The sequence below is a fragment of the Medicago sativa genome, chromosome 3 (assembly GCF_051527215.1).
Source record: "Medicago sativa cultivar Bolivia chromosome 3, Bolivia_mono, whole genome shotgun sequence".
Lineage (NCBI taxonomy): Eukaryota > Viridiplantae > Streptophyta > Magnoliopsida > Fabales > Fabaceae > Medicago > Medicago sativa.
This window is the reverse complement of record NC_140751.1, coordinates 101,446,489-101,577,927: the sequence shown is the minus strand read 5'-3', so window position 1 is coordinate 101,577,927 and position 131,439 is coordinate 101,446,489. Positions and strand designations below refer to the sequence as shown.

Below are 131,439 nucleotides of genomic sequence, written 5' to 3'. Positions count from 1 at the left end.
TGGTAGGGCCCACCTGTTTTTATTCTCTCTTCACAATTTCTTTGCTATCCAAACAAGAGAAATGTGACACTTCTCTTCTATTTCTCTCTTCACTAACTCTCTCTTCTCTAATTCTCTTCTACCAAACAAAGTGTAAGCGATTATTCCACCTTTCCTTACTAGTATGTGACACACACACATGTTCATGTTTGAACAACCTAAGGTTGCTTCATGAGAGTAAGTGTTTTCTTCACGTCGGTACCATGATCATATCATATGCCATTGGTCGTGTATGCCCTTTCTCTCATTTCTCTAAATAGAGATGGAGTGCATGTGAAAGACACTTTGATGCTTAAGACACTCGGTGTTCGGTGAATTTTTCTAGATGAAAACAATGTGCTATTTTGAAAGAGAAATGATATTTGTACAACCAATTTCTGACAATTTTTTGACAATTTTATCTCTCATACTCAAATTATGTTTTTATTCCCTCTCTTCCTTTTTTTTCTCTCCATTGTTTTTGACCAATGAAAAGAGAGAGAAAAGAAGTTGTCATAAAAGTTGTTGGAAATGGTTGTTCAAATATCACTACTCATTTTGAAATGATACAGCAGGTGTATAATTGTGATGTACAATATGTTATAAGTCGAGGTGCGCACCTCAAAACGACTTAATGTTTCGTTATGGGGCATATTTGCTCCTTTCTAAATGAGCTTTCTGGTTGGATGACTCGTGGAATAATTAGGTTGATCATTCTTTTAGGCTCATACCATTACATAAGTCACCTAGACTTTTAGTCATTTTAATGCGTCGATCTAAGAGTATTGAAATGGAACATTTTTGAAATTTTCTAATGTGAAAAATTGCTACATTTTTGTTGGTTGTGACTAAAGATGACGTGTTAAGTGAGAAACCATGGAAGAATTTCTCCATTTAATTGATTTTGTTTCCTACGTTTAGCATTTGATGTGCAGTCCTTCCGCATATCAAATCCATTTGTCTTGATCGTTTGTAAAACCTCTTTTAAAATCATATTTATGTTCTAAATTTTTTAAAAGGAAAATATTTATCACTAATACATAAAATGAACATGTGATGCATATTTATCATTTATATAAATTGAAAATCCTAGCATGTATTTTTAGGATACATGTTAAGGATTTCAACAAGAAATTATATATTAGAAATTATGTCAATTTATTTCTCAAAAAGTTAAAAAATTATATTTTTTTCTCAATAAATACTTGTTATTCATGTATCCTTAACATGTGTCATATGACAACTTTTTTTGTTGACGAAGTCATATGACACTTTATAAACTTATAAAAAAAATATGGGGCGCATCAGTGCTATCTTTATTATTAGGCAAATTCTATGGTACACCCAAAGATTTGAGTGGTACACCAAATCATTGAATTAATAGTTAAATGTGTTATTTTTTAAGAGAAAAATTAATTCCTATCACCTATAATTATAATAATTAAATCTTATTTATCAAAAACGTCAACGAAATAAAATTTAATTCTTCTGAATTTTTATTACTAATAATAGAGAATTTTGATTATTTTTTACAATAAAATGTAAAAACAATTAGTATGATTTTTATAAACAATGAAATGATATTTTCTAAAATACAAATATCAACAAATAGTTCTTTATTTCATAAAAATGATAATTAATTTATAGATTTTTGAAGTAAGAGTACCGGTACACCTTAATTTTGCAGGTGTACCGTAGAAGTTCGCTTATTATTAATGTCCTTTTTATTATTTTGTAATATTTTGACAAATATTTTTAGTCTATCATTTTACAATATATATTTTTTGAAATAAACACTTTATAATATTTAATACCAATTATTTCAATATTTTTATCGTTAACATCGCTTTTTTAGGGGTCATTAACATCATTTTTATCATTCTTTTATTTATTTCTCAAATCAATTAACATTGCATCACAAACCGTGGTTCCATGTCTGGCCTGTTGCTAGTTGCATTTAAACTTAAAGCTTTTTTTTAAGGAATTATTGCAATTAAACTTGAAGTTTTTTTTTTAAGGAATTAAACCTAAAGCTTAAATTGTACGGGAAAACTTTTTGTCGAGTGGTCTATTAGTTAGAAATTTACTTTTTTTTAAATGAATAAGTAGGGTATCCACCAAATCATATATATATATATATATATATATATATATATATATATATATATATATATATATATATATATATATAGGGTTATGATAGAAGACACTTTTTATGAAGGTGTCTTTTATCAAGTTACTCTATGAGCTTTTGCGAAAAGACACCAACTTACTTTTAGGAAGGTGTCTTTTATCAAAGTTATAACTAAAAAGTGAAAATCACACCTTAAGGTGTGACTTGATAAAAGACACCACCAAAAGGTGGCTTGTAACATAACCTCATATATATATATATATATATATATATATAGATATATAGGACATATCATATGAGAATGTTATTTTTATGTGAGAATGTGAGAATGAATTTTCAGCCTATAGATTAAGATTTAACGGTTGTGATTAAAATGTTCAATCAAACAAAGAAAGTATGCTCCTCTCTTTTTCTAATAACACGCGCATCTCTTCTTCTTCTTCCACGCAACATCCTCATATAAACTATCAACCTTCTTCTTCCATGAGACCATAACCAACAAATCGCTTCTCTCATTTATCTGATGAATAGATTTTTTTCCCTATTCCTTTTTCTTTCGTTAACGATTCTTTTTTGACAACTCGATGGTTTCGTTAATGGTCGCAACTCCATCCAATAGATCTGACTCTGCTTGCCTTTCGAATTTCATCCATGGCATCTTTAGAATCTAAAATAGGCTGCTTGCAAAGCACTTTCTAACTATACCTACACATGTAATTAGTGAATCAAAATTAGGTCTTTGATTCAATTACAAGTTTAAATAATTGATAATTACAAATAATAATGGCTCGTATCCATTCTTTACATTTTTCCATAATTTTTTTGGGTACAAGAACATGGTTTTACTTCCATGGATGGATCTAGACAGGAAGCAATAGAAGAAAGAGAGAGAAAGTTAATATTGTGTGTGTGGTTCTGTACAGAGAGGCACTTCCTATTTTTAATTGACCATTCTAATCTCAGCCATTAAATCTTAATCAAAAGGCTGAAAATTCATTCTCACATTCTCACATAAAAATATCATTCTCATATGATATGTCCTCTATATATATATATATATATATATATATATATTGTAACTTTTGATATACTGTAACTGAGACGAGGACAAAAACTTTTGATATACTGTAGCTTTTTTTTGTCAAATTGTTTAGTAGTTAGATGAACACATAGCCCAAAATTGTGGCTCATGATGACGCACATTGTTGTTGGCACTTTACATCCCTTCTTCTATTATAAGTTCTAGGCAAAGTTTTAGAGGTGAAAACAAGAAGGTGAAGGAAGAGACTTGTTTAAATCTCATCAATCCGAATCCGAGAAGGCTGTAAACTTTGGAGAGTGTTATTCTGAGGTACACTACCAATTTCCCCTCCGTTATTAATTAACATGTGGTTGGTTAATGGAAAATTGATAGAGTATTATGATCTTTCTATGTGCTATATATTCTGATGCTTTTTTTGACAATATATTCTGGTCTTTGACAATATGGGAGATTTTACAAGTAGTTTCTTAATAATTTTTCCTGTTTTAGAATCAGTTGGTGAAATCGATTATGTATTGTGTAGTGTGATGTTTTATACTCTCTTACATAATACATCATAAAAAAAAGGCTAAAATATGGTTTTAGTTCCTGTAAATATTCCTCATTTTGGTTTTAGTCCCTGTAATTTTTTTTTTTTGTTGTTTTTTGTCCCTGCAAAATATTTTGTTTTTGAAAATAGTCCCTCCATGGACTATTTTCAAAACTAAAATATTTTGCAGGGATCTTTTTAAAAATCAAAATATTTTACAGGGACTATTTTTCTACAAAATGGGTTCAGTCATCACGTGCCAAGTGTGCAAATTATCATAAAAGTGGGGTCAGGGACCAAAACCAAAACGAGACATATTTGCAGGGACCAAAAACAACAAAAAAAATCTACAGGGACTAAAACCAAAACGAGACATATTTGCAGGGACCAAAACCGTATTTTAGCCTAAAAAAAACTATTCATTTCATTTTTTTTTTCCATTTTTCACTACCAAATAAATGTCTTATAAGGCAACATCTGAAAATAAATCAAATACTCCGTAGACACCAAAACAAAAAGTCTCCAATGTTAAACTCATAACAACAATAATACTGGATACAAAATTAGTGTTAGACTTTTTAGAGGAATCATAAAGAACTATTTTTTATGCTAGAAGTAGATCATTCCTCTTTTTATATGCTATAAGTATCTCTAACAAATTTAATATTACGATGATACAAAATCAATGTTAGACTGTTGTTAAAAGTGTGTCTTCAATGGTGAATTTTAGCACGCTTACTAACTTATATCAATAATTTTATCACATTTACGATAAGAAATTAGTTCATTAAAAATGATGATACACACATTAATTTTGACGATTGATATCTCAGTTATGCTGACACCCCAAAACATCGTATGTCAAATGAAGTTATTGATAAAAAAAGAACGACAAAACAAAACAAACAAAAAATGAGTGGGCCACATGATCTTAAATACGTCTCACATTGGTTTAATGATCATTAATGCGCGTCGCATGATCTTGCATTATTTAGTTCATTTCTGCAATTTTTTCAATCAATTCAAGAAATTTACATTACTATATTGATATAATTTATTTATTTTTGGAACCTTTGAAATACAAGATTAAAATTAATTTCTCTAGTAGACTCATTTTCAACTAAAATATATTTTGTTTTGTTATGAAAATTATCTTAATTTCTTGAATGATAAATATCATCAATTTTTTAATATTAGTGAGGCACATTATTTGGAACAAATGGCTCAAAAAAATATCACTAATTTCTTCGATAATAACTTTTTTTCCACATTATTAACAACCAAAACTTTTTATATGGAGGGTTTATATGGAAATATTGTTCTATATGTGGGTATATATAGCAAATTGTGCCAAAAGGGCGAAAAATATTAACAGATGTCAGCACGGTCCTTCGTTATGTCAGTGTTTAGGGCCTTTCGGCAAAATTTGCTATATATACCCAAAGAAATCAAATATTTTTAAATACACCCCCCCCCCATAAAAAAATTGGGCCCCCGATTAGCATGAACCCTAGGCCGTCACACTCCCCGCTTAGAAAATTGCTTTTCTGACATTCAGAACTTCACAATGGCACAAGAAAATTACCCAAAAGCCCTCGGAAGTAGTTAACTACCATTGAGAAAGCCGGCAACAGTTAACTGGCGCTGGTGCCAGCGGTAGTTAACTGTCGTTGTGTTTGTAACATATTCAAGACAGAACCCAGCTTCCAGCCACTCTATCATCACCGTCTCTCTCTAAAAAAAACTCTACCAAATCATCCAAAAATAAAATTCACTAAATCACAAGTAAGTTATCACTTATGCTATTGTGATAAATTTTAGTTAGTAAATTTTTAAATTTTGAATTTTTATTTTTAATATAGTTATGTTGTAGATCTGAAATGCTATTAACACATATTATGAATATTTGTTATAATGGAGTTATATTGCTTAAATTTATATTTTTTTGAATTTTATAAATTTGGGTTAATGTGTCTTTACCCCCTGTAATTTGGGCGAGTTCCGGTTTACCCCCTGTAAAAAAAACGTTAAGATTTCAACCCTGTAAAATAAGATTCTTTGATTTTAGCCCCTGATCCATGTGACTGTGCAGAATTGCTGATGTGGTGAGCTGAGTGGCATGCTGATTGTGCATATCTGATTATGTGGCGTGTTGACTGTATAATTAATTTGTTTTTCATTTTTTTAAAGGTACGAAAGGCATTTGTACCTATTTTTTAAAAAAAAATTAAAAATTTGTAAAAAAAAATCAGGATTTTTTTTATCACGAAAAATATTTTCCAAAATTTTTTAATTTTCTATAATGTTTTAAAATTATTTTTGAAAATTTGGAAATATATATTTTTTGAAATTTAAAATAAATTTTTTTTCGAAAAAGAAGTTTTTAAAATTTTCTCAACAAAAACAAATCTGGAAAATATTTTTATTTTTAAAAAACTGGATACGAATTTATTTAAAAATTTAGGAAAATTCAGATTTTTTTCGATAATTTTGTTTACGATGTGTTACAAATTTGAGAATATTTTTTAATATTTAAAAATTGAGGATAAAAAAATCTGGGAATTTTTTTAATATTTAAATTTATTCTTATCTATTTGTTACATGTGATATTTGTGTTGAAAATTGAGGGCATTTTTGAAAAGAAACAGTCAGTCGAAAAGAACTGAAAGGGGTTGTTTTCTTTATATATATATATATATATATATATATATATATCCCAAAAAATTATATAAAAAATATAAAAATTCCTAAACTTACTATATTTTGAAACTTTTGAAATTTTTTTAAAAAAATCAAAATTAAATTAAAATTTTAAAAATATCCGAAAAAATAACATAAGCTAATTTTTGAATGTTTTGGTAAAAAAATATTATTTTTTTCTGATTTTTTTTTTGAAAAAATCCAATTTTTTAAAAAAATTGATTTTTTTTCTTATTTTTAAATTTTTGAAAATTAATTTTCAGTTTTTTTTATTTTTTATCTTTTTTAAAAATAATTTTTTAAACCATTACACACATGTCAGGTTTTAAAAAAATAAAAATTAAAATAATTACACAGTGGCGTGCCACGTCAGTGTCCATTACACACGTGTCAGGTTATAAAAAAAATAATTACACGGTGGCGTGCCACGTCAGCGTCTGGATGGGGTCATGGGTGTTTTGTGGAGAATCTTCATATTAGAGGGGTGTTTTGTGGAGAATCTTTATATTATAGTGTTGGAATCTATACTTTTTTTATTACAGGGGGTAAACCGGAACACGCCCAAATTACAAGGGGGTAAAGACATATTAACCCTATAAATTTTTTAGGGTTTATTTAGGATTTTTAGGGTTTATGTAAAATTTTCGCTACAAGTGTTTGAATGAGTTTTTCATTGATTATTTTTAATTTCTAATTGTGTAGATTTGAAACAATGGCCTGGTGGATCGACGTTCATGCACAATTCAACGGCGTAGAACCTCAGAGGTTGAAGGTTCGGTGTCTTGGTGTAACGTTAAGAGGTCTCAAGGATGAACTGAATGAATTCAACCAAGGAGTCAACCCCGGAGACACAAGGAGGGTGGAATACGTTCGATATAAACGTCCAAAGCTCGACGAGGGGAGAGTATCATTTAGTTGGGTGGAATTAAAGAGCGACAAAAACGTGACGATCATGTTTTGGGAGCACAGCTTGTTCTAGTGGATCGATATGCGGGTAACGTTGCTGAGATCAACTGAAGATATCATCAAGAGTCTGATTCCACCAGAAGATCGTGATTAGGTAGGGAAATGCACCTTCCAACTACAACAATTATCTTCCTTTGAATGGGGTAATTCAAACTTGTTAAACGGCAGGACTCCAACATTCGACCGGCATTTCCATTGTTCATTTCAAAAGATTAAATTCTTGTTAGACTGGTTTAAATGAAGGTATTGAAGTGTCAAGGAATGAACCTCATTCTTTTGACACTTGAATACCATCATTTAAACCAAACCTAACAAGAATTTAATCTTTTGAATGGAACAATGAGAATGACGGTAAAATGTTGGAGTCCTGCTGTTTAGCAAGTTTGAATTTACCCCATTCAAAGGTAAGATAATTGTTGTAGTTGGAAGGTGCATTCCCGAACGTAATGTAATGAATTTACCACTTTTCGAATTTATTTATTCATTACGCAATTTTTATTCGAATTCACGTTACACTTAATTAGTCTTTATTCGAATACGCAATCGAGTTTAATCGAAATTATTCAATACGTGAGTTTAATCGAAATTATTCAATACGCGATCGAGTTTAATCGAAATTATTCAATACGCAATTTTATTCAAAGTACCACAATGTCAAGCAAAATGCGCACGGCATATATAAAAAACATAAAAAAAAATATCCAAAACAATTAAGCAAAATAAGATCCAAAACATAAAAAATAACATTCGATCGTCACACAAGTCAATCGGGTTGTCCTCGACGGTCTCTGGGGCACCTGCTTTTGGTTGAGGACCAAAATAGCATGTCCTCCCGCTCCTCCTCAACCTCGAGTCATTGTACATCAAGACCTTCGAATCCTTCTTTTTTCACGGAACCATCACATGTGATTCCGTGCCATGTCATAGGCGATTTTTCTTTCTTCTTGTCATCACCCTCCTTTTTGTTCAACTCAACGGTTCCCTGATTCTGAGACATATCTACATAAACAAATTGAGGATCAAAACATGTCGTAACAAACCTAAACTAATCGTAACGATTCTACAAAAATTCATTAAAACCTAAACTACAACAATATGTCAATCTTATTTGAAATATCCATTAAACCTAAACCTAAACCTAAACAATTCTAACAATTCTAACCAAAACCTAAATTATCATAAAATCAAAACAAAATCATAGTATTTCTAACAATTTCTAATACCTAACAATTTCGAACAATTCTTAACATTTTCTAAAACAATTCTATTCTAAACAACATATAACAAATCAATACAAAATCATCATCAAATCAAAACAATTTATAAAACCTAAATATGTCAAAAAAAAGCCCAAAAAATCTAACAATTCAATAACAGAAAACCAATGCAAAATTGTTCAAAACACTTGCTTGATTTTGTGATTTAAATTGGCTTGGAATGACTGAAATTCGCACCTATGGAAGCAAAAAACGCAACAATGGAGTTTTGGAAACTCCTATGTCTGTTCTGTTCATATAACAGAACGCAACGGCAGTTAACTACCGTTGACACCAGCGGCAGTTAACTGCTGCCGGCTTTCTCAGCGGTAGTTAACTTCTGCTGGGGACTTTTGGGTAATTTTCTTGTGTCATTGTGAAGATATGCATTTCAAAAAAGCAATTTTCCCCCGCTTATGCCAAAGGTTGGCCTTGCTATAGAATTGATGCATTAACTTATATAATTGGTGGTGTTATTGGATAAACTAATCCAGAGTACACCTTGACCTCAATTTATAAGTCACCTCGACAATTCGACAGAAACTAAAAAATATTGTTAATTTTGTACATAAAAAAGATAAATTACGAGTTAATTTCAAAAATTATCATTATTAATAGTATGAGAGACAAAAATTAATAAAATTGGACAAGCATACTCAAAATGATTTTATTGAAAACTTACTTAAAAATAGTATAAGTTATTTTAAACTCGTTTATTATAAATTAAAAGAGTAATTTTGACATTAATTTAGAATCACACAGTTCTTTTCTTTTGATCCAGTTACTTTCCTATGTTTGTGATGTCCCGTCATTTGCAAAGGGAGAAGGACCATGTTCAGGGTTTCACTCCAAACATGAAAGTTTTTAAGTTTGTTGGTTTGGGTGGGCATTTGACATTTTTTTCTTTGATATGATGTGGATTGGTTTGATCCTAAAGGTTTGAAGATCTTTGCATGCTTAGATCATTTGTTTGTTCCTTGGACTGAGTTTTCTTTATCACAGACATGTTATGCTGAATGATATTTAATCAAAGTAGTTCATGCAGATCGTGATGAATGAGCATTATTAACGATTTTGAATTCTGCCTCTACATTAGATTTACTTGTGATATGGCATTTTGTTGTTTACCTCCTCTAAGTCACAAGATTTGCAAAAGAAAAGTGCAATACCCAGTGTTTGATTTCCTATCAGTTTGCGACATTGACACGTCATAATCAAAATGGTGTAGATATGTCTCTCTCAAGTACCTCAACTCCATTTGTCTTAAATGAAATGCTTTTTCCTGATATTGAGGTATTGTAATACTGGGTGTGCTAATTGCTAAGTAAACTTCTCTCAGATTTTGTATGAATTGGAAAGTCGTACTTACGGAATGTTAAGTCCAACTGATAGTTGCACTGTCTCCTGTTCTACCGTGATTAGAGGTTATTAAAAAAAAAATGTCTCTCCAATGGTTTGTGTTTGTGGAAGCCTAACTGCTCTGGACATAATAGGGTCACAAGATGAGAAATAATGTCTACTCTTCATATTGTCATCGACACGCGGCACATGCACTTTTAGATATATGTAAGTCGTGGGTCACTGTGTCACTAGATCGTGCACAATTCACTTGAGTTTGGAATTGAAGCAACTTTCACTTTTAAGAAGATGAACATTTCAAGAATAATGTCAGATGTGAAAAATCATTCTGGATTACTAAACCAAGGGTGAAAAATCTTTAATTCCATATATAACAGGTGAATGAAACATATTCATGTCGAGACAATGCCGATTAAACCAGATGCTACAGTTTGGGGTTCCTTGCTATGTTGATGCAGCATCCACAATGATGCTCAGCTAGAAAAAGTATTGAGTTTAAGCCAGAGAACACATGATATTGTCTCATTATGTTAATCATTTAAATAGAGGCAGAAAAATGGGAAGAAGATGCAGGGTAGGATTGATAAGCAAGGGCTCACAAAAACTCAAAGTTTGAGGCCTCAATAATTTAAAGGTCCGGCCGTGTAGAGCTGTTTGCACCCACTTATAGACGGACGCCCCTATACAACACATACAACTTGTGGTATTTGACTAGTCATGCATCTTATATATGAACTTTGTACTTTGTTGATAGACTTTCATGCCACTCGTTTACCCATTTTCGTAGATTACTTGAATATATGACTTGCAGTGTTGTGATGGTAAATACTATGCGTGCAAATGCATAAACAATATATATTGCAAAGTCTACTCCTGTTTATTTTGTGTCTCAACTAAAATGTGTAGTATAATGTACAAATACACATAAGTTTTTGTAACTGACTTATTTGGTATTTGTTTGTTTTTGAAGGATTCTTTGGTATTTGTTGTTAACAGACAGTCAAATTGTTGCATTACTAGTAAACCGTTTAATCAAACTTAACATCAAATGTTTTAGCAGTTGCAAATTAAAGTTTGATGAAATGTTCTTAAAGGGAAGTCCTCGTAATATAATGGTTGTCCTATTTGTTCTTCTTCTGAGTTAGCTACATCTATTATTTTTCTATTCATTTCTCTACTTTTTGAATGTTGTCAACATTATTTTTAGAGGTAACACCGTGAACTTGTGTCTTATATTTAAAAATTCCTAAATTTTATATATTCATCTAACGTCTTATTTTTTCTATTTTTTTCTTTTTATCACTTCTATGACATCATTTTCTCCACCTCTTGAGTGTTGTTAAAATTTTTCCTTTTCCGATAGATGTTGTAAGTACTATTTTAATTAAGAAAATGTTAGCACCTTTGTTAAAGAAGTAAACATAGTACTAATATCTTGTAAACTTGCTTAATCAACACTTGAAAAGTTTAAAAAATGAACTTCTCAATATTTTTTTTTCTAACTTAACGATTGTAAAAAAACCATGAAATGAATTTTTACGTTGTGAATACAAGTCAAATATTTGATAAAGTAATAAATAGACAATTTTTTATGTAAAAATTACTTTTTTTTTTTATTCCTATAGCATTTATAATTATTTTCTCCTAAATATTCATCTTTTTCTCATTTTGTTTTCTCTCAGTTGGGTTGAACCGTACTTCTCAAACTTATTCATTGATGTTCTTATATGTCACCATTTCAACCCAATAATCAACCAAACATCCACTCCACGTTGACGGGATTCCTAAAGATATGCATAAATAATGCAAAGCTCGTGATATGAAAATTGATAGGTATGGCTTTGCCACTCTAAGTCAAAAGGTTAATTAACACCCAGTTGCCACCGATGCTACTTAGGGACCCATTTGGTCTATGCACAAGTCAGTAAATCATGAACTATTATACCACTCTCGATAATTAAGTATACGTATATATCGAAAGAGATTTTTTTTAAGGAACATATATACTAAAGGAGTTAGCATGTGTTTGATTCAGCGGCAGAGAAAATTGATTTAGCGGCAGAGAAAATTGATTTTTGCAGAATTGATTTTGACTGAATTGATTTTGGTAAAAGTGAGTTGAACCTAAATTGATTTATGTTTGGATATATTAAAATAAAAATGATTTTTACCAATTCATTATGTTTTGATAGTTTGAGTCAAAATTGATTTTGAATGTATAATTACTAAAAAGTGTTTCAATACATATATTTAAAATTAGATTTCATTTGTATTTTATAATTATTTAAATTTATTTGTATTATTAATTTAATTATTTATACCTCTACTTTTTTTTAATTACTTACATAATTATTTTAACAATTTTATAGATATTAAGTTGTATAACTTTTTTTTGTTCAAATTAAATAGCTTAATATAATGGTAAATATAGTAAAAAGAAGTCCATGAAAACGGGTGGAAATCCATAATGAAAATAAATATGGGTTTTGAAACTCACCGTAAAATAAAATGGGCGTAGAAACTCACTAAAAAAATTGAAGCCACACCGCCAAAAATTAATTTGCAAACCAACTATCAGAAAAAGAGAAGGAAGTAAGGATAGACATGGAAAACTAACAGCAACTTTTATTAAAATAACAAACCAAATTGAATCAATTCTGAACGCAAAAGCTACAAATATGAGCTTCGGCATAAATCGATTTTGAGGCCTGAATCAATTTGAAAAATTGTTACCCAAACATATGTCTTTTTTAGTAGACTTATGTTTGCCTATCCAAACTCACGTTTGAGGCTCTGAAACGCACAACCAAACAGTTGCTTAAAAGATTGATTCAGGCGGTATAAGATTTGAGCACTTTAAACGTGATCGGAGTGTTCGATTTTTAACTCATGCGTCTGAAAAAATTTGATTGGAATGGAGGACCTCATTTCTCGATAGAGAGTGGTCATATACATCAACAAAGAAAATTTTATGGCAATATAAAATTATCAAATTTCATTTTTTTACAGAATAAATTTCGCTTCTTGTCATTATAAAAATATATATGCAACCTTATGATTTTTTTTTTTTTTAAGAATTATGAACTTTTTTGGCACTCAACTTTAATTATTATTATTATTCCCTCAAAAAAAACTTTAATTATTATTAAAAAAAGTAATAACCATTTAAACTTTGAATGATTTATAAACATATTAAAAACATTCCTTCAAAAAAAACATATTAAAAACATATTATAATTGTTTTAAATGGAATGAATTAAATCCGGAACTCCAAATCAAAATGTTAATTTAGTTTTTATAGATGAAATTTTCATAATGTTTAAAACATGTCTAAAAAAATATTCAGAAGTTAAATTCGACATTACTTAACTAAACCTATTTAAAACATGTTGTAACAAAAAAAACTATTTAAAATATGTTTCCAGATTAATTTGACGGCAATTAACCAAATTGAGTTAAAATCAATCCCACAAGCCAAGCTGGCAATTGTCATCTAGCTAGCTGTTGTCGTTTGTTTTTACTATTAGTAAGATCAAAATCAAAAAAATCCCACTGCGTTACTTGTGACTCTTTGTTAGAAAGTACATGAAACCGTTCACAGTACATTTGGCCCCATTCATCCCACTTTCTTCAACGACCTTAAACATACGTGTCTTCTATTTTATGCGTTAGCGTAAATTGGCCCCTTTTATGTTACGTGCAATTCATTTCACAACAACACAAACAAACAAAAACTTAATTCTAAAAACGTAATCATAAATACTCCTTCAAAAGTTCCAAACGCAGCAACATTATTGGATCACTACTACATTAGTGACTACTAATAATTCACAATAAAACAAAATAAACCTAAAATTAGAAAATACTCCTTCCATCCTTCTGCCGCACGCCGCTTCACTTTCCCTTCATTGCTTTTGCACAATTATACAAAACTTTATATTCATATAATTGTACATAATTCCAACAATTTGAGAAAGTTACCGCAGTAACTACAGTAATTTCTTATAATTTTATCACAATTTTTGTGAACTTTGCCACACAGCTGTTTGTAATAATGTCAAATTGAGTGAGTGCATGTTTAATACCACCGAATTTTGATCGTTCAGCAGGGACTCTCAGAATTGAGATTCTGGGGGTCAAGTTTTGCTCTACATAGAGGACACATAGGGTGTTTGGAGAGCCACGTGTCAGCACATTGGAGATGAAAAGCGTGGTTACAACCGGGTAAGAGACGAGCCGGTTGTTCATCAACAATATCGTCAAGGCAAACCGCGCATTCGGTAGACGTGAGCAATTCTTTACCGGTGATTTTTGGAAGGTTTTCAAGATCTAACGGGGAGAGACCCTTTTCGGTGACCGGCTTCAACGGTGGATTTGAATCTGAACGGTGACGAGTGGTGGCGTAGAGAAGGCACATGTAGACGACGAAGATGGCACTCATTCCTAGACAAGGAAGAAAAAGTGCCAAAAGAACTGTATCAAGCATTGTAGCGATGTATGTTGATGCACCTTCTTGGAAAATTGATTGGGAATTTGGGAGAGAGATGGGATTAATGTGGTGCGGGTGGTTGGAGAAGGAGCGCCATAAGGAGTGCGTGAAGAAAGAGGCAGCAACGGGTCATGATATTTGGTTTGTGTGGGTTGATGTGGGGCAGAAGGTGGGTATTTATATATGAGAGGGTTTGGAAGAGTTATATGGGTTCTCTTTGTGGCGTTGCGTGCGTTTGGTTATATGGGAAAATATCTGGGGTATTGAAAATTGATAATTTTGAAATAATCAACTTTGATTTTCAGCTGAGTTGGACTCATTTATTTCTCAACGACCACTATGAACTAATTATTTCACTTTCACAGCTGTGTTTCAACTAAATTGAAACTATTCACAGCTGTATTTCAGTAGTAAATATTAGAGTGTCATACACTTTTTTGTTAACTAAACTATATTTTCTCCTCTAAAGTAGTACTACGAGTACTGTTAATTCAATTTTTCTTTTTTGAGGAATTTTACTACTCCCTCCGTTTCAAAATGAGTGTCGTTTTAGCCAAAAAAAATTGTTTCAAAATGAATGTCGCTTTCAGTTTCCAATGCAATAATAACTTTTTCTTTTCAATTGTACCCTTCAATTAATACTATGTTACACTACTTTCAAAGGATTATTTTTTCTTTAATGAAAAACAAACCAATAGTTGATTAGGATAATTTGGTAAAATTGCTATGACATTTGACTACTTTATTCCATTCCTTAATTTGTGTGCAATTGGCTAAAGCGACACTCATTTTGAAACGGAGGGAGTATTAATTTTAGAACCTACTACCAGTATTTTGTTAAATAAGGGTGTGTTTGTTGAATCCAATTTTGTGATATTGTGGCGGAAAGTCACTGTCCAACCACATTACACAAGTGACTTTCTCATTTTAAAATAAACTAGTATTTAGACCCGTGCGATGCACGGGAAGTAAATTATGGCACTGATTAATAAATAAGATATTGTAAATGAAATATTAGTTGTTAATAAGCATGAAATAATGCTTCCAAAACAAAAACAATAAAAACCTAAAGTAATTTAGAATTCTTGATATCACAACAAATAGATAACTAAAAATAACCAAATGCAACTACTAATATAATTTTGCCTTAGGAAATAATATGCACATTTATAGATAATAAAGCTGTATCAACTCTCAACACTTGAATCGGTAAAATTCAGTTTAGTGTCCATGACTTTTGCTAGTTCCAATGAAAAAATTCATCATAAAGATGATGATCAACCTGCCATGAAATAGAATAAATTTGTATGATTAGATATGAATTTTTCTTTTAAATGACAAAAGTTATAAAGAGAAATACAAATTACATCTTCATATAATTTTCATAAAAAAGTATAAGGAAAATGCATAACATGTTGTTAATTTGTAAATCAAATTTAGTTGATAAGTTTTAATTTTTATGGCAACAACCAATTTTAAATAATTATATATATATATATATATATATATATATATATATATATATATATATATATATATATATATAGTACCAAAGAAATACATTGTTTTAATTAAAAAAAAACCTTTAAAAACAGCTAGATGCACACAACAAAAATGAAATAGAAAATATATACAAATATTGATGTGTAAATTACCTATCTTAAATTCTGAAAGACTTCTTTGTAGACAACATTATAAGTTTGTTGGAGACATGTCCTTCGTCTTTGCAAATCAGCATCTTCATCCCAACACGTGAAGTAACGCGTGAAGGAGCGACATTTAACTATCCATGTGAAAATATGGGTTTTGAAAGATATATTCCAACATTTTTAACAAATTGTCCTTGACTCTTATTGATAGTCATTGTAAATGAGACTACAATAGGAAACTGTTTAAGTTGAAAAGTGAAAGTAAGTTTTGAATTATATGGAGATGGAGTCAATGTCAATCTTTGGAAATAAACATTTTGTCCAATATTGTGTCTTGATTTATCTTTGCCTAAAGTACGAAATTCCCCATTTGGGTAATTATAAGGCGTGTGCCATTGCATATAATCCTAATGGTTGATCAATATTTCTCAACAACATTATTGGAACTCCAACCTTGAGATTTAACTCATGGTTCGGCGACCCTGAAGATTTGACGGTGTTCATAAATTATGGAGTGAGAATCTCATCAGGACTATTAATATTTTCATCATGTGTAGACGGACTATCAGTACATAAGTATATTTTTTTCTCACCAGGAATCATTGATAAAATGTAATTGTTTAATGAATCAACAATATCATTGGTAGGTGCTAAAATTGCCCTATTTTGAAAAAAAAAAGAATGAAAGATCACCAATTAAAGCAACATGGTCACCTAAATTCTCGATCAACATACCATCTATTTCCATTTCAACTTCCTCATAATTGTTTTCTCCGATGTTTCCATCTCCAACATTTAAAATTCAATCTAAGAACTCTTTGACTTCATTGACATCAGAACAGGAAGATCCAGTTTGAAGCCTCATTTTTTCCGTCAATTTTAAGACTCGTCAATATTTCCAAAGGTATGATGAATTAATGCTAGCATGTACAACATCATATCTTGTTCCCTTTGGAATGACCGGAAGAATTTGCCTCAAATCACTTTTTTTTTTAAAAAAAAAGTGATTTTTGTTGGGGTAAAGAAACGAAAATTTAGATAGTATAAATTTTAAGTTAAAAAAAGAAGAACTCTTACCACTTGTGTGCTTATTCAAATGCCTACTCCGTAGAATTAACATCTTCGTAATTGTGTGCATCTCGGTAAGGTTTTTTGTGTGGCTTTTCGCATAAAATTTACTTTGTGCTTATAACAAACTATGAGTAATATGTGGATTTGAGAAAGTAAAATGTCTAAATGCAGATAATTTCAACTTTGTTGCCAAAGAGACACATTATCACCATGAACTCATAAATCATCATAAATATAAGAAATGGAAAATAAAATGGAAATCAAAAAGAGAAGAGAAGAAATGATAAAAGCCAAAAATTTTAAAGAAGGATAAAAGCTAAGATTATTCATTCAATTTCATTCTGTCTCGTCCACTCCTACAAATTAAAAAAACTTAAAAACTCTATTTTCTCTATTATGAGTATTTTAGATGACATATTATTAGTTTCTACAAAACGTTTACAGCGACGGAAGTCATGAGGATGATGTGTTTCTCTTATTTATTAATACATGAACATGAATTAAAACGTTGATCAAGCTGATACCTATCACATTCTGTAAAAAAAAAAAAAGATACCAATCACACAAAAATGCAATAATTACTAAAAATCAATATGTGAAAAAATATTAGAGACCATCGAATAATCAAGATGTGATATAGTAGTGTGTCCTACCTGTAGTAGGACATTGTTAAATTTTAAGGCCAAGATCAAAATATTAATTGAGATTACACATGCAGATGGGTTTTTGCCACTTTATATGAAAGGGAATACTGATCATGTTATGAAAGACAATAAATAAAATAAGGTGATTTATTTTGGTCACCAACGCAAGTGATTTTGGTCATCGTCGCATCTCCCAATATATTGATGTAGACAAAAAACGTAAACATGTTATTTTTCGATATATGACACACATCACCAAAGTATCAAATGTCATAAGAACCAAATTAGCAAATGTCAAAGGAATAAATTTCCAAAACAATTAAGAAAGTACTTATTGAGTAAAAAAAATCGAAACAAAATAAATCTAAGTAGTCTAGACTAAGAAGTGCTAAAATATCAATCTTCGAGTTCTTGATTAATTTTGACAACTTTTTGCAACTTAGTGGTTGACGTCTGAGTTCTGTAATCAATGTCAATATGTGCTGCATCTCAGTCGCCATTTCTCTTTATCAAAGACTTGGATGGATAAGTATGTTTATGAATAGAATTAGCTTCATCATCAAGAAGCTACACGAATAAAAATTCATAGCAATAGCAATAGTTAATTAAATAAATTTTATGAGTACTATTAAAGTAGATATTAAGTGTATTTAACTACCTTCATGTTATCAACAGTTTAGGGAGTATTAGGACCATTGAAATCAACATCATCTTCCTCACCAGTTTGAGGAGTAACATGACACTTCATGTGATACTTTTTCTTAAACTCATTAATGATTTCACTGTCATCGGACAACTTTTTTGACGGCATATGTATAAAACTTCTGGTCAACATTTTTTATTGATTTTAAGTTTGAAAAGCATATCCTTGTCACGTAAGGTGTCAAGCTCAGTTGGATAATCATATGTGGTCTTTCCTTGTTTGTGATTTGTATTAGTAAACAATTAAGATCAAAGTTTATTGTTTTTATCTTACATAAAAAACGAAAACAAAAAATAATATATTTACGTTCATTACCAATTCCATTAGTTCTTTTGCAGTCTTTCCAAAGTATTGTGAAATAACTATATCAAACAACACAAAGGTAGTTGACCCACTATCATCCATAACATGAATGTGCACCATAAACTTGAAAAGAAAAGTGAATATACATGATAGATCCAATAACATTATTCAACCTACATAGAATTGAGAAAAAATAAATCATATAAAGTTAAACAAAGTTAGAAATATTAATAGAGATATACTTTAATCGTTGATATAAAAGCGAAGTTAGAAATAAAAATAAAAGAGATTCAAAGCAAAAAAAAGAATATGACGTAATTTAATTTGAAGCAAGATGATTTAATCGAAGGATGAAGGGGGTGAAATATGACTTATAAATGTTATTTGATGTTACTTATATAGAGAGAGTTGAGAGAGGATTAGTTTGGCATAAAGTGGCACACAGATGTAGACAGAGTTAGTTACAAAAAACAAACATTAGATGAGGGGTTTTTTTTCTTTTTATTTTTCTTTTTTTTTGGTGGCACAAATTTAATGAGAATTTTTTTTAGCAAAAGTTTGTTCAGGAAAAGTTAGTTAACAAAAAAAATTATGGGGATCGTTGTTTATATTTCCAAATAAATAGAGAAAATAGTAGACAAACTATGATGTCCATCAAAAAAATAAAAGATAAGATTATGAAAGAAAAAAGCGAAAAAAACAAACTAAGATTATGGAAGAAAAAAAAATGTATTTAGTAGTTTATGGCACAACAAACTTAGCAAAAGTTTGTTCAATTGCTTAATATATATTAAATACTAATATGAAAGAAAAACAAAATAAGATTATGAAATTAAAAAAAACGGAAAAAAAAACAAACTAAGATTATGAAAGAAAAAAAAACATATTTAGTAGTTTATGACACAAATTTAGCAAAAGTTTGTTCAATTGCTTAAATATATACTCCTATTAACTAATAATAATCATTAGATGTCAATATTACAATGACAAAATTAACCTCAAATTTTGGCTCCAAAAAGTAGTTTAAGACAACTTAAGAACTTTTATTAATAAGATAAGATACACGATCATTTTCTAAAAATATAAATAAACAGCAAAAAATTAGGAAGGAAAAGTGCAACAACATTTTTGGCTCCAAAAAATTGTCTAAGTGACTTAAGACCTTTTATAAATAAGATAAATAATTAAATTAAAAAAGTTATGTGTCATGTTATGGTTGGACAATAGCATCTGACATTTTCACCACATTATCACGCAAATGAGATTCCTAATATGGTTTGATTGAGAAAATGTAAACACGTTAAACATGATATTTTGTGGAATATGCATCCGTTATTCAGTTACTTAAGGTTAAGGGTGATTAAACTTGAATTAACATAATAGAAAATTGTGAACCGATCGAACTTAAGTTTTTATTTTTTTAGTTCCAGTGTATAATGAATTCTTTTATACTTTTTTTTGAAAGGAATTCTTTTATACTTAACAGTATGGTTTGATTTGTGGTTTTTATTATAACATACTAGCGGAAAGACGGGCACTATCGTGCCCGTCTGTCCGCTCTTTCTACTGTGCTAACGTATGTGATTATTTTATTATGTTTGTTTGTATAATTTTGATTAAATTTTCTAAACTTTTAAATATTAATGGAAATTATTGATATATTGATTTATAAACAAAATATTGTCAAGTTATATAACAATTATTTATGAACTCAACATATTTTAGTTTGTCTGCATATAAAATAAAGAAAAAATAATGATCTTTTATTGTTTATTCTAATAGTAATTAGTAACATCATAACATAAATGTATAAATGACATTTTATGTAAAAGAAACATTGTTATGATTGCGATAAAAGAATATCTTTAAAAACTACATTTTTCGTAAAGTCTTCATCTTATCCTTCTATTTTCCCTTCATTAATGAGAACTTTTGTTGAATTTTGAGAAACTCCTCTCGATAAAGCTACATATAATTGACCATGACTGAAAACATGTCCTGGAAGATAGATTCCGACATTGGGAATGGTTTGCCCTTTAACATTGATTTTTGCTCACATTTGTTACTAATATTTTTTTAGAGGATTTAAAGTCCAATCTTTAACATAATATTTTGCTCATGTTACTAATAGTTTTTTCCAGAGGATTTAAAGTTCAATCTTTAACATTGTTTTTTTGCTCATGTTTGTTACTAATATTTTTTTTAGAGTATTTAAAGTTCAATCTTTAACATTATTTTTTTCTCACGTTTGTTACTAATCTTTTTTTAGAGGATTTAAAGTCCAATCTTTAACATTATTTTTTGCTCACGTTTGTTACTAATCTTTTTTTTTGTAGAGAATTTATAGTCCAATCTTCAATAATATTTTTTGCTCACGTTTATTACTAATCTTTTATTAGAGGATTTAAAGTGCAATCTTTAACAATATTTTTTGCTCACGTTTGTTACTAATTTTTTTTAGAGGATTTAAATTCCAATATTTAACATTATTTTTTGCTCACGTTTGTTACTAATTTTTTTTAGAGGATTTAAAGTCCAATCTTTTCCATTATTTTTTACTCACGTTTGTTACAATTGATCAAAGACTAAGGATGAGTAATTTATATCAATAAAATAATATGGAATACTGTTTTTTGTGGAAGATATATGAAAATACTTGACAATCTTTGTCGGTTTTATTGAGGGGAACAACACAGATGTACAACATAAAAGCGATTGATAAAAAAGTAACATGAGTTGTTGTTTTGTGCTAGTTTTTTTGTGAGTTTGATCTTTGGTTAACAGAGGTAAAAGAGGGTTAACGGTGACGATTAGTGACATGAATTACTAATCCACGTATTATTTTATAATTGGCTATTGATATTTAAAATTAAGGGTATTTTTTGAAAGAAAAGTCCAACCCAAAGGCGTGCTTATGGATACAAAAAAAGCACACTATCATAGTTTGTATAAGCAATTATAAACCAGCAAAGTCAAATAATTCTTAAAATTAATCATAAATAATTTGAATCATAATCACTTATAAACCAACAAAGTCAAATAATCCATAAAATTAATCAACTTTGATTATTTGTAACATGAAAAAAAAAAACTTACAGGTTAATTCTGAATTCTGATGCAGATAGAGGTTAAGAAAAACTAAACAATGCGGGAACGAACTATGAACTGTGAGAACCCTACTTATTAATAATTTTAATATAGTGCTAACAAATCTACTAATCATTTTTTTTTGCTCACGTTTGTTACTAATCTTTTATTAGAGGATTTAAAGTCTAATATTTAACATTATTTTTTGCTCATGTTTGTTATTAATATTTTTTTAGAGGATTTAAAATCCAATCATTAACAATATTTTTTGTTTGTTACTAATCTTTTTTTAGAGGATTTATAGCCCATTTAATATAGTGCTAACAAATCTTTTTCTAAAAGATTTTGAATCATAATATTTTGCTCACGTTTGTTACTAATATTTTTATTGGAGGATTTAAAGTTTAATTTTTAACATTATTTTTTGCTTAATTTGTTACTAATCTTTTTTTTTTCTTACGTTTGTTACTAATCTTTTATTAGAGGATTTAAAGTCTAATCTTTAACATTATTTTTTGCTCACGTTTGTTACTAATATTTTTTTTTAGAGGATCTAAATTCCAATCTTTAACAATATTTTTTGCTCACGTTTGTTACTAATTTTTTTTTAGAGGATTTATAGTTCAATCCTCATCGGCTATTATTTTTGTTTAAAAAAATGAAAAAAAACTCATAGACTCGTGAGAAATAAAGCTGGAAAAAACATAAACTTTGGATTATTTTTTTTCATAAGTGATTATTGTTCAACTTTGATTTTCTCAAATTCTGATTCATTCATTCTTCTAACAAAAAAAAGTAAAAACAAAGTTTGAATTGTAATGTTGGCGGAAAGTAAATTGTTCGAAGGATAAAACAGAAAGGTATTCAATTCATGAAGTGGACCTTAAAGATATTCCATTCAATGGTGCTTCAGACGTATTGATCAAGTTTGTGAGCCTTGGAACTTTCTAATTTTTTAGAGGTGATGAGATGTGATCAGAGGGTACTACGATGAATTCTGGATCGATTTGAATTCATGAGAAGAGACATAAAGAATGCAAATATAATTTTTAAACTTTTTGTGAGTTTGATCTGTTGTTAACGGTGGTAAAAGAAAGTTAACGGTGACAATTAGTGACATTGATTATTAATCCACGTGCTATTTTATAATTGGCTATTTGTATTTAAAATTAAAGGTATTTTTGGAAAGAAAATTCCAACCCAAAAGTGTGCTGAAAGGGGTAGTTTTCTTTATATATAGTATAGATGAACCAAATCAAACCGATTACTTAGGAAAACATTTACCACTCAATTTAAAGATGCATTCGGGTTCAGTGAGTTTAAGGGGGATGTATTGGATTAAGATTTTAAAAGACTATTTTGGTAAAAGAAGTCTTTGAGATTTTAAAAGACTTTGTAAGATTGTATTGATTCTGTGAGATTTTAAAAGACTTTTTTTAAAAGACTTTTTACACTCAAGATTTATAACACAGATTTTAATGGATTTATAATAAAGATTTCAATGGATTTATAACACTACTTTTAAGATTTTTTTTAATTTGAATAAAGAAAAACCAGTGTTTTTCCGTAATAAAAAAAGTGATTATTGCGTAAAAATTCGCTCTACATTTTGTTTGCTAACGACTTATTGGCATCACACAATCCCGTATTTGGAGGTGCAACAACCTAATAGTTTCATCCATGGTCCAAGCTACATAACTATCTTTGTCTTTACCTTTCTCTCGATTGTTTTCTTGTTCATTTGATCACTAATATGTATAAAGAACGAACTAGTTATTTTACTAAAACAATTGTTGTTTCCTAATTGTCAAAAGTATGATGACTATGCACCAAATAATATATATTCAATAAAAATAAAGAGAACAACTACATAATAGTAAAAATAACACTCACTTATTATTTTATTTTTTTGGTCAGATAGCCTAGTGGCTAGAATTTACCTTATATAATAATGCATTGTCCTACCAACTGAGCTATGCTCACGGGACAACACTCACTTATTATTTAATAATAATAATAATAATAATAATAATAACAACAACAACAACAACAACCAGAACAACAACACAATATCAATAAAAAGAAAATGATTAATCAATATAACCAAATAATATCAGTGAAACAATTGTGGAAAGAAAAAGTAACAACAAATCATAAAATAAAATAAAATAATAACAATGAATTGTTTTAAAAATAAAACAAATTGGACGAAAGAAAAAAAAAACGAGAAATTGGAATGTAAAAAACATGGTATAGTAAGAATCGGACTACAAAATAACAACAAATCAGACCAAAAAAAAGTGTGTATGTTATCTTCTAAAAAAAAATCTCAAGGGGGAGACAGAAAAGTCTTGAGGCTAGGTGTGAGATTGTTAGGAGGTACATTTTACACTAAAAAGTCTCACAAAATCCATTACTCACAACAATCCATTAAAATCCGTAGAATTTTGAATACCAATAGACAATTTTTAAGTTGTGCAAAATCTCAATTGAATACCATTGGATTTTATTGGACTCATTAAAAAATCTTGAAAATCCTAATTGAATACCACAAGAATGTTTTGCATTCCTTAAAAATCTTGATTGAATACCACAAGACTTTTTTAAAACGAAAAAGTCTTTTAAAATCCATTGAAATCTCAATCCAATACACCCCCCTAACTCAGTTGGTAGTCATACTGCATAATTTATGCAAGGACCGGAGTTCGAACCCCGGACATATCCCACTTCTTCACATTTAATCGTGTGAGCTCTAGTCACTAAACTACTAGGAAAAAAATGCACTCGATCCTTTTTTCTTTTTTTTTTTTCCCTTCTTTTTCCGGCTTATGTTTGCTTTACGGCTTTTGTATCGGCGATAAGTATATCTTCTTTTGTAGTTCGGCTGGTTTAAGCAAGTCATCTTTTTTTATGTCATCTTTGCATGAATATCCCTGGAAGAAAACTCTACTAGACTTTTCACCCGTGCTGCCGCACGGGTCATATATAGTTCAAAACATTACCTGCACTTTTTATTAAAAAATGTAGGTGCGATATATTATAAGGTCTGTTAAAATAACTCATGTTATACGTATGTATGTTAATTTGTTTGGTAGAAATAAGCTTTTCACTGTCAGTATGTTTTGTTTGAAATAAGCATATATGAGTCGGAAAGTTAATGAGTCCGAAAGTTAGATTGCAATTGAGATATAATACATACTTGGAATATAAATGATTACATCAGTGTAGGTCTCAACATGCTTTAGATTAGAAAGCTGCCAATTAGTACATACTTGGAATATAAAGGATAACACCAGCATATCTGTCAAATTGTTATATTATAAAGCTGCCAATTAATTGTCCAAATACTAATATACATATAAATTGGTCTAAGGTGTATGCGTTTTCAGCAGATAAAAAAATCTGTCACGGAATGGCAGAACTAATTTAGAGTAGATATGAGAGAAGCAAGGTGATACTAAATGTATTTCAAATCACCTGCTTGTCTAAGTGGGCAAATAATTCAAAATAAAGTTTATTTGCACCAAAGTTTGGTTGCACACTCGCAATTTCATGGACAACACCGATTATATCTACAATATAATGACACATAGATGAATACCTAACAATTAATGAAATAAAAAATATGGTCAATAAGAAATAGAAAACAAATATTAATGATTGAGTTATGACCTTCAAGCCTTTCTAATTTGCAGTTCCCTTTAAGGATCTCAGCAAAATGCTTAAAAAAGTATCGCTTTGGTGGTATGTCTTTCATCTCTTGGACTTTGACAGTTGTGCCACCAAGAAACACAATTTTTTTTGAGTGATCACAAAGTTTTCATTAAAAATCATTGTCATACACAGCACCATTGTTGATGATACACGTCATATCTCCTTTGATCTTTCCCTTCCATTCAGGTGTGTGATCACCACGGATCAAAGCCAGAATCATATCACCCTAAATTGAAAAAAAGAGTTGAGAAAATTTCAGTTTTGTTGAAAAAAATAATAACATTGAATATAAAAATAAGCAAAGAAATTGTTACCTTCGAATCCATCATAACCATTTCAAGATGCTCATTGCCCCGACACTATATCAAGAATACGAACAGCAAGTTTCCATGTTTCCTTAAGAGTCATTGACATTTTTGATAGCATCAACTGACCGTGACATCTTTCTGTGTGATAATAGGAAATATGCCAAGTCAGAGTTCAAAAAATGTTGAACCATAAATAAGTTTGCTGCACAAATTGAAGCTCAAAATCGATAAACAGTAGTCCTTGTTCACGCATGTACAGATTCAAACTAAAAAAATGGAAAAAAAAAAAATCGCAAGATTACATTGTAGATTTAAGTTTTTATGCAACTAAGAAAGAACAAAAATGCAGAACCATAAGAATGTTAAATCTTCTTACATGCATGTACATATTCAAACTGGAAAAATGGACAGACCCGCAAGAAAACGTTGGATTTCAAAGAATACGCCTTTTGGCTACAGCCAAGCCCATTATGTCGGGGATCAGTCCCGGTTCTGCTACCATCGGAACATCCATGAATCATATCCTTACATATGCCGGAGCATACTTATACAACTTGGACTGAATCACCTATTTTAATTCAAAAGTAAAATAATATAATAAAAAATCTCATAGTGAAATATAATAAAACTTAATAGAATAGTACACAGAGATATCTTACTTACAAATTACAGTTGATTCTAAAACTCATGCTTCATCCTATGGTAGATGTTTTAAAGTTTTTTAACATAAAACATGAATCTTCAAAGAAAAAAATCAAAAAGCAAGTGAATTCAATGTTCCTTTATCATCTTTCAATAGATTTTTAAGCTCACTTTGTTACAAAAAAACTGACAGAAGCAGTCACATGAATAAGTGCAATGTAGCTTCTTCAACACTTGGTTTTGAATATATCAAAAAACTATATTACCTATCTAAGAGTCAAGAGATATATTGAATAAAAAGTTCAAATACTTGCAAGCTTGAGGGACCAATTTTTACTAACAGGATAGTATACAACTCACATTCAAACCATTTCAAAGATTGAAAAAATATGAAAGATAAAAGTTACCTGGTCCATAATTTTATAATTACCACACCTATCATTGGATACTTCAAGTCTAACCTCTTTCTATGTTTTAGACCAAGACATCTTCCAACTACTAATTAACAAAAAAAATGAGAAATATTTATGAACCTATAGAAACAAATGACTAATTCAAAAATGATCAAAGATATGGCATTTGGATGAATGGACAGAAATCCAAAAAGCTCCTATTGTTCACCAAATTAAGCTTACCAAAATCTGCATTCTTTTTGGATTTTAATAGTCAATAGTCATCAATCATTAACGGTACTTCAAAAAAAATCAATCATAAATAGTATTATTAAAACTAAAAACAGTATCAAAACCATGAGAAAACATAGCACAGTTGGTAGACCAACTAAACTAACTAAAACAAAACACAATCAGAATAATATTATGTCTCTAGTATTTCAAAAAAGATGTGCATTTAATAAAGAGATGCAGTAACAGACTATTCTTTTAAGGTTCTTATGTCATTAAAAGACTTTCCTGGTAAACACAACTTATCTTCAAACATAATTAAAGAGGAAAAGTATATTAAGACATAAAGACGATAATATAAGTGAATAACTTCTTGTTTGATCTTCATACAGAATACTTAAAGCAATAAATGCAAATTAAACAACAAATACACATCTCAATATATAGTCATAGCTTCAATAATGTAAAAGATTAATCAGTAAATTAATATCATAAAATGAAATATTGAAGCATTTCATGAATCACATTTATTGAAGCAACCTGTAATGTAGTCATGTCTTGGACTCAATCAACACAAAGGAAACAAAACATTATTTAGTTTGTGGCTCAAAGTGATAATGTTTTAAAACATAAACATACACCAGAAAAGTTTTTTGGCACAACTAACAATGAGTAGGGAGAGTATGACCGCAAGAAAATGTCAGTTGGCTTACAATATCAGGTAGCATTATGTGTGCATTCCAAACAATTAGGCTTGAACCGAAGTCTAGTATCTATTTTCCGATAGAAACTTCAAAGATACCAACTCAAAGAAATCATTGTTTTCCTGTATAAGATGCAACAAAAGCCAAATTACTACCTTAATAATAATAATTTAAGCCAAATGATTCAGTTACTCACAATTTTACAACAAATCATCTAATACCATAAGAGAAGCATATATAAGCATTACCTTAGTAGTCGAAATCAAATCGTCACCGAAATGGGTCGCCACTGCAACTTTGAGTTATAGATCAGCCACCGAGATCAAAAGCCAGCGGAGTTGAAAATGATGACGTAGAAACAAATATTAGAATTTGTTTGCTCTTTGCTGTCAAAACAAATGAACCATACAATCTACATTAAATTCAAGAAACAAATAAACAAAACAAAATGAAAATTCTGAATGTGTAAGCATCAGCTACAAATATTAGTCTAGTGGATTTTAAAAAGTAAGACTGCCAGAACTAAGAATCCCACAAGTTCTCGTTGTTATTGAGAGAATATATAATATGTTAGTACAAAAATTTTAAAAAATTTAATATATAGTTATTTTAAAACCCACAATCAGATAATAGAGAGTTTAAAACCCAACACCAACATTCAAAAATTTTCTAATTTTTTTAAACAATCTGGACTATCACATAATGCCAATACATTTTTGTTTGGTCTATAAATTCAACAAAATCAGATCAGATAAAAACTAAAACTGATAAGGGGTGTTGGTTTCTGATATACTGCTAAGGTTATAACCCTTTTTTCTCTGATTCTCCCAACACATGCAAAATTAAAATTTAATGGCGAAACACAACACAACAACCGGGAAGAACAAAACGAAAAACCCTGAAAATTAGAAATTAAGGAAGAACAAAACCAACCTATCATAATCAGTGTTGAATACAGAGAAAGAGAGATGAACTAAAGAAGGTATGAAGAGGAGTGAGAAAACCCTTTGTGCAGCGATTCTGATTTGATCGGAATCAAAGATGACTGCGGCGGAGTTGAAACGCTTGAGGGTGAGAGGAAATGATTAGAGATGGTGCTGCAACGGCTGGCGGTGGTGATACTGCAGAGCTCCGCTAGGGTTATGGCGGCGGGAATCGATGGTGGTGGCGGATAGGTGTGAGAGAAAAAAGGAAAGGAAATGGGAATGGAGATGGATGTGAATATGTGTGTATTGGAAAAATGCAATGTTTTGTGTCATTGGTAAGGGGATAGATATTTTAGGCGGTGGTGGAGCTTCAGGAAGAGAGAAAGTGGTGCTGAATACAGAGGGGGAGAGGGAGAGAGAAAGCCTTGGAAAAAACACGTTAGAAGGGAAAAGAAAGAGGCACACATTTTTTAAGTATTGAGCAGTGTGCTAAGTAATTGTCATGATTTATCTCATAATGAAAATGTGGAATCCAAATTTCAAATTTAGGAGCCAATTTAATTAAGCAACAGAGATTAATCTAACGGTTGGAATGATTTGGAGCCAAAAAATTAGGTTAAGTAAGTGGGATTAGGGTTAGGATGACTGCTAGGATTAGATATAAAAGATAGGAGTATCGGGTGTGGTCAATTTCTTTGTAATATTTTTTTTGGTACTTCTAGTGTCCATCATGTTTAATGAACCCTTTTGCCTTTTTTAAAAAAAAAATATTGTTAATCGTGACAAAATAGTTACACCCTCCGGTCACTATTATAAGTAAAAAATTACATTTTAGATTCATTCATTAAATGATGTATGTGGACTAAAATAAATACCATATACATCATTTAATGAATGAATCTAAAATGTAAACTTTTACTTATATTAGTGACGAGATGGTGTAATTGTTAAGGCTAGTACAATCAAAATTAAGCGTTGTCTAAAAAAACAATTAAAACAGCATTTTTTTAAGCGGTGTGAATCAAATCAAAGCGCGTATTTTTTTTTTTTTTTGCAATTTCAATGATTGTTAGCTTCAATATCGAACCAAATTGCTTCATAAATAATCCTACTCAATGATACATCATATTTTTATATTAATTTATATTAAAATAAATTTAAATTTTGATTAAATTTTCTTAGAGAATATTGATATATCCAATCAAACTCCAATGCAACTAAAAATTAAATTGCTCCTTTAAATACTCTTCGTGAAATGATTTATAAGTAGTTCATATATATATTAGAATGAAATGTAGGTGTAATTGTACTTCTAGTCGCGAGGGGAGCGTGAGGGCCACGGAGAAACAATGGATAAAATTTGTGTGTGAGGGAGGGGGAGAGAGAGCGCGAGTCGCCTTTATTATAAATCCAACTTTTTATTGATTCATGAGTGACATAAGACTTAATCACTCGCACTTAAAATCGGACAATCTTCACCACACACGTGAATTCTCACTTCTCACCTTCTAAGACAAGATCCAAAACATAGTGTGAATTCCCACTTCCTATCTTCTAAAACAAGATCCAACACATAATCCGTGTTGGTTTACCCGTATTTTTGCGAAATTTGTTTGTCAATTAAACATTTCTGACTACATAGGGAAACTGTTGCTGGATTTAGAAGTTAAAATGCACAACTAGAAAATTTTTAAATACACCTATTTTCTCGCAAGTTTCTTTCTAATAGGTTGGTATGGCAAGGCGAGAAAAACGGTAGATATTTTGTCCGTAGTGCTTGTAGAATTGTTCAAAAGTTATTAGAAACACATCTCACCTGAAAAACCCCATACAATGGAATTCTATATGGAAACTCAAGGTGCTGCCAAAGGTGAAAAATCCTTGTGCGGAAGTATGTCGCAATTGCTTTCCTACTCGTGTACGCCTCAACAATAGACATGTTGCATGTTCTTCTGAATGTGTTACATGCAGTACGATTCTCTACATGCTCTTTTTACATGTCCTCAAGCGTCGCAAGTTCGGCAAGATGCGAACCCAAGGAATGTTATAGATAATGCCATGTGTGAGTTTGATTATACGACATCAGTTGTATTATGATTACTAGACCGACTTGAACCGTCATAATGTTCTTAATTTGCATCAGTCGCGACAACAAGTGAATGAAACGACAACACAAGTTTTTGAACGAGTTGTCCATATGTTAGAAGATTAGAAAGTTGCCTAAGAATTGAGAAGACCCGCAGGTACCCAAGCACCAGAAATGCCACCAGGGCCGAGTATTGTTAATGGGGTTCGATGTCAAAGACATGCACTAGATAGACAAAAATGTAATGTAGATGCTTCCTTCTCGATGTTCCATAATAAGGTTGGTATCAGTACGTGTGTTCGAGATGCTAACGGGGTTATGTGCTTGCTAAAACTGCATGGTTTGCACGTTGTGGTCGGTTGAGGTTGGTGAAGCCTTAAGACTTTGCAAAGCACTGCAATGGGTAACTGACTTAGGACTGAATGGCATGGATTATTTATTGGATTTGAAACACGTCATTGATGTCGTGAATCTATACTATATATAAAGAAAACTACCCCTTTCAGCTCACTTTTAGGTTGGAATTTTCTTTCCAAAAATACCCTTAATTTTAAATACAAATAGCCAATTATAAAATAACACGTGGATTAATAGTCAATGTCACTAATCGTCATCATTAACCTTCTTTTACCACCGTTAACCACAAATCAAACTCACAAAAAGTTTAAAAATTATATTTGCATTCTTTATGTATGTTCTCATGAATTCAAATCGATCCAGAATTCATCATAGTACATCTCATCACCACTAAAAAATTAGAAAGTTCCAAGGCTCAAGAGCTTGATTAATACTTCTGAAGCACCAATGAATGGAATATCTTTAAGGTCCACTTCATGAATTGAATATCTTTTTGTTATATCCTTCGAACAATTTACTTTCCGCCAACATTAAAATTCAAGCTTTGTTTTTACTTTTTTTTTTTTAGAAGAATGAATGAATCAGAATTTGAGAAAATCAAAGGTGAACAATAATCACTTATGCAAAAAAAACAATCCAAAGTTTATGTTTTTTCCTGCTTTTATTTCTCACAACTCTATGAGTTTTTTTAATTATTTTTTAAATAAAAATAATAGCCGATGAGGATTGGACTATAAATCTTCTAAAAAAAGATTAGTAACAAATGTGAGCAAAAAACATTGTTAAAGATTGGACTTTAAATCCTCTAAAAAAAGATTAGTAACAAACGTGAACAAAATATTAGGATTCAAAATCTTTTAGAAAAAGATTTGTTAGCACTATATTAAATGGACTATAAATCCTCTAAAAAAAGATTAGTAACAAACGTGAGCAAAAAATATTGTTTAAGATTGGACTTTAAATCCTCTAAAAAAAAGATTAGTAACAAACATGAGCAAAAAATAATGTTAAAGATTAAACTTTAAATCCTCTAATAAAAGATTAGTAACAAACGTGAGCAAAAAAAAATATTAGTAACTAACATGAGCAAAAAATAATGTTAAAAATTGGACTTTAAATCCTTGATAAAAATATTAGTAACAAATAAAAATATTAGTAACAAACGTAAGCAAAATATGTTGAGTTCATAAATAATTGGTATATGCCTTGACAATATTTTGTTTATAAATCAAATATCAATAATTTTCATTAACATTTTAAAATTTAAATCAAAATGATACAAATAAACATAATAAAATAATCACATGCGTTAGCGCAGTAGAAAGAGCGGACAGACGGGCACGATAGTGCCCGTCTTTCCGCTAGTAACAATAATAGTAGCAGCACTAATTTTGTAAGTATTACTTAGTAGTCATCATCGACAACTACCTAGTGCTCGATTTACTAACTCTAAGGTAGAGTTTAGCCAGATATAAGCAAATGCGGTGACTCGTAAATCAACACGGACAACTCCATTAGAAGACAACTCCTAATTGTTTATTGGTGTCCTACCTTATATTCATGACTTATTATTTAATGATATGAAATGATTTTTTTCACTAAAAAAAATAACAAGTTTTTTTGTTAAAAAAAGAGAAGAAAATAGTAAGCTTAAAAAAATCATCAGTCAAAGAAAACTGAAAATAATATACATTACCCGGTCATTAATATAAGCAAAAATTGACATTTTAAATTCATTCATATGTGGTACATAATAAAGATCATATACATCATTTATTAATTAATTGAATGAATATAAAATGTAAATTTTTGCTTATAATACAATTTCAAATAACTAACCGGATATCTAAATTCCTAAAAAAAATCTGGATATCTAAAAAAAACAACTATTTGGATAATTTTGTTGACAATTGAATTAATCGAATGAATTACTCAAACAAGAATGTATAATTAACATCCAAAAATCAAAAGTAAAACTTGTCAAAAAAGAAAAAAATCAAAAGTAAAAATAGTCCAACAAAAATATAAAGAAAAGAAATTAAAAAGCGTGCAACGATGCGTTTAAGCTTGAGAAAAAGCTCTCAGTGAGTTTGTGACCACGTTGCTTCTTGTTTGGTCTTCTTCACTTGTTAGGGTTTTTTTTAATCAAAATCTCTCAATTTTCGCCCAATTTCGCTCAATTTCGTTCACAATGACTCAAGATCTCGAGATGAAAGATCGTTCAACTCCTTCGAATTCCGTTTCTCCACAAGTTCCATCTACTTTGCAGCGTAAGAATCTCCGTCTATCGATTTCACATCTCAATTTTCTTTGTTCCGTTTTCAATTTGTGAATTTTGGAATTGTGATTCATAGATTTGAAGGAGATAGCGTCCGTTATTGAGACCGGTTCTTACTCGAAGGAAGTTCGTAGAATTGCTCGTGCTGTTCGTCTTACAATTGCATTGAGGAAGAAATTAACAGCTTCTGTTATATCTTCTTTTCTCGATCATGTTCTCACTCCTGGTTCTGAACCTCATGCTAAATTGTCTGCGTATCTTCCCAAGGTACAAACTTGTGTTAATTTTAACTTAGATTTAGCATTTAGGGAATGTTCCTATTTATAAATCTTATATATTTTAATTTTTCATGTGTTTATCTTGATTTAAATCTACCATTGCATTTAGGGATGAATTAGTTTTTTTTGTTGGTTATTTAGGGATGTTTGGATGGACTTATTTGAGCTTGCCTACTGGCATAAACACTTGTGGAAACAACTTAAGGCTTGTCCATAAACTGTATGAAAATAGTCTGACTTTATTTTACTTATAAGCACACACATGATAACTGCTTAAATTTTTTATACAAATTAGGCCCTAATTCTTAATTGAAACTACGAGGGGATGAATAATTCTTTTAAGAAGTATCAGTTGACTACTTGCAACTTTTGCAACATGGATGTAAATGTGACAAACTTGTTTTCTATGATTGCATTTAGGGATGAAGCCGTTAGCTTTTTTTCTTTCTTGTTCTGCTGTTTTGGGTCGACTTATTTGAGCCTATCTCCTGACATAAACACTTGCGAGACTTTTTGACAGATCTTTTAGGTTGTTTTTCGCATATTCCATAAGTCCTCTATGATAGGTTATGAAAATAGTTTGACTTTATTTTATCTTTCGTTATCGAAGTAGCTTATACGTAAACACTTAAATGATAATCAGGTATGCTATAAGTGCTTAATTAAACTGTTTATCCAAACATCCTTAATTCTTAATCTAAATTACTAGGTGATGAATAATTCTGTTAGAAACGCATCCCCATTTACTGCTTGTGACTTTGTAACTTAGTAAGCTATCTCATAAGATAGATGTTTCTGACTCTAATTAATCCCTCTTTCCCTTTCTATCTTCATCAGAAAATATTAGGCTGTTCTCTTCCTTTGTTTTTGACGGGAAATAGCAATGGTCGAGTAATAATTTTGTCACTGATTGTATAGGAGGATGATCATGAGATGGAGGTGGACGCCACAACATCTTCCATTCAAACCCCTACCCCTACAGCTAAACACTTGTTGCCTGAGTTAGAAATTTACTGTTACCTGCTTGTACTACTTTTTCTGATTGATCAGAAAAAATACAACGAGGTCAGTTCCTGTATTGCTTTTATGTTTTCAACTATGCAAACTGGCAAATAATTGAATGCTCATGGTTGTCTGATTTTTTATATTTTAGGCCAAAGCTTGTTCTTCAGCTAGTGTTGCTTGGCTGAAGAATGTGAACAGAAGAACTGTCGATGTTATTGCATCTAGGCTATTTTTTTACTATTCATATAGCCATGAACTTACTGGAGATCTGGCCGAAATTCGGGGGTGAGTTGCGTGCTTATGTATCTATATAATCAATAAATCAAGGAGGTACAAATCTAACTGATTTATTATCAAGTAACTTGTTTAAATCTTTTTGTGGTATTTTTCTTTTCAGAAACCTACTTGCATTGCATCGGATTGCCACTCTTCGCCATGATGAGTTGGGTCAGGTTTGTGTTCTACTTATGGAGAAGATTTTTTTATGTTAGGGATTATGATCTTGTACTTACCTGTTGATGTATTTCAGGAAACCCTTCTTAATTTGCTGCTTCGCAACTATCTTCACTACAACCTATATGACCAGGCAGAGAAGTTGAGGTCAAAGGCACCACGATTTGAAGCACATTCAAACCAGCAGGTATGTTAGTTCTATCACCATGAGCACAAAAGAAATTCGTTTAAAATCCATACTTTTTATTCCAGTGCTCACAGCTGTGGTGATAAAACCCTTGTGATGAAGCTTATTGATTTTTTTTTTTTGTACTTTTTGGCATCTATTCTGATTTATTATTAAACTTCCTTTTGTTAATTCTTACTCCTTTCATGTGCACACTTGTTCTGTTGTATATTCCTTTCAGTTCTGCCGTTATCTCTTCTACCTCGGGAAAATTCGGACTATTCAATTGGAGTATACAGATGCAAAAGAGTCTCTCCTGCAAGCTGCTCGTAAAGCTCCAGTTGCAGCTCGGGGTTTTCGAATTCAATGTAACAAGTGGGCTATCATAGTGCGTTTACTGTTGGGAGAAATACCTGAGCGAACTGTCTTTATGCAGAAAGGAATGGAGAAAGCGCTAAGACCTTACTTTGAGCTTACAAATGTAAGTCCACATTATGGTTCAACCTTGTTTGTCATAATAATATATCTCGAATATAGTTCTATTATCATTATGATTAATTCTGTCTCCTATCTCCCTTAACCACTACACCGACTAGTTTTTATGGAGTATTTTAACAACATGCACCTTAGGGTGCATTTAACCACTTTTTAGTTATAACTTATCAGTTGCTAAACTACTACTAAAAAAAGAAGTGGGTGTATTCTAGCAAATGCCTATGGGAGCTACTAATTTACACCCGCTTATTTTTTAGGAGTGTTTTAGAAACTGTTAACTGAAGTGGTTAAATGCACCTCAAGGCGTATGCAACCACTTTTTAGTTTTAACTTGCTCCAATAGTCCTAAACAATAAGTGGGTGTACGTTAGCAAATCCGGGTAATGCTATTGCACACCCACCTATAAATTAGATGTTTGTTAGCACCCAACACGTTAGTTGGACAAGATACCCAATTTTTCTTTATTAAAAAAGTCAAAACAAAGGGGTATGATTGTAATTTTAAATTTATTATTAAAAAAGAAAAAATTTCACTCTCTTTCCCATTGTTTCATCTTCCTCCAACCATCCTCCTTCACATTGTCATCTTTCTTTGACCTTCCTAGCTCAATTGTTGAAGAAAAATAGTATCCAAATGCTCAGAAAATAGTGAACCAAATGATGAGTACTTTTTGCATATAAATGGCACACCACAACACATGGATGAAGAAAAAAGACTATTGCACCAGTCTGTAGATAGACCGAGATGTAATGAAATGCTTATTTAAAGTTGCAAATTATATGTTTGAAGATACTTGAATAATGATTAAATCTTTGCAATGTCATAACTTTCTTATTTTTGAATGTTCTAAATACAGGTGTGGATAATAATTAAAGCCATTAAAGAGATTAAGAGTTTATAAATAACTAAAAAACATTTTTGCTAATCCCAGAAAAAAGCACCTTTTTCCCTTCCGTTTTTTCCACTGGGAAATCGTTAAACTAGACAATGAGAGATAGAAAATAAATAAGGCTTAGAATAATTACATTAATAGCCCTAAATATAGTTAATTGTTGCGAAGAAAGAAAATGGTTTATTGGTCCATGTAAAAGGTGTTGGGTACTAGCACACACCTTTTAATGTTATCTCAAGGCCATAGTTTATCTGAGAAGGAATTAAGAGCGATAGTCTGCTGTTTGCTCTCTTAATGCCAATTGAATCTATAATTATTAATGTTATCTCAAGGCCATAGCCTAGTGGTCAACCTTTCTTGCACAATTTAGGCCCTGAGTTAGTTACCACCTGTGCCAAAAGAATATTTTATGCATTTGTTGGTTCTATTTTTTCAGTCTTTGGTGCTTTCTTCGAAGTTATTCACTTTCTTTATGCTTTGTTATTCATTTGTTAATTCTCCATTTGGATATCCATACTTGTGTTATTTGCTATAAGACTGCGTGTTAGTTTAGCTTATGTTGTGGAATTCCAGGCTGTCCGCATTGGAGATTTGGAGCTGTTTAGGAACATTGCAGATAAGTTTGCAACCACCTTCAGTGCAGACGGAACTCATAATTTGATTGTTCGTCTCCGACATAATGTCATCAGGACTGGTTTACGTAACATCAGCATCTCCTATTCTCGCATCTCACTAGCTGATGTTGCTAAAAAGTTGAGGTTGGACTCGCCAAATCCTGTTGCTGATGCTGAGAGCATTGTGTCGAAGGCTATTCGTGATGGGGCAATTGATGCTACATTGGATCATGCAAATGGGTGGATGGTGTCTAAGGAAACAGGAGATATTTACTCCACGCATGAGCCTCAGCTGGCTTTCAATTCTCGAATTGCCTTCTGTCTTAACATGCACAATGAAGCTGTTAGAGCACTTCGTTTTCCACCAAACACACACAAAGAAAAAGAAAGTGCTGAAAAGAGAAGAGAGAGACAACAGCAAGAGCAGGAACTGGCCAAACATATTGCAGAGGAGGATGATGATGATTTCTGATAAGATTGTCTTTTTTCACCCTACTAGTTGCAATCGGGATCTGTTTATTTCCGACATTTGCTTATATTTCCATTATGAAGAACTTCCATTAGCATTTCCCTTTCAAAAGTTGAAAATTTCATTTTCTACATGGAAGACCTCTTATAGTCCTTCACCATATGGAAATCTCACAGTCTGTTTTTATTCATGATGATGACTTTTATGGTTTGTTTCTTTCGGGATAATTGTGTTTTTGGATCTTGAAAAAAAGTCAATTAATTAGGACCTTGCTAGTAATTATGTTCGAAGTTTTTATTATTCCAAGGTGTTACTCTGAATGACCTGTTGAATCAGCATTGCTTGGAATGTTGTAAACTCTTTTTAGGCAATCATATGCTTCGACAGAATGTGTTGCCCAGATGGATAAAATTACACCATAATATTCAATAACAAGTCATAATAATCTAGATCTTTATGTTACCGCGTGATATTTCTATCATGACATCCATTTCCCCAGTGCCCTTGGATGAATTTCCTCTTCCCTTTTTTATTGTAGGCTTGCTTTACGTGACAATCCCTCCCTTGCCATGTTTAAGTTCGATTACCACATGGATTTTCCAGATTGGAGGGCTTTTGTTGAGACACGAAGAGAATGAAAAAGGAAGAGAGTTAGACATGTATAGTTTTTGAAAACTGATTGTAAATTGAAATAACTATGAAAACTGATTGTAAATTGAAATAGAAGATGATAGTCTAATTCTAACGCTAATTCAATTTTATTTTTTTTTGGTAGTGGCCGGGGTTTGAACCCCGGACCTTGCATATTTTATGCATTGTCCCAACCAACTGAGCTAAGCTCACGAGGACATCAGTTTTAACAATTAGGCTAACATATAAAATCAAGTGTTTTAAGCGACTTATTAATATAAAATCAAGTTTTTTAAGTGATTGATTATTGAAATTTCAATCTTAACTATAACACTTTCTTGGTAAAAAAATTGGGTCATGATCTAAATTTTACATGCAATAGTATTTGATGCTCAAGAGTGGAGGGAAGTTTTAAAAAAAAACATTTGATCAAAAAGCCTAAAACGAGTCACTGAATCCCCAACTGCCATTAGTGAAAGGTTTGGACACTTAACTGTTGAAGATTTTATGCTGTCAAGCATGAAATATTGAAATTTGGTGAAATGTATTGACAGATTTGAGCAATATAGAGCGTGATTGAGAAGCAATCCAAAGACTCGTCCTTTCTGCACCCCACTAAATTGATTTTGCAACCACGTGTACTTTAAATTGCTAGCTAAGCCTAACACAACTCAAGTTTGAACAAAAACACACAGAAAACAAGCAAGTACAACGTTGTTTGTAACCTGTACTTGAAAGAGGCGAACTTTGCAGTTGGTTTCTCATTTAAAATCAAACAAATAATACGATGTCAAACGTAGAAAATGACAAGATGATAGACGAATCGAACCGTTCAGAAACAGAACAACAAGAAAAGAAAAACAATGAAGAAGAAGAAGAAGAAGAAGAAGACGATTTAGAGAAGCTTCTACTCCCTGATGTTGAGAATCTTCCCCTCATTCCTCCTTCTGCCGTTGAAACCAATTTCGTCACTTATTTCGCTCTAGGTAACTCAATTCACTCATTTTTCATTCATTTTTTTTCCACATAATAAACCCTAAACCTCTATTTTCATCCTCTTTTTATTTTTATATATTTCCAGATTTTACTAAACCTGCTCACGATCAATACATTTACCGCCACGCTAATGGGTATAGTTTCATATTCTTAAATTGCATGATTTTAACTTTAAATTGAAATGCTTTTTTTATTTTGTGACTGTTTTATGTGATCTTGAAGGTTGTGTGTTATTGGCTTGGCTCCTTCACACATTGCTTTTAAGGATGAAGGTGGAATCACATCTGTAGATTTCAATGTTGGAAAGTCTGATCGAACCGCTGTCAAGGTCTCTGGAAAGCGGAAGAAGGTACACTACAGCTTGTCCTTATTTATGAGTTTATGACTCACAGCAATATCTCTTTCTTTACAATCACCTGATTAACATTTGTGTGCTTTGTTGTTTTTGAATTGTTGTGTGTTTCAAAAATTTGTGTTCTAAAATGGCTTTTTCCGTCTTTCTTCTCCTATGTATTTTTATGCAGAATGCACAACACTTTGAGTCCAATACAGCATTATGTAAAGTTTCTACCAAAAATGATTCTTATATTGTGAGGTACGTGCTTTGTTATACATAAATGTAAGCTAAGATTTATTTGTATATGTTTGTGTATTTGTTTGCTTCGCCCACTTCTCTTCTTTATTGGTGACCTCTGAACTCTTTGATCACTTAACTTGTGATGACTACTTATAGGTGTTGTGTCAAAGGTTCCCTTTTGGAAGTGAATCAACAATTAATCAAGCACCCAGAACTGCTTAAAGTTTCGGTAAGAATGATTTTATTATCAAATCTGATTTTTTTTAGCAAAGATAGCTCCCTCTTACAGGAGTGATATAGTTTTGCATATTCCATATGAAGAATCATAAACTTCTCTGCCCTTTCCTTTCTATTTTAAATTTTGGAATGACACAAGTGTTTTTGAGATGCTAAGCTGCTTAATAATAAAATCTGTCTCAGTATTTTCATTACCTTTTCTAAAATGACTGTCCAATGGACGTGTATCAATCACCTAAACAGAATTTTTTTAATTTTGTTTATAATTAAGTTTCTGCATAACCTATATGTGGCACTGTTTAGTGTTTATCAATAAACAGGATTTTCATTACCTTTTTATCTTGCTCTGCTTAGAAATTCTTTTGACCTGCTATTGATGGGACCACTGTTAAATGTTTGGCATTGCTTATGCTTCAAGACTCAAGATGATGTTGCCTAATGTAACCTATGTTGTCAACCGTGCCGCTTTAGTGCGGGATCGAAGAATCGTAAATTAGTGTCTGCTTCCACTGCGGCGCCTTTGGCCGGCGAGCTGCGCTCAGCTGGTGGCTGTAGAGGCCGTGAATTGCGTCCAAATCGTCTGTTCGCGCTCGCTTTTAGGATTGGTGTGCAAAATCCCGTAATTACACGTCTTTTTAAAACCATGATTTTTCTTTTTTAAGGTTGTATTTGTTATTTCGAGTTCTTATAACTGACTGATTTTCTTCTCCTCGAGCGAACACCTTCTCATATTTGATTCAGCTTCTTCTGTGCTATCCCTCTGTTTCTCCTTCCGCATGCGCCCTCTGTTTTTCTTCTTCTCCTTCTTCTGTGTGCATCCCCTGTTTCTCTTGCTTCTCCTTCGTCTGTGTGCGAATCCCTTTGATTTTCCGCTTCTGCGAAGTCCTCTGTTCTTTTGTTTTTTTGGTTTTATGATCACCTCTTTAATTTTGTGTATTTTGCTATTTTTGAGTACTTAATTTTTATGCATCCTGGTTGGGTTTATGTTGAGTTTGTTTACTGTTTTTAAGTCTTTGCACCGCTTTAGAAGTTTTAGGGTGGTGCTTCATGCCGGTGGTATCAAACATGGTAAAAGGGAAGATTAATGTATGAATCAAAGAGTAATGAGATATTTTTGGCATTAGAAATATTTTGATTACCGCAAACCACAAGACATAAACTTAACAGCTTAAGTGGTGTTCATGACTTGTGCGATGATTCCCATGGTATATGGTCTGTTTAGAAGTAAATTTACCTGTAAAAGTTTTGTAACTTGTGTTCATCCTAATACCATGTTTATTTATCCTATGAATTATTCTCTTGAAATTTATTCTATTTGTTTTTCCTTACAATTTTATTTTATTGACATCCAGGCCGACAGAGAAGGATACATTGCTATTATGATGCCAAAACCAACTGATTGGCTTAAGGTCAAAGCTTCTTTTGTCAGCCTTCAGGAGTACAAGAAAGTGAGGGAAGTCAGTTGTGATATAAAGCATGAGGTGCCTTGTGATGACACTTTAAAAGAGCCACTGTAAGAAGCACGATGCTACATTGAAGTGATTGCATGATTTCCCCGTAGGACGCTTCGTTGACTAGTGCCTAGTGAGATCCCAAATGCTACAAACTGCATGAATTTGAGAATTTTTTGGTGCAGCTGTGAGCCCCGTGGAATCGGTGCATGTCAAGTAGCCATGTCATATTAAATTAATGAAATTCTCAAACTCAGGAGCAACTAAGAATCTGGTGACATTGGAGTTTCTGGGAAACCATTCTTTAGGATTTTATTTTTTTATTTGTTTGTTGTATTTCATTATTCATACTTGAATCTTTTGAACAATTCAAGTAATAGATGATGAACTTCTGGTTATTTTCTCAGCCTTTCTAACTAATCAAAGCTAAACATATTTTTGTCCTGCTATTCCTTACTAATCTCTTTAGTAGATTCTTCGTTGTTTGTAGCATCAAATTCTAATAAAAAAGAGTATTAACAACAGTTAAAATTTATCACTGCATTTTGATACAATGGAGTATGTATATCATGTAAATTAATTTTTTTTTTAATTTCCAATATTGTAAATAAAATAATACAACAGTTAACTCACAGAATTACAGAGACTATAAGAAAATGGAAAGAATGAGCTAACACTTATCAAAGTCAACTAACTAGACAACAGCTCCAAAGGATCCAAATCTGTTTCTTACTGAACTGGACTCGTCCGCCTTTAAAACTAAAGAGTAGCTTCACCAATCTTTTTAACATTTCTTGTCAGTAATCTTTTGCATAAGCTGTCTTCTTGATCTGTTAATAGTGAGAAAGCACAAATAGATATGCTCCTCAAGCTCTTCCAACTGATCCATAAAGTTAGTTTGGCAATCACGAAATTCCCTCAGAACCATCTTCAATATTACACACCTTCCATTACCATGACCATAATTCTTCACACAAATATCAGCAACCTCTCTCCAATGTTCAACCTCATCCTCTAACCTCTTAACCATACGGCTCATAGTATCCAAATCATTTATCACTATATAAACCCCTTTTGCAGCAACATCAATTTGTTCATATAGTTTTTCACAAGAATTATACTTTCCATTTTCCCACTTTGATCTCTTCTTCTTCATCAAACCAAAGGATCCACCAACTAAATAAGGGGCAGCAGCTAACCCAATTATGCTATGGAAAGCAAAGACTAACAAAGCCACCAAAAAAGCGGTTTCTGAAACGACTAAGCCGATTCCTCCAACTTTCTTGCATAACCTCTTTATTGTTATTTTTCTTCTAAGTTTCAATCTCTTTGAGTTAAGTCTGTTAAGAAGCGTTATGTGTTTTTCTTGAATATCGCGGAAGTTAATAACATTATTGGACAAACACAAAGAGTTGTTAATAACAGATGAAACAAGCTCTTCATACATAATATTGACATCAGTGTTTGTGTCTACATCTGTGTCAGTGTCATATTCAACAACTTTTTGGCTTAACTTATTAACTACGTTTGTGACTTTTCCATAATCAAATCTAGTTTGACGAACACCTTGAAGGATTTTGTCGCAACAAAGACATGCTTCTAAGCTGGCTTCAAAGTAGTCCACTAGAAGATGATGCACCTTAAAGCTCTTGATCATTTTTGTAACAATTTCTTGTCTAGGTTCTAGCAATGAAGAAGAAGAAGTCGAACAGGAACTAGAGTGTGTTGATCTCATGCTTGTGTTTTCAATTCCATATCCTTGAGCTTTGTTACATATGTCTACATAAGAATTTGTTCTGAATGCATTAAGGTATTCACTATTCACGTTTGACTTGCTGCTCAAGCTATCTTCCACATCACGTTCTTTCGATGATCCACCACCTGCAGGTTTTTTTATTAATAATTTCAGTAAAATGAATAAATTTCATTATCAAGCTAATTAATATTAACTAATTAATTAATTACTTGGCTCCAAGCACACCACCTCTGATATTGGAGTTCAATTCAAACATAAAAAAAAAAAAAAACAGAACAAAGAAGAAACAATTTTTTAAAAATAAACAGATCAAAAGAAAAAGAGTGTTGCAGAAATTCAAATTAACTCACCCGATCTTCTTCGGAAGAAAGAAAAACACTTTGTCATTCCTTAGATATTATATAAAATAAAATAAATGTTGAGATTTTTTTTTGTTTTTGTTTTTGTTTTTGAGATGAAATGTTTTGAAATCTTGTGTGTGTAGTATTGGTTGAGGAGAGAAATATAAGAGCTGAAGATGATGGAAGAAGAGAAGAAATTGTTTGCACCACACATATAATATAAGTTTATAAGCATTGTTCTGTTTTGGTTTCTGGCTTTGAAAACAAGTTAACTTACCTCACACGGTGTCTTCTCTTACGTGGAAACTGGGAATTAAATTATTTCCCTCCGCAACCTCAATCCTATCTTATTTCCATTCACGGAAACTAACTAATACCATTTTATTTAAATTTTAAATTAAATGACCAAAAACAGAGAAAAACTTAATGCGTTCTCATAAAGTAGTAACAAAGCTAGCTGTTTGTGGTGGAACTCAAATCATTGATATCATATTCATCATCATTCAACTTCAATTTTAGTCCACCTAGTTTTATGGTGCATGGGAGTGGGACATGAGTTTTCATCAGACAAAAAAAACGTTTTGTGCATGAGTGTTTCTTTTTTTACGTAAATAAACATTATATTCCTCGAAATTAAAAAAATGGTCAATTTAGAGTTTGTTTGGATAGACGGACACTCGTCACACTCTTTGAGAGCATTTATGACGCCGTGTTTATAAAGTTGTTTTCAACTTATTTCTTTTTTTGAGCAAATGAAAATGAAAATAAAATAAATTTTCAACTTATTTCTATAAACTATCAAATAAAAATAATTTATAAATTATAAAAAAACCGCTTGACTTTAATTTATCTTGTGGTATATAAACAATTTTTTTTATTAGCATGTTAATATGTTTATGCGTGTGGGTAATGCGCACCTTACAAATGAATTTTTTTTTTTGTCTGCCCTGAATTGAAAAAAAAAATCCAAATCTACCCCACATGAAAAAGAAAGTCCAAAAATGCCCTATTTTTTGTCTTTATCCTTATTCCCCGCAAAACCAATTTGGGGGGTGTCATTCCCAGCAGTTTTATTTTGCGGGGAAGGGCCTATTTTGTCCTATTATGTTTCTGGGCCCCCGCGAAACTGACTTGCGGGGTGCCCTTTTCAGGTTTTTCTTTTGCTTTTTACACCCCAATTTCGGGGTACACCCCCCCTTTTTTCTGGTTTTTTAATTATTTTTTTGTTAGGATCATAATAAAAAAAATATTATTTCTATCAAAAAAAATTAAAAAAAATAATTGAAACAACAATTTATTTAATAAAACATGTGAATTACATAAAATAGAAATACATCTCTAATAATATAAAATACACTAAGATTACTATTGATGATCGGTATTAATACAATTTTTACGGGAATGACCGGTCATCCTGCATATACCGCATTTTCTAGCAGTCCTTTCCTCAACATCCATCTCGGTCCTAATGCGAGTAATTGCTGGACGACCTTTCTTTGCTCTTCGCATGACTGGATTGTGAACGAGCTTTACGCCTTGATAAATGGGCCAATACTGTTGGTGGTGAACCACGTCGAAATGGATGTTGTATGCAGAGTATACACTTTCATTTCGAAACTTTTCATGTACAAGGCTTTTATAGTCATGGCTAAAGCTAGAACAAGCGGCAATGACATGCGAACAAGGGAGATGTAATGCCTGAAATTTTCCACAGTCACGCCATTTATTTTGCAGGTCGACCTTGTATTCTCCCTTTGGCAATCCTTCTTTATGGTCGATAGTTTCACGAACGGAGAAGGTATACCTATTTCGGTCGAACTGAGTGACAAGGTGAGTGTTGGATTTAATGACCTCACCCTTAAGAAAGTTCATGATATTCTCTGAGAATGGCTCGCCAGAATTTACCCTTGTTGCCGCCTCATGGCCTCTTTTAGCAAATAATGTCGCCAACCTGTAGTATGTAGCTTTAACAATAGCTGTGATCGGGAGGCCGCGCATACCCTTAAACACATTGTTTTGTGACTCTACCAAGTTGCTTGTCATGTGGCCCCATCTTCGACCATCATCATGCGATTGAGTCCACTTTTCTTTGGGAATGTCGTTAATCCAAGCTAAAGCTTGTCGGTCTGCAACTGCGATTTCATTACGGTAGTACTCGAAAGAGGGTATGTTCATCGCATATCCTGCATTGTTTGAAAAAAAAATTAATTATTTATGTATACGTTAGAGAAATAATATGTGGAGTTTATAGAGAAATTAATAAGATTTTTAACCATGCACGTTACTTTTTTCCTAAGCTCTCCATCCTTCATTGCTCGCATAAAGTTTTGTGCAATGTGCCGGACACAATACACATGGGATGTTGGAGCATTGTGCCATCCATTTCTTGGATCATCATATGCGCTTTTTATTGATGCATGTCTATCAGAAATGAGGCATAAGTTATCCTGTGGTGTGACGTGTTGCCTCAGATTTTTGAGAAAGAAACTTCATGCCTCCTTGGTCTCACCTTTCACAATTGCAAAAGCAATGGGAAATATTTTGTTATTCCCATCTTGCGCAACAGCCAACAACAATGTTCCTCTGTACTTACCGTACAACCACGTTCCGTCAATTTGGACTATTGGTTTGCAGAATGGAAAGCCCAAGATACATGGACGGAAAGCCCAAAATAGACGATTGAAGATTGTGTCACTACTCCCGTCTGTTGATGGCAGTGTTCTCACAGGTGTAAAATCAATCGAGAGGTCATTGTGTGGTGAATTGTTGGGTTTAGAAATTCCACCCCCAAATAAAAAAGAGGGTAAAAATGTTATACCAATGGGATGGTTAGCAAAAAATCTCAATAAAGACCTCACTGCCGATGCTCCGGATGAAATAAAAATACAAGCAACTAGGCGGTATATTCTATGGCTAATCGGTGGTTTTTTATTTCCAAATTTATCTGGAGGTAGTGTACATAATTGTTGGTTGGCACTGCTAGTTGATTTTAATGAAACTAAACAATATAGTTGGGGATCAGCAGTTTTGGCCTATCTTTATCGGGGAATGTGCGAAGCAACAAATCCTAAGTTTGTAGGAATAGCCGGCTGTAATTTTCTCCTCCAAGTTTGGGGATATTCAAGGTTGGATTATTTGGCTCCCCAGAACAGAAAAGAACTCAGTTTTCCATTTGGAACAAAGTGAGTATATTGTTTTTTATTTTTAGTAGTATTTGTTCACATTATTCCCATGAATATTCTTTTTTAATAATAACTATTTCATTTATATGTTTTGTTAGATGGACAGGAGCGGGTTCTAATTACTATAAAACTCCATCGCATAACCTTATATCATACAGATGGATGATTGACCACATAAAACGTGATCAAGTAATATATCCTCGCTTTATAACACTTTTTTAAAATAAAAAAATCAAATGAAAATAATTTGGTTCTAATTAATTACATCTTTCTTTTTCAGTTTTTATGGAGGCCCTACAAAGACCTTGAGCATGAACTCCCACAGGACTTTTGGGATTGGACTGCAACCACCTACCTTATATGTTTTGACAAGGTGGAATGGCATGCCACTGATAGGGTCAAGACACAATTTGGTTTGCCACAGGATCTACCACAACCCCCAAAGGACATGCGAAACTACCACAAATTGGACAAGAGGTTCAAGTTTTGGTCCGATCCACACCTATCAAACTATCAAACTGAGTGTGAGCATTGGTATAATCGACGACTATATACTTTAGTAGGCCATCCCTCCACCAGAAAGCTTCGACCAAATCAAGAATATATGGAATGGTTTGTAACAACATGCAATCCGCATTTGTTTATTTCTGATTATGATTGTCGTCAACAAACACAAAATGAAACATGTGAAGAATCAGACCAACAACCAGATCCCGAACAAGAACCACAACACTAAGAGCCTGAAACAAATCAATCATCACACTTGACATGTGACTTATCTTCCTATGACCACACAACCCAATACACACATTATCCCACCACATATGAATTCCTTACAACCCCCCAACAAAATACAATCCCACCACCACCACATACTACACCGCAATATGGTTATCAACCTAATGATGGAACTTCTTACATGAACACTTCAATGCAAAACTATGGATATCAAGATCAAAACCAAGTTGGGCCATCATATACCAACTACCCACCACACAACAACCCACACTACAACAACCCACCACAACCAACAAACCTTGAACCCATGTTCATGTCGGCAACTGAGTACGATTTTGCACTTTCACCAAACCTAGACGCAGAGTTCGGTCATCGATCATTGAGTCGTCTGTCATTGAACTCAAATGAAAATAATGACAATTCATTTTTAGAAGAAATGTGGCTTAGGAGAGAAGAAGACATGCCATCCCTTCAGATGACTTTAGGTCAAAGTAATCAATTGCCGCAAGAACCAAATGAAAACGACGAAGACCAAAATCAACCACAAATCAATCGTCAAAGAGCTCGCCGTCAACTAACGCCTCGGCCGACACGAAGAAATCCAAAAAGAAATGCCGGTGTACTAGGGTGTGGAACATGAAAAACACAAATAATCATTTTATTCTAGTGTATTTTATTTTATGTTGCTTATATTTTATTAATGAAATTATTATTATTAATAGAGATGTATTTCTATTTTATGTAATTCACATGTTTTATTAAATAAATTGTTGTTTCAATTATTTTTTTTTAATTTTTTTTGATAGAAATAATATTTTTTTTATTATGATCCTAACAAAAAAATAATTAAAAAACCAGAAAAAGGGGGGGGGGGGGGGGGTGTACCCCGAAATTGGGGTATAAAAAGCAAAAAAAACCTGAAAAGGGCACCCCGCAAGTCAGTTTCGCGGGGGCCCAGAAACATAATAGGACAAAATAGGCCCTTCCCCGCAAAATAAAACTGCTGGGAATGACACCCCCCAAATTGGTTTTGCGGGGAATAAGGATAAAGACAAAAAATAGGGCATTTTTGGACTTTCTTTTTCATGTGGGGTAGATTTGGATTTTTTTTTTCAATTCAGGGCAGACAAAAAAAAAATTCCCTTACAAATTGGTTTTATGTTTTGATTGACCAAACCACTATTTTTAAAATGTTATCATAACCTCTCTAAAATTCGTTAAACCACTTGTTATCTGACTTTCACTATCGATCAACCAACCATTTATCTATGACAACTATGTCAATTAATTTAGTCACAATTTTTGTTTTAATAAATTTAGGACCATAATTTTAAAGCAGTTAGATTTATTTCGATGCAACAATATAGAGAAATGTTAACTTGTGCCCTTAAGACACAAGTTTAGAAGACAAATGTAGAAACTTATTTTTGAAAATTGTACATTCAATGTCTTGGAAAATTAAAAACTTATTTTTTCAATACAACACACATATTTTAATTCTTTTTTTAGATCCTTAACTTGTGCCCTAAGGGCACAAGTTAACACGACCCAACAATATATATATCTGTTGAATTAGTAACCTCTTATTGTATCAAGTCAAACCTAAAACCTTTTATACTGTAATGATTGCTAAAAAAAAGTCATAAACCGCTACCCAACCATATTCATTTTCAACCTTCAACACATTTCCCTCATAACGCAGCATAACATAAGCAAATTATGCACAATTTTAAGAATTAAGGTATTATAATTTTTTTTAGAAGAAGGCATTATATTTTATTAAATAAATTAGAATAAAATTGTAAAAAAAGATAAACAAAAATTTTTTTTGAGCAAAAAGATAAACAAAAATTGAATACAAAAGTTTAAGTAGATAGGAGTACTACATAAATATAAAAGAAAAACGTGTTTAGAATTTATGATTAATTAATGTAACAAGAAAAAAGAGTTTAATTAGGTTTGTAATGACAATTATATGGTCATTTCCCTGATTTTGAGGGCCGGCCGTAAATCAGGAGGAGGAAGAGGAAGAGGAAGAAACCATGGCTCTGTGTTGTGTTGTTGAGGAGAGTGACAACAAGATGGTCTCACCTCTGCAACCAAGATCCTAACCTAATCCATTTCATTCCCCTCCAATTTGATATGGCTATTTGTTTTTTCATTCATTTCGCCATACACTGATCGATCGATTCGATCAATCCTCAATCCTTTCTGTATCTGTTTTCATTTTCACAGAATCAGAAAACCCTAATTGGCAATGGTTACTACCACCGCATCTGATTCTTCCTCTAACCCTGCCGCCACCACTAATTTCCCGCGAAAAAACCTTGCTTCTCCGTGGGCCCTGGTTGTTCGCGGTGCTGACTCCTCCTCCTCCTCCGAACCACTCAACAATCATTTGCCACCACCTCCTCCGCCGCAGTCTGTTTCTTCATCATCGTCTCTAGATTCAGCCAATCTAGTTGCTGCTGTTGTCGTAGATAACAACAACTCCAATGCTAATCATAAGATTAACAATGTGGTTAACGCTAACCCTAAAAAACCCGCTTGGAAGAACACATCCAATGGCCTCGTTGTTGCTGAGGTCAGTCATGTAATGGGTGCTGTCTCTTGGCCTGCTTTGTCTGCTAAGCCTTCTGCTAAATTCACATCTGCCGCCGATGGTGCCGGATCAATCTCCATTTCTCAGGTTAGGTTCTCATAACGGTCCTCCTAATTATGTTTTTGTTCATTTAGTTTTTAGAGAAAAAAAAATGTATTAATTTATTTTCATTTTTAGTGAAAGAATAATAATTGATTTGTTTTTTGGATGGAATATAATTGATTTGTGATTATCTTGAAAAAATGGTGGTAAATATGACATTAGAACTAATCTATGGAATAATAATGAGAGGTGTTTATAGGTTCATCAGTTACATTATAATCTCTTTATTTTTGAATTATATGTTTTCGCTGTTATTTTTGTAGGGGCCTGTTACATCAAACTCACCTCAGAAACAAGCCACTGCCACTGCCACTACTGCTAATGCAAGACATACTCCTCCAATGAATCACAGTCATAGTGTGGCTAACAGACAAAAACCGATGAAGCGCGGAGGAGGCAACAACAATAACAATAAGCCTGGTCCTTTGTCAAACAGTTTATCTAACCCTCCTCAAGCTAATCATCAACCATCGGTTGTTGCTCCACCATTACCATCAGTTGCCCCACCATTTCCGGTGGTTCAGATCCCTCCTAATACTTTCTTGGTTGACGGGGTTCAGTCTTACAAGAACAATAATAGCTGGGGTCCAAGATCACCAGTTGGGGGTTATGGGCTGCCTGTAGATGAGCACAGTCACAGGGGTAATTTTGGGCACCGACCACGTAACAATTATGGCACTAGGCGCAATCAAGATCCAGGAAATACAATGAACACTAGAGATGCTCATGCACCCCAACATAGGATGCACTCAGAGGGATTTCTGAGGCCTACACTACCCAATTCTGCTTATTTAGGGTCTCAGCCTATGAGACCGTTTCTAAATCATGCAGGGTTTCATGGTCAGTTTATCAATTTGTTTTTTCAATTGTATTTCCACCACAAGACACAACTAATGCTTTGTCCTTTTCTTTTTAGAATTCTATTATTATCCAACACTACAGTTTGAACCCTTTGGAGGTATGCCATTCTTGACCCATGCACCTCCTCCGGCGATGTTCTTTCCAGTTGCGGAAGAAACTCCCCCAACCACTCCCCCACCCAGTATAATACTCAAACAAATTGATTATTATTTTAGGTGATTTCTTACCTCACTTAGCCTGTCTTGAAATAGTAATGTGTGGGTTGAATTTCTATTCATTACTGATTTCTTTTTTGATAGTGATGTTAATTTGGCGAATGATGAATTTCTGAAGTCGAACATGGACGTACATGGTTGGGTTCCAATTTCTTTGATTGCAAATTTCCCGCGAGTAAGTTAATTGTAGTTCTTTGGTGAGCTTTGGATATATCATACATGTATACTATGTCGGAATTGATATTTTATAGCTACAATTTATTTATATTGTTGTTATCTGATATACCTTTTGATTTCATGATTGCGTAATTTTAGGTCTTCACTAGCCATTTGCTTTTGGTAGATTTTTTTTTTTTAATATTTTTTTTTTAAATATGAGTTGTTATTTATGAAGAATTTCATTTAGTTAACCATAAAGCAACTTACTTGAGAATTGAGATGTAGTTATGTTGAAATACTATCACCTAACAAAGGAGTTGAAGAAAAAAACAAAAATAAAAACTAGATTTTGTTAAAAAAATATGAATAATCTACACAAACTAATTGAGCTTTTAACTGTTTAATCTATAGTATATGTCGTGAATTGATCATTGTACTACCAAGTGCAAATAGGTTTTCAAGCACTATCGAGTTGTTTTTTCTCTAATATATATATATATATATATTTTTTTTTTTTCAGGTTATAAATTTGACAAACAATACCGAATTGATACTAGATTCATTGAGAAATTCGTCGGTTGTGGAAGTAAATGTAAGTTTTTATTGTTCTATTGTATTTTCTAGGCTTAAATAAGTAAAAGGTCCCTGTAAGTTCGCGCTTTTTTGTTTTAGTCCCTGTATCTTTTTTTGTTGCGAAACAACCCTTGTATTTACATAACATTTTGAAATTGGTCTCTGCTTTCCGCCACTGGCTAACGGACGCATACATGTCACTTGATGAGTTGGCAACTGGTTAGTAGAGGGACTAAAACCAAAAACGCATATTTACATAGGGACGAAATTAAAAAACATAATCATCAAAATTTGAAATTTAAAACACATTCATTCCACCTTCTTCCTCACTCTGATCTTTCTCTCTTATTCATTCCTTCCATACCCACCCTCTCATAACTTATTTTACGAATATTTAGTTAAGCACTAACTAAAACAGAGAAACCAACAGAACTTATCAAATATTTCTATTTGAAGGGTCTTCAAAGGTTAAAGAGTGAAAGCTATATCAATGCGCGTGCAAATTTCTAACTGCAGTTCTTGTATGGTTAAATGAACAACTCACTTTTAATTTTTAAGGAAACTAGCATTTATATTATACATCATGATGCTGATGTTTGTGCAAATACATCATGATGCTGTCATTTTGCACGAAAACCAACTAACAGGGCTCTGACAAATCATACCCAATGGCAATGGCCAAGGAAATGGTCTGGACTTCTGGTTTGATTAACTAAAAAAGAGTATATAGAACTACTCCCTTTGATTTGCTGTTGCAATTTGAGAGATGATTAGCAGCTGTGAAATCTATCATGACATTAATACTTATCTACTTCCCTCAATAATTAAAACAAGCCACCCAAACATGAACAATTATAGGGAACATGTAGCATTCATAATATATAATGAACCATCCACTTACCGAATTTACCCTACATTCTACTAAGTATAATCTTCAATGGATCATTAATGGCTAAAGATGGATAATTTTAAATTTCATTTGAAAAAGGTCAATCAAGAATTTCATTTGAAATGGCATCCTCAACTTTTGTAAGTGATTATTGTGTTGGATTAGTTTAGAGAGAAAAGGTTTGCACAACAGCTAGAGGTTGGAAGAGAAAAATAGGTTGTTTTTGTGTGAAACATAACCAGCAGCTATTGCAAGCTGCTTTGTGACTATTTGAGGAGTGTTTAAGAGAAAAGAGTGTATATATATACGTTTTTAGGTCTAGAGCAGCATCATTCTAAATGAAGTATAAAACTTCAACAAAGATTGCATTTAAGTCTCCATACATTCCAAACAAATATTTGCTAGATTTAATAGTGAAGAACAGGCGGGGACATCAAACATATGCAGCTATAACATGTGCGGAATGTGCGAAAACCAAAAGAAAATCAAACATATGCAGCTATTAATTACATTAAAATGTGCGAAAATAAACAGAAAACAAACTATTATAACAACACACTCATCATAAAGGTTGGACATTTCCAATATCTTCTTTTAGGGTTGTCATGTGAATTGGAGATGAACAACCTCATAATTTTTTTGCAACCACATATTGGCAACTCAATTGATGATGATTGACAAATGGAATGGGAAGACATTGTTTAAGGAAATGGGTTTTTGGTGTTAGGGCGCAAGCTATGAGAGGGTGAGTATGAAAGGAATGAAGAAGAGAGAAAGAACAGAGTGAGGAAGAAGGTGGAAAGAATGTGTTTTAAATTTCAAATTTTGATGATTATGTTTTTGATTTTGTCTCTATGTAAATATGCGTTTTTGGTTTTAGTCCCTCTACTAACCAATTGCCAACTCATCAAGTGCCACATATGCGTCCGTTAGCCAGCAGTGCGTTTTTTTGACGGAAACGGACGGTAGGGACCAATTTCAAAAGGTTAAGTAAATACAAGGGTTGTTTCGCAACAAAAAAAGATACAGGGATTCAGACCAAAAACGCGCGAACTTACAGGGACCTTTTACTTATTTAAGCCTATTTTCTATTTGTGGTGGAAGTATAGGTTTGAAGTACATTTTAATAGCATATTTTCAAATGTTTACAATTTTTATTATAAGTTTTTTATTGGTTTTCTAATATTCTGAACTTTGCTACAGGGTGACAAACTGAGGAAGCGTAATGAGTGGGAGAGGTTTTTGCCCCCTGTTTACCAACAAGTTGGTTCTAGTTCAATATCCTCGGTTGGTTCAACTTGCAGTACCATAGCTGCTGATTTTGATAAGATCACACTAGATGAAGCAACTGTGCTTAAACATTCCGATGCTACCACAAATGGGGACTCTGCATGAGCGTCGTCGCCCTATTAGTCTCGGCTCTCTATACAGTTAGGGAGCGGCAATTAAAACATTTACCTCAACCAACGATACCTAACCCATTACAGTATTTAACTGTGTTAGTCTTAATTTTAAAAGGAAGTTTGAACGTTCAATTCTTTCATGACCACCCGGATCAATTTTGGTAGTAGTCGAGTCAAGTCAAGTAGTTTAACAAATAAGAATTTCAAGGAATTATGCTGGTCTTAGACAAAAAGAAGCTGATTAGAAATAGAAAGGAAAAATTTAGAATTTTGACGGATGCAGATCTTTTTGGTTTTGTATAGCTTGTAAGTAAAATATTTTACCAATTGAAATAACTTGATGAATTGAGGTTGAGTTTATTTATTGAGTTATTTGTCGAATTTCATTTGCATTGGTTGATCTGTTGACCTTACCTTTCATTTCTATACTACACTGTTATCAAAGTTGTTCTTGATAGGAGACTTATTCCACAAGACACCAATGTTGTCTATAAACATGTTTGGCAGTGTTCTTTAGACACTTTTTTGGCCAGTTTTATTATAGTACTTGTTAGAGGGAGAATGCATGTTACAAGGAAGTTCATTTTGTTTACGGTGTGTAGTCAAGTTACTCAAGGATCACAACAACATTTGGATCTAAGGCATGGAGTTGTGATGATATGGTTAAGATCGAAATGAAATGGATGTGGTAAGTTCAGACCATTTAGCTGAATTAACCACTAATAAGAACATGCTATGTTTTTTATTTTGTACTCGTAGGTGCTATGTCTGTCTTAGGCAATGAAAGTTCCTGGTTCAAACTTCAAAGCACACGTCACAAGTTTCTTTGTCATATGAGATTGCCCTGATTAATGTTGTGGCGTAATGCTCTTAGTAATGCATATGATTAGTCCTTTTTGTCAACTAATCAAATATTTTCAGGTATATTGATTACCCACTTGGCCACTTTCTCGCATGCTATTTAGTGTTTTTACCGTGTCTGCTTGTGTATCCATCCTATAATCACTTGTGGAAGAAAATTGCTGTTGACACATTAAAAAAGGCTGGGACACACATGTAAAATACGTTTTTGCCCTCTCGGCAGTTAACTGCCGATGATTTCCTCGGTAGTTAACTGCCGAGGTTTTCTGCTGCAAGTCTGACAGAAGCTCTCTCATCTCCATTATTCATCACATCTTCAAATTTTTTTTCTCAAATCTCTCTCACAAATCTCTCTAAAAAACCCAACCAAATCCAACCAAATTTATTCAACAAAATCACAAGTAAGTAATTATAATGCTATTAACTTAAATTTTAGTTGTTATAAATGTTTTTATTTTTTAGTTTTTGAGTATATTTATTTTATTTTAGTTTTTGATTAGATTTACATAGTATAATTCATTTTTAGAGTAAAATGTTTGTATGATGTTTGTATGATGTTTATGTTATAGTTTAAAGTTTATTGGTTATATTTTAATTTGGTGTTTTAAATTAATTTTTTATTTTAGTTTTTAATTAGATTTACATGTTATAAATCATTTTTAGATTAGATGTTAGTTGATTAATTTTGTTAAAATGTTTGCATGATGATTATGTTATAATTTAAAAAATTTAGGGTTATTTTTTAATTTGGTGTTTTATAATTTTTATTTTATTTTAGTAAGACTATATGATTTATTTTAAGAGTAAATATAATTTGAATAATTTTGCTATATTTTACGTTAATTTTTTTTTTTAGACAATTACATTTTAGGGTTATTTTTATGATTTTTATAGTCTATGTATAATTTGCACATTAAGTGTTTGATGAAATGTTTGAATGAGTTTTTCATTGATTATTTTAAATTTCTATGTGTGTAGATTTGAAACAATGGCCGGATGGATCGACGTTCATGCAACATTCAACGGCGGAGAACCTCAGAGGTTGAAGGTTCGGTGCCTTGATGTAACGTTAAGAGATCTCAAGGATCAACTGAATGAATTCAACCAAGGAGTCAACCCAAGAGACACAAGGAGGGTGCAAAATGTTAGGTATAAACGTCCAAAGCTCGACGAGGGGAGCGTATCATTCACTTGGGTGGAGTTAAAGAACGACGAAAACGCGACGAGTATGTTTTGGGAGCACACCAAGTTCCAGTGGATCGATATGCGGGTGACGTTGCTGAGATCAACTGAAGATATCATCAACAACTTGATTCCGCCAGAAGATCGTCTTTAGTTAGGGTAAGGTGCATTCCAACTACAACAATTGTCTTACCTTTGAAATGGGGTAATTCAAACTTGCCAAACGGGGAGGACTCAAGCATTTCGCTCCGCATTTATGTTTTTCCTTTGAAAAGATTAAATTTTTGTTAGGCTTGCTTAGATGATGGTATTAAGTGTCAAGGAATGGACCTCATTTCGTTGGCACTTGAATACCATCATCTAAATCAAGCCTGACAAAAATTTATTCTTTTCAAAGGAAAGCATGAATGCGGAGCGAAATGATTGAGTCTTGTTGTTTGGCAAGTTTGAATTTACCCCATTTCAGAGGTAAGACAATTGTTGTAGTTGGAATGCACATTCCAACTATTGTATCACAATATTTATTCGAACGAATTCATGCTATTGTAATATTTATTCGAATTCACGCTATCGCAATATTTATTCGAATTCACTCTATCGCAATATTTTAAATAACATAAAATAATTTTTAAAGAATTTTCCTTCTAACACAATTCTATTCTAAACAAAATAAAACAAAAAAAAATTAAAAAAAAACAAACTCGGCAGTTAAGTACCGAGGAAAACCTCGGCAGTTTAGTACCGAGGAAAACCTCGGCAGTTTACTACCGCCGGTTTCATCATTTCCTCGGCAGTTAACTGCCGAGTCGTCCTGAACCCAGAATTTGCAGAACCTGTTGCAGGCAGAACCTGTTACATGTGTTTTTACACATTGTAAACACATTGTTTCGATGCCAAACCATAAAGCTAGTCAAATAAAATTACAAACATAATTGAAATTGAAAATATAATACGGAAACGAGAAATTGTCATAAAAAAATGTCATCCAAACAAAGTAACAACAAATGTACTGGAAGTACTAACAAAACGGCCAAATGTCATGAAAATACACCAAGTCCTAAAAATAGATCCTAAAAATACTAGTAGTCCTAATCCTACTGCTGATCCTGGTCATGCTGGTGCCTCCTCCTCGGTCTCTGGGCTCTCCTCCAGGTAATGATCGGCGCGATCTGCTGCCTAACATCCTGCAAGGCCGCATACAACTGCTGAGGGGTCATGCTCATCACCTCCTGACCCAAAAACTCATCAGCATGGGCAACAACGCCGCTAACCATGTCATAGGTGTCAGGGGAGCTTCTCGCCTAGTACCGCTCCCACTGCTCTGCAACGATCTGCTCCTCGTTTGGAGGCCTCGGAACATCTCCCGGGAGAAGTGGCAAAATCTGAGGGTGAGACACAACCGTGTACCATCGTACATAGCCCTCTGCCATACGCCATGGTTGCTCTCCTACCTCCTCACCCCAATCAGCCGCCTTAAGCGTGCGAGGGCGGAAGTCGACGAAGGCCTGCACAATCTCAGCCGGTGTCAGCTCTGCAACATCCGTCGGAGGTCTAGGGACCGACTGGACGTATCCGTATTGCCTCAATACCCTCTCCGGGCGGTGACGGTACACCCTACGATCGCCGCACATGATCCAGCCAGAATACCAGAAGACCTCCTCGAAAGGCTGGAACTCCCTGTGCCCTTCGTACGGCCTCCAACATACGTCATCAAACGTAATCCGATCAAGTGCCATCCGATACGTGGCCCCCTCTCCATGACCCTTCTGAAGAGTCCACCTCGCCGCAACCGGTAAATTTTCAATGTAGTCCGGGTTTGGATCAACAGTGTAAAACTTAGGGAAATGCGACAAAAACCATGCCTGCACAAACCATACAAATCAAATTTATAAATAAATTAAAGTTAACTAGAAAAATAAAATTTAAAGTTAACAAAAAAATATAACAAAATATAACAAAGTAATAATAGTGAACAACAAAAATTAAAGTTAACAAAAAAATATAACAAAAAGATATAACAAAAATTTAAATTTAATTTTTACTTACAGTGAGCAGTGTCACGCTTCCCCCAAGCTGCCTGTCTCCGGGCAAACAGGCATTAGCTAACTCATCGTACAGGTATGCAAGTGCCATCCCTCCCCACGAATAAGCACGCATCCCCGCGTAGCCGTCTGCCATAGCCGTCAAATAGATCAACTGGATGCGTTTGTTGCTTCTATCCCCAAACAACAAGCATCCAACCAAGTATAGAAGGTAGGACTTCACACAATAAGTCCTAACCCTCTCCAACTCCTCCAGCTCCTCTGGATCCTGTGTATCCGCCAAAAGGTTGGCTCTACCAAGGTGCGTCGTATAAAACTCCCTCAGCTTTGGATAACTAATGTATCCACCATACTCAGTATTGCAGATTTTCTCTGCCTGCGTCCTCGACGCACCCAAGTGAGTCATCAGTAGTGCCTCTCCCTCATGTCTCAGCATCTTCTTCCGGTGGCCCAACATCCGCCCTTCAATCGGGACATGCATAAGACATGCGACATCATCCAAAGTCATAGTCATCTCCCCCATAGGCATGTGAAAAGTGTTGGTCTCGGAATGCCACCTCTCGCATAGAGTCATCAGCAAAGCGTGAGGCACAGTGGCGTAGCCCAAGTATACCAAATCATGTAAGCCACTCTCCCTAAGCCAATCCCAAAACCATCTCTGATTGGGGTTTGGATGTCCGAGACTCAAAATCTTGGGGCCATGATTAATTGGTTTTACAAAACGCTTCTTGCGGCACTGAAAAAATAGAAAAATAAACATAGTTTAAACAATGTAAACATTTAAAACTTAATAAATGCTAAAATAAAAATAAAGAAAACATATAAAGAAAATCACATATTAATAAAAGTTGATATAATAATTAAAAAAAACATAGTAAGAAAACATATAAAAAAAACATATTAATAAAACATATAAATAAAACATATTAATAATAATTAAACAAACACACACATAATTAAACATATTAAACATATAAAATGGAGAAAACATATTAAGAAAACATATTAAATCAAGAAAGAAAAAATAAAGAAAATAATTAAACAAACACACACATAATTAAACATATTAAACATATAAAATGGAGAAAACATATTAAGAAAACATATAAAGAAAACATTTTAAGAAAACATATTAAATCAAGAAAGAAAAAATAAAGAAAATAATTAAACAAACACACACATAATTAAACATAAAGAAAGAACATTTAAAAAAATAATACTTACGTCATCATTATTATACCAAAGCGGCAATGCCACATGGCATAAGAGTGAAGCAAAGATATGTCCTGCGGTCCTCCAGGAAAGGGAGCGTCCGTAGGCAACACCTCCGGGGCAGCCGCCATAGCAATGTCATCCTCGTCTGGCTCCCCTGGCATATGAGGCTGCTCTGGCATATACTGCTCGTCGTACCCACCATCAGTCACATCATGGTGATCCTGATAGTTCAGGTACTCCACCTCCTGGGTCGGGTCAACCACCTGCGACTGTTCAGGATGCGCCTGAGAAGCCTCAGATGCCTGAGAAGTCCCTGAACCATCCGCCCTCCGACCTCTTCCCCTCTTTGGGATGTGCCCCCTTTGCCTCTCCCTCCGGTGGCTTTGAGTCATCGCACGCCTACCACCAATCATCTTAGATGGATCAATGGGCTCCTAATCGGCCATGTCTACACAAACAATTAAAAAATTTACATCATTTCCATAACCTAAGCAAACACATTAAACCTAGACTAAACATAAACATTTACATTAAACCTAAACTAAACATAAACATAATCAAACACATTATTCATTTCCATAACCTAATATCATTCATATAAACCTAACTAAACCTAAAACCATTCAATATAACCATCATTTCAATATAATCATTATTATCATCATTTCAACATAAACATTCACATTTCCATAAACATAAACATAACTAAACCTAAATCCATTCAATATAATCATCATTACAATATAATTTGTGTGCAACATTTCCATCATAACCTAAACATCATTCAATATAATTCTCATAACATAAACTAACTAAATAATCAATAAAATTGTCATTGAGGCATTTTATCAAACACTATGTGTGCAAAGTATAAAACATATTCAAATTGTGTTCATTTGCCACCATTCAAAGCCACATTATCATTTAAACATCATAGGCAACAACTAAATTCGTTTATCAATTCAAAAACTACACATGCAATTATTAAATTGTCAATTTTAAAATCAACCCTGACCACATGCAAACTACTCTAATTTTTTTAAAAAATAAACCTAAACAACCTAACAGTAACATTGCAATGATTAAGGGTACTTACTTGTGATAATGTGGTGATGATTGACTTGCAATCCGTGAAAATGTGCTTTTGGAGAGAATTTGGATGTGTTTGAAGTGAAAACAATGAAACTGGAACTGCTTCTGTTCGTGTTGTTTATGTTCAGAAAACCTCGGCAGTTAACTACCGAGGAAATCCTCGGCTGCAGCCGGATTTAAAATTCCTCGGCAGTTAACTGCCGAGGGGGCAAAAACGTATTTTACATGTGTGTCCCAGCCTTCTCTAATGTGTCAACAGCAATTTTCCTTGTGGAATTGCCAAAACATATTTAAGTTTCAGTAAACTTGCAGTACAAACACTACTCTGTAAGCAGTGTATACACGGTGGCTCAAATTGTGCCCAGCGCCACTGCTTACACAGCAGCCTTAAATCAAATTGTGCTGCTTGCACCGTGGCTCCAATTTATAGATGTCAATGCCGCCCATAAGATTTGTTAAAAAACTTGTCACGCAGCGCTCCTTTTTATAATTTATAAATGAGAAATACTAGGATCACATTCTTTAACACACTCTTTTAACACACTAATAATAAGCAGCCACATCATCAAGTTATTTGTTTCAATCACACACTTTGAATTTTAACTTTTTTTTTATTATTATTTGAACTTTTACCTCCCATCTTCATATTTGTTACTCCTACTAAATTGTTTCTTCTTCACAAGTTTCATATGTCAAAAGGCATTGGATAATTGGAATGTCTGGTACAATTATTTTCTTCTGTAACAAATTGCCGTTGTTAACCCACGAAGTTACAAAAATTACTTTGAAAAGGAAATGAGATCTGAAAAGCATACCCAAATCAATAAATCCAACTTGAAAACCTCATGGAACCAAAACATACCCGATCAATAATCTCGTAGATCCCAACTTGAAATTTTCTTACGAATAAGATCTGGAAAATCCTACAACATCCTTGAGGTGCAAGTGCCCCTTTCCAACATTGGTGGAGTAGGGTTCTGATTTATTCCGTCAACAGCAACCTTGGATTTCTGTTTCATGTTGTTGTTGTTTATCTATTGCACAATTGAAATTTGATGTTCTTGTTGATTTTTGTGAGATCGATTGAGATTTTGTGTATAAAATGAGCAAAAACATTATTATATAACAAAATTATAACAGTGAATGAACAACCTGAATGTTAAGAAGAAGCAATGAACAAGCCATGTGAGAAAGAAGGTGGAGAGAGAAAAACCAAAAACTTGATAAACTTTTATCAAGTGTATGTATCGAAATAATAAATCAAAGTTCGTAACGAGTACTGTGTTAATTCAAAATTAGCAATAAGGTTATTATCAAGGATGTGTAAAATTAAGGGTTGTCTAGGGAGTTGGTTTGATTTGCATAAAAGCAAGAAAACTATTAAATTTGTTTTGAAAATAAAAGGAGAGATGAGATCAGGTATTTCGAATCCTCTGATTACGACTGTTTGGTAAACTGCACCTATGTTATATGAATATTCCTTTAGTTTTATGATGATTAACAAAGTAACTCTGACAAGTAGGGAGAAAGACGTTAGAAAAAAAAGAGTGGATGACGTGGCTAATTACCATTGAAATGTGTTGAAGAAGTGTGTATGAGAGTGCCTTAATTTTTTTTTTTATAACATACCATTTCACCAGTTTAAGAACCAGTTTGGTTCAGTTCGAGTTGACTCAAAACAGATTAGTTTGGTTTAACGAACTGAAAAAACAATTCAGTTTGGTTCACACATAGTTTTGGTCCAGAATCAAACAGTTCAGTTTGGTTCACACATAGTTTTGGTTCAGAACCAAACTTTGGCAATCCCTACGAGTAAATTTAGTGTTCTTGTTAAAACTATGTTCACACTATTTGATTCTCAGATATTTTATTTTAAAATCCTGAATTCCAACATTCAATATATTTCAATTATACAATTAAATTTAAATAGTTAATAAACTCCACCAAAGACGAATTGTATAAAAGAATTTGAGTTCGATTTTTGAGTATAACAATTATTGACCAGACTCTACTTACCTTCTGATCGAACTCTGGATCATCATATCCATTTTTCCTGAAAATCAGAGGTTAATGCCAAAAAAAATCAATTATAATAATAGCCAATAATTAAATTAAATAAAAACACCAAGTTAATAAGAAATCTTTCAGCAAAGAAGTCCACATGGTTGCCACGAGAACTTGCATAAGTTGCATTATGGTCAGAGATAATGTGTTGATGAAAAACATTTTATAGGAATTTAAAATATCTCTAACCTGTCCTCGTGAGCTTAACTCAGTTGGTAGGGACATCGCATAATTTATGCAGGTGCAGGGGTTCGAACCCTACACCCCACTTCTCCACATTTAAAATGTGTGAGCTCTAGCCACTAGGCTACTTGATATTTAAAATGTGTGAGCTCTAGCCACTAGGCTACTTGATAAAAAAAAATATCTCTAACCTTGTTTAATAAGTCCTAGCTCAACCGACAAAATGCCGAAATCATTAGGCTGGACACAATGATTGGAGTTCAAACCCCAACACCTCCATTTATGTGTGTGAGTTTATAATGGTTTTACCATTTCGTCTATCTACGAAAAAAATCTCTAACCTTTTTAAAAGTGATTTAAGAAATATACTTTACCAGCATTTTGAATATGATTTTTAGAATTTAGAATTGAAATCATGTATCTCTATTTTTTGGTTTTATTTCGTCTATTTTGAATATGATTTAAGAAATATCTCTATTTTTCTCTCTTCCCAATGCCGTAATATACGACACTTGTTGTACCAAAAAAAAAAAATACGACACTTGAGGAAATAAATTATGTGAAAAAGAAATACTAATCTTCCCAATGCCCTAATAAAAGTACGACACTTGAGGAAATAAATCATGTGAAAAAGAAATACTAATTTCTAAAGTGAAAGGAATATTTTTTGGTTTTATTTGAAATATTCCCTAGTACTAATTAGCTTAATATAGATCAAACCCATTTAATCAATGGAAACTTTGCTTTTAATAACTAATTTTAAGAAAGTGGTCATTCAGGCCGAATTCAATTAACTTATGGATATGGTTTACCAATTTGCTTGTCTAGTAAGATTACCATACAAGAAATGCTAACTATGCTAACTTATGCTTCAAGATACAAGTTAATGAGTCAAAAGTGAAAATAATTTTTTGTAATTAATGCATTTGAATTTAATTTTTTTATTTTTATTAATTAAATGCATAAAATTTAAGAAAATATTTCTACTTTTTAAGTTACTTAACATGTTTCTTCAAAAAAAAAAAGTTACTTAACATGTGCCCTTTAAATACAAGTTAGCATGACCCTTGCCATATTTCCCTTAAAATTACAACGGGCACATGATTAATTTCTATTTTGATCAACCTTCCCTTCTCAGTAGCCAACAATTGCACACAATTTATTCCCTCACAAACCCACTTACCTGTCATGATATAGTGAATGCCAAATGTTTATGACTAGCTTGCTATAATTTTTAATTAGAAATAACATTACCCGCAATTTTTAAAAAGACATTGAATTATTCCAACTAATTGCAAGGATAGGGAAACTAATTCATCTTTCATCTCAAGATCAGAGTATTATTGTTTGTATAAATGGTGTTGCTTTAGTTTCTAAAAGACTCCTAAAATTAGTGTTTTAGATTTAATAAAATGCTCAAAGAAAGTCCTTACCAAAAAAAAAAAAAAGCTCAAAGAAAGAAAAATATCAAAACTGTTGTACTTTTTGTAAATAAAAAATCAAAATTGTTGTACCCAATCAAAGTAATTAATGGATAAAATAACGTTAATTATTAGCTTTGTAAATTTGCCCAATAGTTAGCTTCTATAATAACACACGAATATCATATATTCTTAAAATAATTTTTTGTTTTGTTTTTGAAGGAGCCTAATTTCAAAATATTGTTTGCCCAACTTTTTATTTATTCAAAGTATTTACAATTTAAAACAACCTACTATATATGATTTTGCAAAAAAAAAAAAACCCTACTGTATATGATAAAATATGATTAAACCCAAGTGTAAAATTTGATATCGCTAAGTAGGGTTTTTTAGCATATGATATAACTTATTAACTTGGGTAATAACATATTAGTATGCCTTTATGATGATATAACTTTCTGAAATAAATCATATAACCCAATGCTGACACAACAAAGCACTAATTAACTTATTTACTTTAACTATCCCGTGGCTTCTTATATATAATGTGTGCGCGGGGGAGCTAACAAGCATACTCATCAACTAATTAAATTATACCATCAAAACTAACTAAGTTCAATTCAAGAGTACTAAACATGAAAGGAAATCCAATTTTATTGATATTAATATTTTACTCTCTCTTCCTTCTTGGAGAGTCAAGATCATCCTTACCTACTAAATCAAAGAATGACAATCAAGTTTATATTGTGTATATGGGAGCTGCAGATTCAATAAATGGTTCACTTCGTAAAGATCATGCCCATGTTTTAAGCACAGTGTTAAGAAGGTAATTAATTAATTGTGTGTGTGCATGTCTTTATATATATATATATATATATATATATATATATATATATATATATATATATATATATATATATGATATTCAATTAGCTAGTATTGTGAAATGTGATTAACTAATTATTGATGATATGTGAATGGTATAGGAATGAAAAAGCTCTAGTACACAACTACAAATACGGATTCTCAGGCTTCGCAGCCCGCCTATCAAAAAATGAAGCAAATTTAGTTGCTCAACAACCTGGAGTTGTGTCTGTGTTTCCAGATCCTACCCTGAAGCTTTACACAACACGTTCTTGGGATTTTCTCGACTCGCAAACTAATGTCAAAACTGACAATACACTCTTCAATTCTACTTCTTCATCATCAAACGTCGTAATCGGCATGTTAGACTCAGGTTTGCTATTTTTTAATATTGATTTTTTTTTTGACAATTTTTTTTAATTATTGATATAAAAGGAGTATGTATGTAAGGTACATAACATATCATTAGCTAAATAAAAATTAGAAAAAGAAAAGCAAAATATCATATCCTATTTCATGGATATGGCCAAAAGTGGTTAGTTTTCCACACCAAAAAAACGAGTACTCGATTGATTTGTTTCATCATTTAATTATTTAATTAAATGAACAATGAATTATTCAGGTATATGGCCAGAAGCAGCAAGTTTTTCAGACAAGGGAATGGGTCCTATTCCACCCGGTTGGAAAGGCACATGCATGACCTCAAAAGACTTCAACTCATCCAACTGTAACAGGTAAGTATAAAAGAAAATTGCTAACAAATATTTCTAGGACATTGTTTAAAAAATTAAAAGAAGTGACTTTGTTTAGAAAAATGATGTAATTATGGTGTTGACAAATGTTGATTTATATTTTTAAAATAAATATTTTCATTTATATATTTCTTAATAATTCTATGAGGCACTTAATTGCTAGCTAGCATAACCCAATAGAAAAGTCCAAACCCCCAAAAGAAAAGCAATAAAAAGAAAATAAACTTAGGGCTACAAGATCATACGAAGATCCAACAACCAAGTGATCAAGTTCAAAAAAGTGAGAACCTCTTTTCTTGATGATCATAGGATTAAGAAAAAAGTTCCAGTAAATCTGCACAGTTAGTTCAAACCAATTAATTGATTTGATGTATATATATTTTTTATATTAAGTTCCAAATTGAACTAAACCAAATAGACATGATTTTAATTAGTTTGAGTATCAATTTCAGGTCGTTGAAAATCAATCACTTAGGACATGTGCTTTTGTTTTTATTTTATTTTTCCTTTCTTCATGATAAAAAATTATATTAGTAGTATTATCTTGAAAAATAAATTTTATTTTTGTGTTTTTTAATCATTATACATTAGTAGCATAATTTTTTTACAATGTTAGATAAAAATTATACTATAAATTTCTTTCCGAGAAAAATAATGTAATTCTTTATAGATTTTATAAAATATGTATTTTAACACACACACACATACATATCATGTTATCATCAATTCATTTTGATTCAGATTTTGTAACTGAATATTACAAAATACAAACAAAAAACAACCGAAAGTTTTAATTGTATAGAATTTCCTCGGAAATCAGATAAAACTTATCTATGTTTCTTTGTTTGTGGGGTCCATTAGAGTTACATTGTTTTTTTTTTTTTTTTTTTTGAGAGAAGAGTTACATTGTTTGTGGGGTCCATTAGAGTAACAACTGCTATAATTTATTTTATTTATTAAAACTTGTTTTCTTTTAATTTTTAGAAAGATAGTAGGAGCAAGATATTACCGCCTTGATGAGGATGATAATGTACCGGGCACAACAAGGGATAAGGATGGTCATGGAACCCACACAGCATCGACAGCGGCTGGGAATGTTGTGAGTGGTGCGTCATACTTTGGTCTTGCGGCAGGGACGACAAAAGGCGGGTCCCCTGAATCGAGGTTGGCAATTTACAAAGTGTGCAATATGTTTTGCTCAGGCTCGGCCATCCTTGCGGCATTCGATGATGCAATTTCTGATGGAGTTGATGTGCTTTCACTCTCTCTTGGCGGGGGTCCGGATCCCGAACCTGACTTGAAAACTGACCCGATTGCAATTGGAGCGTTCCACGCGATGGAGCGCGGCATCGTGGTGGTTTGCGCTGCCGGGAATGCTGGACCGGAGAGAAGTACACTTACTAATGATGCTCCTTGGATATTAACCGTTGCTGCCACCACTATTGACCGTGAATTTCAGTCCAACGTTGTCTTGGGTAATAACGAAGTTATCAAGGTACAAATTTATAGCGCTCACTCTACAATGTTCCATTTTTATCTTTTTATTTTGAAAAGTGTCAACTATTTTTTTATGCTTAGTAATTGTTGTACTTTAGGGTCAAGCCATAAATTATTCCCCACTTTCAAAATACGCCAAATATCCATTGATAACCGGAGAGTCTGCCAAAAAAACTACCGCTGACTTAGTTGAAGCAAGGTATATGCTCAAAACCTTTCAAAAAACGAATAAACTTAAACTTTCCTATTGTGCATAATGAAAATCCTATAACCACAATGTTTTAAAGTTAGACAAACTAACATTATTTTTGAAATGCAGGCAATGTCACCCAAATTCATTAAATAAGAAAAAAGTCAAAGGAAAGATTGTCATTTGTGATGAAATAAGTGATGATGATTACTCAACCAATTACAAAATTAAAACGGTGCAAGGGATGGGTGGATTAGGTCTTGTTCATATTACTGACCAGGATGGAGCTATGATACGTAGTTATGGAGACTTCCCAGCAACAGTGGTAAGATCAAAAGATGTTGCCACACTCCTCCAATATGCCAATTCAACAAGGTATATGCATTTTAAAGTTTTTATTTGGAAATCAACAATGGCAGCTTATTAGTAGTTAATTTTATTTTATTTTATTTTTGCATATGATTAACCTGAAGCAATCCAGTAGCAACAATTCTACCAACAGTTACAGTCATAGATTCTAAGCCTGCACCTATGGCGGCATTCTTTTCAAGTAAAGGCCCTTCGTATCTTACAAAGAATATTCTAAAGGTAATGATATAGATATGATTAAAACTAACGATCATCAATGCACATCATTGAACAAGACCAACAATTCTTTCTTTGTAGCCCGATATTGCAGCACCAGGTGTTAACATTCTTGCAGCATGGACCGGAAATGACACAGAAAATGTTCCAAAAGGAAAAAAACCATCACCATATAACGTTGAATCAGGGACTTCAATGGCATGTCCCCATGTTTCAGGCCTTGCAGGAAGCATCAAATCTAGAAACCCTACTTGGAGTGCCTCTGCAATTAGATCAGCCATCATGACCTCAGGTCAGACTTTTAGTTTTTAATTATACAAATCAATGTCCGTATAAAATGTAATCCTAGATATGACATATATCTATCAACTAATAAATTCCTATTTTTTTTTTCTTTTCTAAATGCAGCAACTCAAGTTAACAATATGAAGGGTCCCATTACAACAGATTTAGGGTCAATTGCCACACCTTATGACTATGGAGCAGGGGAAATTACACCAACTGAATCATTCCAACCAGGGCTAGTTTATGAAACCAGCATCACTGACTACTTGAACTTCTTGTGTTACATAGGATATAACACAACAACTATTAAGGTTATTTCAAAAACTGTCCCTGATAATTTCAACTGCCCCAAGGATTCGACTCGTGATCATATTTCCAATATTAATTACCCTTCCATAGCAATCTCCAATTTCACTGGAAGAGGAAGTGTGAATGTGAGTAGAACTGTTACAAATGTTGGTGAAGAGGATGAAACAGTCTACTCGGCCATCGTTGATGCTCCTAGTGGGGTGAAAGTCCAATTGATTCCAGAGAAACTCCAATTTACAAAAAGTAGCAAAAAAATAAGCTACCAAGTTATTTTCTCCAATTTAACCTCGCTAAAGGAAGATCTATTTGGATCAATTACATGGAGAAATGATAAATATAGTGTTCGAAGTCCTTTTGTACTATCTATGTAACTAAATGAAAATAAATGATAAATAAATACAAGCAGAGTTCTTGTAGTTGTTTATGTTATTTACACATTTTAAATTTTAATTTTTCAAAATTTACTATCTAGCTACACTTCAAAATGATTTAAGTTCACATGGTTTAATTTCTCAATATTTACTTCTAGGCCAGGATCCACTCTGAACAACTTCTGATGAACATCACTCTAGCCCCAAAATTAATCTCAAAATCCATAACAGTCATGATGCATAATAATGCATTTAATAATGTGAACCAAACATGCTTTGAGTCAAACAGAAAAACAAAATACAACAACAATCAAGTCTTATCCCACGAAGTGAGTCGGATATATGCAAGAGATGGCTTCAAGCAAAATTTATCACTCATGTTGAATTTTAGATAGGGTCCAGTAGAAGTAGTGGCACACTACATGTACACAATCTATTCAGATGAGGCATGTATAGAGTCTGAGATTAAAGAAAAATGAGATATATTTCCAACTCTATTGCCTAAACCTGACATTAAAATTCCAAAAAGTTACTCAATCTATTCAGATTTGGGTATGATCAGGGAATATAAAGTTGGTTTGGTTGTTGAAGTGAAAGAGTTGAGTGATATGGTCGTCGATAATTTGATCAATATAAAGAACATTTTATAGTCTTTTAAATTTTTATCTATTGTCAACCATCCGGTGTTTTTGTTTTAGATCAATAAATCCTCAAAAAATATATAATTTGAATTTATTATCGATTGATAAAATGGTAAACGAAATCAACTGAAATGATCTAATAAATGATTTTTCATTTTAAATAGTAAAAAAAAAATTCTAAACAAAGATACACTAGTCATTATACTAAAACATTATTTTTAACTTTAAAAAACCTCATCTTAACATTTACCTTAGGTCTCGTTATAATGTGTTGAGCCGATGATAAGTGCCAAGAAGTGTTAAATTCTTGTTATATTTTATGCACTTTTTGTTGCTTACTTTGCAAGTTATTGAAGGAAAAGCCGAGAGATAAACGTTAAATGCCTTATTACGCTTTATATATCTTACTCTATCCTTTTATGCAGGAATTTACCCCAAGACAGTGAGCAAAGAAGAAAAATCATGAAAAAGTGCAAAATGGCAGAAACTAAACTCACGAGGACGTCTAATACATATAATATAATAATATATATTTCAGCCCATTCCTAATTAGAATTTTATTTTTTGAAGAATAATTAGTATTTTTCTGAAACTAGAGTTTGGTAAATTTAAAATATTGTAAGGTGAATAGTAATGTACTTGGACATGATTTCCCTTCAATAATAGGTATGAGTGTAATTGTCATCCTTAATTTTTTAAAAGACTGAATTATTTCAACTAGTTGCAAAGGACATGAAAACCAATTTGTCGCTCAGCTGAAAACAGCATGATATTATTGTTAGTATCAATTATTTCTATAAGACTCCTGAAATTAGTGTGTTAGATTTATGGCAAGACTAGGCATGCAGCTAGAAGTTTTATTTTTTTCTTTCTTTTAAAATGATTTTCATTGATATTCACATGGCTAAGTGTTTTCTTCTTCTAAAATACTCTTAACGTAATTGTGATTGTATATCATAATTAAAATAATTTCTTTCATATATAGTATGTTGCCAAACACTATTACTAATATATACATTGTTTATACAGACTTTGCTTGCATTATTTCATATGTATGTACTCTTACCAGTTGCTACCTCCATATTTCTATATAGCTATATGCCTAAATATCTTGAAATGGCACACTTTGCAAATAAGGAATGCGCTATATGGATGAAAATAAATATAAAATTACAAAGGGTCTTGTTAACTTGTGCCCTAAGGGCACAAGATAAGAAATTAAATGTAGAAATTTAATCTTGGAAATTGTGCATTCATAACCTTAAAAACTTCAAAACTTATATTTTCAATGCAATATTTATTTTTATATTCTATTTTAAGATCCTTATCTTGTGCCTTAAGGGCACAAGTTAACATTTTCCAATTACAAAATCAAAGATGGCAAGCTACGACCCTTTACATTATTATCAGCTAACAAGATGCACAAAGAAAGAAAAATATCATCTGATTGTACCCAATCATAATAATTAATGGATAAAACGACATTATTAGCAAATAAATCTGCACAACGGTTAACTTTTTTTGTTTGTTTTTGGTACAAGCGTAATGGTTAACTTCTTACTTTTCTTAAAACTGGAATAACATATGTTCTTCTAGTAGAAGAGGAATGATCTAGAGATTGGATATACACATTGAGGCCACGGTCTACGGATGAGCATGAATCATATTAACCACTACCGTAGACTCTAATTCAAAGATTATAACTGCGTGGATATTTAATTTGAACTTGACGAACTTAATGCCTAATCTTAAAACTTTTTTGTTTTGAAGGAACCTAATCTTAAAACCTATAGCTCTGCCCAAACTGAAGAACAAAAACCAACTCTATTGTAAAAGTCTTCAACAAACTGCAATTAAAATTTTATACTATAATAGGTATGTGTATTACAAATTTAATAATATCTCACTCATATTCCTCTAATCCTCTTGTTATATTAGTCCATAAGCGCAATCACACTTGCACCAATGCACCAGACCCTTGATTTTGTGACCTTGATGAATGTGTTCAAATTTCCTAAAAACTGTTAGTTTCAATTTAATTAATAATAATTTCACACTTCTCCAAGTACTTCAAAAAAAGTTATATTAGTTCATAATTTAAATTTGGGTTTTGCTAGTAGACAACTTTTATAAATGTGTCTTTTAACAAGTTATTCTATGAGCATTTGTTAAAAGACACCAACTAATTTTTATGAAGGTGTCTTTTAGCAAAGTTATAACTAAAAAGTGGAAATCACACCTTGAGATGTGGATTGCTAAAAGACAGCTTCATGAGTGACTTCTAGCAAAACCCTTTAAATTTTACCATTTACCACATCCTATCCTACATATGATAAAATAGGATTAACCTCATGTGTAGAATTTGTTTTCGCTGATGATATATACATTTCTGATATTTATATCTTTATGATATATATATATATATATATATATTTTTTTTTTTTTTTTTTTTGAAGAAATATATATATATATATATATATATATATATATATATATATATATATATATATATATATATATATATATCTCCCTTAAAAAAAAACTTTATGTTAAATATCTTACCATAAATCATATAATTCAATGCTGACATACTTATAATAACTTTATTTAGACCGACTGCTTCTTATATATTTGTGTGCGCGGGTAGCTAACAAGCATACTCATCAACTTATTGAACACCATCAAAGCTAGCTAAGTTCAATATTAGAGAATACTAAACATGAAAGGAAATCCAATTTTATTGATATTAATATTTTACTCACTCTTCCTTTTTCTTGGAGAGTCAAGATCATCCTTAACTACTCACTCAGAGAATGACAATCAAGTTTATATTGTGTATATGGGAGCTGCACATTCAACTGATGGTTCCCTTCGCGAAGATCATGCCCATATTTTAAACACAGTGTTAAAAAGGTACTTAATTAATTGCATATATATCACGATCAGTTAGCTAGTATTGTAAAATTTGATTAATTATTGGTCTTGTGAATCATTAAGGAATGAGAAAGCTCTAGTACATAACTACAAACACGGATTCTCAGGCTTTGCAGCTCGTCTATCAAAACATGAAGCAAACTCAATAGCTCAACAACCTGGAGTTGTGTCTGTCTTCCCGGATCCCATTCTGAAGCTCCATACAACACGTTCTTGGGATTTCCTCGAAATGCAAACTTACGCCAAAATTGAAAACACGTTCTCCAATTCTTCTCCCTCTTCTTCAGACATCGTAATTGGCATGTTAGATACAGGTTGATTATTATTTTATTATTGATATGAATGAAATATGATTTTATATACATAACATACATACATTCACTAGCTAGTTAGCGTATCCTTATCATGAATTAAAGTATATATATGTTTGATCATTTTAATAATGAGTTGTTATTCAGGTATATGGCCAGAAGCAGCAAGTTTTTCAGACAAGGGAATGGGTCCTATTCCACCTGGTTGGAAAGGCATCTGCATGACATCAACTGACTTCAACTCGTCCAACTGTAACAGGTGTGTTGTGAATAATGAAAAAGTCCAATCTCATCCAAAACGAGAAAAGCAATGATAGACAAATAGAACCAACTTATATCGAATATGTAATTGATTTGAATTCTCTCTCACATATATCAAATCAAGAACCTTATTTCTATTTATGTTTACGCTGTTTATGAGGTCCATTAGAATAACAGCTGCCATGAATTTGTTTTTCCATTTTTAGGAAGATAATAGGAGCAAGGTATTACCCTGATCTTGATGAGGACGATGAAACGGAGTACACGGTAAGGGATAGAAAGGGACATGGGACCCACACAGCTTCGACGGCTGCAGGGAACTTGGTGAGTGGTGCATCATACTATGGTCTTGCAGCAGGGACGGCAAAAGGCGGGTCCCCTGAATCGAGGTTGGCAATTTACAAGGTGTGCTCTCCTGGCTGTTCTGGCTCTGGCATACTTGCCGCATTCGACGATGCCATTTACGATGGAGTTGATGTACTTTCACTCTCAATTGGTGCACATTCGTATGCCCGACACAACTTAACAACCGACCCGATTGCAATTGGAGCCTTCCACGCAGTGGAGCGTGGTATAGTGGTGGTTTGCGGTGCTGGGAATGATGGCCCCGAGCAGAGTACAGTAATTAACGATGCTCCTTGGATATTGACCGTTGCAGCCACCACCATCGATCGTGATCTTCAATCCAACATTGTTTTGGGCAGTAACCAAGTTATCAGGGTACCATCCATAGCACTCACTCTGCAGTATTCCAATTTATTTTTAATTTTCAAAAGCGCCAACATTTTGAAACTTTACTTTTACATCAATCAATTTGATCTATATACTAAATAAATTTGGCAGTAATTTGAATCGCTGCTATCTTGTGACTAACTAGTAGTGTTCGATGATATATGTCTCATATTTGGTAATTGTTATTCTTAAGGGCCAAGCCATAAATTTCTCCCCTCTTTCAAAATCTCCCCATTATCCATTGGTAACAGGAGAGGCTGTCAAGACAACTACCGCAGCTTTAGCTGAAGCAAGGTACATAAGCATGCAAAACCATAACAATAAATTAACTTAAACTTGTTTGTTGGCATGATTAATCAAAAAAATTATTATTGTTTGTTAAATGCAGGAAGTGTCACCCAAATTCATTAGATAAGAACAAAGTCAAAGGAAAGATTGTCATATGTGATGGGATATATAATGATGATTCAATCGAGGAGAAGATTTTGATAGTGCAAAATGCAGGTGGATTAGGTCTTGTTCATATTACTGACAATGATGGAGCAGTGACATATAATTATGTAGACTTCCCAGCAACCGTGGTAAGAACAAGAGATGCTGCTACAATCCTCCAATATGTCAATTCAACAAGGTATGCATTTTAAAGTTTTTTAATTTATTTTATTATACCGGGAAAAATATGGTTACGGTATATCAAGAAGATTACTGGATATATACACCGTCAATATAAAGTTATTTTACACTGACATTCAATCAGAACTGTCCAATTTGTGATTGGTTTTCAATGTAATTCGATTTTGCACTTTTGAGTTCATCTCTCTCACTTTCTCATATCTTATAACTCAAGACTAATGACAAAAAAATAAAAAAATCCTTAGTAAACAAGCTAACTATGTTTTAAATAAAGTGTTTATTTGAAATTTTGCTTTTGAATCTGAGATTGAAATCAATGGTGAGAGATCATCACTAGTTAATTTTTTTGTATTTTTGCATCTAATCAATGTGAAGCAATCCAGTGGCAACAATTCTACCAACAACTACAGTCATAGGTTATAAACCTGCACCTATGGTTGCAATCTTTTCAGCTAGAGGGCCTTCCGCACTTTCTAAGAATATTCTCAAGGTAAGGATACACAAAATAAAGATAGAATCATAAATAGATATCATTTTACACTCATCACTAAACATAGCCAACAATTCTTTCTTTGTAGCCTGATGTTGCAGCACCAGGTGTTAACATTTTTGCAGCATGGATTGGTAAAGATGTAACTGATGTTCCAAAAGGGAAAAAGCCATCACCATATAACATTGAATCAGGGACTTCTATGTCATGCCCACATGTTTCAGGCCTTGCAGGCAGCATTAAATCTAGAAACCCTACTTGGAGTGCCTCTGCAATCAGATCGGCAATCATGACCTCTGGTTAGACTTTTCATATTTATACAAAATATGAATAATCAATTTAATCTCGATGATTAGTTCATTTTACCTTTGAAAAGTTCTAAAACAGTTCTTGAAATTAAAAATTATCAACCATATTAACCATTTTAGGTCGATTAATTTAGTTTCTAAACATGATAAAACTTAAGTGTGGTGCTTTAGACATTGTTTTCCTACTTTATCAACTAACAAGATGGTAATTAAATTGTCAAATGGAGACTGATGTGATAAAAGATTTTATTTCATAAATCATTTTGAATTTTTTAATTTTCAAAAGTCAAATTGTCTAACCAAAATTAAATTGATAACTCACTCAAATCAATGTCAATAAATAGTACTCATCAACTCCTATTTTTCAAAATGCAGCAACTCAAATTAACAATATGAAGGATCCCATTACAACGGATTTAGGGTCAATTGCCACACCTTATGACTATGGAGCAGGGGAAATTACAATATCTGAATCATTCCAACCAGGTCTTGTTTATGAAACCAGCACCATTGACTACTTGAACTACTTGTGTTACCTAGGATACAATACAACCACAATTAAGGCTATCTCAAAAACCGTCCCTGGTAGTTTCAGCTGCCCTAAGGATTCAACTCCTGATCATATTTCCAATATCAACTACCCTTCAATAGCAATCTCCAACTTCTCCGAGAAAGGAATCGTGAATGTGAGTAGAACTGTTACAAATGTTGGTGAAGAGGATGAAACAGTCTACTCCGCCATCGTTGATGCTCCTAGTGGGGTGAAAGTTCAATTGATTCCAGAGAAACTCCAATTTACAAAAAGTAGCAAAAAAATAAGCTACCAAGTTATTTTCTCCTACACTTTAATCCCGCTGAACAATGATCTATTTGGTACCATTACATGGAGAAATGATAAATATAGTGTTCGAAGTCCTTTTGTACTATCTCCATAGCTAAATGAAAAGAAACGATAAATAAATACAAGTTGAGCTCTTGTACTGTGTTGCTTATGTTTTATGCCCTTTTGAGTAAAAATTGTTATATGCCCTTTATAAAATTTTATTATACTTTTTAACCAAAAAAAAAAGTTGTTTGTCTGCAAAAGTATTATTATTGTAGTAATTATAGGCTAGGATGCACTCTGAACAACACGTTAGCCCCAGAATTAATATCAAAATCCATAAAACATCATAGTAATCCAGAATGCGTTGAATACAATGTGAACAAATACGTACTGAGTCAAACCGAAAAACAATGAAATTGCCAAAATAAAAAACAAAAAAATGAAGACCAAATAGGTATTGATATAAACAATTTTAATGACAAAATATGATTAATAATTCTGAAACTAGTAGTTTACCTCTTCCGTGTAAACCCTTTACAAATAGAACGCGTCACAAGAGATGAGCATGTATAATTTATGCTAAGGTCTTTTAATTCCATTAATCTCCGGATCTCCATAACAAGCTGCAACAATTCAAAAGGAGAAGGAATAAATTTCAAAACTTGAAATGATGTCTTATGCTTCCAACTCACGCATAAAAGAACATAGATTTGATATTTGCTAATTGCAACTTGAGCAGTGTAAATATGGTTTGTTTGATAGGTAGACCAACTCAGGTTATTCACAGTTTAAAATCATAGTGGAGCTGGTAGTTATATTACATTGATGAGAGTTAATCAATGAAATTCAGAGACCAGATAATCTAGAAGATTTGTCAAGGTTATAATTTAACTGCAGCTAGAATGACCATCATTCCCTCCTCCCATATGTTTCATAAATAAACTTGTGCTTGAAACAGATTTTAACATATTTATTTTTGGTTAGCATCTCAATTACCAGTGGATCAAGAGATTTTGCCCAGTACTTGAAAGTATCAACAAATTCAGGACCTACATTTTTAATGTGCATCTTCATCCCGCATAATAGAACGAAAGCTATCGATTGATCCAGCAGTCGATAAGAATATTATGAGCTGAACAGAGAATAGAATTGAGAGAGATTTTGATGGAAGCGGGATTTAACAAGATGAAAAGACAAGGAATTTACATAGCATAATAGTTGGCTCTGATTGAGAAACCTTATATTTATAGCGAGGGTCTTAAAAAGAACCATCATCGGAAGGTCCTCCAACAATTACCCTAGTAAGTACGTTGAGATTTGGTGTTGATGATTGAAAATATTTGTCTTCATCACGACAACCATGTTTTGGGTTCACATTCATTAATGGCAATGTTAAACCACGATGGTGTATACCATATCCTACCATTTCAAAAATGTATTATGTACTAGGAAACAATCCACTAGGGATGTCCTAAATTCTATATTATTGTCGGTCGGGTTGACCATGTAAGGAAACAACAACACACTAAGGATATTATTGTCAGTTGACTATGTACTAAGAAACAACCCACTAAGGAAGTCATACATGGTACGATAGGGTTATCGTGATGGAGACAAGTATTTTCAATCAACAACACCAGATCTCAACGCACTTACTGGGGCAGTTGTTGAAGGACCAGCCCATGATGATTCTTTTCAAGACGCACGCTATGTTTCTCAATCAGAGCCAACTACATATACCAATACTCCTTTTGCTGCTACTTTCCATTTTATTTCTATTTTATCTATTTCTTGGGGCGTTTTTTTAATGCAGTTCTGCGTTTTTATTTTTATTTTTTACGATGTAGTCCTACTCCTTTGCTCAAGAATATACAAACTAATTGATGAAAGAGTTTACTGGAGATGTATTGTAGGTGTAAAATAATTTTAAATTTACATCAACTAAAAAAAACCACAGTATAGCTAGTCGGTTGATAATGACGCAGACCGTAGGCCTACTCAGGTTATTTACAGTTTATTATCATAGTCGAGCTAGTAGTTAACACATTAATGAAAAACAATCAATAAAATTCAGATACCAGATAATCTAGAACAAAAATCAAGGTTATAATTGAACTGCAACTAGAATCACCATTCTCTCCTCCAAAATGTTTCATAAACTCGTGCTTGAAACAGGTTTAAACATATTTATTCTTGACACGCATCTCAATTAGCATACAAGTGGATTAAGAGATTATGCACAGTACTTAAGAAAACTGTAGATTGATCAAGCGGGTCAATAAGAATTATGTACACAAAAATTAATAGAGTTACAAATGATATATTAATACGAGCAACATTATAAAACCAAAATAGAAGTCAATTATTGTGTGATTGATTACCGGTTGTTGTCCTAGTTAGATTTCGATAGACACAAAACCTGTTTATACCCCTTTCTTTTCTCACGATCAATGATGATTTTCATAGCGGTTGAACCAGGCAAATCTTCAATCTCAATCTTCCTTTGTTCGATTTTAATCGTGGGATCCTAAATAGATAACACTGGAAGATAAAAATAATGTGGGACGAAGAAGTTGTCACTAAGAGTAGACTGGAGAGGGAACGCGCAGTGGGACAGTGACGATGACACCATAAAAACACTTGTCAAGGTTTTATGAATTTCTGTATGGGTTCTCAAAACTGCATACACTTATATCTATATGTATAGGGTTTTGTGGCTAAAAAAATTCCAAGACAAAGCTCATAAAATTTAAAGCTGACCCACAATTCCTGAATTTATTCTCAAATATTTTTCTGAAATAAAACTTTGGCAATACAAGTTGAATTTGGAAGAGATTGTTCACTTTTCAATTCAGTTGCTCAGGCTGATTGGCGCTTTCCCATGTAGCCTATTGATGAAATTAATGGCAACTTAGCATGTTATTACAAGTGGAATTTGGTAGAGGATTTTGTGTCATGAGTGCGGTGTTTCCTAGGAATATTGTGGTGTCTCGATTAATGTTTATGAGGGTGAGAGACCAAGAGCTGGTGACAATTATCTGCTTGGTTCTTTCAGCCTTTCCTGCTTTCCAGGTGCTCGTCGGGGCCAGCCCTTAGATGTATGTTTTTCCAACGATGAAAATGGTATCCTTACGGTTTCTGCTAAGGAAATATCTAGAATAAATAAGAACGAGATCACCATAACCAATGACAAAGAAAGGTGGTCAACAATTGAAATTGAAAAAATAATTGAAGAAGCTGAGAGGTACAATGGGATGATAAAATGTTTTTAATGAAGACCAAGGTAATGAGTTGTGTTTATGAAATGAAGAATGTTTTACAGAAGGGTGTCAATATTAGGCTACCCGTCAAAAACTTGAGAAGATCGACGATGCAATTAATGTGGCCAAGAGTTTCCTGGTTAAGAAGAACTACCAGATCATAGAAATAGATGCTCTTGAGAGTCATCTGAAGGAGCTGGAGAGCCTGTTGAAACACCTTACAGCAAATACTAGCTAGTTTTGTTTTTCTTTATTTAGATTGCAAGGGATGTCTTGCTTTTAATAAGTGCTCAATCCTTTATGATTTTTTTTGAAAAGAAATCTATGGGAGGTGAATGAAGGGGAGGGTTTGTGGCGATTACAATGGAGGCGTCATTAAAAACATTTTATCATCCAAATTGTAACTTTCAGCTTCTTCAATCATTTTTTTCCATTTCAATTGTTAACAACCTTTCTTTGTCATTGGTTATGGTGATCTAGTTCTTATTTCTTCTAGATATTTCCTTAGCAGAAACAGTTAGGATATCATTTTCATCGATGGAAAAACATACATCTAAGGGCTGGCCCCGACGAGCACCTAGAAGGCAGGAAAGGCTGAAAGAACCAAACAGATTATTGTCACTAGCTCTTGGTCTCTCACCCTCATAAAACACTAATCGAGCCACTGCAATGTTCTTAGGAAACATAAAACTCATGACACAATCATCCTATGCTAAGATACCAAGTGACAATGGGGTAACATCTCACAGCACCAAGTTTGGGAGCTAATCACATTCAATGCAACCTGTTATGGAAAAGGCACATCAATGCAACTTAGAAAACCAGGAAAATACACAACAGTTTGTACACGTTAAAATGAAGGAATCCAAAATGAAATTTGTGAAATGTACCTCTTTATTTGCATTCTGATAGACATCTTTTTTCTGCAACATCTCCATCTTTAGTTTCCTTATTCAACTGTTGTCACATAATTCAAGGAAAATTAAATACAGGAGTTCTAAAATTAAAAAGACAGAATAAAATCAATCGTGTAATGGCAACCAAGAGGAAACATACAAAGTAAATAAAGTCATGAAGTAGATTATGATAACTAAACTTAAACAATGTAGTCCAAATTTCTTCAACTCCAAAGTCCCTCATCTGCCATATAAAAATAGTGAGAAAAACAAAGACACTCCATTAACACGCAAACAATTGGCATATATAACTGAACTTCATATCAAGATTTTGAGAAAATTGTCTGGGACGGGAAGGATCTATTGTGTAACTTGGATTATTTTTCCAAATATTATCGCCCAAAGTGAAAACCCCCACCTTGTTGGGACGGGAAGGCCACCACCTTATATTAGGTGCTTAAATTATCATAACCAAATAAGAATTTGGCTAGTTACCTGAAATGCAAAAAATGCCTAGTTTTTAGATAGTGACCTCATAACTGGTAGTGACCTCTAGAAACAAAGATAGAACTCTTGATACTCACTGTTGATAGAAATGCCGAGAGCATATCAATTCATTGCAGGAACCGACGATTAAGTCATTGTTCATCAAATGGTTAATACAATGGATTGGTATGCTTTCTCAATGTTTTCTATCAACACTGAGTAACAATAACAAGAGTTCTACCTTTGTTTATCGAACCCAGCTACGAGGTCGCTGTCTAAAAAAACTATGTTTCTTCGCATTTCAGGTAACTATCCGAATTCTCATTTGGTTATGATAATTTAACCACCAAACATAAGGTGGTGGCCTTCCGTCTTAACGAGAGAGTTTTTGCTTAGGGCGATAATGTTTGGAGAAATATTCCAAGTTTCCCTACTTATCCCAGTCGTTGTACTCACAACCTTCTGAATGGTTGGTGTCTATGTAGGTAACAGTCTTATTTAGTTTAAACTTTGCAATAAATTAGTTTTGATTATCATAATATCATTGGAGGTATCTTAGCGTTCAACAAGCTGTCATTATCTCCCTTAACTTGGGGACGGTTTTGATGAAGTGATGCTATAGTATGAGTCTAAGGAAAAGATTCCATAATAAAAAGCGGTATCATAATGAAAACAAATCATCGAATGAACGAAACTTTTAGCGAAGACAATACCTGTTTAAATTAAACCCCTACTTTTCTTGTTCGATTTAGCCCCCTAGACGACGGACTGAAATGGTGAATGCGGCCGAACAAGGCGGTGGGACAGCGGCGACACTGAAAAGACGAGTTAGGGTTTTCAATGTTTTTTTCCCCCTGAAATTCTGAGTATGTACTGCGTGGTGCTTTGACTTACATTTGTGTATATATAGGTTTTGGGGATAAATTATTCCCCAAGACAAACCTCATCAGAGTAAAACCGCCCAAATTTATTTCCAAAATAAATTGTCCTAATAACAATTTTTTATTGCTCGATCTTTTTTTCACTCCATTGTTTTCCAAGATAAAATTAAAATCTTTTTTTACTTTAATTTATTTTGAAAACTTATAATTCCTTCTTGGGCTGTAATTTTTTCGATGGTATCTGGTCTCTTGTTCGCAATTGGATTGACATTTCATCAGTTGATCTGTTTTGTGTTTTGGAATACTTTGTTCAGTTTGGGCCCTTGGTTGGAAATTCCAAATCACGGCGACAATTTATACATTTAATTTAGTTCTCTTATGTTTGGGTAATATGGAAAGAGTGAAATTGTAGAATCTTTTAACAATAAGGAAGATTTGATGCAGCATATTTTGGATAAATTCATCTTTTATTGGTGGGTGAAGGCAAATAATGTTAAGAGAAATACTAACGAGTGTGGACACTTAAGAGCATTAAATGGTAAGGTTTTGTGAAAATGTGTGTATTTAGTGCATTTGAAATTGAATTATTTGACTTTTTTTTAAGAATGATTTTTTTATTTTTAAGAATGATTTTTTTTATTTAGAATGCCTAAAGAGCGCCTAAGGAGCACTTATTAACAAGACCCGTTTGTTAATTTTGCTTCTGGTTATCATAGTTGATAGCTTAATCCATTTGTAAAACTCGTGTTCTACCCTTGTCTAGGTAGAATGCTTTGTTGTTGATAACATGTTTCAATGTTTCATTTTGCTTTGTTAATAGAAAAAGGAAAAACAAAACAGGTTAATCATAGCAATCAGAAGAAAATCAATTTGAATTTCCCTCAGCTGCGTATGCAAGACCATGGCCATAAAAGAATATATCTAAGCCAACTTTAATAGGTCAATATTTGCAACTAGATAATAAGCTCCATACTTTTGGGACAAACAACATCCCCAATCCCCATACAACGACACATTTGTAGCAAAATTTTGAAGGTTAGCTAGGTTCTTTTGATTTTAACAACATATTAAGCTTCACCATAGCTCTTACTATATGTTAAAACTTGTACTTAATCCTTTAGATCAGGTTAGATTGTTTACAACTTTCAGTTGCAAGTTTAGTTAGGTAGTTAGCACATTACTCTACTTATACTATAGCTTTATGCTATTGTAATTGTTCATTCAGTTATTGTTGTTAATTGAATCTTTTCAATAAACTTTTACTCAATTTCTCACTTCAATATGGCATGATTAACATGGGAGTTTGAGATTATATCTACTTCTGTGTTCTCTTTCTTTATCCTCTTCATTTTTCACCATGACAGATTAAGACAATTTCTACTTTCTTACACATTAGAACTTCCATTCTTGGTGTCGCGCCGTCAAAATGGCACTCGTTGGAAGGAACAAGAAGCAGTTAATATGAGCAGCTTGAACATACAAACCCACCCTTGACGTAAGCAATCACATATAACAATAACAATGTAAGTAAAATAAACAAGAATGAAACTACAAGACTTTGCCTCATTTAACACTGGGTATCACATTAAATCATAATACGAATCATTGAAACAGTAAATTAGATTAGATGAAGACTTTGCAGCATAAATTTCCGCTGGACTTGAAAAATAAAGAAACAATTTATTTTTCATGTAGAAGGAAAGAATAAAAAAATAAAAAACGTTTTTCCACCGCATAGTTAGTTGTATTTGTATGCCTCCATCTCATAGATTTCAGAATCTGAAGTTAGGATCTACATCCATTGCCCAAGCAAATTTTTGCAGCAGCGTTTTTCCAGTGAAAATCTTATTCAAGTACAAAGCAACAAGAGTATGTTAGTAATAACTAATAAGCCAATCAAAATCAAACATTCAGCTCACCATTTTACAAAGATAATTAGATGGCTTAAATATGTTTTTATTTAGAAGGGCCTATCTATTATTTTTTCTTCGTTTTAGTCCCATCAAAACAAAACAAAAAAAATAGTATATGGATCAGTTCGAAACAAAAACAATATTTCAGGGACTATAACAAAGAAATGGTTTATAACATAGATCGAAAACATGAGAGAAAGGACTTCAGATGTGTACATTTGAAGGGGAAAAAAAACACAAATTTTGTGCCATCCGTAAGTACATTTCTGAAAATATGTTTAATTGTTTAGAAATGTGGAGGGAAGCAATTCTGGTGGGAAGCAACATAGCTTACGGCCTTTAAGCAAAGAGCATACAAACAAGGGAAAGTCCAATAGAAGCTCAACTGTTAATTGGTTTTCATCAATTGGAGGAAAATCAATTGTAATCATAACAAGTGAAGAAGTCCAGACCTTTTCAATAGGAACCTCATGCCGCTTGCACCAGGCAACTGATATCCTAGGATCTAGGTAGTTTATCTTGGACGTGCCAAGTGCAACAGTTTTTAGATCTTCTTTTGTATGTATATCACGTTGCATTTTCTCAATTTTTGCGCTGGTTTGAGTTATCTTTTTCTCTATCCTGTAGGTTACATAAATCACAATCACACATTAGTCATTATACTTGATAATTATAATGTGTAAACTGTAAAGATACTAAGGAAGCTGTATATTACGCTTCAGGATTCAAGTTCCTTTTCTTCCCATCCGAACTCGTTAGAGGTGACTTTTCTTTTCTTGCCCTTTTCAAATCTATTTTCAGCTCCCTCAAAAATGCCTACAATTAAAAAGCAAGTCAGATCCAAGTATATTTTTACACGCCCTCTAAATTAAAAAAAATAAAATGAGCCAGTGACGAGAAATTCCTTTACATCAAGGTTTCCAAATTCTAAATAGTATTATCACCTGAAGTTCAACAATCTTTTCATTTAACTTTAAAATTTGTGCACTGTGATTTTTTGAAACACTGCGTTGATGATTACAAATGATCGCAACCTGTTGTGAAAAGACACATCAATGCAACTTAGAAAACCAGGAAAATACACAAGTCTGTGCACGGTATAATGAAGGAATCAAAAATGAATTTCGTGAAACGCACCTGTTTATTTGCCTGCTGATAGACATTTTTTTTTTCTGCAACATCTCCATCTTTAGTTTCCTTATTCAACTGTTGTCACAAAAATTATGGAAGATTAAATATGCGTTCTAAAATTACAAGACAGAATAAAATCAAGAACAAACCTTTAATTTGATCTTATAAAGAATGAGATGTTGCCACAAGTCTATTAAAACTGGCGTATCCAAATCAATAGGTCATACTGAATTTACAAGACAGGAAATTAAGAGCCTGCCCTCTCCCTAGCCAACCGGTTCCTAATAAAATAATTCAATACCTAATTTAATTAATAAACAGATATTTATAGTTAAATTTTTTCTGTCCCAACAAGTTCAATTGTGTTAATGCTAAGAAGTCCTCCGATGATTCATTCCGGTCAAGTTAATCCCCCAAAAATTAAAAGTCTCACTTTATTGGTCCTCCAAATTTGTTTTTGCCAAAATTAGTCTTCCAAAAATATAAAACTGTATCAACACAAGATCCATACAGAGAACCAAAAAAATTGGATATGAACATTAACAACACACAAAGACAAATAACAAAGTAATTAATTGAGAGTACATACAAGTATAATAGAAAACAGAATAATCTCTTTTTGAAGACATGTGAATGCCTGGGCATTAATTTTAAATCACTTTTTACCATATCATCCAAAGTGAATGATGCATTGAATGTACGGAAGACTTTTGCTGTCAGGTTGGGCATGAGTTCCTTAAGATGAGCATTTAATTTACTTGTATCCAGCTTGTCAAAAAGATCATCTCCAGGGTGTTTATCTGATAAGAGAGAAAAGCAGATACTTATTAGCCTCGCATCAGTCTCATACAAAATATATCAAAAAGTAGAAGCAATTTCCCACCTTTTTGGAACTTCAAAATGGCATTATAAACAGGAAGCTCCACCTCAACTGTATTTTCATACTTGATTGAATCTTTACCAAGGAAGTCAAACTGCATTAAACCAAAAATGAAGCATGACCATTATTATCCTAACTATTAGCAGTTAACAATAAAACTAGACAACCAAAACTTAAAGAAATATCACATGTAAGGTACTTTAATTCCTCCTAAAAAAAGTAGAAAGATATGTAAGTTCAAATACCTTCAATTTGTTGTGGCCCTGTGCAGTCACATTTTCTACTTTTAACGTGCAACAACCAACTGTATCTGCTTCTTCATCATCCTGAAGAAATGTATATGAGAAACAACTATATTTGATTTGCAAAAGTCGTGTTAATTTTTTGACAATAAAGACAATTAAGAGAAATAGGAAAGGTGCATGCTTAAATTCAAAGAATAATTTAGTTTAGCAACATCCATATTAATTCAGTTAAATTGTCCAAACCTACTTCAGTGGCACATTTTTGACATGGTATAATAATAAACAACAACAAGAAAAGCCTTTTCCACTGGGTGAGGTGAGATTGAATACATTATATCAACAAACAGAAACATACTAGCTATAGTAACTGGTTGACAAAACTGCAGAAAGCAAGACTACCTTACAAAATTGATTAGACTGACAAACCTAGAGAGATTCATAAAGCAATTATTCAACTTTTGAACACCTACATAGCAAACTTACAAGACTTTTTTTAATAGATATGTGCTATGTTTTCCCCCATTTGTGTTCTGAATTCCGTACATTTTGGTCAAACAGTAATTAAACAACTAGACCGTAACATATACAAGCTACTAACAATATGACAATGTTTTCCTTGTTTGTGCTTAAATTCCTTATGGGTTGAAATTTTATACAATGAAATAAATAAATCTTAGCTACAAAAAACAGTTGCTTATCCTGTCATGACATTGCAGAATTAAATTAACTCCCCACTATCTCACTAATTCAATGCATCAACTGTAATTACAATTGTTGAACCTGATGTTGTAAAGATTATAATCTTACTGAATAATGACAGTTGTATTTTTATTGGGCTAGCCGCACATTTCTGATGCTTTTGGCATATGTCATATCATGAACCATAAATAATCGTCACAAGGTGGAATTATTACACTTTCAAAACGACATAATGGTGAGAGATTAGCTCAGGCTTTTCCCTTCTTGGTATTATCTCATACATTCAAATTGAAAAATACACATTGAAGGAATAATATATTGATATAAGCAATAAATAATTTCCATTTGCTCTAGTTGGAAATAGTATCACATTATTCCACCTTCCAAGTAGTGTTGGAGTTCATATTAGTATTGAGATCTGTAGGTTCAAGACTTCATGTACATAGTTAGCCAAATCTAGACTAGAAAATATCATACATGCACTTAGGAAGTGGCGATGTTGTTAATCTCCTTTTAAATGTAAATTGTAGTTATTGCTAAGAGTGTATAATAGAAGATTGACTGAGTGCAGATCACTCAAGCACATTCAGAAAAAATTGAAAAATATTCTGCCTTCCTGCTTGTCACAGCTCTTTAAAACTACAGCCAGTTTAACTTAAACTAGCAAGTGTTTAGCATGCTTTGACTTACAAATTATGTATGCATTCACAACATAATATGCTTTAGTGTTGTATATATCTTATCCTTTTTTAGCATATCTTTATGTTATCTGGGGAGGGGGTGAATTGTAGTGAACAAATAAGCAATTACATCTGCAGATATTATATTTGTACCTTCTCATTTCCAGCCCTTAAAGCTAGTTTGTCAATAAAATAAGTAGCAACGGCTATTTGCTGCTTAGTAATATCTTTGCTCGTGAAACCTTTTGTATATGCATCCCTGATGTTCCCTATATAACTCTGCACACATATGTCAAGGTATTCCATAATTAAACAGGTTCTTTTAAATATCATACAAAATATCATGTGAAAATGCAGAATTAATAAAATAAACAAAGTGGAACACACCTTCAACATCCTTGCTTTCTCATACTTTTCTTTGTCGCTCTGCCCTTTCAAGGAACTACTAGGATCCAGAGACACATGTTTGGATTTATTTGGATTTATTGGGTCGCGCCACTTGGCTAACCAGATACGTGTATCTTTATGTTTTATTTCCTTCCAGCTGCCAAGGGCATACAAATCAATAATTTCAGAAGATAACAATGACTTTCAATTCGTTGTATTAATTTTCTTTCCAGACTTGTTCGCCATGAAGTTTTTGAACAATTATACCTTTCACCGGGAATAGGACATTCGGGAATTGGTGCATACTTTCCAATATTAATTGAGACATCACTTGGATGGATGCGTCTTTTCACTTTGCCGATCTAATAACATCAAGCATAAGTCGTTAAATGCCAAAACTTATCAAATACTCTCAAAAAATCTTAAGATGCATAGATGTATGAAAATTGTTCTCTCTGAAGTCAGTTTACATGTTTTTATTTTCAATAGCAATTATCGTAACAACCTTGGGATGCTCTCCACGTCCAATGAACAATCCTGGAGGTTCAACTCTAAAATTGCCAACCTAAAATATTTAACGAAAAATTAGTCATAAAAAGAATCCCAGAGAAAAAAAAAATTGAAAATAGCAGTTTCATAAGGACGCTTCAAAAGTAAAAGCTTAGATAGAGAGGGGTAAACAAGAGAAAAGCTACAAAGTAAACAATCATGACTAAACAACCCCCTTCAAGTTCCATAATGCACAAGAAACTGATCCAACCAAAATAAAAGATAAAAAACAGATTCTTTTCATTTATGAAAAAACACGATTCAAATAAATCAAGAGTTATTTATCTCACTCTCTAGTCTCACCTTCAAAGAAACTGTCAATTATTTTGTTTCCCTACCTATGCTTAAAAAAACTTTGGGTTAGCCTGCATTGTACTATGGGATGCTCAGTGGAGTATTTAAGCGGTTTGGTTTTTCTTCCTTGATAACTAGCTTTTAAATAACTAGCTTTTAACGGAGGGTTCTCCAAGTGCTTGGATAATTATCAATCAGTATTAGAGCTAGTTGATGTTGGCTTATAAAGGGCTGCCTATGGAGGGGCTGACCGGAAAGGCCGAGTAAAGCGCCAGAGTGCAGCTTCCAGGACGTCGACTCTCTGGGAAGGTAAAGTACTTAAATGGCTTAGTTATTCCCTTTGAATGCTAGCTTTTAAGGGAGGGTTCCCCAAGTGGTTGGATCATTAGGCTTGTGGGTTGGGGTGAAACAAACAAATCCTTGGCCAAATAAACCCAATCTCACCCAACATTGTTCCATTACTTGCCTGATCTCTCTGCCTCCTCCACCCTCTGTGAATGCTACCCAAACTACCTAGAACCCACTTCTATTCGCACTTCGTAGAGATATGCAGCTTCAAGCTGACTTTGGGTCAGGCCGGCCTAACTCAATTCTACCAACAAACTATGACATATGACCTGAAAAAGTGTTTATAAGTGGGAGGCATCCCCCACCATACAAGTCAGTTTTGTAGGATTGAGTTAGGCCCAACCCATATTTCTAAGACTCACAATGCCAATAATTAAGAAAATTGTTGAGTGACTTATTGACTGAACAAGAAATCTCATATTTACAATAAAAGTTAAATGAAAAATATAACTCTATTGTGTGCTGTTCGAGCGTATGATAATTGCCGCTCTTCTTGTCTCGATTTATTGCTTCGCACATCAACCAACGTCAAATATCAACAGCAAAAAAGAGCAAGTGAACATCCAACTTAGATACACTTAATCCATCGAACAAGCTAATTCAAGATAAGGTAAAGTATATTCACAAAGCTGGACAAATTCTAAGCAAAAAACAGACAACATGTTTTCAAGAAATACGGGGGAGAGTGTTTGGTTGGGCAGAGAAAGAGGGAGAGAAGAATAAACCTTCTCTTTAACACCATCAACAATAGCCCACATGTATTTCTCTTCTTGTTTCATTTTTTGCTCCTTTAAGGCCTTCTTCTCCTGATAAAAATAAAACAAGAGGATCAACACATAAGCACAATACATGAACAAAAGACACTGATGATCACATCTCAAGCTAACTAAGAAAAAGCCTCACAAAATACATATACATGCATAAAGAATTAAAGATGTAGACAGTATTAGAATCCAAAAGCTTCAAAAGGGGGTATGAGATTTACCACAAACTTTAAAAACTAACTTAGATTCATCTCAACTTCCTTTCGAAAACTGGTAAAAAATCAACAAATTTAAGCAATGTATTTTTCATAACATGAATGGTGTGCTGTACTTTATTATTTGGACTATAATTGTCAAAACTGCAAGTCAGATTGCTGCAACACATAATTCTACATGCTCTACATCTTTCAAAGATCCTGATCCCAACTCAGAACTCGTTTTCTTGGGACCGTGGTAAAGTTTCCAACTTGGACATAAACTTGCTGGCATTGTGTGAGATACATTGATCTCTGCTGATACTTCAAATCCAATAACATTCCAGCCCAAACCCAAAGGGAAGAAACTTCCAAATTTAACCCTTTGTCTACTCTGGAGGGTTATGGAAATTAACAAAAGAAGAAAAAAATAACAGCAATGCTCAAGGCTGACACAAACGGAAATGAGAAGAACAGCAACTTTAGTTTTGTGACTGCCAACTGAATGTGTGAACTCTGGTGCTGCGACTTCAGTGCTGAGACATGGGAGGACAAGTTCTCTCAGAGATTCCCACTGTTTCATTCTGGGTTGCCTCTTTCCGGCACCCTCTATTTCTATTACTTAAAGGAAAGATCGATTCCAGTACTTTAAGAATAAACGCATGACTGTCTTCAAAAAAAGAATAAACGCATGACAAGCTTATAGATTATATAACACTCTCCTTTTCAATTGTTTTTGTCATTTACTTCGAATCACCACCTTCAAACTTCTCATAGACTTAAAAATGGCATATAATTTTAATTTAGTTTTAATAATATTTTAGTTAATGTTAGGTGTTATGACGTATTTTGCCTGTCACAAGTTTTACATGCCTAAATATCCTGTCCAATCCAATGTAGAATCTACAAGTTTGAAAAACGTGATTTGAAGAGTAAAGATTATTAAAGAACTAAACCAGCTAGATGGAAAGTTTATTTTCAAAAAAACAAATCTCCGGATGTATTACTGGAAGCACACAATATTTTATGAAAAAAAACAAATGATGCTTTGAGATATTAATTTCGACTCTATCATTTTCAAATGAAAATATATGAAACAACTTACCTCTGAACTCATTTGTTTCTTCTTATCCTTTTCAACCTGGCACCAATCGTAAATCGGTGTAAAGTCACAATCTTTTAAATTCTGAATTACGTGATTTTCTCCTAGCAACTTCCGCCAGTCATTCCAAAAATTATCCTTGAATATTTCATTTTGCATGTATTTTGCATCGACGACTGCAAACATTGTGGCAACCTGCATGTACATTCCAAGTTCATAATATTATCAGGAACTCTACTTTTTAATATGAGAACTCTCACATAGAAGTACTTGACTCAAACACACAAAGCCAACTTGTAAAGTAAGAAATATATATCACTTATAAACTCAATTTCAAGCTCTATTGCATCCGATGTGAGACCCCCAAAACCTCTCTCACACCCATGATTGAACATAATGAGGATGACCCAATAGCCCGATAACGGGTTCCAACCAGGATCTATAATAGGGTTTGTTGCTACTTAGGATTTGGCGAGAGCAGCCTAACTCAACTGCACAAATTACAAGCTTGTAAAATGAGGAATATCTTCCACTTATAGACACATTTTGCAAACCACGTCACATCCAATGTGAAATTCTCAACAAATACAAAACAAAAAAGCAAGAGCAAACAGTCACCCAAAACCATGAAAACATTATTCATAAGCAAAATCCTACCTCCTCTTGTTCTGGGGTCAAAGTTACTGGCTTCCCTTTGTAGAGAACCTTTACCCCATGAGGCTTGTAAGGAGGTGGGAAGATGACACCATTGTGAACCAGAGTAGTCCATTTTTTCTGCCCATCACCGGAGCTCGATTGAAGTTTAGTAGATTTGACATGTTTTGATTTATTGCCTGATTTTTTTAACTTCGACTTTTTCTTAAAAGATGGAGCAGCTCCCTTATTGACTTTAGTGACATTTGTCAACTTCTTCAAGGAAGATGATTTATTGACCAATTTGTTCCTTCTTTGGGAAATAGGAATATCATCATCCTCCTCAGCCTTCGCATCACATTTCATCGTTTTTTGTTTAGCATTAATTGATGAAGCTGGTTCTGAGAGTTTTGACTTCTTACCTGAAGAATGTAATGAGTCAATTTTATCTAGTGGTCTCTTAACAGACAGCATAGATGTCATTTCCTGTTTATTAGAGTCATCAAAGTTACATCTAGATTTTCCCAGATTAGTATTCTTTGGCAACCTTGCTGACAAAGGAATATCATCATCATCAGAGTCTTCATATGATTTCTTGAGAACATCAGGAGTTGCTTTCTTAACATTGCCATTGTTCATCTTCATCCTAATAGCACTCAATGGTATACTATCCTCCTCTTCAGAATCTTCACACCTGTCTTCTTTAAGATCTTTTCTAGAATTATTTTCCTCATTAACATTAATGGGATCTTTATTTCTCTGAGTTTTGAGATTTGATGTTGATGCTTTTGTATTGCCAACAGAAGATTCCACGGCAGACGTCTTAGCGGATGGGACAACCTTACCATTTTGTGAGCTAGAAGTTTGGCCATTTGAAGAAGACACATCAGAGGTGTTTTTATATGACTGTTCATCATGACTATGAGAAGTTGACTTCCTCATTTCTGAATGTAATTGATTACTCTTCGACGCTGAGCTACTTTTAAAAGTTACTGGTCCATCTGAAGCCTCCACAGCCATTTGTCAACTATGGAGGGAAAATCAAGAAGTTATTAGTTATATGAAATTAATTACTAGGCTAAATTCGCATAGCAAGCTTAAATGACAACAATGAGAAATTACATAACAGAGACAATGAAAAATAGTATACACCAGTATTTGTCAATTGAAAAATAGGCAAAATGATTTCTTGGTCACAAGTGTTTGAACACTTTATTTGGGCACACATACACACTTTATGTTGGGATTCTGGCTATAAGAAAGTGTTGTGTCTCTCAGACTTAAGTATTGGGGTTGACCTCGTTCAGAAAGGTTCGAATCAGGGGCGGACTTGGACATAAAATACTAGTGAGGCTAAATTATTCTTCCCAATAATTAAATAATACTAAATTTAATAAGAGAAGTTATACTAAAAATAGTTGTAGCAACCAAAGTTACAAAAAAAAAAATACTCTATCATCCATAAGCTAGAATTACATCATTAATAACCGTTCTAATTTCTATATACGTTACTTAGTTGTCTTCTTATGAATTGTTTGTTTGTTGCAAAGTAATTATTGTCTTTTGTTAGATGATTGAAACAATTGATATTGTATGTCTTTAAATTCTACAAATCAAATTTCTCACAAATCAGAATATTGAAACCTAAACCCTAAAACCAATATTGAATCAGAAAAGTAATTCTACAGAAAAGTATTGTACGAGTACCAGAAAACAAGAAATCAATATTCAATATGCCTTTAAATTGTACAATGTTTGATAAAACCTGAAACAGGAATACAGGAAGGAGATGGTTGAAAAAAGAAAGGGAAGAAAGAAAAGGTACGTGTTGTATGTATGGAAAACTAATTGAAAGAATGATGAAATTTAAAGGCATTGGGTTGGGCCTGACTGTGGGTGTGTATTTTATCACAAAAAAGAATGTGTTTCACAAATGTGGAAATTTGATATATTTTCATTCACATTATTGTTTATGCATTGAACACAGAACAGAACAGAACATACGGAAACAGAACCATAGTTAACTTAACACCAACGTATTCATTTTTTTTTTCTTTCTCTTTCTAAAAAAACAATGGAAAGAAGGGGAGAACCTCTGTTTTAGGAGTGAAGAATGAAGATGATGTTGCGCACCGAGAAGAATGCGCCTTTCACGTCGCTCCGGAACTTGAAGGAGAGAGGAATGCTCTGTTTTATGTTTTTCCCTCTTCAGCGGAGCGTTATGCAGCTGCACGAATCAAGGGGGAGTGATATGGTCGGAATGCGATGGAGTGTCGTCGATGGAACGTTTAGAGAAAGCAGTGCTGGAAACGCATGAATGAGAATGAGAATGAGAATGAGAATGAGAAAACAAGGGTTTGGGGTAACCGGTAAGAGAGAACATGTCAATCGCACGTCACTCTCTTAGCTATGTTTTAATATGGGGTAATAGTCGCTTTGGTCCCTGAAATTGTAATGAGTAGCCAAAATAGTCCTTCAATGTATCAAAACTTCAAAATAGTCCTTGATTATGCATTTTGTTAGTCAAAATAGTCCTTAATATTAAAATGTTTCATTAATACTGTCAGATTAGTCCTCCAATATACTTACTTATTGTCATATTAGTCCTTATAAGTACATGTTTATTGTCATTTTAGTCCCTATATGAAATGAGTTATTGTGAACATTGAGAGGTTATTTTTAGTGTCAATGACTATTTTGACTAACAGAATGCACAATGAGGGACTATTTTAAAATTTTGATACAATGAAGGACTAAAATGGTTAATCATTACATATTCAAGGACTAAACTGACTATTACCCCTTTTAATCTCAATCTTATATTCCCTCTGTTTCAAAATAAGTGTCGCTTTAGCCAATTGCACACAGATTAAGGAATATAATAAAGTAGTCAAATCTTATAGCAATTTTACCAAATTATCCTAATCAACTATTGGTTTGTTTTTCATTAAAGAAAAAAATAATACTTTGGAAGTAGTGTAACATAGTATTGATTGAAGGGTACAATTGAAAAGAAAAAGTTATTATTGCATTGAAAACCGAAAATGACATTCATTTTGAAACAAATTTTTTTGACTAAAGCGACACTCATTTTGAAACGGAGGGAGTATTTTAATGAATCTAATAATTATTATTTTTTGTGTAAAAATTGAAATTAAACATTACTCCCTCCGTCCCTCAATAGATGACCTAGTTGACAAACTTTGATCATAGTTTTCTACTAATTTAAAAAGATAAATAATATCATGTAAGATGTTGTTGGATTCGTCTCGATGAATATTTTTAAAATATTAAATTTTCATAAACAAAATTTTCATAAAATTGAAGATATCAAAGATAAAACATATGCATTGGTACGTGTGTCGGAATCAACTAGATCATCTAATATGGGACGGAGGGAGTATTTATTTCATTTAATTTTTTTTCTTTTTAAATAGCCTAGTGGTTGGAGCTCACACATTTTTAATGTGGATGAGTAGGGAGTTCGGGGTTACCAACTTTTGGTGGTGGTTGGAGTTTAAACCCTGGACCTTGTATATATTAATCAGAGTTAAATATGTTTTTAGTTCCTATAAAATTGGAACCTTTTAAGTTTAGTCATTACTTAATTTTAATAGTTCTTTTACTTCCTAATTTTTTTCTGCACTAAGTATTGTTCGCTACTCATTTCAAATTTGTTTAATTTATGCTTAAACTCTTAAGTTTTTGAACAATTTTTTGCAAACGTGTTAAAAGAACATTTCTAAAAGTTCCTCGGTGAAAAATTATCGCAAAATTTGATTTCTAAATCCAGATTTTGTTACTTTTATCTTTAACTTTTGTCGTTTTAAAAAATTCATATTTAATTTGTTCCATGTTAGAAAATTCTAAATTTTAGTAAATGAACCTTTCATAGTGTTCTAAATTTGTCTCTAAAAAAATCGTTCATAAATCCAAAAGTTTAACAATAATAAAACAAACTTTGTTTTAGCAAGGACTAAATTTATAAGTAATTATTTTGTCTAGGGACTAAAAATTAAGTAAGCAGAGGTTCCCAGTTTTATAATGGCCAAAAACGAATTTAACCATATTAATTATGCATTGTCCCTTCCAACTGAGTTAAGTTCACGAGGACTCCGGGGTTACCAACTGAGCTAATATTTCATTTAAGTTTTTTAAAGGACTATTTATTTCATTTATTCTCACGTCTCTCTCTCTCTCTCTCTCTCTCTCTCTCTCTCTCTCTCTCTCTCTATATATATATATATATATATATATATATATATATATATATATATATATATATATATATGAAGGTGTCTTTTAGCAAAGTTATAACTAAAAAGTGGAAATCACACCTTGAGGTGTGGCTTGCTAAAAAACACCTTCATGGGTGGCTTCTAGCAAAACCCTATATGTATGTATCTATCTATCTATCTATCTATCTATCTATCTATCTATCTATCTATCTATCTATCTATCTATCTATCTATCTATCTATCTATATATATATATATATATATATATATATATATATATATATATATATATTATTTTGATTAAATATAGTCCTTATAAATATTTTAACTTTTAAGTCTCTATCAAAAATAATTCTAACTTTTAAGTCAATTTATATGTATCCTTAAAAAATTTGAATTTTTTTCGCGTTTTTTTTAGAATATTAAAGGAATTTATCCAAAAAAAAATTAACGAATTAAATATGAATTTTTATGTTTTAGCACTTAAAAACGCATATTTAATTTATATGTATCCTTAAAAAATTTGAATTTTTTTCGCGTTTTTTTAGAATATTAAAGGAATTTATCCAAAAAAAATTAACGAATTAAATATGAATTTTTTTGTTTTAGCGCTTAAAAACGCATATTTAATTTAAGTTTATTTTTAAATTATTATAATGTTTTAAACATTCATGAAAATTCACTCTAAAATATAAACAGTACACATGCTCTGACGACTGACCCAAAATAAGAGACCAGAAATATTGGGGAATTTTTTTTTAAGACTAAAAGTCGAAAAAAAATTGAGGGACTAAAATATAAAATTGTTTTTTTTCTCTACAAAAAAGTTAGAAAATTTACATAATCACAAAACATTTAACTCTATTTTCCTAATTTCCTTCTTTGTACCCGCTTTTTTATCTGTGTTTATCCTTTAACTCAATGGGCCAATTACTAATAATTCAAAACCCATATATGTCAAGATTATTTTCCATTTGCATTGGTCTGATGATGTTGTTTTGGTCAAGTTCAATTCTCTCCAGTGTCAAATATTGGTAGGTTAATTTGACTTAAAAAGAAAATCTACTTCCCCCAAATTGTTCTAAGAGGGTCTCCATTATTCTGAAGTACCTCTCTTTGGATCAAACAATTCAAACATTCTTATATGTGTTGACTAATTAGACATGGCAACGGGGTGGGGATAGAAACTTTACCCCCAGACCTGCCCCCAACGGAGACGGGTTTTCCGACCCCACCCCCACCCCCTCCAGCGAAAAGTGTAGCAAAAAAAAACGGCAAGTATGTTTTCTGTGGCAAACTTGTTTCAGTGGCAAAATAATTAAAGTAAAAGCTTCTAACAAGCTTTGAACATATGCAAATTTGTCTAAATATCATAACAATTCGTAATCAATCCATATTCAAAACCAACAAAAGCTTCTAAAGAGCTCATAACATCTAGTTCTTCCTAAATATCATCACAACTGATAAATTAATCTATTACTCTGTGATTTGAGCATCATGCAATTAGCTAAGTTAATTTATGAGGTTTGACTATAACCTGTATGTTTTCGCATCAAAGAGCATCCAACCAAACAGTGGTCAGATTATTGTCTCAAAATCAATTATTTAAAGCCATATAACATATGCTCATATTTAAACACTTGAAATATTTATCCAACAAAAAAGCATACCCGGGTGCGGGGAGGAGGTGGGTGCGGGGCGGGTGTGAGTATCCCCGGCCCCACATTAAACCTCCAGGTTTTCCCAGACTCAGTTAATTCGGTTTTTCCCCGATAAAATCGGGACGGGGCAGGTGGGACCCGACGGGTACGGACTATGTTGCCATTTCTATGACTAATTCAGACTTATTTTATAAAAGGTTCAGACTTATCCTTCTTTCTCATTTCATCTTTTACTCAAAACCCTCAAACTACCAAAATGACAAAATCCTTCTCATATCATTGAATTTCTTTTAAAACCTCTTTTCGGATTAGTTTAGAAGTCACTACATCTTAACGCATTTAATCATCAACGATTATATAACATCAACAAATACCAACAACAATCATAAACAAGGCACATTGTTATTCATCTAATTATTGTTCAGTCATCATCGAAGCTAATTAGGATTAACAAATCATAACCTATCAGTTACTAAAACTCTTAGGTTTTGATCACCATGCATCAAAATAGATTTACGAAAACTAAGAATTGATTTCTACATCACTTCGGAAAATTCTTGACTTTTAACTCAAAAAAATTATTTCTTATAATCGAAAAATATATTTCTCCAACTTAGTACCTTAATTAGTTAGGATCCTCTATGACACCTTATTTTTATCACTTAATTAATCCATAATCATCGTTGAGAGCCTATAAACTAAGTTTGGATAATCACTTAAACATTTGCCTATGTTTTCACTTCATAAATCGATTTTTGCTAACCAAAAATTGATTTCTCTATCAATCATTTTTTACCGTCACAAAGTCCTATCCAACCACTATTCTCGATTATAGTACAATCACTTTCTAGTGTGTAAAATTTAAATAAAATTATTTACATTTTTAATATAAATTTTTGAAATAATACAATTTAGTTTTTAATATAATGGGATGCTTTATTTATTTTTTTTGTAAATGGATTGATGAATTTTTTAATACATTTACAATCCAAATCAAATTTTATACAAATCAATCATTTTTTTACTCGTCATTTTTCACCCTTAGTTTTTTTTCCCACCCCTAGCTATAGATCTATGTATGTGTACATATATTCACAATTAATAGATAGACGGATTTACTTATTTGTAGGTAATAAATTATTTATTGTTTATCTTTCAAAAAAAAAATTATTTATTGTTTCATTTCACAGCAATTATTGCCTCCAAATATCTAAAATAATAAGCAACAATTCCTCATTTTCACACTATTGGATTGTAGCTAGGTCTTGGTGGTATTGGGAGATCCAGCTTGCAATAATCTTTACTTCTTATTTCCCCACATCTTTAAGCCATTTTGGATCTTCCTTATAATTGAGTACCTTAGGTCTACATGATGAGCTCCTACCCACATACATGAGAATAAATAGAGAAATTAGGAAAAGAAGAGAAAAATTAAGCGCAAATTAATTAGCTAACCTTCTTTCGCAACTATTATATTTATGAAAAAGTGATACGGTCTCTTATATGATTAGACAATGGGGATGTGCCAAACCAAACACTAGAATACCAGAATGTTAATTCAACTTTAATTTTTTTTTTCTTTCCTTATTTTAAAATGATTTGCGTGATATTCATATTGTTTTGTGTTTTCTTCTTCTAAAATACTCTAATCGTAATTATGTGTATATATATTAAGAATTAAAACCACATATATGTTCATGTACAATATATTGGCAAAAACTATTCACTAATGTACATCATGCATGTATATGAAGTGCATTATATATTTCGAAATAATTTTCCTTTATTTTGAAATGATTTTCATTGATATTCGTACGGGTGTTTTTTTGTACCCTAATTAAGGTAAAATCTTATCGTAACCGTGTTTGCATATATACTCACAATTAAAAGCACATGTTCATAATTAGTAATCTAGCTAGACAGTATGCGTGTTTATAGACTTTGCTGGCAATGGCATTATATCAAATGTCAGTTGCTACCTCCACCTTAATAGTGATAGTTATCTATCTATATCGTCTATATATAGCACTGAAAACAAAATATTAATTTGATTCATAGAGCTATATATTATCAACATATCCTAAAATGGGTTCCACCATCAGTTCATAAAATGCTCAATAAATAGCATATACCAAATGTTGTTCACTTTGGAATCCGAAGAAGGTTGGATACACACATCAAAGGATGAACCTACATGGATCGTATTAAGCACAACTACATGATTATTTTTGAGATTAGGTGATATTCTTGAACTTGGCGAGCTAATTTATGCTTAATTTCAAAGCTCAGAGCTCAATCCATGACCATATAACAAGAACCAATTACGACGTATAAATCTTAATATATACCATTAATTAGAATATTATTTAATTATATCTCACTATTATGTCTCACTATTATGTCACTCAATTTAACTTAAAATACCAATTCATTTATTTTAGTTGATATGTGTAAAAATACATTAAGCTTTTAACTAATTTTTATCATGACTACAAGTTCAATTTTGTGTAATGCATGAAAACTGCACTAAACTTATTTTAATTAATTTATATCATAGTTAAACATAATTAAACACTTATTCAGTAAAACGTTGTGCTATAAGTTTTTAATTTAATTAATTTATATCATAGTTAAACATAATTAAACACTTATTCAGTAAACGTTGTGCTATAAGCTTTTAATAAATTTGTTTATCCCCTCTTCAAAAAAATAAAGCTGTTTATTATATTAGCAGTAAATTAATTATATGATTTATCCCCTCTAATTATATACATTTAAATCATATAATTAATTTACTGCTAACACAATAAAGCATGCGCACCAACTTATTAACCTTTTTTTTTTTTTTTTATGGTACAAACCAACTTATTAACGTTAACTCCCCTAAAAAAAACTTGTTAACTTTAACTAGAACCGTTCCTTCTTATATATATGTGCAACAGCTACAAAGCATGCACCTCATAAACTAAGTGAACACCAACAAAGCTATACTCAATTCAAGAGAATAATAATGAAAGGAAATCCAGTTCTATTGGTACTAATATTTTACTCACTCTTCCTTTTTCTTGGAGAGTCAAGATCATCCTTAACTACTCACTCAGAGAATGACAATCAAGTTTATATTGTGTATATGGGAGCTGCACATTCAACTAATGGTTCCCTTCGCGAAGATCATGCTCGTATTTTAAACACAGTGTTAAGAAGGTAGTTAATTAAATATATTGATTGTAAAATGTGATTAATTATTAGTATTATTATCATCGATGATGATGAGAAAATTGATGATGTGAATTATTTAGGAACGAGAGGGCTTTAATACACAACTACAAACACGGATTCTCAGGCTTTGCAGCTCGTCTATCAAAACATGAAGCAAACTCAATAGCTCAACAACCTGGAGTTGTGTCTGTCTTCCCGGATCCCATTCTGAAGCTCCATACAACACGTTCTTGGAATTTCCTTGAAACGCAAACTTACGCTAAAATTGAAAACACCTTCTCCAAGTCTTCTCCCTCTTCATCAGACATCGTAATTGGCCTGTTAGATACAGGTTAATTATTATTTTATTATTGATATGCATGAAATATGATTTTATATACATAACATACATACATTCACTAGCTAGTTAGCGTATCCTTATCATGAATTAAAGTATATATATGTTTGATCATTTTAATAATGAGTTGTTATTCAGGTATATGGCCAGAAGCAGCAAGTTTTTCAGACAAGGGAATGGGCCCTATTCCACCCGGTTGGAAAGGTATCTGCATGACATCAACTGACTTCAACTCGTCCAACTGTAACAGGTGTGTTGTGAATAATGAAAAAGTCCAATCTCATCCAAAACGAGAAAAGCAATGATAGACAAATAGAACCAACTTATATCGAATATGTAATTGATTTGAATTCTCTCTCACATATATCAAATCAAGAATCTTATTTCTATTTATGTTTACGCTGTTTATGAGGTCCATTAGAATAACAGCTGCCATGAATTTGTTTTTCCATTTTTAGGAAGATAATAGGAGCAAGGTATTACCCTGATCTTGATGAGGACGATGAAACGGAGTACACGGTAAGGGATAGAAAGGGACATGGGACCCACACAGCTTCGACGGCTGCAGGGAACTTGGTGAGTGGTGCATCATACTATGGTCTTGCAGCAGGGACGGCAAAAGGCGGGTCCCCTGAATCGAGGTTGGCAATTTACAAGGTGTGCTCTCCTGGCTGTTCTGGCTCTGGCATACTTGCCGCATTCGATATTAATATTTTACTCACTCTTCCTTTTTCTTGGAGAGTCAAGATCATCCTTAACTACTCACTCAGAGAATGACAATCAAGTTTATATTGTGTATATGGGAGCTGCACATTCAACTAATGGTTCCCTTCGCGAAGATCATGCTCGTATTTTAAACACAGTGTTAAGAAGGTAGTTAATTAAATATATTGATTGTAAAATGTGATTAATTATTAGTATTATTATCATCGATGATGATGAGAAAATTGATGATGTGAATTATTTAGGAACGAGAGGGCTTTAATACACAACTACAAACACGGATTCTCAGGCTTTGCAGCTCGTCTATCAAAACATGAAGCAAACTCAATAGCTCAACAACCTGGAGTTGTGTCCGTGTTTCCTAATTCCATCCTGAAACTCCACACAACACGTTCTTGGGATTTTCTCAAGTTACAAACTCAAGCCAACATGCCCTCCAATTCTTCTTCCTCGTCAAACATTGTCATTGGCGTCTTAGACACAGGTTGGTTATTTTTTTTTTTTTAATGATTTAGAGAGAAAGGAAATGATACATATATGCGTATGTAGATAATAACACACATTCACAAGTCTTTATCATGGATTAAAGTATATTGATACTCGATTGATTTGTTTCATCATTGTATTTTTTTTTTTAATAATTAGTTAATTAATTAACCAAAGATTGTATTCAGGTATATGGCCAGAAGCACCAAGTTTTTCAGACAAGGGAATGGATCCTATTCCACCTAGTTGGAAAGGTGTCTGTATGATATCAAATGACTTCAACTCATCTAATTGTAACAGGTAAATAAAAATTTTAAAAAATTTACTGTCATGAGAGAAGAAAAGAAAATCACCGGCAAATAACATCACACATTTTTTGTCTGTTTGAAATACGAATGTGAATAACATCAACTGACATGATTTTGATTTTAACGTTCTTTAGGAAAATTATAGGAGCAAGGTATTACCTTGGTGGAGACGAAAGCACTCCAAGGGATTTGTACGGGCATGGAAGCCACACAGCTTCGACGGCAGCAGGAAATGTCGTGAGTGGTGCATCATACTACGGTCTTGCAAAAGGAACATCAAAAGGGGGGTCTCCTCAATCAAGGTTGGCGATTTACAAAGTGTGCTCTGGTGGTTACTGTGACGTCTCCACTGTCCTTGCAGCATTCGATGATGCCATCGCCGATGGAGTTGATGTGCTTTCCCTCTCATTTGGTCCGGATGATCCTAGTTCCAGACCTGACTTGAAAACTGACTCAACTGCAATTGGAGCTTTCCACGCCATGGAGCGCGGCATCATGGTGGTTTGCTCTGCTGGGAATTCTGGACCCAAGCCGAGTACAGTTTCTAATGACGCTCCCTGGATATTAACTGTTGGAGCCACAACAATTGACCGTGATTTCCAATCTAATGTTGTCTTGGGTAATGGCAAAGTGATCAAGGTACAAACTATACAAAGTTCACTCTACAACATTCCACTTTTTACTTTTTAATTTTGAGGAAAAAAAATAGTGCTAACATTTTTAACACGGGCTTGACGTTAGATTATTATTTTCTTAACTGGACTAGTTGAGGCCATAACAAGAGGCAATCTATTCAAGCTTTCAAAGAAGAAATTTAAGGATGTTTGTTATAGTTTTTTTTTTTTAATAAATTTTTATAGTGTTTCATATTTTTGTTATAATACTTTTAATATTTTGTTTAAATAAATCTTTAAATGAAAAATTGGTTTAAACAACTTATATTAAAAAGTCATTTCAATTATTTCATCCTTCTGCTGCAACTTTTTGCGGAAAATAAAAATTTAAAAAATCTTCAAAACAAGAAGCTATATCAAAAAGCTATTTATGAAAAATTGTTTTTGAAAAGAAAAAAAAATGTGACATTAATTATTTAAAATCTTTAACAAAGAATATTTAAGTTAGTGAATCCTAAAAATTTTCTTTTAACTTATGACAAGTTTGAATTAACATATAGTACTATTTTTTAAAAGTTTTCAAAAAACTTATTTTTAGAAATACAAATTGTTTTAGGATACATGAGTTATGGTATCTCTTTATGCATGCTAATTTTCAGGGCCGATCCATAAATTTCTCTCCACTTTCAAACTCTCCTGATTATCCATTGGTATACTGTGACTCTGCCAGGGACTTGGATGAAACAAGGTATGAATGCAAAATCTACTTGGCAATGAATGAAGAAAAAAAAACATTGCGTTTGACGAAATCACGGTGAACTTACAGTGTTACCATGATTTTTTCAAACTCACAGTTAATCCAAAGATATACTTAAACTTGTTAGGCATAATAATCAGAAGCAAGGTCAAATTATTTTTGTCAAATACAGGAAAGGAAATCCAAATTCACTAGATAAGAAAAAAGTCAAAGGAAAGATTGTCGTCTGTGTTGGCAGCACAGAAGAAAAGTATGGAACTGATTTGAAAATTGCCACAGTGAAAGAGGCAGGTGTGATTGGTCTTGTTTATATTACTGACCATGGAGGAGCAGATCCTGATAATTATGGAGACTTCCCAAACACAGTCGTAACAACAAAAGATGCTGCCACAATCCTCCACTATATCAATTCAACTAGGTAACCATTTTCAAGTTTTTTTTTTTTTTATTATATTGAGTAAACGTCTACATAAGTATCTTATTACAGGTCTAATGACAAAAAAATGGTAATTAATTACTGTATTTTTGCATATAATCTGAAGCAAACCATTGGGAACAATTCTACCGACAGTTACAGTATTGGACTATAAGCCAGCACCTATGGTTGCAACCTTTTCATCTAGAGGGCCTTCATCGATTTCAAAGAATATTCTCAAGGTAAGAATATAGATATGACTATAAACTATCATCAATGCTTACTCAACACTTAACATGACCAGCTTTTTTCTATGTAGCCTGATATTGCAGCACCGGGTATTGCCATTCTTGCAGCATGGAGCGATCAAAATCCAGAATATGTTCCAAAAGGCAAAAAACCCTCTCCATATAACATCGTCTCAGGGACTTCTATGTCTTGTCCACATGTTTCTGGCCTTGCAGGCAGCATCAAATCTAGGAACCCAACTTGGAGCGTCTCTGCAATCAAATCAGCCATCATGACCTCCAGTCTGGCTTTTCATTTTTATATACAAATGAACCAATATTAATTTTGTAAATGTTTGGATTATCAATAAATTTTGCAGAATTACAGTGACACTAAATTCCTATTTTTTTTTTCTAAATGCAGCAACTCAGGTTAACAATTTGAAGGGTCCCATTACAACAGATTTAGGGTCGATTGCCACACCTTATGACTATGGAGCAGGGGAAATAACACCAACTGAATCATTCCAACCAGGGCTAGTTTATGAAACTAGCATCATTGACTACTTGAACTACTTGTGTTACATAGGATATAACACAGCAACTATTAAGGTTATTTCAAAAACTGTCCCTGATAATTTCAGCTGCCCTAAGGATTCGACTCGTGATCATATTTCCAATATTAATTACCCTTCCATAGCAATCTCCAACTTCAATGAAAAAGGAACAGTGAGTGTGAGTAGAACCGTTACAAACGTTGGTGAAGCGAATGAAACCATTTACTCCTCCATTATTGATGCTCCCAACGGGGTGAAAGTCGACTTGATTCCAGATAAACTTCAATTTACAGAAAATAGCAAAACACTAAGCTACCAAATTATTTTCTCCTCCACTTTAACCTCTATGAAGGAAGATTTGTTTGGATCCATTACATGGAGTAATGGTAAATATACTGTTCGAAGTCCTTTTGTATTAGCTGTGTAGATAAATGAAAAGAAACAATAAATAAATACAAGTTGAGTTCTTGTAGATGCCTACAACTATGTTGTTTATGTTATTTACTCTTTTTAAATTTTATTATAATTTTAACTTCTCTAAATTTACTTCATTTTAAATTTTATTATAATTTAAATATGTGGTTAACAGAAAGAAAAAAAAGTTCAGTTGATATTCACACAAAAAAAAAAGTTCATTTGGTGGTTAATGAATATGATAAAGTGTCTGAGCTCATTGACTATTCATTGAGCATACTTAGCCGCATTTTTAAACGTCATGAACCATAATTTTCAAGTATATATCTGAACTCTTGTCATTCAAAAAAAAAAAAAAAATAGAATTTGAACTCCTGAAAAATCTTGTATATTAGAACATAATTTGGATGATTATTAAATATGTGTATATTTGTTGAACACATGATAATGTCACTCATTGGAAAGAACAAAGTTTGGTTTTGTAGATGAATCTTTCCCAACTCTGGTGGAGGATGAGCCTCTTTGGTGTGTTAGTTATTATGCGTTGATTAGTCATTGGAAATTCATTGTTGATTCGTTGAACATTAACGGATAGCATATCTTATTTTATCCCCAACCTTGATGTAAGCAATCATAGATAACAATAGCAATACAAATAAAATAAACAAGAATGAAACAAACAAAACTCTGCCTCATTTAACAATGGGCATCACATTAAATCATAAATGTAAATCATGACATAGTCCATGAAGAAAAGGGACTGGGACAACTCACCGAAATTAGATTAGATGAAGACTTTGCAACAAAAATTTCCTCTGGACTTGTAAAATAAGGAAACAAAACTCATTTTTCATGTAAAAGGATGAGTGAAAAAAAAAAAAAAAAAAAGGTTTTCCCATCCCATAGTTAGTTGTATTTGTACGCCTCCATCTCATAGATCTCAGAATCTGAAGTCAGGATCTACATCCATTGCCCAAGCAAATTTTTCCAGCAGAGCTTTAGTGAAAATCTGAGGATTTCAAGCCCCAAACAACAAGAGTATGTTAGTCATAACTCATAAGCCAATCAAAATCAACGATTTAAGTGTGGAAACATCTGCTCCTCAAAAACATGTTAAAGCCTATTTAGATTACTAGTCCAATTCTGGTGGGAAGCAACATAGCTTACGGCCGTTAAGCAAAGAGCATACAAACAAGGGAAAGTCCAATAGAAGCTCAACTGCCAATTGTTTTTCATCAATTGGAGGAAATAAATATACTTCATGCTCATTCTTCATCATATACGATTAAGAGAAAAATACTATAATGATAACAAGTGAAGTCCAGACCTTTTCAATAGGAACCTCATGCCGCTTGCACCAGGCAACTGATATCCTGGGATCTAGGTAGTTTATCTTGGAAGTGCCAAGTGCCACAGTTTTTAGATCTTCTTTTGTATGCATATCACGTTGAAAATTCTCAATTTTTGCACTGGTTTGAGCTATCTTTTTCTCTATCCTGTAGGTTACATAATTCACAATCACACATTACAGACTTGATAATTTTAATGTGTAAAGATAAAGATACTAAGGAAGCTGTATATTACGCTTCAGGATTAAAGTTCCTCTTGTCCTTCCTGTCCGAACTCTTTAGAGGTGGCTTTTCTTTTTTTGCCCTTTCTAAATCTATTTTCAGCTCCTTCAAATTAGCCTACAATTAAAAAGTAGGTCAGCTCCAAGTATATGGTTTTTGCCCTCTAAATTTTAAATAAAACGAGCCAGTGACGAGAAATTCATTCACACCCAGGTTTCCAAACTCATTATCACCTGAAGTTCGTCAATCTTTTCGTTCAACTTTGAAATTTGTTCACTGTGAGATTTTGAAACACTACGTTGATGATTACAAATGATTGCAACCTGCTATGGAAAAGACACATCATTGCTACTTAGAAAATCAGGAAAACACACAACAGTCTGTGCATGTTGATGAAGGAATCAAAAAGGAATTTTGTGAAAACTACCTGTTTATTTGCATGCCATCAACTTTTTCTGCAACATCTCCATCTTTAGTTTCCTTATTCAACTGTTGTCACATAATTCAAGGAAAATTAAATATAGGAGTTCCAAAATTACAAGACAGGAAAATCAAGAATAGACCTTTAATTTGATCATAAAAGCATAGTAGAAAACATAATAATCTCTTCTCAAAGCAATTCTTACCATATCATCCAAAGTGAATGATGCATTGAATGTACGGAAGACTTTTGCTGTCAGGTTGGGCATGAGTTCTTTCAGATGATCATTTAATTTACCTGTATCCAGCTTGTCAAAAAGATCATCACCAGGGCGTTTATCTGATAAGACAGAAAATAAGATACTTATTAGCCTCGCATCAGTCTCATACAAAATATATCAAAAAGTAGAAGCAATTTCCCACCTTTTTGGAACTTCAAAATGGCATTATAAACAGGAAGCTCCACCTCAACTGTATTTTCATACTTGATTGAATCTTTACCAAGGAAGTCAAACTGCATTAAACCAAAAATGAAGCATGATCATTATTATCCTAAGTATTAGCAGTTAACAATAAAACTAGGCAACCAAAACTTAAAGAAAAATCACATGTAAGGTGCTGTAATTCCTTTCCTAACCTAAAAAACAGACAAAAAAGTAGAAAGATATGTAAGTTCAAATACCTTCAATTTGTTGTGGCCTTCTGCAGTCACATTTTCTACTTTTAACGTGCAACAACCAACTGTATCCGCTTCTTCATCATCCTGAGAAGATGTAAATGAGAAACAACTATATTTGATTTGCAAAAGTCAAGTTAATTTTCGGACAATAAAGACAATGAAAAGTAATAGGAAAGGTGCATGCTTGGATCCAGTTCTTTCTCAAATTCAAAGAATAATTCAGTTTAGCAACATCCATATTAATCCAGTTAAATTTTCCAAACCTACTTCAGTGGCAGATTTTTCACATGGTATAATAATAATCAACAACAAATAAAAGCCTTTTCCACTAGGTGAGGTGAGTTTTAAATACAATAAATAAACAAACAGAAACATACTAGCCATTGTAACTGGTTGAGAAAATTGCTGCAGTAAAATAACAAGGCAGAAAGCAACATTACCTAACAGAATTGATCAGACAGACATTCAGCGAAACATACTAGCCATTGTAACTGGTTGAGAAAATTGCTGCAGTAAAATAACAAAGCAGAAAGCAACATTACCTAACAGAATTGATCAGACAACTGGTTGAGAAAATTGCTGCAGTAAAATAACAAGGCAGAAAGCAACATTACCTAACAGAATTGATCAGACATACATTCAGCTTTTGAACACCTACGTGACAAACTTAAGGGCAACCCGGTGCACTGAAGCTCCCGCATACGCAGGGTCCGGGAAGGGGTCCCACCATTTGGAGTATTGCACGCAGCCTTACCCTGTTTTTACACAAGAGGCTGTTTCCAGGACTTGAACCCGTGACCTTACAGTCACATGACAACAACTTTACCAGTTGCGCCAAGGTTACCCCTCTCCGTGACAAACTTACAAGACTATATTTTAATACATATAATTTTAACTGCAGCTTGCGTTTTTTTCCTCATTCATGTTCGGAATTACATACATTTGGTCAAACTGAAACAGCTAGACTGTAACAGATTATACGCAATAAATAACTTCATTTGCTCTCACTGGAAATAGTACCACATTATTCCAACTTCCATGTATTGTTGGACCTCATATTAGTATCGAGAGCTGTAGGTTCAAGACTTCATGACATGTACATAGTTAGCCAAATATATAGACTAGAGAATATCACACATTCAATTAGGAAGTAGCAATGTTGTTACTCTCCTCTCATAAAAAGAAATGTTTCTTATCTCCTTTTAAAAATAAAGTGTAGTTATTGCTAAGAGTGGCAATAGAAGATCAACTGAGTGAAAACACCTCAAGCAAAATATAGACATTTAACTTAAAGTAGCAAGTACTTAGCATACTTTGACTTACAAACTGCATATGGATTAACAACTTAATTTGCTTTAGTAGGCATCTATCTTATCCTCTTTTAGCACATCCATATGTTAACTGGGGAGGGGTGATATGTAGTGAGCAAATAAAAAATTACATATGCAGATATTATATTTGTACCTTCTCATTGCCAGCCCTCAAAGCTAGTTTGTCAATAAAATAAGTAGCAACCGCTATTTGCTGCTTAGTAATATCTTTGCTCGTGAAACCTTTCGTATATGCGGCCCTGATGTTCCCTATATAACTCTGCACACAGATGTCAAGGTATTCCATAATTAAACAGGTTCTTTTAAATATCATACAAAATATCATGTGAAATTGCAGAATTAATAAAATTAACAAAGTGGAACGCACCTTCAACATCCTTGCTTTCTCTTACTTTTCTTAGTCGCTCTTCCCTTTCAAGGAACTACTAGCTCCCAGCCACACATATTTGATTAACTTTGGGTCGATTGGGTCACACCACTTGGCTAACCAGGTAACTGTATCTTCATGTGTTATCTTCCAGCTGCCAAAGGCACACAAATCAATGATTTCAGACGATAACAATGACTTTCAATTCTTGTTATTAATTTTCTTTTAAGACTTGTTCGTCGAGAAGTTTTTGAACAATGATACCTTTCACCAGGAATAGGACATTCAGGAATTGGTGCATACTTTCCAATATTAATTGTGACATCATTTGGAAGGATGCGTCTTTTCACTTTTCCAATCTAATAATCAAGTATATGTTGTTAAGTGCCAAAAACTTGTCAGATACTTGCAAAAAATCTTAAGAAACATAGATGTATGAAAATCGTTCTCTCTGAAGTCAGTTTACATGTTTTTATTTTCAAAAGCAATTATCGTAACAACCTTGGGATGCTCTCCACGTCCAATGAACAATCCTGGAGGTTCAACTCTAAAACTTCCAACCTAAAAGATTAAACGAATAATTAGTTATAAAAAAAATCCCAGAGAAAAAATTGAAACTAGCATACTCATAAGGACATTTCAAAAGTAAAAGCTTAGATAAAGGTAAACAAGAGAAAAACAGATTCTTTTAATTTAAGAAAAACATGATTCAAATAAATCAAGAGTTATTTATCTCACTCTCTAGTCCTACCGTAAAAGAAACTCTCAGTTATTTTGTTTTCCTACCTATCCTTAAAACAAACTATGAGTTAGCCTGCATATATTAAGACTCACAATGCTTATCTCTCGCCAGTAATTAAGAAAATTGTTGATTAACTTATTGACTGAACAAGAAGTCTCAATTTACAACAAAACTTAAATGAAAAATAACTATTTTTTGTTATTCGAGAGTATGATAATTGACGCACCTCTTATCTCGATTTATTACTTCGCACATCAACCAGCATCAAATAACAACAGCAATAAAGGGTAAGTGAACATCCAACTTAGATAATACTGACACTTAATTCATGGAACAAGCAATTCAAGATAAGGTACAAATTCTAAGGGAAAAACAGGCATCTTTTTTCAAGAAACACGGGGGAGAGGGTTTGGTTGGCCAGAAAAAGATGGAGAGAAGACTAAACCTTTTCTTTAACACCATCAACAATAGCCCACATGTATTTCTCTACCTGTTTCATTTTTTCCTCCTTTAGGGCCTTCTTCTCCTGATAAAAATAAGACAAAAGAGGGTCAACAACACATAAGCCCAATACATGAATAAAAGACACTAATGATCACAACTCTCTTTTTCATTATTTTTGTCATTTACTTCTAATCACCACCTTCAAACCTCTCATGAACTGAAACATGTTACATAATTTTAACTTTAATGCTAATTTAGTTAAAGTTAGGTGTTATAACCTATTTTGCCTGTCACATGTTTTACATGCCTAATATCCTGTCCAATCCAATGTAGAATCTACAAATTTGAAAACCATGATTTGGTGATTACAGAACTAAACCAGCTAAATGGAAAATTTATTCTCAAAGCAACAAATCTCTGCATGTGATGCTGGAAGCACACACAATGTTTACTGAAAATACAAATAATGCTTTAAGATATTAATTTCTATTCTATCATTTTCAAATGAAATCATATGAAACAACTTTCCGCTGAACTCATTTGTTTCTTCTTATCCTTTTCACTCTGGCACCAATCGTAAATCGGTGTAAAGTCACAATCTTTTAAATTCTGAATCATGTGATTTTCTCCTAGCAACTTCCGCCAGTCATTCCAAAAATTAACCTTGAATATTTCGTTTTGACTGTATTTTGTATCGGTGACTGCAAACATTGTGGCAACCTGCATGTACATTCCATGTCCTTAGTATTATCAGAAACTCTACTTTTTAATACGAGAACTCTCGCATAGAAATACTTGACTCACCTCAGTTTCTCAAAAATTAAAAACAATATAAAAAAATAAAACTCTTATGATTTTGTTAGGGCCTAACTCAACCACACAAAACCGACTTGTAAGGTAAAAAATATCTATCACTTATAAACTCGATATCACGCTATATCGCCTCCAATGTGAGACCCTCAATACCTCCCTCACGCCCATGATTGAACATATGGAGCATGGCCGCCCAATAACGGGTTTCAACAGGGATCTATAGTAGGCTCTAATACTACAAATTTGGACAGAGCCAAAATTATTCAAATTAGATTTTCGAGGAACACACTGTCATCTATATATGTTAAGCGCCACTGAGCCAAAGTTAGGACGGAGTCATGAAACAACACACAGGCGGCATACGATGGGGGATTTGAATGATGATGAAAAGCTTAAGATCGTGATGTAAAAGGGAGAACACAAGTGCCAATGTCCCGAAAGGGATGTTTGATATTTTTTTATAAAATATAAAAATGCAAAATGCTTGATATATATTACTAGTTTGTATAGGCTTGTCTTGGATTTTATATTATATCAAGAAATTATATTTGTACAATCATTTTTGTGATAATTTTTTAGACAACTATTTCTTCCCTACGTTTATTGTATTTCTACTCTCTCTATTATTTTAATTTTCGTGTCAATATCTATATTTATTTCTGTATATTTGATTGTCAAAAAAATGGTGATTCAAATGACATAATAACTCTTATATCGTATGTACACTAGCCGGTTGGTACCTCCACTTCACAGTGTCAGTTATACATCGACTTATCGTACACATTCGTGGTAGTATATGCTAACTCAATCTCCATATTTGTAGCTATCTTGAAATGGTGCAATATCTTCAAATGGCGCACTATGCGTGGATAGAGTGCTTGACGCCTATGTGCAAGTGCAATACGCATGAGGAATGCCCATTCATTAATTCCACCATAGCATATAGGATTTTTTATTTTATTATTTGATGAAAAGAAATATAAATTTAAACTATCATGCATACGACTGTGTCCCAATCAGAATAATTAATGGGTAAAATGACATATGTTAATTTAGGGCTAGTATATTCTCACAATGGTTAGCTTCTCTAAATAACATATGTTCTTTTTACCCCTAAAAAAAACACATGTTCTTCTAATAGAAGAAGAATGAATGGCCTATTGAACAAGAAGTTGTTGGATATGAAAATAGACCAAAAACCTACATATTAAATCACTACTGCAAAATCTAATTCGAAGATTATAACTGAGCGCCTATTTTGAAGCTTGAGCTTGACGAGCTTAATGTCTAATTATAAGTTATAGCTTAGCCTAAAGTGAAGAACAAGAACCAACTCTCTTGTAATTGCAAAAACCTTTAACAAATCTACTATTAGAATTTTATTTAGTTGGTATGTGAATTAAAAGAAACATGGCTTAGTATACATTTATGATGATATAAATTTCCGATATATCTTACCATAAATCATGTAACTCAATGCTGACAAAACACCAACTTATTTACTTTAACGAGATCAATGGCTTCTTATATATATGTGGTCCGTGCGGGGGCTAACAAGCATACATCAGCTAACTGAACCCCATCAAAACTAGCTAAGTTCAATATTAGAGAATACTAAACATGAAAGGAAATCCACTCTTATTGATACTAATATTATACTCTCACTTCATTTTTCTTGGAGAGTCAAAATTATCTTCATATGACCCCCCCATCACTCAATTGGAGAATGACAAACAAGTTTATATTGTGTACATGGGAGCTGCAGATTCAACTAATAGTACCCTTCGAAAAGATCATACCCATGTTTTAAACACGGTGTTAAGAAGGTAACTAACTAATCAATTGAATATATATAACATGATCAATTAGCTAGTATTTTGAAATGTGATTATTAATTATTGAATGATGTGAATTATTTATAAGGAATGAAAAGGCTCTCGTACACAATTACAAACACGGATTCTCAGGTTTTGCAGCTCATTTATCAAAAAGTGAAGCAAACTCAATTGCTCAACAACCTGGAGTTGTGTCTGTCTTCCTTGATCCCATTCTGAAGCTCCATACAACACGTTCTTGGGATTTCCTCGAAATGCAAACTTACGCCAAAATTGAAAACACGTTCTCCAATTCTTCTCCCTCTTCTTCAGACATCGTAATTGGCATGTTAGATACAGGTTGATTATTATTTTATTATTGATATGAATTGAAATATGATTTTATATACATAACATACATACATTCACTAGCTAGTTAGCGTATCCTTATCATGAATTAAAGTATATATATGTTTGATCATTTTAATAATGAGTTGTTATTCAGGTATATGGCCAGAAGCAGCAAGTTTTTCAGACAAGGGAATGGGTCCTATTCCACCTGGTTGGAAAGGCATCTGCATGACATCAAATGACTTCAATTCATCCAACTGTAATAGGTAAAGAAAACCAATCCCCAACAAAAATGTGAAAAGCAAAGAAAGGAAAAGAAATACAACATAAACATCATTATCATGTAAGAACAAAGACAATGACTAAACAAATCCAGAAATCTTATCCTTTCAACAACAACAAAATTCCAGAAATATGATTCACAACAGTTAAATTGAATTTTATGTTTTGGGTTCAAACTGAAGCAAATCAAACAATTACATTTTACTATTTCAAAATACTATGCATATTTTTAATCATCATTCATCATATATTTAAATAACTCTCCTTATTAATAAAAGATATATTTGAAGACAAAACTCATTAATTTACCACCAAAAAAAAGGCAAAACTCATAAAGAAAAGACACGTCCATAAAGATTTTCCTAATTTTGAATCACTCAAGGACTTTAATGACCGTGCTTGAAATTCTTAAGGACTAAATGAATGTTTACTTGTAAAAACCTACAATGTTTGGAAATAATCACTGGAACTTTTTTTGGCTTTTATAAATTAAGTATTTAATTTTAAAAGTGTCAATCCGATTAAACTGGACAAAATTAGGATGTTCTTCATCAATTTGATTCATTTTGTAATAAAATATTGCAAAATACAAACCAAAACAAATATAAAATTTTAATTGGTTTGAATTTTTCTCAAAAACAAAACCAAATGAAACTTACATGTTAGATCATGACCTTCTGTCTATCTATGTTTACTTTATTTGTTTGGTCCATTACGGTAACAATTTCCATGATTTTATTTTCATTTTTAGGAAGATAATCGGAGCAAGGTATTACCCTAACCCTGGTGCAAATGCTACCACAGCAAACACGGTAAGGGATACATATGGACATGGGACCCATACAGCGTCGACAGCAGCAGGGAATGTTGTGAGTGGTGCTTCGTACTATGGTCTGGCAGAAGGGACAGCAAAAGGTGGGTCCCCTGAAGCAAGGTTAGCGATTTACAAAGTGTGCTTTCCTTCCTGTTATGGCTCTGGGATCCTTGCAGCGTTCGACGATGCCATTTCCGATGGAGTAGATGTGCTTTCAATCTCGCTTGGAGCACATTCATTTTTCCGACCAGACTTGACGACAGACCCAATTGCGATCGGAGCATTCCATGCTGTGGAGTGCGGCATAGTGGTTGTTTGCTCCGCTGGGAATGATGGACCAACACAAAGTACAGTTGTTAATGACGCTCCTTGGATATTAACTGTTGCAGCCACTACCATCGATCGTGATATGCAGTCCAACGTTGTCTTAGGTAGTAGCAAAGTTATCGAGGTACAATTTATAACGCTCACTCTGCAATACTCCAATTTTAAGATTTTTCTTTTTCAATAAATTAAACCACTTTGCTCTATACTTTTGAAAGGGATTAATTAGCTCAAATTAACAGACCAACCAACAAAAATGAAAACCAACAGTAAAGAAACAACCAAGACAGAGAAATTGAGACTTGCCACACAACTCCAAACACAGTCCCTGTCAACTAGCAGTTGGATTTGTTTTTGGTAAAAGAGGATTTTGATATAACACCTATAAATTATTGTAATTGAATATTTGAGTAAAGGAGAAAACATGATCAATGCTACATGTGCTCTCGTTTGGTAATTGTTATTCTCCAGGGCAAAGCCATAAATTTCTCCCCTCTATCAAAGTCTCCCGATTATCCATTGATAACCGGAGAATCTGCCAAGACAACTATTGTTGACTTAGCTGAAGCAAGGTACGTATGCATGCAAAACCATAACAATGAATTAACTAATTAAACTTGTTTGTTGTGCATATAATTAATCAAAATATTATTATTGTTTGTTAAATGCAGGAAGTGTCACCCAAATTCATTAGATATGAATAAAGTTAAAGGAAAGATTGCCATCTGTGATGGCATAGATGATGATTACTCAACCAATGACAAAATTGAAACGGTGCAAGGGATGGGTGGATTAGGTCTTGTTCATATTATTGACCAAGGAGCAGAGGCAAAAAATTATAAAGACTTCCCAGCAACAGTTGTAAGACCAAAAGATGCTGCCACAATCCTCCAATATGTCAATTCAACAAGGCAAGCATTAAAGTTTATCATTATTAGACAGACATCGTTATAATATAATATCATATTTAACCAAATAAATATGCATAAAATTATATTATCATGTATGACATTTTTAAAATAAAAACAAATATATAATTTTTTATAGTGTTTGCTAGTTGTGATTGATTGTCAGCGTAAAATAAATAATTTTACATTAAAACTTTCTCATGTCTAAGGACAAAAAAACTTGGTAAAAAAGCTCAAAAAGTTTCAAGTCAAGTGTTTATTTTTGAATTTGTTTTTGAATCTTCTTTCCGTTTGAAATCAACGGGTGGCAGCTGATCACTAGATAATTTTATTGTATTTTTGCATAAAATTAATTTGAAGCAATCCGGTGGCAACAATTCTACCAACAGTTACAATCATAGATTATAAGCCTGCACCTATGGTGGCAACCTTTTCAAGTAGAGGGCCTTCAGCGCTTTCAAGAAATATTCTAAAAGTAAGTGTGTGTGTGTGTGTGTGTGTGTGTGTGTGTGTGTGTGTGTGTAAAGATATCAATATAGAATTAAATAACTACGATATTGTACTCAATACTAAATATGATCAACAATTCTTTCTTTTGTAGCCTGATATTGCAGCACCAGGTGTTGCCATTCTTGCAGCATGGATTGGTAATGATGTAACTGAGGTTCCAAAAGGTAAAAAGCCCTCACCGTATAACATGAAATCAGGGACTTCCATGTCATGCCCACATGTTTCAGGCCTTGCAGGCAGCATTAAATTTAAACACCCTACTTGGAGTGCCTCTGCAATCAGATCGGCCATCATGACCTCTGGTTAGACTTTTCACATTTATACAAAATGTGAATAATCAATTTAATCTCAATGATTAGTTAATTAAAATTATAAAACTACTTCTAAAATTAAAAATTATTGACCACATTGATCTTTTAGGTCGATTTATACAAAGAAATAAAACTTAGGTCGATTTATACAAAGAAATCAAATTGTATAAACCAAACCATTCAAATTGGCGTTATTTCACTCAAATCAATGTCCTTAAGTAATGCAATCCTAGATATGATATCTATCTAGCAATCACCATGTTCTATTTTTATAAATGCAGCAACTCAAATTAACAATATGAAGGCTCCCATTACCACGAATTTGAGGTCAATTGCCACACCATATGATTATGGAGCAGGAGAAATAACAACAACGGAACCATTCCAGCCAGGGCTAGTTTATGAAACTAGCACCATTGACTACCTAAACTACTTGTGTTACATAGGATTGAATACAACCACGGTGAAGATTATCTCCAAAACCGTCCCTGATAGTTTCAACTGCCCCAAGGATTCAACTATTGATCATGTCTCGAACATCAACTACCCTTCCATAGCAATCACAAACTTCATTGGTAAAGGAACCAAGAATGTGAGCAGAATTGTCACAAACGTTGGTGAAGAGGATGAAATAGTCTACACTGCCATTGTCGATGCTCCCGATGGGGTGAAAATCCAGTTGATTCCAGAGAAATTAGAGTTTACAAAAAATAGCAAAAAACTAAGCTACCAAATTATTTTCTCCTCTACTTTGCCCTCTCTAAAAGAAGATTTGTTTGGATCCATTACATGGAGTAATGGGAAATATAATGTTCGGAGTCCTTTTGTATTAACCGTGTAATTAAATGAAAAGAAACGATAAATAAATAAATACAAGTTGAGTTCTTGTAAATTCCTACTCCTGTGTTGTGTATGATGTTTACACTTCTTAAATTTTATTATAATTTTAACTTCGCTAAATTCATTTCTTTTTTTAATATTGAATTACTTTCTACTTACTTATTCTTCGAATTTGTTCCAACTTACAAATCAAAATGAGTTAAATTCATATGATTTTTTAAACTCTTGCCTGCAAGGCATAGCTCAAGTGCTTGAGCTAAGACACCAAAAGAAATTATCAAAATCCATAATACATCATAGTCATGCAGAATGCATTGAATAATGAGAACCAAAGATGCATCGAGTCAAACAAGGGGAAAAAATGAAATCACCAAAACAAAATACAGGAAAATGGAAAACCAACTATGTATTGAATCAAGCGGTTCTAGTGACAAAAAATGATTAGTTCTATACACCTTGAGGCCTGAGGGAAATAATTAGAATAAGAACAAACTTAAAAGTACATAGTGCATGTTGGGATCTCTCCTCAATCCAAAAATCATGGCGTCAAGCTTTCCAAAGGAAAAATCAAACAGGCTAATAGTAGCAATGAACAAAAAAAAAAAATCATCACAAAGACCAATTAGACCGAAGCATTAAAGAAGCTATTTTGGAATCTCCATCTGTTGCGTATACAAGACCTGGCTTCAAGCAAAATTTATCACCCATGTTGAATTTTAGATAGGATTCAGCTTGAAAATGTTTCGCACCTATTCCCCCAAGACTCATTCCCCAGCCAGATGAACCTTCAGAAACATCGGTCAATGTTACGGCCCATTGTGCAGATTTGGGATCTAGTGTGTTCATCTCAACCCAACCTCCAAGTTTTGTAAAGCCATCAAGTTCAGACTCCAGCATTATAGCTGCAGAACCACCTGAGACCTGTGTCCTTGTTCCTCTGAAGGGTGATGCTTCAGGTTCTGTCTCAGACACTTCATGTTGGTTGGACAAGACTGACGGAATTGTTAAAGCTCCAAATTTTCTAAGCTGCTTTGATACAAAAGGTAGTTGGTGACTACCGAGAACAGACAGCTTTGTTCCTCTAGGAAATTGACAGGCAAGTTGTAGGAATGTGTTGTATCTATCATCTGCTGTATTAGAACCAGAAGGTGTTCCAAGTCCAGCTACAAATTGAGCCAATGAAGCAATAAAACATGACTTTCTCATAGCTATGCCAAAGGCACTGCCGTTGTGTAATTTCAGAAGGGGCGGTCCAAAAGAGGAGAAATCCGTCAGGCCTTTTTCCTGCCAAAATGAGCACAACACAATTAATATTTCAGAGGCCTAATTAGCAAAAGTTTGAGGAACAAAACAAGGAAAGAACACAGTAGTTTTTATAAATAAATTACATCCCAGTCTAGTTTTCGTTTTACTCTAAGCTATACTGATGTCTCCGCATGACAATGGATATGCCCCTTGCAATTTATTAAAATCCATGGCCATAAATTTTTTATCTAAACTGGTTTTAATAGGAACATTTAAGTGATCAAACCAAATGTTCCATTTATAGCCAAGAAATTCATGAATAAATCAATAAAATTGAGGTAAACTATCGCAACTAGGTACTCGGTCAATACATTCCTCGACTTGATTACAATAGTAAGCTTCATGCTCTTGGGGAAAATAACATCCCCCATCCAAGAACACATTTGTAGCAAAATTTTAAAGGCTAGGTTCTTGTGATTTTAACAACTACAGAGCTGTTCTAATGCTTTCAAATACCTTTTATCCAATTATGACAGAAAATAATGAATTACTAAACGCTTGATTTTGTACGCTTGTTGACTCATGTTGAAGTTTTCACTCTAAAGGTCAACTTGGTGCCCTATGGTGAGATTTCAGGGAAGGGTCTTATGTGAAAAGTTGTGAGAAAAACTCGCACGTAAATATTCCATCTCCATTTTTAAGGGAATATTGAATACCAAATGGAAAGATGGTTGCCAAAAACTGTAACAGTAAACATTATTAAATTCATCAGATAAGCATACAAAACTAAATAAATAGTACCTGATCAAAAGAATTTGAACCGACCGCAACATCTCTGCACTGGGCTCCCACTGGGACAGCCATAAGAGATAACGAATCATTGACATTTGCTGTATAGCTGAGTTTCGCAAGAGAAAGTGGCATTTCAAGGGCATCACCATGATGTTCCTTTCCTTTCCGAGTAGCCACAAACTCTGCAGCAAGAGCATTCTCCTCACCAATTGTGGTTTGAAAAATGAACCTCGAATCAATGCCTGTTTTTATTCCAGACCTGCTTATGATATCTAAGTTCTGCTGATTAAAGTCGCCCTTGATCAGCAAAGCCCCCATGAAATCCATTTGTCCCTTTACAAGGGTGCTGGCTTCCTGAAAAGGACCTCCTTTGGATGATTTATAGAAGGAAATCATCCTCTCAACCTTATCTTGTCTGTCTCTGAGTTTCATAAGATCTGAGAAGGATTCTCTTTGTAGACGTTTAAGGATTTCAGTCTGAAATTATGATTGCAGACACGGCCGTCAAAAACCAAATCATAGAGAAACACTAAAAAACCATGTATCCTTTTGACACATACACAACATACATTCTTCTTGGTAATGGATAATGTTCATTCCCATGAGTTTAGTATCACATCTTTAAAGATTCTATGTTTGTTTTGATGCATTGTGTGACTATTCAAGACAATATGTATGTCTTTCATTCATTGGTTTGACTAAATTGGCTGGCATTCTATAATTTCAGAAACTAAATTGTCATTTCGCAAGTTCAAGAGACTAAATTGTCCACATTTTACTCTTTTCTTTCTCTCCAATGTTTGGATTTTTCTCATTTCCTTGCACATTCATGTTGTTCATTCAATCTTAAATAGCACAACTCTTTGAAAATAAACTGTTGTTTTTTCTTCTTAAAAGGAGTATATTAATTAGTTACAACTTTTCATTTCTGACAATGTTATCAACTTTGTTTGGCAAATATTTCTCACTTATAAAATCAACACTGCCATAAAATCATAAGGAATGTTGAAATTTATAACTTTTGGTGATAATAATAGAAAACACAACTAATGTTACAACAATAATAAAAATCGAATTCTTGTATCTACATTGGAGCAATAATTGTATGGAGTAAAACCTAAATAAAAGGAACAGAAAAATGCAGAGAAAAGTAGAAAGAATACCATACCGATTTGCGGCGACCAAAAATGGAGTCGAAAAAGTCATGGCTGGATTCAGCAAAAGCTTTGAATTGGTCGAATAGAGGCTCCATTTACTTGTACATATTCCCCTTTCTCAATTTAGGGTTCAAATCAAATATCAATTTGAAGCAGAAGTGATGTAATGTAATGTAATGTAATCAATAAGAATAACGATACAGTGTCGGCGACTCGCGATGGCGATGAAGCAGAAAACGTGAGAGGGAGAAGAAGGAAGGATTAGGAGGGTGCGGTTGTGAAGAAGAAAGGGAACACTAACACACAGTGGATGGAAGGTTGATTTTACTTTTGGGCTTTCAGCATGGGTCCATGTTATTAAGCCCATTATAGTACCCATTTTTTAAAAATTGCTTTTAGACATCTAGAATTGCTCACAAGCATCTGAAACTCCTTCAAAAATTAGGAGCGAAATGATCTGTTCCGTTGGGGGGGACATATACAGAAACATAAACATAAACAAATCAAAGCATTCACTTTCAAACTCAAGCAACACACAAACCATATGTTTTCCCTCCCTACTTCAAGCAACTAATCACTCAAAAAACAAGTGGGTGTTCAAAATCTCTTAAAATAACACAATTTGAATTTTATATGTTAGTGTTTTTAAAATTTGTTATTATATGTTAGGATTTTTTTTATTGTGAAATAAATGTGGTTTGGGTAGTTGTTGATGAATTAGAGTGTTGTTTTTAATTTAATTATGCATTAGTGTAATGAGGTGGTTTAAGAATTGAAAAAACACAATTAATATTGTATGTTTATTTTGTGCTCTAGGTGTTTGATGAAATGTTTCAAATAATATTTTGTTGATATTTTATTTGGATTAGGTGATGTGTATATCCTTATTATTATTATTATAATAGAGGCTTAATTTCATTATCTAGTTCAAGTCATTTATTGGTCAGACAAACAGAGCACGACATGCACCTTTTTTTAATGCGATGAAATACTATATATATGTGAATTACATGATTGGTTTATATTAATAAAACATACACAAATCTGAATTCGTAATCTCCACTTCAAATATATCTCATACCATTAAATTAGTTGTATTGTTTGTCTGCAACAATATCAATATATGACCCCAGCTAGGATCAATGAGATACCAGTATGTTGCTTATATTTATGTAGTGTAAATCTGAAGCCTGGGATAATGATTAGTAGTGTTCTTGCAAGCATGAGCCAACACGACAGCGAAGAAATATTTCGAAATTAAATGAGCATTACATTGATACGGCATTGACCTAAAATGCATACCGCAGAACAAACTTTAAATAAAAGATACTAACAAATATCATGTTTTTCAAATGGTGGGTACTAACTAATGAATATTTGATTTATTTATTTTTGTCACTGCATAGAGACTTCCATTAGAAATAAGATTACGTGAGGACGTGAGGTACTCAACCCATCATTTACGACTCAAAATCTATTTAAAAGGGGAAAAAACAAGAAAGAAAACAAGAAAAAGAAAAATCCCTAAAATATGGTTAAAATTAGGACCTTAAGACTTAAGAAACGGTTCATGAGATTAGAGATTATATACTCCATGAACGAATTAGAGATTATCCTCCCATTATTGTTTAGATAGCCTAAATGATAGCCAATATATTGTTAAATTTTGATTAACTTGTGTCCAGGTCTTTTTGTGGCTTAAAGCCAATAGGGTGAATTTTGTTTATGACTTTCGACGGGGATGGTTGAACTCGTTCATGTGTTTGGGCATTGGTTAATCATTTTTTGTAACATTGTTGACAACTTGTAATTATTAGGAACTTGTAATTATTAGGGGTCTCCTTAATATACCTTGTGCTAAGGATACTTCCTTATCAATGTTAATACATTCCATTTTTTATTGTTAAGGCCAAACTTTCAGTTGTGTATTTTAAGAGCAAACGGTTAAAGTAGCTTTCTATTGCTCAAATAGAAATGATTAACGCTACGTTAAATATTTCTATTGCTTAAATAGCCTAAATGATGTTGACGACGATAGTGTACGTTTTACAAGTTGTGCATTAGAAAACACAATTAAATAGCTTTATAGAGCTAAATATTATAAAGCTTGATTTTGATCCGATAGTTAAAATCACTCTTATAACTTTGTCAAAAAAAAAAAAAAAAATCACTCTTATAACAATTCTTCAAATAAAATTCTTCAAATAAAATTTCAAGCAAGTGGAAATTACTCGCGAGATTAATGCTAGCATTAAATTTCAAATCCTTCTAACATATTCATACTATTCAAATCTTCTATTTAGGTGAATATTTTTTATCAAGTAGTTTATTGGCCAAAAATCCACTCTCTTAAGATGAATAAGTCAAAAATTCACCTATGACGACCACATATATAATGTAATGTCTCTATGAACTGAGTTATAATCATTACGAATATTTAGCTAATGAAAAGCAATGAATTTTTCCTTAAAAAAAATCATTGCGAATATTTAAGTGAAATTTATTGATCTACAGTGCATAAAATAATATATCTTAAAAATTTCTTCTTTGTAGGCTAAATATTTGGTTGTGTATATCCCAAAGGGATTTTAATCATTAGTTTTTTAAATGATTTTGATTTGATATTTTTTTAAAAAAAATCAGCATTCAATTTCCTTTTCATTGTCAATTAATTCAATAATATAAATAACAGCATTTATATTTTAAAAATTTCAAATACTTAACCCTTGTAGTAAGTTCAACCCCTCAAATTTCAACATATAGATTTATTAGATGTCCTCTAAAAACAAAACATGGCCATATGCAGTTTCACACTCCAAACATACTCAATAAAGCCACTGTTGTGAAACAAAAACCAATTACAATTGTGAACAGAAGAATTTGATAAAACATATTCACTTTCTTCATAATAAACTTCTTGAGATATCATGCAGTCAATCGACCCACATATTTTGGAAGAACTACAGCCACAAGCTTTCTGTATACACTTTCGGTTGGATGATAACTGTCCCAAAATATGTATTCTGAATTATCAGGACAAGTGGCACTCAAAGGGTTGCATAGCACTGAAACCTCTAGCTTTCCTGTACCACAACAACCTTTATCCGCAACTTTATATCCTGCATTTAATGAATTATATATTAGGAATTCATTAATTAATCATGAATGATTAGATTAGATTTTCTAGCAATTAATTACTTACCATATTTTTGGGGCTTGAGAATGATATCAAGTAAGGGACTGTAAATATCAATATAAATGACCCTACTATTGGGCAAGTTAGAGTGAAGATAATCTAACTCTTTGGAGAGTTTGGAGTTGAATAACTTGGCTGCTTCATTGTATTTCTCATTGGTCTTTCTATATACACCCCCACCTAGAGTCTTCTGTGATGGTAAGTACCCAATAGGGGCTGCACTAAACACTCCAATTCTGCGTGCTCCAAGTTGATATATTTCCTTAATAAAATCAGAGGCTCCTTTGACCATTAGGTCAGCATAAGCAGGAATATCATAGTGCAGTTGTCTGGTGCGAATAGTAAAATAGGTGTTGGCAAGGTCATCACTTCCAGCTACTATAAGGAAAAGAGTATTTGCTAGGATGAAGTTTGCCCTATTCTCTCCAACCACACCTTTAAGCTTCACTATGTATTCTTTGAACATCTTTAGTTGATCGGCCAATGAAATCACCGACTGATTTGTAAAAAAAATTAATTAATTAATTAATAAAGTTGGTTAGAAAAAAAAATTAAAATAACAATATAATAGTTTATGATAATAATTAATTATTCATCCATACCACTATTTTAGGCGTTAAAGGATCATATCCAGATGCACCAGAAGCAAAGCATACTCCAGTAGGAAGATCGCTTGGTTTGAGATTTGGATCCAAATAAGCTGGTAAAAGCTCTTTAATACCTAACTCTTCAACTGAGAACAACCAAGTAATTAATTACTATATGATTTCATTTTTATAAACATTTATTCTAAACAAAACATTTAGTCAAAAAGTATTTTCACATGCATTTTTTTTATATTTGGTTTTAACTATGAAAAAAGTTGATTATCGATACCCAATGACAAAGTTAATTCAAAAAATTAAAAATTAAAACAAAAAAAATTAAGTTAATATAAAAAATTATGAGACGTTGAATAATTAGATGTTAGATATTATATTCAACAAAACTTTAAGGTATGAGAGTATTCACTATTTAAAAATACTTAATTTTTGTAATATTCATTAAATGTGGAAGATCATGTGTACTATCTTATATATATATATATATATATATATATATATATATATATATATATATATTAGATTCTAGTATTTGCTTTTGATAAAAAACGATTTTCTACTATTTTGAACTAGGATTAACTAAAGGTTAATTTTAGTTTGTTTTAAACACGTGTAATTTCAAAAAAAAAAAAAAAAAACTCTACTAAAGCATACCACGTTATCAGTAAAAAAAACATACCACATTATTCTCTACTGACAATACCGTTTTCAACTACTTTTTTCTTTCATGTCAAAAAATTTTAGATCACGTAACGTTGATTTTGTTGAAAAAAAAAAGTTAAAAACACAAGCCTGGACACATACTCATGTCTAGCTCATGGTAATTACTTGGAAGTCTGGTCACGTATTGTCCATGATAAAAATGCCTTGCTCTATCCATTGACGTATCACTCATTCAAAAAACATTGAGACACTATCACTTAAGCTGATAAAAAGTCAACTTTTTTCTTAAAAGCAATATGTGAGCTTCACCTTCTAATGAGGCTCAATTAATTCTTGTAACCAAAACATCGTTTTCATTTGGTATCAACCAAGCAAATATGTGAATTTTTAAATTACAAAGGTTTCATGGGTTAGAAATATCCAATGATTGAATTTCGATACAATAATAGTAATAATACCACACACACCTTCCTGATCTTTTGACAACAAAAAATTATACTATCATAGAAAGACATTCAAAAAAATATCATAGAAAGAAAAACGTATACAAAAAAGAAAAAAAGTAGCGTTAATCAATATTCTTGCATAAAAAAATAAAATTACAATTATTATTTACAGTATATAATTAGGAGAAGAATGCTTGATTAGTTTTTTCTCCAGAAGGTGTCAAATTAAAAAGTTACACAAACAAAATTTTCAAGGTTTTGGCTTTTGGGGGCCATATATGTCATCTCATAGGCCCTCTCCATGAATTCCTCACAGCCATATGACAATGACGAAAGAAGAAGACACTTCAAATTCGATAAAACTGTATCATGTGATGATAAAAGAAATTCGCAACCACTTTATCAATGTTTAACACTCAAAGCTTGATTTAAAATGTTAAGGTTGTAAAACAAGGAACTAAACTATACCACAATGTATTTAAAAATATATATAGCTTGCGTTCGCTATCTTGTTGTTGCCATATAGATATGAATTTTTTATTTTTTGAAGGAAAAATAATCACACAAGAAAGAAAATTAAGTATCGTATATACCTATCAAGTCTGATGGATTTTTTCCGTTGCAAAATCGACCTGTTGGAATCCCTCCCTCAAAATCTTGACCATAAGGAGGGAAATTGCACTTGACGATTGTTTTGATGTTATTGTTATTTCCTGTATCCATGATAGAATCTCCAAAAGCTATGAGTGCAGGAACTGTAACATTTGGTGGTAGTTTAACCAATGCATTCGTTCTATACGATAAAACTAACAACAACATGAAACGTAATAATATTAAGCTATTTGGTGAATAAGTGCTAGGCAGCTTCATCATAAACACAGCCATATAGAGAGAGTTCAGCAAGGGATAGCTTTTTCATCTCTTTGGTACGTACTTTGCGTGAATTTATACATCCACAAAACTATAGCTAGCACGTCTTTAGTCATTTAATGCATGAGAAGAATAATTGAATCCAACGGTTTTATTTTTATTTTTATATAAATGTACCTAAAAGAAAAGTAATTAGCAAACTAGATCCGACAAAACGGTTGAATTATTAGATTACTTTATTTATTTATTTATATTATATAGATGGGGGCTTGCATATCCTTATCACTACGTACATGCATGATTTTTTTTTTTTTCAGGTAGCCTAGTGACTAGAATTCACCTTATAATGTGAATAAGTGGGGTGTTCGGGATTCGAACTCCAGCCCCTACATATAATAATGTATTGTCCTACCAACTGAGATATGCTCACGAGACACGTACATGCATGATTAAGTTTGGGATTAGTTAGCACTTTATCGGGGTTGACCCATCAGTTTGTAAGAAAATTAAAATAAAAAGAGAACTCTTTTCTTTTATTTTTTGACATATTAAAGGACAACTCTTTGACATCTTAAAAAAATATGGGTAAGATATCTATAAGACAAAATTACTTTCAAATATAAATTTATTAAAAATAATTCAATATAAAAAATGATATGCCATCAAATGACTGGACGTTTAGTATTATATCCAACAAAATTTCTAGGATATCACAATATTCACCAAAAATAAGTTGTTTTTCCTTCAAAAAAAATTGTTTTAATTTCAACATTGTTTTAAAATATCAATAAAATATTAATTTATTTTTTCTTTTATACTTTCAATAATTATTTCTCTTTCGTAAAAATATATGTTTAATATACTTTATATTTTTAAATTATTGTAATCTCTCTTTCTCATATTATAATGAATAATGTATTTTTTGTCATAAAAAAAAAGAATAATATATTTTTTTGAAGAATGAAGGATAATTTATAGAAAATTAATTAAATTTATTTATTTTAGACAATTAATTATATTTCTTAATTCATGTGTTATTTGTTAAAGTGGTTTATGTTGTGGGATGGAGGGAGTAGTATTTTGAGTTTAATTACTTTGTTATCACCACTTAAGAAATACTTTTGTAAACGGTAACATTTTTTTTAACAAACAAAGTTTACTATAAAAAATAAATAACAAAATTAAATTCTAAATTAGTACTAAAATGTTGTAAAGTTTTTTTTTTTTTTTTAAGTTAAAATGTTATAAAGTTGTACCATGTTCATTAGCACATCATACATTGATTCGTTCTGATTTGAATATTTCCCTTACAACTGTAAGCTTAACTCAAACCCTTACATCTATGTCTTTCCCTTCTTTTATTGGTAGGATCAACAGTTTATGTTTCGTATCGGAAGAGTTAGGTTCACTCCTATCTATTATCTAAGTCACGGGCAAATATGAATTATGTTTCGTATTGGATGAGTTAGGTTTAGTGAAATAAATGTTTATTTTACAAAAACAAACTATATTCATTTTCATTTAAATTGATAGAAAGTATCGATACAATACAAATTTAACATCGCTAAAAAACAAATTTAACGTCGCTAAAAACGAAAAAAGATGAATCTCTGAACAAACTAACAACATTCATGTTAACAACATAAAACAGTAGATTATCTATGCCTACAAATATGACTATATTCAAGTCTTCATAATATTCATGTCTTCAGTTTAGCAATATGGACGACGTCAAAATCATTGATTGAATATGCACTTGATCAAAGCTAATCTTTCAACCTGAATAAAATAAACATCGCACTAATATGAGAAATCAAAAACACACCACACACAGACGAAAAATCAAAACAAACAGAACAAATTAAAACAAACGAATGAAAATGAAAAATACTTGAAAATCACTTATTTAACTAAAAGAGAAGAGGAAAAACAATTTGGATGGGTGATTTCGGATCAAATCAGACCCTAAATCACCCATATTTGATGAAATAATGTTAAAAGCAAAACTTTATTTTTTATCTTATAGATAAATGCAATGCTAGGTGGTAATAAGTTGTTAGCAGAAAGGCGGAAATGTTAGTTTTCTGAAATCGAATTCGGGACCTTCAACATATCATACTACTACATAGCTAGTGTCTGGACCCGCATTGAAAGTTAACGTTGAAGCCACACATTATAGCTTCCACCGTGAGTTGGACGTGATTTAGGTATATTCTAAGCATGGCAATAACTAGAATAAGTAGTTAGTATGTAAAACACTTAAAAGCTACTTTCATATGTCCATTTTCAGTTGTCGTTTTTGTAATGAATTTTAACAATATTTCAAAAGTTATCAAGCAAAACCCCAAAAGTCATGCAAATATAAAGTTCTTATATATATTTATAACTCTAGTTAAGCTACTTTTACATATTTCCCTTCAATTATGTAAGTTTTTGAGCTTAATGACCAAGAGATAACAAACAAAAAAAAACAAGGATTCTGAGTCGGAGTACATTTGCAAGGCAAGCCAAAACGAGTGAGAAGCGAATCAGAATAGAAAGTTTCAAAGCTGCATGAAGAAGATTTGTTAGGCGAGCTGGAGCGAGAGACTCCGTAGAGTTTACGAGAATATGCAAGAGCATATTCGCTAGGCGGACAATTCACCTAGAGAATCACGGTTGTTTTAGCAACTAGTTGAATCAGTTGTTATTTTTCTCCATTTGAAGAAAGCTCAGGTTCGCTAGGCAAACCAAATTCTATAGGCAAAAATCAACTTATCAACTTCTATAAATAGAGGTCTTTGCTTCTTTTCAAGGGAGATCTAATCACATACCACATACCCAATGTTTGTTGAAGAGAATATATATATATATATATATATATATATATCTAGACGAGATTGCTACATCAAAGGAGATCGAAGAACCGACTTAGACGTAAAATATCTCTTCTTCATGTCTTGTATTGTAAGGTTATGTTTAACTAACCCTCTCTATTTTTTATTTTAGGTATAGCTGCTATGAATCTGATGTAGATATTAATTTGACTAGTTATATATAAAATTTATTTCATTATATCGATTTTTATTCCCGCACTTGATGTTTTTTCCGACGTGCAAACCAAAAAGTTGACTTCCTCTAAATGGGACATGTGTATGAACATTTGTGGATGCTAGTTGCAAAACATTAAGCTAGGTTTACAATCACACATCGTTGGATCTTAACGCCGTTGTATTTATTAACTGAGCTAGACATAGGAAGTTAATAAAAATAATGGATCTCGCATCGTCTGTCAGAGTTGTAAATGTTCGATGAGCAACGGGTGACAATATAATTGAAAAGCAGTATATTCGATCAAGGAAGGCTATCAGAAGATTAGTTAATGAAACTTTATCCTGATAATATTATCTCTTGGCCATTGTTTCCCTATTTAACTACAACGACCAATATAGTACAAACAATCCACTTTTAATATCGCATGAGTCCCAATGGATAGATAACTCTGGATACTTGTTTTTTAAGCATCTATAAAAGCAATTCACCAATAACAAATATTGCATTTAACCCAAAAGGATATTCCCAAGTGACAATGAAGGACTAGCGTCCTATATCTTTATGTAATGTGATCTATAAGATTGTTGCTAAAGTTCTTGCAAACCGGTTAAAATTTATTCTAGATAAATGCATTTTAGATAGTTAATCGTATTTCCTTCCTGGTATATACATCATAGATGATGCAATGGTTGCTATTGTAATTGTGCATTACATGAAATCAAAGGTCAAAGGCAAACTGGGAGACGTGGCGCTTAAGCTTGACATTATTAAAGCTTATGATAGGATCGACTAGACCTATCTTAGAAATGTTATCGTGAATACGAGTTTTTTAAACAATGGATCAGGTGGATCATGAAATGTGTTGAAACATTTGACTATTATGTATTTGTCAAT

The 131,439-nt window shown here is 32.7% G+C and overlaps 15 protein-coding genes, 1 long non-coding RNA gene and 1 pseudogene across 22 annotated transcripts; 8 read left to right on the top strand and 9 right to left on the bottom strand.

Moving 5' to 3' along the window:
- Nucleotides 1-13,739: 13,739 nt before the first annotated feature.
- Nucleotides 13,740-14,680, bottom strand: LOC146943024 (E3 ubiquitin-protein ligase ATL23-like). Its single transcript, XM_085757117.1, has one exon. It carries the CDS (start codon nucleotides 14,488-14,490, stop codon nucleotides 14,107-14,109), a length of 384 nt encoding a protein of 127 aa, XP_085613243.1. The 5' UTR covers nucleotides 14,491-14,680; the 3' UTR covers nucleotides 13,740-14,106.
- Nucleotides 14,681-25,250: 10,570 nt separating this feature from the next.
- LOC146943023 (uncharacterized) lies at nucleotides 25,251-29,308 on the bottom strand. Of its 2 annotated transcripts, XR_015032933.1 has the most exons (6): nucleotides 28,875-29,308; nucleotides 28,190-28,327; nucleotides 27,022-28,063; nucleotides 26,349-26,540; nucleotides 25,979-26,110; nucleotides 25,251-25,890 (listed from the first exon to the last, which is right to left on the bottom strand). It is a non-coding gene; the product is annotated as an uncharacterized LOC146943023 (long non-coding RNA). The 2 variants fall into 2 exon arrangements; XR_015032932.1 differs by having other exon boundaries at nucleotides 26,349-28,063.
- Nucleotides 29,309-33,402: 4,094 nt separating this feature from the next.
- Nucleotides 33,403-38,240, top strand: LOC146943022 (putative 26S proteasome non-ATPase regulatory subunit 3). The gene is made up of 8 exons (XM_085757110.1): nucleotides 33,403-33,580; nucleotides 33,665-33,855; nucleotides 34,785-34,931; nucleotides 35,020-35,156; nucleotides 35,269-35,323; nucleotides 35,401-35,511; nucleotides 35,732-35,971; nucleotides 37,452-38,240. The coding sequence occupies exons 1-8, from the start codon at nucleotides 33,502-33,504 to the stop codon at nucleotides 37,962-37,964; spliced, it is 1,473 nt and encodes a 490-aa protein (XP_085613236.1). The 5' UTR covers nucleotides 33,403-33,501; the 3' UTR covers nucleotides 37,965-38,240.
- A 905-nt stretch (nucleotides 38,241-39,145) lies between these two features.
- Nucleotides 39,146-42,304, top strand: LOC146943021 (Single hybrid motif superfamily protein). The gene is made up of 6 exons (XM_085757112.1): nucleotides 39,146-39,577; nucleotides 39,673-39,721; nucleotides 39,810-39,936; nucleotides 40,112-40,182; nucleotides 40,321-40,393; nucleotides 41,754-42,304. The coding sequence occupies exons 1-6, from the start codon at nucleotides 39,379-39,381 to the stop codon at nucleotides 41,916-41,918; spliced, it is 684 nt and encodes a 227-aa protein (XP_085613238.1). The 5' UTR covers nucleotides 39,146-39,378; the 3' UTR covers nucleotides 41,919-42,304.
- Nucleotides 42,305-42,401: 97 nt separating this feature from the next.
- On the bottom strand, nucleotides 42,402-44,352 carry LOC146943020 (UPF0496 protein At1g20180-like). The gene is made up of 2 exons (XM_085757111.1): nucleotides 43,959-44,352; nucleotides 42,402-43,733 (listed from the first exon to the last, which is right to left on the bottom strand). Exons 1-2 carry the CDS (start codon nucleotides 43,993-43,995, stop codon nucleotides 42,637-42,639), a joined length of 1,134 nt encoding a protein of 377 aa, XP_085613237.1. The 5' UTR covers nucleotides 43,996-44,352; the 3' UTR covers nucleotides 42,402-42,636.
- A 915-nt stretch (nucleotides 44,353-45,267) lies between these two features.
- LOC146943018 (serine/threonine-protein phosphatase 7 long form homolog) lies at nucleotides 45,268-48,648 on the top strand. Its single transcript, XM_085750078.1, has 3 exons — nucleotides 45,268-47,131; nucleotides 47,230-47,320; nucleotides 47,364-48,648. Exons 1-3 carry the CDS (start codon nucleotides 46,224-46,226, stop codon nucleotides 47,865-47,867), a joined length of 1,503 nt encoding a protein of 500 aa, XP_085606204.1. The 5' UTR covers nucleotides 45,268-46,223; the 3' UTR covers nucleotides 47,868-48,648.
- LOC146943019 (uncharacterized) lies at nucleotides 45,315-46,124 on the bottom strand. Its single transcript, XM_085750079.1, has one exon. It carries the CDS (start codon nucleotides 46,122-46,124, stop codon nucleotides 45,315-45,317), a length of 810 nt encoding a protein of 269 aa, XP_085606205.1.
- A 1,202-nt stretch (nucleotides 48,649-49,850) lies between the features above and the next one.
- Nucleotides 49,851-55,033, top strand: LOC146943017 (la-related protein 1C-like). The gene is made up of 6 exons (XM_085757109.1): nucleotides 49,851-50,558; nucleotides 50,837-51,413; nucleotides 51,490-51,649; nucleotides 51,734-51,824; nucleotides 52,329-52,400; nucleotides 54,474-55,033. Exons 1-6 carry the CDS (start codon nucleotides 50,127-50,129, stop codon nucleotides 54,663-54,665), a joined length of 1,524 nt encoding a protein of 507 aa, XP_085613235.1. The 5' UTR covers nucleotides 49,851-50,126; the 3' UTR covers nucleotides 54,666-55,033.
- A 4,945-nt stretch (nucleotides 55,034-59,978) lies between these two features.
- LOC146943016 (uncharacterized) lies at nucleotides 59,979-60,386 on the bottom strand. The gene has a single exon (XM_085750077.1). The coding sequence runs from the start codon at nucleotides 60,384-60,386 to the stop codon at nucleotides 59,979-59,981; it is 408 nt and encodes a 135-aa protein (XP_085606203.1).
- Nucleotides 60,387-65,279: 4,893 nt separating this feature from the next.
- On the top strand, nucleotides 65,280-69,631 carry LOC146943015 (CO(2)-response secreted protease-like). The gene is made up of 9 exons (XM_085757108.1): nucleotides 65,280-65,559; nucleotides 65,720-65,970; nucleotides 66,220-66,331; nucleotides 67,334-67,844; nucleotides 67,945-68,045; nucleotides 68,166-68,411; nucleotides 68,510-68,624; nucleotides 68,703-68,913; nucleotides 69,030-69,631. Exons 1-9 carry the CDS (start codon nucleotides 65,369-65,371, stop codon nucleotides 69,584-69,586), a joined length of 2,295 nt encoding a protein of 764 aa, XP_085613234.1. The 5' UTR covers nucleotides 65,280-65,368; the 3' UTR covers nucleotides 69,587-69,631.
- Nucleotides 69,632-72,883: 3,252 nt separating this feature from the next.
- Nucleotides 72,884-76,888, top strand: LOC146943014 (CO(2)-response secreted protease-like). The gene is made up of 9 exons (XM_085757107.1): nucleotides 72,884-73,140; nucleotides 73,225-73,475; nucleotides 73,620-73,731; nucleotides 73,940-74,453; nucleotides 74,659-74,759; nucleotides 74,854-75,096; nucleotides 75,474-75,588; nucleotides 75,677-75,887; nucleotides 76,272-76,888. Exons 1-9 carry the CDS (start codon nucleotides 72,947-72,949, stop codon nucleotides 76,829-76,831), a joined length of 2,301 nt encoding a protein of 766 aa, XP_085613233.1. The 5' UTR covers nucleotides 72,884-72,946; the 3' UTR covers nucleotides 76,832-76,888.
- Nucleotides 76,889-83,802: 6,914 nt separating this feature from the next.
- Nucleotides 83,803-94,415, bottom strand: LOC146943013 (DNA topoisomerase 1 alpha-like). The gene is made up of 16 exons (XM_085757089.1): nucleotides 94,158-94,415; nucleotides 92,089-93,091; nucleotides 91,435-91,626; nucleotides 90,097-90,177; nucleotides 88,686-88,745; nucleotides 88,448-88,542; nucleotides 88,181-88,337; nucleotides 87,947-88,072; nucleotides 86,415-86,495; nucleotides 86,173-86,263; nucleotides 85,956-86,089; nucleotides 85,296-85,364; nucleotides 85,103-85,192; nucleotides 84,874-84,974; nucleotides 84,611-84,779; nucleotides 83,803-84,089 (listed from the first exon to the last, which is right to left on the bottom strand). The coding sequence occupies exons 2-16, from the start codon at nucleotides 93,082-93,084 to the stop codon at nucleotides 84,018-84,020; spliced, it is 2,514 nt and encodes an 837-aa protein (XP_085613215.1). The 5' UTR covers nucleotides 93,085-93,091; nucleotides 94,158-94,415; the 3' UTR covers nucleotides 83,803-84,017.
- Nucleotides 94,416-100,911: 6,496 nt separating this feature from the next.
- Nucleotides 100,912-106,089, top strand: LOC146943012 (CO(2)-response secreted protease-like). Of its 5 annotated transcripts, none has more exons than XM_085757103.1 (10): nucleotides 100,912-101,167; nucleotides 101,263-101,513; nucleotides 101,658-101,769; nucleotides 101,978-102,031; nucleotides 103,213-103,675; nucleotides 104,310-104,398; nucleotides 104,580-104,825; nucleotides 104,950-105,064; nucleotides 105,142-105,352; nucleotides 105,474-106,089. In XM_085757103.1, exons 1-10 carry the CDS (start codon nucleotides 100,974-100,976, stop codon nucleotides 106,031-106,033), a joined length of 2,295 nt encoding a protein of 764 aa, XP_085613229.1. In that variant the 5' UTR covers nucleotides 100,912-100,973; the 3' UTR covers nucleotides 106,034-106,089. The 5 variants fall into 5 exon arrangements, with proteins under 5 accessions (XP_085613229.1, XP_085613227.1, XP_085613228.1 ...); XM_085757101.1 differs by having other exon boundaries at nucleotides 100,913-101,167; nucleotides 101,978-102,160; nucleotides 103,339-103,675; XM_085757102.1 differs by having other exon boundaries at nucleotides 100,913-101,167; nucleotides 101,978-102,207; nucleotides 103,389-103,675.
- A 609-nt stretch (nucleotides 106,090-106,698) lies between these two features.
- On the bottom strand, nucleotides 106,699-112,430 carry LOC146943011 (DNA topoisomerase 1 beta-like; annotated as a pseudogene). Its single transcript, XR_015032930.1, has 15 exons — nucleotides 112,111-112,430; nucleotides 111,774-111,781; nucleotides 111,576-111,656; nucleotides 110,890-110,949; nucleotides 110,653-110,747; nucleotides 110,389-110,542; nucleotides 110,155-110,280; nucleotides 108,694-108,774; nucleotides 108,435-108,525; nucleotides 108,218-108,351; nucleotides 108,019-108,080; nucleotides 107,825-107,914; nucleotides 107,605-107,708; nucleotides 107,348-107,516; nucleotides 106,699-107,029 (listed from the first exon to the last, which is right to left on the bottom strand). The product of XR_015032930.1 is annotated as a DNA topoisomerase 1 beta-like (transcript).
- A 1,516-nt stretch (nucleotides 112,431-113,946) lies between these two features.
- Nucleotides 113,947-118,593, top strand: LOC146943010 (CO(2)-response secreted protease-like). The gene is made up of 9 exons (XM_085757099.1): nucleotides 113,947-114,213; nucleotides 114,311-114,561; nucleotides 114,707-114,818; nucleotides 115,586-116,099; nucleotides 116,444-116,544; nucleotides 116,644-116,883; nucleotides 117,241-117,355; nucleotides 117,482-117,692; nucleotides 117,983-118,593. The coding sequence occupies exons 1-9, from the start codon at nucleotides 114,008-114,010 to the stop codon at nucleotides 118,540-118,542; spliced, it is 2,310 nt and encodes a 769-aa protein (XP_085613225.1). The 5' UTR covers nucleotides 113,947-114,007; the 3' UTR covers nucleotides 118,543-118,593.
- A 329-nt stretch (nucleotides 118,594-118,922) lies between these two features.
- LOC146943009 (GDSL esterase/lipase) lies at nucleotides 118,923-122,030 on the bottom strand. The gene is made up of 3 exons (XM_085757106.1): nucleotides 121,747-122,030; nucleotides 120,588-121,055; nucleotides 118,923-119,825 (listed from the first exon to the last, which is right to left on the bottom strand). Exons 1-3 carry the CDS (start codon nucleotides 121,828-121,830, stop codon nucleotides 119,151-119,153), a joined length of 1,227 nt encoding a protein of 408 aa, XP_085613232.1. The 5' UTR covers nucleotides 121,831-122,030; the 3' UTR covers nucleotides 118,923-119,150.
- Nucleotides 122,031-124,467: 2,437 nt separating this feature from the next.
- Nucleotides 124,468-127,559, bottom strand: LOC146943008 (GDSL esterase/lipase EXL3-like). Its single transcript, XM_085757088.1, has 4 exons — nucleotides 127,236-127,559; nucleotides 125,534-125,664; nucleotides 124,938-125,427; nucleotides 124,468-124,854 (listed from the first exon to the last, which is right to left on the bottom strand). Exons 1-4 carry the CDS (start codon nucleotides 127,525-127,527, stop codon nucleotides 124,661-124,663), a joined length of 1,107 nt encoding a protein of 368 aa, XP_085613214.1. The 5' UTR covers nucleotides 127,528-127,559; the 3' UTR covers nucleotides 124,468-124,660.
- Between the last annotated feature and the right edge of the window lie 3,880 nt (nucleotides 127,560-131,439).

Coding starts and splice junctions, on each gene's coding strand:
- LOC146943022 (XM_085757110.1), top strand. CDS start 33,502: ATGACTCAAGATCTCGAGATGAAAGATCGTTCAACTCCTTCGAATTCC. Junction 33,581..33,664: donor AGTTCCATCTACTTTGCAGC/GTAAGAATCTCC, acceptor TGTGATTCATAG/ATTTGAAGGAGATAGCGTCC. Junction 35,324..35,400: donor GCCATGATGAGTTGGGTCAG/GTTTGTGTTCTA, acceptor GATGTATTTCAG/GAAACCCTTCTTAATTTGCT.
- LOC146943016 (XM_085750077.1), bottom strand. CDS start 60,386: ATGATTGGTGGTAGGCGTGCGATGACTCAAAGCCACCGGAGGGAGAGG.
- LOC146943019 (XM_085750079.1), bottom strand. CDS start 46,124: ATGAACATACCCTCTTTCGAGTACTACCGTAATGAAATCGCAGTTGCA.
- LOC146943008 (XM_085757088.1), bottom strand. CDS start 127,527: ATGGCTGTGTTTATGATGAAGCTGCCTAGCACTTATTCACCAAATAGC. Junction 125,665..127,235: donor AAATCCATCAGACTTGATAG/GTATATACGATA, acceptor GGTTGTTCTCAG/TTGAAGAGTTAGGTATTAAA. Junction 124,855..124,937: donor TCTCAAGCCCCAAAAATATG/GTAAGTAATTAA, acceptor CATTAAATGCAG/GATATAAAGTTGCGGATAAA.
- LOC146943020 (XM_085757111.1), bottom strand. CDS start 43,995: ATGACAAAGTGTTTTTCTTTCTTCCGAAGAAGATCGG. Junction 43,734..43,958: donor TTTCTTCCGAAGAAGATCGG/GTGAGTTAATTT, acceptor AAAAACCTGCAG/GTGGTGGATCATCGAAAGAA.
- LOC146943021 (XM_085757112.1), top strand. CDS start 39,379: ATGTCAAACGTAGAAAATGACAAGATGATAGACGAATCGAACCGTTCA. Junction 39,722..39,809: donor ATTTACCGCCACGCTAATGG/GTATAGTTTCAT, acceptor GTGATCTTGAAG/GTTGTGTGTTATTGGCTTGG. Junction 40,183..40,320: donor AATGATTCTTATATTGTGAG/GTACGTGCTTTG, acceptor GACTACTTATAG/GTGTTGTGTCAAAGGTTCCC.
- LOC146943015 (XM_085757108.1), top strand. CDS start 65,369: ATGAAAGGAAATCCAATTTTATTGATATTAATATTTTACTCTCTCTTC. Junction 66,332..67,333: donor AACTCATCCAACTGTAACAG/GTAAGTATAAAA, acceptor TTTAATTTTTAG/AAAGATAGTAGGAGCAAGAT. Junction 67,845..67,944: donor GTAATAACGAAGTTATCAAG/GTACAAATTTAT, acceptor GTTGTACTTTAG/GGTCAAGCCATAAATTATTC.
- LOC146943009 (XM_085757106.1), bottom strand. CDS start 121,830: ATGGAGCCTCTATTCGACCAATTCAAAGCTTTTGCTGAATCCAGCCAT. Junction 121,056..121,746: donor TTTTTGGTCGCCGCAAATCG/GTATGGTATTCT, acceptor TCATAATTTCAG/ACTGAAATCCTTAAACGTCT. Junction 119,826..120,587: donor GTTCAAATTCTTTTGATCAG/GTACTATTTATT, acceptor TCATTTTGGCAG/GAAAAAGGCCTGACGGATTT.
- LOC146943010 (XM_085757099.1), top strand. CDS start 114,008: ATGAAAGGAAATCCACTCTTATTGATACTAATATTATACTCTCACTTC. Junction 114,214..114,310: donor TTAAACACGGTGTTAAGAAG/GTAACTAACTAA, acceptor ATTATTTATAAG/GAATGAAAAGGCTCTCGTAC. Junction 116,884..117,240: donor CAATATGTCAATTCAACAAG/GCAAGCATTAAA, acceptor ATTAATTTGAAG/CAATCCGGTGGCAACAATTC.
- LOC146943012 (XM_085757101.1), top strand. CDS start 100,974: ATGAAAGGAAATCCAGTTCTATTGGTACTAATATTTTACTCACTCTTC. Junction 101,770..101,977: donor AACTCGTCCAACTGTAACAG/GTGTGTTGTGAA, acceptor TTCCATTTTTAG/GAAGATAATAGGAGCAAGGT. Junction 104,826..104,949: donor CACTATATCAATTCAACTAG/GTAACCATTTTC, acceptor TATAATCTGAAG/CAAACCATTGGGAACAATTC.
- LOC146943014 (XM_085757107.1), top strand. CDS start 72,947: ATGAAAGGAAATCCAATTTTATTGATATTAATATTTTACTCACTCTTC. Junction 73,141..73,224: donor TTAAACACAGTGTTAAAAAG/GTACTTAATTAA, acceptor TGAATCATTAAG/GAATGAGAAAGCTCTAGTAC. Junction 74,454..74,658: donor GCAGTAACCAAGTTATCAGG/GTACCATCCATA, acceptor GTTATTCTTAAG/GGCCAAGCCATAAATTTCTC.
- LOC146943013 (XM_085757089.1), bottom strand. CDS start 93,084: ATGGCTGTGGAGGCTTCAGATGGACCAGTAACTTTTAAAAGTAGCTCA. Junction 91,627..92,088: donor TGACCCCAGAACAAGAGGAG/GTAGGATTTTGC, acceptor ATGTACATGCAG/GTTGCCACAATGTTTGCAGT. Junction 84,780..84,873: donor AGGAACTTGAATCCTGAAGC/GTAATATACAGC, acceptor TGTAACCTACAG/GATAGAGAAAAAGATAACTC.
- LOC146943024 (XM_085757117.1), bottom strand. CDS start 14,490: ATGCTTGATACAGTTCTTTTGGCACTTTTTCTTCCTTGTCTAGGAATG.
- LOC146943017 (XM_085757109.1), top strand. CDS start 50,127: ATGGTTACTACCACCGCATCTGATTCTTCCTCTAACCCTGCCGCCACC. Junction 51,414..51,489: donor AAATCATGCAGGGTTTCATG/GTCAGTTTATCA, acceptor TTTTCTTTTTAG/AATTCTATTATTATCCAACA. Junction 51,825..52,328: donor TGATTGCAAATTTCCCGCGA/GTAAGTTAATTG, acceptor TTTTTTTTTCAG/GTTATAAATTTGACAAACAA.
- LOC146943018 (XM_085750078.1), top strand. CDS start 46,224: ATGCACGTTACTTTTTTCCTAAGCTCTCCATCCTTCATTGCTCGCATA. Junction 47,132..47,229: donor AGTTTTCCATTTGGAACAAA/GTGAGTATATTG, acceptor ATGTTTTGTTAG/ATGGACAGGAGCGGGTTCTA. Junction 47,321..47,363: donor ACCACATAAAACGTGATCAA/GTAATATATCCT, acceptor AAAATAAAAAAA/TCAAATGAAAATAATTTGGT.